General features: G+C 42.2%; 1 protein-coding gene across 1 annotated transcript; it reads left to right on the top strand.

The window, feature by feature from the left end:
- Positions 1–1,300: 1,300 nt before the first annotated feature.
- LOC124776663 (general transcription factor IIF subunit 2) lies at positions 1,301–78,591 on the top strand. The gene is made up of 8 exons (XM_047251764.1): positions 1,301–1,489; positions 15,282–15,367; positions 43,038–43,111; positions 54,059–54,210; positions 71,004–71,090; positions 71,182–71,306; positions 74,834–74,977; positions 78,223–78,591. The coding sequence occupies exons 2-8, from the start codon at positions 15,293–15,295 to the stop codon at positions 78,358–78,360; spliced, it is 795 nt and encodes a 264-aa protein (XP_047107720.1). The 5' UTR covers positions 1,301–1,489; positions 15,282–15,292; the 3' UTR covers positions 78,361–78,591.
- The last annotated feature ends 25,202 nt before the right edge of the window (positions 78,592–103,793 follow it).

The following is a 103,793-nucleotide window of genomic DNA, read 5'->3' as shown; positions in this document are numbered from 1 at the left end:
AACCCCAATCTACTACTCGCCCGCCATCTGTCGGTGTAGAAAAGAAATATTAGTGGCAAGCGACTACGCTCCCCGAAAACGTCAAAATTTAATTCAGTTATTTTGAAAAATAGAAATGGAGGAAGTTCTGTTGTGGTCTGTGTTCACAACTTGTGTTGCAAAAAACATTCAGACCAACCGCAGGAAACAGAGAAAGCGGTCAAAATGGTGCAGACAGTGGCTGCTAAAGCGAAAGCAGATTTGTCACGTAAATTTACTGCGAGAGTTGCAGGGCGAACCTGTTTTGTTTTACATAACCTCGTGTTCCATTTCCTCGCACATTGGCACTCCAATTTCATCTTCAATTGTACTCCTGCTTGGTCTTGGCGTTTCTTGATCACTAAGAAAGCCAAGTAGATCAAAATACCATAACGGTGGCTGGTATACTTGATCTACTCCTACACCAGATCTTCTAGATTTCTGAACTTTGGATAACTCTTTTCGGTAAACAGTTCGCTGACAGACTAATTTACTTGACTTGCCTTCATGAACTCATCTTTCAGGAAAGCGTAAATAGCTTCACATGTGTTGGGTATTATTTCACTCAATGCTTGTTTCGATATTGCAGATGAAAATTCCAAATCATTGTAGCTCCTTCCTGTTGCTAGGAATCTTAATGTTACTGCCAGGCGTTCATGAGGAGAAATTTCCCTTCTCATACAAGTATTTTTCTCATAATATGAGGGGTTACATGCTTTAAGAGATAATTATAAGTTTCGACATCCATCCGCAAATAATTTCGCCAGTTCGCAACGAAATTATTTTTTTATTACCGTTTCTCTGTTTGCCGAGGCGCCAACTGCCCGCAATTTTTCAATTAGAGCATTGTATGCTGCTGTCTTTTGTCTCGGTCACTCTATTCTTTACTTTTAATCTTCCACAAACATGGGTGGTTTCTGTATATTTCAATGAATTCACTTACAAACTCTCGAGAACACTGACGAGTATCAGCCATTTTAATGCCCTGTGCACACAAATACAAACAATAGACTGAGCAAACAGCTGTTTCGCGCCAGATTTGCGACGATCTCCTGTCCACACGCTCCAACTTGTCTGCGCAGATGTGGTTTGAACCGACAGATTTGAGAGGTTTCGCTCAAACCTCCAACTCCAACTTCCAGGTTTGCACACACCTCAGGTTAGTGCAAATCTTCTGTTCACACGCAACGATCTGTCTGCGCAGATGTGATGTGCGCAGACATTTGCGCAGATAGATCGTTGCGTGTGGACGGGCCTTTACGCTGTCGTTGGATATCTATGATAGTAGCGTTCCGACTTCGGTATCTTTGGAATTCCCACACTACACAAGTTTGTTGTTTAAGTTGCAAGTTTGTGGAATGTGGATAATGATGAGGATACAGGTTGTGTATTGTGTATGTTGACACAGAGACGCGGAAAAGTTACAAAGTAAAATTATACTCAACCGGTTTCTTTCTTCCAGCAGATCGAGGTAACACTTCAGTCAGTATGAAACATTCTGTCATTAAATTAACAGCATTCATTGTGTTAATAGCTGTCGTAAACAAACTTGACATGACAGAATTGCTAGTTTAATTAATGATAAAGCAAAGCTCAAGTTTGCTGGAAATATGAAATTAAAGTTGCGTACCCCAGTTTGTAAAATTGTATTCATTAGGACGAACACAGAATAAGACGTCAGAGATGTAGAATGATATAAAAATTAAGTTGTTGATCGTGAGACCTAATGGGGAAGAGATTAAGCTACTTCTCAGTGACGCTTCTAGTGCTGTTTAACTATTACATATTAACATTTTCGTAAATAGTGGTCTGTGTTGTTGAATGGGGGAGACTGTTAGATCTTGGATCATTAATAAATTAATCGATTGGAGACTGATGGCCTGATTCCCATTCATAGAAAGTAGCAAGATCATGAGCCACAATTTCAGACAGAATTCAGACTTCTTAAATTATTTAGTAATACCTGTGAGTGATTTATTCTGAACTAGGCCATCAGCACTTATTTGCCATCAGATTGAGTACAAAATACACAATTATCCAAATGAAGCTGTTTGAAATTTTAAGAAAGTTTAGAAACTGAACAAATTTTTTATTTCAATGTCAAGGTGACACCACCAGCAACTACTGACATGTTTCACTAACAAAATATTGCAAAATTTTTGAGATGATGTTTTCTAGAGTAGTGTCATACCTTAACAACATCAACAAAAACATCATCAGCAAATCACAGTCTAGGTTTCAGAAGAGTTAATCTACTGAGAATGCCATTTGTACGCCCACTTGCCAGTTTTACAAGCATTAGATAGTAAAATAGTGCTTGGTGATATTTTCTGCAACCTACCTAAGGTGTTTGACTATGTGAGTCACACTATTCTCGTAGATAAATTGAAGTTTATGGGACTGATAATATAGCTGACCAATGGATAATGTCATGTCTAACAAAAGAATGCAGAAAGGTGTATGTAATAATTCAACCAATATAGTCCAGGGACATAATTCTCTCTGAGGACAAATCATGTATTGGGTTCTCCAAGGCTCAATCTTAGGTGCACAATTGTTCCTCATACAAATAAATGATCATTTGTCTAGTGTCAAACAAGCAGAATTTACTTTTTGCAGGTGACACTAGTATTGTAACCAATCCAAGCATACATACACAAAAAGAAGAAATGGCAAACAAAGTTTTTAAAAGTATCATTGATTGGTTTTCTGCAAATGGTCTGACCCTCAATTTTAAAAAGACATAATATATTCAGTTCTGTACATCTAGGGGTACTACACCTGTGATGATTGGGGAAATAATAAATAGGGTGGAGACTTCAAAATTCGTAGCTGTTCATATTGGTGAGAGTTTAAATTGGAAAAAACACAGTTTGGAACACCTGAAACAAGTTAGTTAAGCCACATTTGCAGTCACAAGGGAAACTCCCCATCATACCCCCCTCATATTTATTTGTAACAAGCAAAATAGAAACAGTGAATGGTCCAAGAACAAGAAGTGCAATAAAGGGGAGCCAGAAGCTGCAACAGTGTCGTGGGTAAGTGGTCATGGTGTTGGAGTGCTAAGTGGATGAGCCGTGTTCACAACTCACTCGTTCCATATACATATATGCATTTTTCACAACATTATGAACTGTCCGTCCAGTCATTGAAATGTTTGTTCTCTTTCTGTAGTCTCGACCGTTGTCATACTATATTTTGGTTACAGAATATGAGTCGTGGTAAGAATGCGTTACTGTCACAAGTAAATGTGATGAACAGTGAGAACAGGCAAGATACCAGGTAGACATCTCACAGAAATGAAAACACAAATAAATGAGTGTGAACTATGTTACAACAAAGGGATTCAGGAATCAAGACATCCGAAACATATATTGACATAGCACAGAGAAACTGTGTGATTGTGAAACTGTTGTGTTCATTTGTTGCAGGGTATGTGACAGACTAATATTTTTTCATCATTTCCTTGGGAGTGATCATGTTGAAATACATACAAACACCTGCATTGGGCAAGGAGGCATATCTCCCTCACTTATCAGTCGTACAAATTAGATGGCTTCATACTAGATTCCAATTGTATGATACATGTACTGTCACTAATGCCCTGTATGATGCATCAGATTTTTTTCCAGTGGACGATTCGGTTGACTTGTCACCTTGTCATCAAATGTTTGCAGTTACCATTCGAAAGCCACTTCTTTTTGGCTGCTGATAGAGTTGTTGTGCAGAATTAACTGTCATTATAGGTCCCAACCTTACACCTCGCTGTTGCAAACGGAATTTACACTATGACGCAGGCACTAATTTGAATAAAGCGAACAGCGAACAAAGAAAAAAATAATTGGTACAAGGAGGTTTGAACATGGCTTGCATGCATGGCAGTCCAATACCCTAACCACTGAACCACAATGCCATCTCTCTTCGCGGCTGCTCTAATGCTTGATATATGATCAGCTTTTGGTGGTCTGTCCACTGGGCTTTCTTATCACTGAATATGGGAGGTGGGGGGGGGGGGGGGGTGCGCGTTAGAATCATTGCAAATCTTCGGAAAAGACAAATCATTAAGTTAACGTATTTCACAAATTTTCATTCAAAAATGTCATACGAAACAATATTCTGGGGTAACTCATCTTTACCCCTCAGGGGGCTCAGCGTTTAGTTGCAGGGTACGGGCTTGGCGACCCTGGGGTCCCTGAGCTGGGGACTGGGGAAGCGCCACCAGTCCTCAATACCATAAGCTCTGAGCGTGCTTCAACAACCACCGTAAGGCACAACAGTGGAACGTTGTACGGTACAGAGCCCGGGGATCTCAGCTTAACTGCCTGGGCCGTGATGGTGGTATAAACCTCTGTTAAAAACCCCTCAATCTCAAGGTGTGCTGCACGCCGAGGAGACACATGGCTGTTGAAGTGGAACAGTTGCTAGCGGGCGACCTCTGGGGAACCTGCAACCCCCCCCCCCCCCCCCCCCCCCCCCACTTGTATTAGGCTTACCCAGGCAAGTGGGGCTCTATCTGGTTGGACATTCCTTCCCCTAGCTGCTCGTGGGACCACCATGAAACAAAATACGAATAATGTGCAAGCACAAGTCTCTAAGAAAGGAAAGTTCAGTGCTTTACAGTATGACCCCCCAATCATTCCCTTCCCTGTCGACACCAGGGGAGGAATGGCAGTCTAAATTATGTGGTGCAACGTATTCTCCTCGATTTCTGGTTTGCAGTCAAACAGATGGGGACTCATTTCTGACCACAAAGCCTCAGTTTTTTGTGGAAAATTTAGAGGACAAGTTTGGAGAAGTTGAGGGCATGTCTACAATGAGGTCTGGAACAGTCCTCATACAGACAGCATCCCCAGCACAGTCACGGGCATTGCTTGCTTGTGACAAGCTCGGTGATGTTGCAGACTCCATTACGCCTCATAACAGCCTCAATATGGTTCAGGGACTTATTTTTCATCGTGACCTGTTGTTGCAGTCTGACGACGAGCTCCGTGCAAATCTGGAACGCGCCGCGGTGTCCACTTTGTATGACGCATCTTCAAGGGACCTAAAGATAGTAGGGTCGCCACCGGCGCCTTCATCTTGGCTTTCAAGGAAGACGCCCTGCCCGAGAAGGTCAAGGTGATGATATATCGATGTGATGTTAAGCCTTACGCCCCTCCTCCCATGCACTGCTTTAAGTGCTGGAGGTTTGGGCGTATGTCATCGTGATGTGATGCCAACCCTACCTGTCGGGATTGTGGACGTGCCTCCCACCCCTACGTTCCATGTTCGCTGCCCCCTGTTTGTGTCAACTGCGGACAGAAACATTCACTTTGCTCGTCAGACTGCGCGGTTTATCAAAAAGAACGGAAGATTATGGAGTATAAGACCTTGGACAGGCTCACTTACGCTAAATGCAAGTACGACCGACTTTACCCTGTGCGCATTTCATCGATGTTTGCTGCAGCAGCCTCGATGTCGCCATCCCTGGCGATGATCCCCCAAGCTCAGCCGCTTTTTGTGGGCCCTCCAGCCCGGCCGTCTATTCCTGCCCCCCAGGTAGTTGGGGGAACACCCTCTTCCGTTGCTCCCCTGTTATCAACATTGGGAGTAACAACCCCTCCTTCTTTGGGGACTTCAGCCCCCACCTCTGATCCGGAGACGTGCCAGCCTCCTCCAGCTCCCCTCGTGCGGAAGGGATCTCTTGGTGCCCTCCCTTCCACGGTTACTCCCCCTCCAGATGTCAGCCAGTGGCTGAAGAAGCCACCACCTGAAGGCCGTAGGGCTTCCAGGTCTTCCTCGGTCCATGAGCCTGGGTTGGAAAAGCCCACCCAGCCTGATAAACCGAAGGGCAAACGGGACCCTACCAAAAAGAAGAAAAAGCCAAAGGAGAAGGACATAGAGACAGAAAAGGAGTTCACCACTGCACCTGAAGGTGATGTGGAGCATCTGGCGTCCCCTCAGGAGCTAGATGCTGCTCGACCTGCAGCTCCTATGGAAGTTGATCAGGCTACTTCGCAATCGGTGGCGGCGAACGTTTCTATGGCGTAACCTATCCCCCCCCCCCCCCCCCAGATTCTTTCATGTCTTTACAATCGGATACTATTATCCTTCAATGGAATTGCCGTGGTTTTTTCCACCACTTTGCTGAGTTGAAACAGCTTTTGTGCCACTTCCCTGCCACTTGTCTGGCCCTACAGGAAACCTGGTTTCCCGTTCGGCAGACCCCTCCCTCTGTGGCTGCCAGGGTTACTATAAGAACCGTGTAGAATATGACAGGGTGTCTGGCAGTGTCTGTGTTTATGTTCTTGCCACTGTTCCTAATGCCCCAGTGCCACTTCACATGGCTCTTGAGGCTGTGGCTGTTAAAAGTCCAGGCAGGAATGGAGCTTACCATCTGTTCCCTCTACCTTCCCCCGTATGAGGTTGTCCCTCTTGCCGACCTTGCTGCCTTTTGGGAGACTTTAATGCCCACCACCCTTTATGGGGTGGGGCCCAGATCTCAAGCCAAGGTAGGGATGTTGAGGCTCTCTTGGCACAGCAGGACGTTTGCCTCCTTAACACTGGTGCTCCCACATATTTTAGCTTAACTCATGGCACATACTTGGCCATTGACCTCTCTCTTTGTAGCCCAGGTCTTCTTCCATACCTCAGTTGGAGGGTCCACGACGACCTCTGTGGTAGCGATCACTTTCCTATCCTGGTTTCTCTTCTTCAATCCCAACCCCCTGACCAGCTGCCACGATGGTCTCTTCGTGGAGCTGATTGGGCGGCTACTATGGCCATTGCTCCGCTTCCTGGTGACATTGATTTGTCAGTGGACGAGGTCACTATGGCCATTGTTTATGCTGCCGAGGCAACTGTCCCCTGCTCTTCAAGTACCCTAAGGCGTAAGTCAGTCCCTTGGTGGACACCAGAGATTGCAGAAGCTATCCAGGACTGCTGGCGAGCCCTGCAACGACACCGGCGTCATCCTTCCCTAGAGAATCTGGTTGCCTTTAAACGGCTGCGAGCCCGGGCTCGGCGGTTAATCCGGCGGAGCAAACAGGACTGCTGGGAACAATACGTTGCCACCATAGGTTCTCGCACCTCCCCATCTCAGGTGTGGTCGCGGGTTCGGCGCATTTTTGGCTTTCACCCTCGTGCGTCTGTCCCTTGCCTTTCTCTTTGGGGTACACTTTGTACTGACCCAATCGCCATCGCCAAACACCTGGCGGAGTACTTTGCTCGTATTTCTGCGACAGCAGGCTACAGCGCAGAATTCCGCACCATTAAAGAGCAGGCTGAGCGTATGCAGTTGTCGTTTCACACGCACCGTTGGGAATGATAAAACGCCCCATTTAGTGAATGGGAGTTCCAATGTGCCCTTACAGCTTGCCCCAATACCTCTCCAGGTCCAGACCAAATTCACAACCAGTTTCTTCGCCATCTCTCGGCGCACTGTGAGGGTGAATTACTCGCCCTGTTTAACTGCATCTTGACGGAGGGCGTTTTCCTAACTCGTTGGCTGGATAGCTGGTGGTTGATAGCTATCGCCCTATCAGCCTTACTAACAATATGCAAACTCCTGGAACGGATGGTGAGTCGGTGGCTCATGTGGATCCTCAAAGCTTGGGGCCTCCTAGCCCAGCAACAGGGGGGCTTCCATCAGGGCTGCTCAGCAATCGACAATTTAGTCTCGCTAGAGTCAGCTATTCGTACAGCTTTTACTTGGCGAGAACATCTAGTTGCTGTTTTCTTTGATCTTCGGAAGGCGTACAATACCACCTGGCGCCATCATATCCTTGCTATGTTGCACGAATGGGGCTTATGGGGTCCACTTCTGATTTTTCTATGGAATTTTCTCTCCAATTGCTCCTTTCGGGTTGAGTTGGCACATATTGTGGCTCTGCTCATATTCAGGGGAATGGTGTGCCACAGGGCTCGGTTCTCAGTGTTCCCCTCTTTTTGGTGGCAATTAATGGTCTTGCGGCTGCGGTGGGCTCATCGGTCTGTTCCTCTCTATATGCCGATGACTTTTGTCTTTATTACAGTTCCCCAAGCATCAGTGCCGCTGAACGGCTGCTGCAGGGAGCTATCCGTAAGGCACATTTTTGGGCATCCAACCATGGTTTTCAGTTCTCAGCCTCTAAGACCCGAGTGATGCACTTCTGTCGTCGTCGAACGGTCCACCTCCACCCAGAGCTCACCTTGCCAATGAACTCCTTCGTATTGACGAGACGCATCGCTTCCTTGGCATGCTGTTTGATGCTCAGCTCACTTGGACACCTCATCTTCGCGAGCTTAAACAATGGTGCTGGCGGCACCTCAACATCCTTCGCTGCCTCAGCCACGCCGTTTCGCGGGCTGCATGTACAACCCTCCTACAGCTCTATAAGGCCTTAGTCCAGTCCCGTCTCGACTACGGGAGCATGGTGTATGACTCAGCAGCACCTTCAACGTTGCAGATCCTCGACCCGACTCTCCATTGTGGTGTCAGACTGGCGACAGGTGCCTTCCGCACTAGTCCGTTGACTAGCCTTCTTGTAGAAGCTGGAATCCCTCCCCTACGATTCCGCCTACAACAGTTGCTTGCATCATACATCGCCCGCGTCCATGCCTCGCCCGACCACCCAAACCGCAGACTCCTTTTTCCATCTTCTGCACTCCCCTCCCCACGACGGCGGCCTGGTTCGGGTCTCCCGATCGCCATCCGCATTCATTCCCTTCTCTCGTCACTAGAGTCCTTTCCCCTTCCTCCATCCTCCCGGCCCTCTTCTTTTACCCCTCCTTGGTCCCTCCCTCGCTTGTGGCTTTGCTTGGGTTTGTCCTGCGACTCCAAGTCCTCTGTTCCACCTGCCAGTCTTCGTCAACAATTCCTGGCTCTTCTTGCCTCATTCCACGATGCAGCTGTAGTCTACACTGATGGTTCTGTGGTCGATGGACGCACCGGGTTTGCTTTCATCCACGGCGACTATGTTGAGCAGCATTCCCTGCCTTGTGGGAGCAGTGTTTTCACTGCGGAGCTGGTTGCTCTTTATCGTGCACTCGCTCACCTTTCCTCCTGCCCTGGGGAGTCATTTGTCATATGCAGTGACTCCCTGAGTGGATTGCAAGCACTCGACCAGTGTTTTTCTTGGGACCCTTTTGTGCGCGGTATTCAGGATGCTGTTTTTGCTCTCGCCGAGTGTGGTCGTTCAGTGACATTTGTGTGGACACTGGGCCACATCGGCTTTCCAGGAAATGAACATGTCGATTGGTTGGCCAAGCAGGCCACCTCTTCGCCACCCTTGGAGCTTGGTCTCGTGGAAAGAGACCTCCGGTCAGCCCTACATCGCAAGGTCCACGATGTCTGGAGCTCTGAATGGTCTGTCTTGAACACACCAAATAAACTCTGCATGGTCAAGCCGTCCACGGCCGTATGGTACTCATCCTTGAAGGGCACGCATAGGGACTCGGTTGTTCTCTGCCGTCTCCGAATTGGACATACGCGGTTGACCCACAGCTATCTTCTTCGTTGTGTTGCTGTGATGCAGGGCTGACAGTGGTCCATCTTCTGATGGACTGCCCCCTTTTAGCCCACTTCCGGCAGTCCTTTAATTTACCAGCTGCACTTCCTTTAATTCTCGGTGACGATGCCTCTATAGCTGACTCAGTTTAAGTTTTATCCGTGGAGCTGTGTGTGCACTGTGTGGGCACTCTCGCATGATTTCTCAGGCTACACCCACTCCAGCGACTTTTAATTGTGACGTGGATACCAAAATAGTGTCATTTATAGTAACAAGTTGTGTTGGTACCTCTATCAACGCTTTCCAGCTGGAGGTTCTTCGTTTGCCGTTGAGTGGTTGACCTTTTACCTGATCCATCAACCGCTGTAGTCTGTTTTACTCTAGTCAACTATTTGCTCTGCTCCTTTTAAGTGTCCTTTATTTTGTGGTACTGCGGTGTTCATTTTAGCACTGTTCCCCTTGGTGTTCCCTCCCTCTGGGTGCAGAGGTTACGCTTTTACTGTATAGGCCTTTTACAAGTATGTCTGTTTGGAACTGGGGACTGATGACCTCAATGTTTAGCCCCCATCAAACCCAAAAACCAACCAACCAACTCATCTTTAAGAAAGAAAGTCTTCATTGCTCAAAAACGTGCTGTAAGAATAATATGTGGTGCTCGGCCATGATCATCTTGTACACATCTGTTTAAGGAGTTGAGCATTCTGGCTACTGCTTTCCAGTACATTTATTCTCTCATGACGTGTATGGTAAATAAACAACTACAGTTGAAAACGAACAATGATATACATAATTACGATACCAAAAGGAAAAATTTTAGTTATGGAAATATCAAGTGGAAATTATCTGTAATACTGAGGAATTGTTACATAAATAAAAGTAAATTATATTTTTAACAGAAGTAAGTGAGGCCAGTAAAACATAAACATGCATAGAACTTGTAGTAGGATTTCTTGCTAAACTAATGTTTTTTTATTTTGTTTGATACGAAATTTGGCCAGCCGCAACAATGTTGTGCTGAGTGCTACAGCAAATGGTATGTGGAATCGGCTTATGATAATTCATGAACAGCCATCTACAATGGTTAGTTTCACATTCCACATATAATTTTGCTCAATAAATCTTAATGATGTGGAACGAGTCAGTTTACAATCACACTATCAATTAATTTGTACATATGGTTACATGCTGAAACTGCTATGGTTTTTTTTAATAAAAATGATATACTGATCTGAATTAGTAGTTCTTACCGGCCACCTTTTGGACATTAGAATAATGGTAATACTTCTGTGGAATAGAAGGAGTTGTCAAAGAGAAACTTTATCAGTTTGTTTTCAAATTTTCCTTTGGTGGCTGTCAGACACTTTATATCCTGGGCATGTGACCAAAAGTTTTTGTTGCAATATTGTTCACTCCTTTATGTGCTAAAGACAACCTTAATGTGTCTCTAGAGCAGTGTAGAATATGACAGGGTGTCTGGCGGTGTCTGTGTTTATGTTCTTGCCACAGACTTTCTTCAGGTTGGGAATAAGTGATGTGTGCTCATTTCAGGAATCTGTTTCAATCTCAGGACATTAACAGTGATGACTTTCTGTGTTCTAAATGCTTTGACAGAATATCAACAATGACAGGAAATGAACAAGATGAAATCTTTCATGGTGCATCAAGAATTACATTCTCTCAATCAGTCAGCTATAGAAGTAGGTGTAAGTCCAGTTAAGAAACTGTGGTCAGTGAAGTCAAGAAAGCACAGAAAGAGCTTCAGCCCACTTCTGACAATACAAAACCCCTTTCTTCAATAGGTAAGGGTAGTTCTCCTCACCCTTGTTGATCTTATCCATCACCAGCTTTAACTCTGAATCCTCATTCTGATAATTCTCAGTTCTGTGAAATTAAATCAGGATACTCAGCCAGTATCACATTGACCTTCTAAGCCAACTGACCATCTCCCTCCAGATCTTGTTCATCCTGGTCCTGATAATCAAACATTTGATTTAAGGTGTCTGTGCCCATGTTGTCAATGCCCTCGAAGTGTGTTATCCTGAACTGAAAAGCTGATACTCATTTTTTATCTTCAAGCAATCCGTCCAGTTCTTCTAGGGCGCCCCAACACCCAACTAAGGGCCTGATTGTCAGTCACAAGTTCAAATGTCTGGTGCGCCAAATACAGCTTAAATTTTTCCAGAGCAAATACGACTGCTAATGCTTCAAGCTCATAAACAGAATACTGCTGCTCAAAGTGATTAAGTGAATTTGAAACAAAGGCAACTGGACAATGCCCTTCTCCATCTTCTTGTAGGACAGCGGCCCCTATACTTGTCTGTGGTGCAGCAGTCTTATCAATAAAAATCTTGTCAAAATCCAGCATTGCTAACACCAGTGCCATCACCACAGCTTCTTTGATATTGAGGAAAGCAGCATCTTGACACTCACCCCACTGAAATTTCACTGCTTTCTTCCTCAAAACATTCAAGGGGGCTGCCCTTTGGGAAAATCCAGGAATGAACTTGCTAAAAAAAACTGGGCGTACCTATAAATTTTGCCACGTGCTTCACATTACAGGGCGTAGGAAATCATCTGACTCTTTCACTATCTATAGTGAGCCCCTCTGCAGATACCATGTGTCCAAGGAACTGTATCAAGGGGCAACCAAACCTCACCTTGTCAGGATTGATCGAACACTATCTCAAAGTCTCAGAAATGATCTTCCATAGATACACTATAAAGTACCGCATAATCTAAGTGATGATACAAGATCTCAAATTTAATCCCCTCAAAGACTCTATCCAGGAAGTTGTGACAATACTGCAGCACCTGTTGAAAGGCCAAACAAAACACGGTTAAATTAATGTAAGTTCCAATCTGTACTAAATGCAGTTAATGCTTTAGACGTCTCTTCAAGGTATATTTGGTAGTATGCCTGATCTAAATCTAGAGTGCTGAAAATCTTAGCTCCCTTAAACTATGCGAAACAGGAGTGGAGATGGGATAATGGTACCAAATGCAAAATTATCTTCTTATTAAGTTCATGGTAGTCAACAACAGGCTGAATTCCTCCTTGCGGCTTCGTAACCATGAATATAAGGGAAGACTAAGGCACAGAGGATGGTTGGATAACCTCCTGTAGGAACATCTTCTCTACTGTGAGCTTTAGCTGTTTCATGCGAGGAGGAGACAATCTATAAGGCAATCTCCGTGCAGGTACGTCATCACTTACCTCAGTTTTGTGTTTCATCAAATGAGTAAGTGCCAATCTCCCATGAAACTGTTCTATCATTTTACACAACTATACCCCTGGCAGCAACTACCGTTTCCTTCCCTGTACCTTCCCTTGGTGTTTCGCACCCTGATGTTGACAAAACTTTTTTTTTTTTTTCAAACTAAACTGAAAATACTAATCGGACAACTTGGGCATGAGGCTGACCTTGACAATGAAATCAGATCCTAGTACCAGGCTTGTTGTAAAATTATCCACAGTCCTAACCAGTACTTTCCACCTGAAGTTATCAGTCCACAATTTTACCGTGACCGATCCTATAACTTCAACCTGTGATTTGTTAGCCACAGTATACCATCCTCCAGCAGATTTTATTGTTGGAAATTTAAAATGTGATTGGTTCTTTTCCATCCACCAGCTATCAGTGGCTGTAATGGCACTTCCAGAATCCAGTAATCCACAGATGGGTTCCTTGTAAACATACCAACACACAAATGGGAAGGTCCCTACCCTTGGTTCCAATATTGCAGCTATATGGTATTTGCTGTTAACTCTCCTCTGCCGCCACTTCCTTAATTGTCAGATCTCTATTCTGATCACAAAACATCTATATGCGATCCCTCTTTCTGCATCTAAAATATTTAATCTGACTTCTATAACGATTATTTTGCCTTCTTCCAACCTCCTGGTTGCACCAGACCTGGAGATTAACCCGCCTTCTTTTGGCCTTATACATTATTCCCTAAACCTGACATGATAGTTCCCTCAACTGTTGACAGTTGTGTGGTGCTTGACACAGTACCACTCGCAACCTACCATCCAGTCTTAGTCCATGGCGTACCACTTGTTTTTCAGCGTAGCTCAACCCCAGTGCCTGAACACTTCATTTTACTCTCCATATATAGTCACCTATCATTTCTTAGGGTGTCTGCTCTCTACTGTAATGTACATACACCAACCCTTGGAGGGCAAGTTCGGATATCATCTCCACTACAGTTTGACTATGGAGTTAGCTAAATCCCTCCCCACGATCTACAGCCCTTTGCACATAAGATATGAAACCACACTCCACCTGTGATGTGATTAAAACAATTAATTCAGTATCTGCAATTCCAGACAATCCAGCTTTCTCGTGCAAATCAACTGGCATATACAAAAACTTAACTACATTATCAATGTAACTATCACACATCATACCAATAGCACTCATAAAATTCTGCAAAGGATGGGGCAGTTTACCAAGTACTATTGCCCCCTTATTCCCACCAATCACTAACCCTGAATTCCATTGGCCCTGCACTTCTTCATCTTCCACACCACCACCATTACCCAACTCCACCTACTGCAAAAATTCACTTAGGTCATCTTGCAATTGCTCCAACTGCCTCAGCATTTTCTCTGCTCTCCTAATTTTCCAAGAATTTTCCACCTGTTTTGGTAATGTTCTATCTTTGTCCTTAATCTCCGCTGCTGGCCAGTGATGGTTTACTGATACGGAAAAAATCTCTAACTGCTTGCAAATTGGTGACTGCTTCTTTAATAGACAGTAGCGTGTCACTTACCATTTCACTACCACAGAATGAAACAGAAACAGGCACTTCCCCCAAATTCTTGAGTGTGCCAAGCAGCTCCTGCACCATACCTTCACCCTCGCTTCCTCGAATTTTAGTTCCTCGTGCCTTGACAGGTGTGGGTCTTGTACAGCTCATCTGCTCAGTCTGAAACAATTGCAAAATAATTGTACAGCTCATCTGCTCAGTCTGAAACAATTGCAAAATAATTAACAAATCAACAGCAGACCAGCCTCGGCTCCTACACACCTAAACCACACTCTGTACTAACAGTTTTTGTCCTGATATTGTAGGACTGGAGGGCTGGATTATTAAATGTCGAGGTTAGAATGCAATCAATCTTTTTAATTTCTTTAAATGGGTTTCAACAATTAAAAATCAAGCTCTGCTGAATGTTCAACGCCCATTGTCAGCTGTATGATAACAGGAAGCGAATGCCCTCTCGGTCCTGATGGAGCTCTGGATCGTGGCCGACCTCTCTAGAAGTTACCCTGCAAGCTCAGGTGGTGAGACTTGAACCCAGGCCAAACGTACAACATGCTGTGGCAGGTTCCGTGTGACTAAGACCACAATCACTTTCTTAATCCTGGAAGTAACTAAGCGCTTTAGCAGAGGGCTTAACAGCTTAAGCTTCCAATGAACAATTAAATGTTTTCATTGGCCCTTCTTAACTCTAAGGGGTATGGCTGATGCCTGAAACTCAACTTCTTAGGGCCATGATAAATATAAATATCACAGAACAAGAAAGGGCAGTAGGCAACTTTAGTACTGGGGTAAGGTAGCTGATGACCATGTGTTAATTGTGCATTCTATTTTACATGGATTTGTATATATAGAATCATTGTTTGTAATTAGTCAGTGATTTCTTTTAATTTGTGTGTGTGTGTGTGTGTGTGTGTGTGTGTGTGTGTGTGTGTTTGTGTGTGTGTGTGTTTTTCATTACACAAGAAATCAATTGCAGAGATTTGTGTCCATATGTACATACTAATTTAATGTCCCTTGTGTTTGCAGTACGAGTCAGCATGAGCACAGTCTCATCCCACTCTGATAAGGATCTGGACCTGTCAAATGCAAATAGAGCTGTATGGCTAGTCAAGGTGTGTATGTCTGCAGAAATGTTTGTTAGAGCTGGGTTTTAATTCTAGCATCAATGATTGAAATGGGGAAATACTGAAATTAAATAATATGTACATTCAGGAAATTTTGTCAGGGATATTGTAGAAATATCTCGTCTAAAGAGCTTAGTTCTTTTGTCTTTCACATTTAATACCTTTCTAGTTTGTAGTATAATTTTACAGTTACACTTAAATAATGCCTGGAGCTGTTTTCTCCAAACTTGGTACTCCTATGACTTAGTACACAGGAAAAAGTAACTGGATGTAAGAACAACACTATATGCCTAAGAGTAATGCTGGGGAGTTGGCACTTCTGGAATTTCTGGAGCTAATTTGACAAAACGTAGTGCACTTGTCACCTTCTAACAGGAAAAGGGGATGAAATGCTGCAGAAGTACAAGTGTGGGTAGAAATTCCGGAATGTGGCGACAGTGCATAGGGCTGGGATGCAAGTGGCAAGGCAGGTAGTGGAGATGGCTCACAAAAGTGGGGAAAAAACCGCAGCTATTTGTGTCCTGTCTGCAGTATTTTGCATCACTAAAGTAAGAGTCGAAAGTTCCAGTCACATTTAAGTTCGAGCTAAGTCTCCCCCCCCCCCCCCCCCCTCCCCCCACGCACACTGTTTCTTTAAAATAATTTGTAGAAACAAGTGCCAAAATTTGACAAATTACCCACATCAAAAATATCAGTTGTTTTTCTTCTTAATGTTAGGAATGAGTGAATTACAGTGACACTAAGCTGAAATTTGTAGTACAAAAACTGCAGAGATAGTATAAGATGAACTAAATCACAAATGCACAAGAAATGAATTGCTGGCATTGTGTGTATTTTACAGTGTTATAAACAATGCATGTCGGTGTCCACTGGAACATTGCAGTCCAATTGAATGAATGAATGTTAGAGGTAAAAGATCAGAATGTGAACATAAGGTAGAATACTCTTTGAGGACTTAATTTCAATGGTCTGTGGGAGCAGGGTGTTGTAAATAAAGTTTCTACTGTATCATGTTCATTGGATTTATTCAAATATATCATAGTTGTTGATTTCAGTCGTGGATGCACTACAACCAATGAAGCGAGTGTAGCTAATCTCTCTCTGTACATTTGACGTGTCAAATACTCGATGGCCTCACTACTGATGGATAGTTTCCTTCATCAAGGCCCAATAATGGTGCAGCAGTGTGCTGGGACAGTGTAGTCAGCTGAGACAATGTAACTGCGTATTTAGTAGCTTTGAAGGAGGACATCATATGAAAGGTTTGCAATTATTTCGATGTGATTCTTGAGTTTCTCCCGACGTATTTGATAATCAAAATATCCACGGGTATGCTGCCGGTCTATAGTGCCTAGTGCCCGTTGGACACTATAGACCGGCAGCATACCCGTGGATATTTTGATTAATTATTTCGATGTTGTTTATGTGCCTGTTCACTATCCAAAGCCCAAAAGTTGAGCCCCCTGCGGGCCTGGGGGTTAGAATAGGCCCAAGGTATTCCTGCCTGTTGTAAGAGGCGACTAAAAGGAGTCTCACACCTTTTGGCCGTTGTGATGACCCCCTGTAGGATTTGACTTTTTTTTTTCAAAATTTTCCCAAAGAGTGAGCCAACTGGGGAAGGGGGCCTTACATGGTGCATCGTGTCCATTGTGCATTGAGATCTATAGCCCACTTTCTCGTCGTGGCATTGCAGTCCCGCTCATCCTCCATCACTTGAGCGAGGACACCTTCCTGGGTGCAATTTCCTCCACCCTCTATGCAGTGTTGTTTTCTGCACTGTCGCGACCATGGAACTCTTTGCACCTCATATCCAGCACAGTAGCCAGACTGTTGAGGTGGGGCCACCATGTACCCTGTTGGTTGTAGCCCCCTGACTATACAGGGATTGCTCTGCTGATACCTGCGCCGTTAACTTCCCATGTATGCCAAGGAGTAGATGCCTGTCACCCTGGGGCATCGAGACTCCCGGCAATGGCCATCCTGCCAGGTGGCCTTTGCTGCAGCTGGGTGGTGCCCATGGGGAAGGCCCCTAGTCGGAGTGTGAGGCATCAGGGCGGATGACGCATGACGCATGATGAAGCGTACCATGTCATCACATGCTGGTGATCAAATGCCAGCAGTCTCTAAGCATTCCAAGTCTCAGTACAATGCAAGGAAGTATGATCCTAAATTGTTCCCCTCCCTGGCCACTCCATGGGAGGAACACCAGGCGAAGGATGGCAGCAAACCTTATTTACCCCGGTACCTTGTATGTATGAGAGTTGATGGGGAATCCTTTGTCTCTATGAAGCCTTAGTTTTTGTAGGGCATTTAGAGGACAAGTTTGGGGAGATGGAGGGCTTGTCCAAAATGCTGTCAAGGTCAGTATTGATAAAAACAGCACCCTCTGCCCAGTCATGCTCACTACTCACTTGTGACAAGTTGGGGGATGTTTCCATTACAGTCATGTCTCATAAGAGCTTAAATATTGTCCAAGGTATTATATTCCACAGGGACCTTCTTTTGCAGTCTGACGACGAGTTGTGCGCCAGCTTAGAGCGATGAGGAGTTCATTTCATCCGGCGCGTCCATCGGGGTCCAAGGTATAATCAGGTTGCCACCGGTGCTTTCATCTTGGCCTTCGAGGGTGACACATTACCCAAGAAGGTCAAGGTGATGGTCTATATGTCAAGCCATATATCCCTCCCCCAATGCGATGATTTAAGTTTTGGAAGTTCAGGCATATGTCTTCCCGCTGTACTTCTAGCATCACATGTCGAGATTGTGGGCGTCCATCCCATCCCAATACTTCATGTGCCCTGCCTTCCATCTGTGTCGACTGCGGAGAGCATTGTCCCCCTTGCTCACCAGACTGCAGGATTTTACTGCGAGAATCATGGAATACAAGACCCTGGACCGACTGACCTCCACTGAGGCCGAGAGGAAATTTGAGCACCTACATCCTATGGCTATGACCTATTCTTGTGTCGCTGCTACAAGAACAGATGCAGCCCCATCAGTTCCACAAGTTCCAGTCGGCTCTCAGATCCGGAAGACTACACCTGCCCCCTTGATGGTGGGGACACTTCCCTCCCAGTTGCTCCCACACCACCTACCTCGGGAGCACTGTCCCCCCCTCCCCAATCATTGGGGACCGTCTCACTAGGAAGGGGTCACTTGGGTCACTCCCTTCCCCGGTTTCTGCTAGTAGGAATGATGACACCTGCCAGTGGCTGAAATGTGACAAAGCAGCAGGAATTGCGGCAGTTTTTTCCACCACCTGGCTGAGCTACGGCAGCTGTTAAGCTTTACACCTGCTTTCTGCATTGGCCTCCAGGAAACATGGTTCCCGGCAATGTGGACCCCTGCCCTTCATGGCTACAGGGGATATCACAAGAGCCATAATGAATATAATAGAAGTGTCAGGTGGAGTTTGCGTTTATGTCCTGAACTCGGTATGTTGTGAACCTGTGCCCCTTCAAACACCTCTTGAAGCAGTGGCTGTCAGGATAAGAATGACGCAGGAAACAACTGTCTGCAATGTATATCTTCCTCCAAATGGTGCAGTACCCCTGAACGCATTGGCTGCACTGATTGATCAACTCCCTAAACCTTTCCTGCTTTAACGCTCAGAACCCCTTGTGGGGTGGCACCGTGCTTACTGGCTGAGGCAGAGATGTTGAAAATTTATTGTCACAACTCGATCTCTGCCTCTTAAGTACAGGTACCACCACCGTGCTTACTGGCTGAGGCAGAGATGTTGAAAATTTATTGTTACAACTCGATCCCTGCCTCTTAAATACAGGTACCACCACACATTTCAGAGTAGCACATGGCACATATTTAGCCATTGATCTCTTGGTTTTCAGTCTTGGCCTTCTCCCATCTATCCGCTGGAGCGCACCTGACAATCTGTGTGGTAGTGACCATTTCCCCATTTTCCTGTCACTGCTCCGGCATCAGGCCCATGGATGCCTGCTCAGATGGGCTTTAAACAACGCAGACAGAGACGCTTTCACCTCTGCTGTCACCATTGAATATCCCCCACATGGTAACATCGATGTGATGGTTGAGCAGGTAACTACAACGATCATTTCTGTGGCGGAAAACATGATCCCTTGTTCTTTAGGGTGCCCCCAGTGAAAGACAGTCCCTTGGTGGTTGCTGGAAGTTGCTGAGGCAATTACGGAGCGTTGGTGAGTTCTACAGCAGCATAAGCAGCACCCTTCCCTGGAGCACCTCATAGCCTTTAAATGGGTCCATGCCCACGTTCGCCAGCTCATCAAAAGACGGTAACAGGAGTGTTGGGAGAGATATGTCTCTACCATTGGGTGCCATACGTCACCTTCCCAAGTCTGGGCAAAGATCAAACGAGTTTTTGGGTATCAGACCCCAACAGGTGTTCCCAGTGTTAACATAAATGGCGTGTTATCTACTGACGCAAATGCAATTGCTGAGCACTATGCTCACGCCTCTGCATCGGAGAATTGCCCCCCCCCCCCCCCCCCCCGTCCCCTCCCCAGCCTTTTGCACTCTCAAATAGTGGGAGGGAAAGGAAAGTCCTCTCGTTGACTACACGCCTCAGTGAACCCTATAACGCCCCATTTGCAGAGTGGGAGCTCCTCAGTGCCCCTGGTATGTTGCCCTGACACAGCTCCTGGACCAGATCAGTTCCACAGTCAGGTGATTAAACATATCTCGTCTGACTGCAAACGACATCTCCTCGTGATCGTCAACCAGGTCTGGTGCAATGGCGCCTTTCCATTGCACTGGCGGGTAGAGCACCATCATACCAGTGCTCAAAACCGGCAAAAACCCACTTGATGTGGATAGCTATTGGCCCATCAGCCTCACCAACTTTCTTTGTAAGCTGTTTGAACATATGATGTGTCGGTGGTTGGGCTGGGTCGTGGAGTCACTTGGCCTACTGACTCCGTGCCAGGGCGGTTTTTGCCTGGGTTGTTCTACAACTGATACCGTATTTACCCGAATCTAAGCCGCACCTGAAAAATGAGACTCGAAATCAAGGAAAAAAAAATTCCCGAATCTAAGCCGCACCTGAAATTTGAGACTCTAAATTCAAAGGGGAGAAACGTTTTAGACCGCACCTCCAAACCGAAACAAAGTTGGTCCATTGTAATATGAGACAATTTAGGTTGAATGAATGACGATACAGCTACAGTAGTTTGGTGCGTGTGGTAAACTTAGCAGTTAAGCTTTACCACATAGTCATTGCTATGCGTCAGGCGCTCCGTCCGTATTTATACTAGAGAGCCTTTTTCATGTGCTTCGTCTGGTTTGAATTGATTGGTTATTGTTCTTTGATCTGATAAGTGCCGTTCTTTTTGTTATAGGTGTTTCCGTCACTCTAAGCTCAAAATGCGTTATTGTACTGTGCCATGCATTGTTTGTCGCATTCTGATAATGCGTGTTTAAGGCCTGACGCCATTTGCGGCGTGGCTTGCTTTGGTGCACGCTACTGCCGCTTACAATTAAAAAAAAAGAGAGATGAATCATCTCATTAGCGAAACAATGGCAAGAGACTGCTATTTGTTGTTACTTACACTGCCGCTTTCTTTGATAATGATCAACAAGAACCAAATAATAGACTGCATATGATAGATGTTCTGAACGAAAGTTTAGCGAAAATTTTTCTCAGTTTGAAAATTTGTGCAGACGCCTCTTTAGTACATTGCATTCTGCACAGAAATTAGAGTCATCTTAGGTTTAAAAATCTAGTCAGTTGCCGTGCTTCATTTCTGACTGTATCACTATTCAGCATAGGAATAATACGAATATAAACATGACGTGATATGTATATTCTTCCGTGTTTGCTGTTGTCTCACTCTAGTTTTGTAGTTTATTAGGAAGACAGGATTTAAATGAGATAGCAGGAAACACACAGGAATACATGGCAAAATGTTTACATTCGTATTATTCTTATGGTGAAGAGAATACTGCATGTGATTCACAATTCATAAAAGTTCCTATCAGCAACCATCTCTTGTCACAGGTAGGAAAAAATTCGGAACGTAGAGTTGGATATATTGACAAACATCCCAAACACTCTTGCCAGCCAGATTTTCGTAGTACGTAGGCTGCTACATTCGAAGATAAACAATATGGAATTTGTATTTACTTCGTTGAATAATGTATGAAAATGCAGTGGTCGAAACTCTGGGCAGAGAAAAAAAGCTCGTCATCCACCTTTTTTTTTTAAATTTGTTTACTGACACACAGGTTTTGGACCCAGTATTTATCTATGTGCCTGCAAAGCATGCCTGTGTAGCGCTACATATATTCGATGGCAGAAGTTAGTTGTGGCGGCACCTACCAACATTTTTCAGAACTACCGCTTATATTGCACTCGATTCTAAGCCGCAGGCAGTTTTTTGGATTGCAAAAACTGGAAAAAAGTGCGGCTTAGATTCGAGTAAATACGGTAATCTTGTGTCCCTCGAGTCTGCCATCAGAACAGCCTTTTCCAGATGTCAACACCTTGTTGCTGTCTTTTTTGATTTACGAAATCCGCATGACACCACCTGGCGACATCATATCCTTGCCACATTACATGAGTGGGTTCTCTGAGGCCCACTCCCAATTTTTATCCAGAATTTCCTGTCGCTTCGTACTTTTCGTGTTCAAGTTGGTGCCTCCCATAGGTCCCCCCATATCCAGGAGAATGGGGTCCCGCAGGGCTTTGTATTGAGTGTATCTCTATTTTTAGTGGCCATTAACAGTGTAGCAGCAGCTGTAGGGCCATCCGTCTCACGCTCTCTGTATGCAGACGACTTCTGCATTTCGTACTGCTCCACCAGTACTGGTGTTGCTGAGTGACGTCTACAGGGAGCCATCCGCAAGGCGCAGTCGTGGGCTCTAGCCCACAGCTTCCCATTTTCGGCCACAAAATCGTGTGTCATACACCTCAGTCGGCATCGTACCATTCATCCAGAACCAGAACTTTACCGTGTGATGATCCCCTCACTGCAGTGGAGACATATTGATTTTTAGTACTGGTTTTTGACACCTGATTGACCTGGCTTCGTCACCTTCGTCAGCTTAAGTGGAAGTGCTGGCAGCCCCTCAGCGCCCTCCACTGCCTGAGCAACACCAAGTGGGGTGCAGATCACTCTACACTACTGCAGCTCTACAGAGCTCTTGTTCAATCCTACCTTGACTACGGGAGTCTTGTTTGTGGTTAGGCGGTGCCCTCAGTTTTGTGTTTACTCGGCGCAGTGCGTCACTGCAGCGTTCGACAAGCGACGGCAGCTTTTAGGATGAGTCCGGTGACCATCATCCTGGCAGAGGCTGGAATCTCTCCATTGCAGGTCAGGCATGCACTACTGCTCGCCAGTTATGTGGTTTACACCAATGGCTGATGATCATGTTGGCTTCGCTTATTTCCATGGAGGACATATTGAACGGTATTGCTTGCCCAGTGGCTGCAATGTTTTCACTGCAGAGCTGGTGGCTGTATCTCGTGCTCTTGAGCACACCTGTTCGTGCCCTGGGGAGTCGTTTCTTCTGTGTACTGACTCCTTGAGCAGCCTACAAGCTATTGACCAGTGCTACCCTCATCATCCTTTGGTAGCGACCATCCAGGAGTCCATCTGTGCCTGGAACAGTCCATTCATTCAGTGGTGTTTATATGGACCCCAGGAGACATTGGAATCCCAGGCAACGAACTTGCTGACATGCTGGCTAATAACTGACCTGTGTTCGTTTTTACGCCACCAGGTTTTTCAGCTTTGGGAGACAGAATGGCATAGTCGCAGTACACACAACACACTGCGTGCCATTAAGGAGACTACGAATATGTGGCAGTCCATCCGGGTCTCTCGCAGGGACTCTGGTTCTCTGCTGGCTCCGCATTAACCACACTTGGGTGACACATGGCTACCTCCTATGCCGTGAAGTTCTGCCTCAGTGTTGATGCAGTGCCTGGTTGACAGTGGACCATATTCTGTTGCACTGTCCCACTTTGACTGCCCTATAACGAAATCTTCAGTTACCGGACTCGTTGCCGTTAATTTCATCTGACAACACCTCATCAGCTGATTTAGTTTTAAGTTTTATTTATGAGGGTTGGTTTTATCATTTTATCTAAGTTTTAGCACATGTCTTTTGTCCCTATGTATCCTCCACCCTAGTGCTTTTAGGGTGGAGGTTTTAACGTGTTGCAGAGTGGCTGGCTTCTCCTTTTTATTCTCATGGTCAGCCAGCTGTGGTAATCTGTTTTGTCGTTTTAATCTCTTCTACCTGTTTCTTGCATTTGTGTGGTTTTCTTCTCCCCTTTTGTCCATTTAAATGTTTGTTGCCCTTCCGTCATGCTTGTGGTTTTTCCTTTCTCCCCGTTTTGTGTTGTCAGTTTAGCTTGTTTTATTCTCACCCTTGTGACAGTGTTTTATTCGGAACACAGGATTGATGGCCTAGCAGTTTGGGCCTTTTTCCCCTCCTTTAAACCAACCAACCAAAAATTGAGTGTTTTCGTACACTCCTTCCATTATAAATGTAAATTTCATAAGTGTAGAATGTTAATATTTGTACTTCCTGAGGTGTTATTTGAAATTTTGTAAATGATTCTCATTTGATAAATTTAAGTCAACCAACTAGTCAGCTGGTGGGGAGAGCTGCACATTCAGACTGAAGACAACAACACTAACACAGTGTGTCTGAAGAGATGAGTGGTCATGGAATGTATGCACGTTGGTCCTACAGAAAGTCACACTTGTATTTCTTGCCAGTTTGCCCACATCATTTAAGTAACATTACCGTGCAATTTGTATTCATCCTTCATGTTTATGGTTGAATAAGTGTGGCTGAGACTAAATATTCAGACATTATCATTATCTAATGCTCTCACATGTTTAGTATCATGCAACAGGGTGGCTTAGCATGAGTATTGATGTTGAGTAGCTGCACTGTTTTGCTAAGGAAGGTTATTTGTAGCACTCACGTTTGTCTGTCTGTGAAATCATAGAGAGCTAACCATACAATGTTGTTGTTGTGGTCTTCAGTCCTGAGACTAGTTTGATGCAGCTCTCCATGCTACTCTATCCTGTGCAAGCTTCTTCATCTCCCAGTACTTACTGCAGCCTACATCCTTCTGAATCTGCTTAGTGTATTCATCTCTTGGTCTCCCTCTATGATTTTTACCCTCCACGCTGCCCTCCAATGCTAAATTTGTGATCCCTCGATGCCTCAAAACATGTCCTACCAACCGATCCCTTCTTGTAGTCAAGTTGTGCCACAAACTTCTCTTCTCCCCAATACCTCCTCATTAGTTACGTGATCTACCCACCTTATCTTCAGCATTCTTCTGTAGCACCACATTTCGAAAGCTTCTATTCTCTTCTTGTCCAAACTAGTTATCATCCATGTTTCACTTCCATACATGGCTACACTCCATACAAATACTTTCAGAAACGACTTCCTGACACTTAAATCTATACTCGATATTAACAAATTTCTCTTCTTGAGAAACGCTTTACTTGCCATTGCCAGTCTACATTTTATATCCTCTCTACTTCGACCATCATCGGTTATTTTACTCCCTAAATAGCAGAACTCCTGTACTACTTTAAGTGTCTCATTTCCTAATCTGATTCCCTCAGCATCACCCGACTTAATTTGACTACATTCCATTATCCTCGTTTTGCTTTTGTTGATGTTCATCTTACATCCTCCTTTCAAGACACTGTCCATTCCGTTCAACTGCTCTTCCAAGTCCTTTGCTGTCTCTGACAGAATTACAATGTCATCAGCGAACCTCAAAGTTTTTACTACTTCTCCATGAATTTTAATACAATAATTGACAATAATTGCCCGGGTGGTAGCAAGTGATGTGTAATGTGCTAAGTGATGAATTCCTTGTCACAGACAGGCACAACAAAAAGACTGCTATAAATGTGAACTTTCAGCCGCACACGACCACTGCCACTGACTACTGAGACCAGACTCCTTTTGGCCAAGAGCTCTTATTTATTGTGCCTGTCTGCAAGCAAACGTCTCCTCTATATCGTGTGTCACAATCATCTCTTTCCATAAATTGTTGTTATTCCATCTTGGATTTTCCAATGTGTATACTTCCCAATAAACTCTGGATGTTATAACAAAATGAAACATTTTGAGTATTAAGTGACGCTCAAGATGATGTATTGTCTTCTGTTGAATGTCCATCAGAGTCTATGTGGCATTGACCATTTTTCAGTTATTCACCGCAGTTAGTTCATGTGCCTCAAAAAAAGATTGTGTAAATGCCTAAGATAGACAGAAAAAGGAATGGTATTTATCCATGTGCCTATTTACATAAGAATAGTAAGGCAGATGATGATCTTTATTACTAGACGGCTATATAATACAAGAGAAGGAAAGTTGCTACTCACCATATAGCGGAGATGCTGAGCTGCAATAGGCATATATATATAATCTCAGACAGTAATGAGAAGTTCTGCATATTTGGTGGAGATAGGTGTGGGAGAAATGACAGTAATCAACACACATCATGACAACACCACAACGTGATACAAAAAGGAGCAATATAATTACTTCTTTGGAGTCACTTCGGCAGTGTGAAATAATTCCTTTTAGTAAATTGTCAGGTTAAGTGTATACTATTTATCTCGAAAAATGGGAAGTCCATGATGGAATAACAGTAATTTGGAAAGCATAGATTGCTACTCACCACATAGAGAAAGACTGTCCAAATATTTAAGCTTTTGGATGGAGTCCTTCTTCTGAAATAGAAAAATCACCTTCCCTGCTTGTACTCCAGCACTACATATGCACTCTATCCCACCAGTGCACCTACTAGCCTTTTCCTCAATCTACTTTTCTTTGGTATGAGGAGCATCAGCATTGTTTTCATGTTGGATGTTGGGATGTTGTAATACTACCTTCATTAGAAAGGATACTAGTCATTTCTGGAGTTGAAGTGATTATCACTATTTGTATGCAGTGCTGGAAAACGAACAGCCAATATTGAAACTTCAAGCTGATTTGGCAATATCACAAAACAATTACCACAATTGCAAGCTGCAGTTTGGACTAGTAATCTTAGGGCTACATCAGAATTAGCCAGTCTTCCAAATTGGTGAAAAGTTGTAGTAGTAATAGTAGTAGTAGTAGTAGTATGGTATTCTGCCTTATGACAGGTCTTGTCATGGGTTAAGCCTCTTCCACTTTTGTCTGTCCATGGCTAGTCTTTTCATTTCTGAATATTTGTCTCCTTTTATATTGTCCAGCATTTGATATCTTCTGTCCTCTTCCCCTTTTACCCTCCACCATTCCTTCTATTCCTTCCTTCAGTAAACAGTCCCTCCTCAAACAATGTCCAATCCAGTTCCGTTTTCTCTTTCTGATAATTTTCAGCATGTTTATTTCTTCTCCAACTCTTCTTAATACTTCTTCATTCCTTACTCGGTCTTCCCATTTCACTTTTTCCATTCTTCTCCATATCCACATCTCTAAGAGCCTCCAATCTTCTTTCATCTTCTTCCTCAATGTCCAGGTCTCTGCACCATATAGTGCAGCGCTCCAGATGTAACATTTGGTAAGTCTTTTTCTCAGATATTTGTTTAGTGGCCCACAAAGTAATTTCTGTTTCCTCTTGAATCCTTCTTTTGTCATAGCAATTCTTTTCCTAATTTCTGTTGAGCAATACATATCATCCATTATTACACTTCCCCAAGTAACTCAAGTTATTCACTTGCTCTATTTCCTCTCTATCTATTTTCTTACAGCATTTTATCCCCTTTCCTCCAGTTACCATGCTTTTCAATTTCTTCTTGTTAATCGTCATTCCATATTCTTCTAATTTTGTGTTTAGATCATCTAACATTTGTTCCATCTATCTTGCTCTCTCTGCTATCACAACCATGTCATCTGCAAATCTTTCACACTCCACTCTGTGACCCCTGTATAAGCTCTATTCCTTCCATCAAAGCTTTCACTAATAATTTCCTCCAGACATATATTGAACAGTGTTGGTGATAAACAACAACCCTGTCAGACACCTCTTCCCAGTTCTATTTCTTCACTCATCACACCTCCCATTGTTACTCTTGCTCTCTGGTTCAAGTATAAATTTCTGATTAACCATCTATCCCTCCTGTCAACTTCATGTTTCCGTATGATTTCCATCAGTGTGTCCCATCTGACACAGTCAAAAGCCTTTTCAAGATCTATGAACACAACATATACCTTCCTTTTCTTCTCCATGTACCTCTCCCCTATCACTCTCATTAGTCCAGTGGTATCTCTAGTTCCCATTCCTCGCCTGAAACCAAATTGTTCATATCCTGTTATGCAATTCAACTTTCCATATAGCCTTCTGTTGAGCGTCCTCAACAAGACTTTGGCTGCATGCGATATCAGGCTCACTGTTCTATGTTCCTCACACAAAGGTGTAGGATGTGCTACAAATCTGGTAGCTTTAGTCTAGCTATCTGAAATGTGTTTAGAAGCAGCTTAATAGTACACTGTATAGTGTCAGAAAGAATTTGGCAAAGAGGACTAAGAATGTCTTGTTGCTGGATGGTACTCATAGAAGGGAAAGTCATAACAGATGCAGAACTCTTTGGGAAATGCTTGCCAAGTAATTAGTATTTCTAACCAAGTGCAAGATGCAGCTATATAACCTATAGTTTCGGTTTTGTGGGGAAGGATCTTGGAAAATATCATATAATAGTTGTAGAGGCAGCAGGTAAAATTTTGACAGCAACAACTATGTTGAATTGCGGATGACTTCAGGCACAATGCTAAGAGTACTCTGCACAATAGTGTAAAATTGATGTCTTTTCTTGAACATTGTGATAAGCCCTAGATTGCATCTGAATACCTCTGATGATAAATTACTTTCATGACTAATTATCAGATGTATCAAATCAAAGCAGTATCCATCCTATATCTGTGATTTCCATTGTGTTACTAGTGCAGTTTTAAGGTCAATTCATGTGAAAGGCAGAGGTATAAAGTAAATATAATTTTCCTCTAAGTAAGATATGGAATCTGATTTTGTCCGACAATAAACAACAGCGGTCTTCTTTTCGATCATTGGATTCTTCCAACTAGTGCTGTTGTGATTTATCGTTTCTGCGTCTTCTCCCACCGGTGCGCTGCATGTCTACTTGCCGCCTGGAGGCGGTGCCCATCATCTCACGCACACGCGGTGCTCTCTTCACGGTGTATAAAGGTTTCCGTTGTTGTGGCTGGAATTCAGTTCCGGCGAGGCAGTGCACTAGCACCTAACTCAACTGAAGATGGTGGCCAGCTGGTCCGCCGAAATATTGTGTCAGGACGACGACATGATCTGGCTGCAAACACGTGAAGAAGATCATAAATATAGTTACTGTTAAAACAGTTGCTAGCAAAACAAAGGACTGCATCTCAGACAAAACTAAGGAAATTAGAAACAATTGATTGACTTGACATCAAAACGTTAGAAGCTTTTGAACTTTTCTTATCCACACAGAAAAATGAAAGGCTGGGTAGAATCGCTGCCACGTTAGTTGTGCATACCAGGACATCAATGAAATTGAAGAGATAGAGTGACAAATCCAAAGTAATGGCACACTACTGTAGAACCAGTAAGATTATGGAGAATGGCTGTCTATAGAGACAGTGGAGAAACATTGATGAATGTTGCACAGAACTTTTGAATTTTTTGCCAAAATAGAGCTATTTGTATTGACACTTCACGTATCACTAGCAGAATTGTGGTCTAGGGATAACATCTTTTGACACATAATCAAAATACCCTGTGTTCCAGGATCAAAACTAGCCATTCCTTAAATTTTGAGTAAAAATCATCAGCAATGGTGGGCTAAGGCTTCCAGTATAAAAAGTCACCCTCATTCTGCCAAAGACCTTGTCAAAGAGGGCAGAGGAGAGTTCAGATCACTCTCTTGCTCTTGGGGTGGGAAACTGCCCCTGAAAGTAGAAGAATCAGCAATGATCAATAGCATAAGGATGGGAAAAAAACTGCTGTATTAAAGACAAATAAGGTGTATCCACGGGACATGTACTGTAATTGTAATTGAAATTAAAAAAGTGTCATGATAATCTATCCATTGGTAAGAGATTCTGGATTGAATCTTTGGGAGGGGACTGCCAAGGGGGAGGAGGCCAAGAAAAAAATCTGGAATAACCAACCAAAGAGTGACATTGCGTGAGTTGTGATGTGGAATATCATTAATTCAAACATGGTAGGGGAGCTAGAAAATATGAAAAGGAAAATACTGAGGCTCAATCTAGATATTTGGGGGGGTGGGTTCATTGAAGTGAACTGGAAAGAAGACAAGGATGTCTGATCAGGTGAATATAGGGGTAATATCAATAGCAATAGAAAATGGCATGACAGGAGTAAGAATTTAATGAGAGAGAGAGAGATACTGTGAACAGTTCAGAGATGGGGTTGTTCTAGTCAGAATTGACAGCAAACCAATGCTGACAACAATAGTTCAGGTATACATGCTGATGTCACAAGCAGAAGATGAAGAGAGAGAGAAAGAGAGAGAGAGGAAGTATATGAAGATGTTAGATGAATAATTCAGTACATAAAGGGAGAAGAAATTTTATTGCGATGGGGATTGGAATGTGGAAATAGATAAAGGAGCAGAAGAAAGGATTTTGGGCGAAAATGGTCTTGATAGTAGCAATGAGAGAAGAGGAAGACTAATGGAATTGCAGTAAATTTCAGCTAGTAGTAGTGAATAATCTGCTCAAGAATCATGAGAGATGGTGGTATAATTAGAAACAGCTCAGAGACAAGGGAAGATTCCAACTGGATTACTTGGTCAAACAGAGATTCATAAATCAGATATTGGATTTTAAGGTGTACCCAAGAGCAGATTTAGACTCAAATCACAATTTTGTAATGGAGAAGAATAGCCTGAAGTTTAGGAGAATTATACTGAAGAATCAGTGTGGGTAGAAGTGGGATACTGAAGTACTGAGGAATTACGAGACATGTTTGAAGTTCACTAAAGATGTGGGTACTGCGATAAGGAATATCACAATTGGGAGTTTAGTTGAAGAGCAGCAATCATAGATTTGGAAAAACAAACATAGGTACTGCGGAGGAAACCACAAAGAAATCCTTTGGTAATAGAAGATCACAGCAGTATAAATCAGTTAGGAATGAAATAAATATGGAGTGCTAGAAAGCCATGGTGAAGTGGCTGCAGGGAAAATGTGAAGAAATTGTCAGGACTGACTGAGTCAGCCCAACCTTCGGTGAAATTAAAAGCAAGGGCAGAAACATCAAGAGCACAATAGGAATTGAACAGTTTAAACACAGAGAACAGTGCTAATGGATGGAAAGAGTACATTGAAGGCCTCTCTGAGGGGGAGAATTATCTGTCGACATGATAGAAGAAGAAACTGATGTTGATATGAAAGTGATACGGGATCCAGTATTAGTCAGAGTTTAAAAGAACTTTGGAAGGCTTGAGATCAAAGAAGGCAGAGAGGTAGATAACATTCCATCATAATTTCTAAAGTCATTGGGAAAATTGGCATCCAAATGACGTCTAATTGTCTGTCTTATTACCTTGATTCAGGGATTGAAAGTATCTGTTAGCTACATGACAAGTAGTAGTGTTTATAATTGTAAATCTCCATGTAGTAATGTTTTGTAAAAAGACTTCTGTTGTTACTGCTGTAAGTAGCAATTTTTTAAAAACATACGAGGCTGGTTTGATAATCTGCAAAAAAGTAAGAAAAAATGTTTCTTTCATAAACAGCTTACCTTACTTCTCAACATAGTCTCCTTTGATGATGTACACTTTATCCAGTGATCCTTCAGCTTTTTCATCCCATCGGAAAAATAGGTGCTGTCAAACTCTGCAAAATACTCATTGATAGCAACTACGTGGCACTTCCTCATATGATGAAGTTTTTTTAGCAGCAAGCCAAAGTTTCAACTTCAGGAACTGGAGGAAACCGCTTGGGGTTAAGTAGGTGAATAAAGTGGATGAGGAACCAGTTCAAAGCTTAATTCATGCATTTTCACCACTGTTATCTCTGATGTGTTGGATGTTGCATTATCCCAGTGAAAGAATACTTTCTTGCATCCCAGCCTTGATCTTTTTTCAGTGAACACAAGTTTCAAATTATCCAAAAATGAAACATAATGGGGTTGAGTTATGGTTCTGGCTTTTCCCAAGTAATTTATGAGGATTATTCCTTGGCAGTCCCAAAAAGATAGTGGCCATCACCTTACCAGCTGGCACAATGGCCTTTGCTCCTCTGGTGCATTTTCACCAACCTTTGTTCATTGTTTTGACTAATGCTTTCACTCTGGTTTTTAATGATGGCTCCAGGTTTCATCAGTAGTAACAAATCAGCACAAAAAATCTTGCAAATTGCAACTGAACATCACCAGATATTGTGTTGAAATGTTGTGCTGGATGCTCTTCTGGTCGACTGTGAGTAGTCGTGGCACCTACTTCACACAGCTTCTTCATAGCCAATTCTCCATGCAAGATACTATGCACTCTCAGTTGAGATACTACAGGTTCAGCAGTATCACAAATTTTCATTTGATGGTCTTCATTACCATATCATGAATTTTGTCAGTGGTTTCCTTTGTGGTGACCTCAGTGGATGTCCGGAGCACACTTTGTCATCACTACTTGTCTGATCACTTTTAAATTCGTTAATCCAAAAGTAAATGACCTTTAATGATGGTGCAGAGTGTGCATGAATGTCAGCTGATTCAGTTTTGATTTATACAGTAGTCCAACCCTTCAAATGAAAACATTTAATTATAGTACGAAACAGTTTTCTCCATTTTCAATTGCAGCCGCCACATTGACCAATTCAGGAGAGCTTCTGTGAAGTTTGGAAGGTCGGAGGCGAGTTGCTGTTGGAGGTAAGGCTGTGAGGGCAGGTCATGAGTCGTGCTTGGGTAGCTCAGATGCTAGAGCTCTTGTTCGCAAAAGGCAACGGTCCCGAGTTCGGGTCTCGGTGCGACACACAGTTTTAATCTGCCAGGAAGTTACAATGCACTGTATGGTGTGCATTGTTGAAATTAATTATACAATCTTTGGAATAAACAAGCTTACCATCCATGAAGGAGCAATAAAAGTGTTCTAGTCTTTCACAGAAATTTGCCACCCTTTAATGACACTAACAAGGTAAGCATTTTTATTCATTCTTCATTACTGGATGGACATTCTGTTATTAAAACGGTGAATGAGCTTTCAGACCGTGATGCACAAATTTTAACACTAACAGGCTTATGTACCAAAAAAAAGTCACATTTAATTACAAACTATTTAGAAAAGTTAATCCAACAGCACTAGAGAGTTTTTTAAAACTCGACAATGAACAAGAGTGGCAGGATGTTTATAGTGCAGTGCCAGTAACATAGATTATAAATATAATGCTTTCCTTAATACATTTCTCATGCTCTTTGAGCGTTGCTTTCCATTAGAACGTTCTAAACGGGGTACTGGCAGTAATAGGCAGCTCGGGTGGCTGACTAGTGGGATGAGGATATCATGTAGAACAAAGTGGGAGTTATATCAGCATTATGTATCCTCTGTCGCAATTTGACAATGATTTTGGCAAACTCTGGAAACCAGTAAATTTGCACTTCATCCTGTCCTATACGTGTTCAATAGGTGAGAGATCTAGTGATCTTGCTGGCCAGGGCAGCTGTTGTACATCATGAAAAGCATGTTGCATCAGTGTGTGCCATATGAGGATGTGCATTGTCCTGCTGAAAAATTTCATCGCCTTCTTGTCGAAGACATGGCAGTAGTACAGGGATAATTTGAGCAATGCAGTTGGCACTAGGTACCAAACCCTGCAAAAACACTAAATGTGACTGGCCCGAAGTGTAGGAGTTTTGGCTTATTACAGCCTTTCCTCCTATTCCTTACGATGCGATGATGATGTGGCCTGGCTTTATGGTGTGTCCTCTCATGGTCCGGTGTTGGTCCTGGCTACTAGCATGCAGGCATGCTAGTGGTGGACTCTGCTGTTTTTGGTCTTCTGTGTCTCGCGCGAGACGTTGTGCAGTGCTATCTGTAGGTCTGCGGACAGCTTCCTCTCACCGTCGCGAACCTCATTCCTCAGCCGCACGACTGCGTCCTCTAGGATGTAGTCCCAGTTGCACAGCGTGAAGATGGGGTTCATGTTGATTATGTTGAACTCAAACAGAATTGCCCGGTGCCCGCCACATAGCTCGTATGGCCTATGTGGGAGCGACAGCTTCCGTTCCCATTCCACCTGGGCAAAGAGGTATGGGTTCTTTTGGGCATTGTAGCGCCCATCCCGTAACATGGTGGCTATCTTCTTTAGCACGTCCGCCATGTTCATGCTGTCCGGAAAAGGGATTACATCTGTGCGTAGTTTCCCAGCCTCTTCTTGTTTCCCCTGCTGTTTTACCTCCCCGTCGGGAGTTGGGGAAGGGGAGGACGGTGCCACGTCCATGGGCATCTCCCCGGTTTCCTGAATTGCTACAGGTTCCGGAGCGACGTCTCATTGAGTGGCCACGTCCTTCTGTTGCAGTAAGTCCGTCTGTGCGGCGGCGTCCACCCCCACCGGGCGCACCATAGGGGAAGCGGGCACGGGAGCGGGCACATTCTTCTTGTTGAGAACTCGCAGCTCCTCACGCAGCTGCTGGAGCTGACAATCGACTGCGACGAGTTCTTCCTTAAGCGCGGCCTGTTCGGCCGCAAAGGCAGCTTGGAAGCCGGTCGTGGCGTCGTCAGTGGCGGCTTCAGGTCGGCGCGTCTCACACCCCTCGCCAGAGTGGGGGAAGGGTGGGGCAGCCGTTGTGGCATCTGATACCACCACTGGGCGTGGTGCGGCGGGCTGACGGCGAAACTTCTTGAGGTTGTCACAGCTACGCGAGTTGCGGGCATGCGGACCACCGCAGTTTGCGCAGCTGCTGGCCACCCCACGTGGCGTGGTGCAACTGCAGGTGTCATGTGCCGCCGCGCACTTCAAGCACGCAACGGCGTTCTTGCAATGACTCGCAGTGTGCCCCAGTTGCTGGCACCTGTAGCACTGCACGTCCTTGCGTTGCCAGTGAGTGCACTTCGGCTGTCAGCAGCGGCCGCTGTTGCTCCCCATCGCATTGATGAGAAGCTCAAGTGCGGCTGCGAGCTGCTTTCCCTTGTGTCCAGCCATGGCATTGGGCTAGTGACGTTGGCGTGCGCGAGTGACAGTAACGAAGTGAGGTGTGTGTGCATGCGTGCTTCCTACACCTTGAAGCCTGGGGTGCAACCAGTGTGTTGTGGCCAAATACGCCCCAGAAAAGGCCACTCACCAGGTCTGTGTCATACATGTGTATGTCACTCACTCACATACACACAGAATCAGTACTCATCACTCTCCACTCAACTCTCACAATACCAGAGTAGCATGCTTGATGACGTGGTGGCAGTAGTATCCTGGCCAGTGACATATGTCATATTGACTTACTGCAAGGACATAGCCCCACTGTTCCTTGGCCACAAAGCAGGTGCAGCATGTCTCCAGATTTCTTCCCTGGATGACTTTTGTTTGGCCACTGCTGCTTATACAACATGTCGGTCATGATGCACGTCTGTATTGTGCAGACGTCCAGGGTCTTCCTATGAATGTGGGAATGTCCCACAGACCACTGCTGAAGGCAGCGACGCACCGTCGATACATAATGTCCAATATGCGCAGCAGTCTGTCAATACGTTCATCCTGCTTCCCACAGGCCCACAGTGTGACCCAGTTCATATGACTGAAATTGTCAACAAGAGTATGTGCTCATCGGTTGGGCGCGATTGTATCCTAGAATGAAGTTGCGAACAATGTTCATGTCAAACTTCAGCACAGCTATTGCCTGCAGAGTTGATTCAGAGAGTGCGCAGACAGGCCTCTTGAGTGCCATCTGGTTGCTAATGACCATGACAAATAAATCACTAGCACTACAACTCCAGAGTGTGCACTAGTTATGCTCTGGTGCTACTGCACACACCCCTTGAGGACGTTGCAATTCCACCCCGCCCCCCTCCACCCCGCCACCGGTGTATTATACAGATGGTGGACAGAAATGTGGACAAACAAAAAAACACGACTCATTACTATATTTCAAAAGATGCAGAAAACCCATGGACATTCAAAAAAGCTTCCAATGTTGGAATCCTGTATGGTTTTCAGTGAAATCTTATGCCATTATTCCTGCAAAATAATGGCAAGTTTAGGTAATAATGATGGATGAGGATAGGAATCGCGCATTCTTTTCTCCAAAGCAGACTACAAAGTCTCAGTAATATTGTGGTCTGGTGAGTGGTGGTCATCCTTGTGTTGACGAACCAATCGTGAACAATGCGAGCTGTGTGAACAGGAGCCCTGTTGTATTGGAACACAGCATCACCAATGATGAACAAACATTGTGCCATGGGATGGACATAATCAGCCAAAATGGTCACATAGTCATTGACAGTAATGTGACCTTGCAGAGTAACCATGGGGCAGTTGGAATAACGTGCTATTATGGCCTTAATCATATCGGGACCCTTGCCATGTTTCACTCTTGAAAATGAACTTGACCGGAAGTTGGGAACAGTTTGAAACAAGACTTATCAGACCTAATGACTTCCTTCCATTGCTCTGTCCCTCCCTGGGTCCGGGGGTAAGAATTGGCCTGAGGTATTCCTGCCTGTCGTAAGAGGCAATTAAAAGGAGTTTCACACGTTTTGGCCTTTATATGATGGACCCCTGTAGGGGTTAACCTCCATTCTACAAAATTTTCCCGAAGAGTGAGCCAACTGGGGAAGGGGGCCTTACATGGTGCATCGTGTCCATTGTACATTGAGATCTTTAGCTCACTTTCTCATCGTCGCATTGCAGTCTCGCCCATTCTCCACCTCTTGGGCGAGGACACCGTCCTGGGTGCATTTTCCACCATACACTATGTAATGTCACTTATTGCGTCGACGATGACCATGGGCTTCTTTGCACCTGATATCCAGCACGGTAGTCAGTCCATTGTGGTGGGGTGGCCATGTACCCTGTTGATTGTAGCCCCCTGCCACACAGGGATTGCTCTGCTGATCCCTGCACTGTTAACTCCCATGTATGCCATGGAGTAGATGCCCATCCCCTGGGGCATTGGGACTCCCAGCAATGGCCATCCTGCCAGGTGGCCTTTGCTGTGGCTGGGTGGTGCCCATGGGGAGAGCCCTGGTCAGAGTGGGTGGCATCAGGGTGGATGACATGTGATGAAGCATAGTCCTTGATCTCTTGCTGGTGTGAAACATCAGCAGTCTCTAAGTGTTGACGAGCTCAATTCAACGCACAGAAGCATGACCCCAAATTGTTCCCCTCCCTGGCCATACCAAGGGAGGAATGTCAGGCTGAGGATGGCAGCGGATCTTATTCGCCGCATTACCTTGTATGTTTGAAAGCTGATGGGGAATCTTTCGTGATGGTGAAGCCTCTGTTTTTTGTTGAGCATTTAGAGGACAAATTTGAGGAGGTGGAGAGGTGGAGGGCTTGTCCAAAATGAGATCTGGGTCAGTCTTGATCAAAACAGCATCTTCTGCCAAGTCATGGGAGTTAGTCGCTTGTGACAAGCTGGAGGATGTTTCTGTAACCATAATGCCCCATAAGAGCTTAAATATCATCCAGGGTATCATATTTCACAGGGAACTTCTTTTGCAGTCGGACGATGTGCTGTGCGCCAGTTTAGAGTGGCGAGGTGTACATTTTGTTCAGCTTGTCAACCAGGGTCCGAGGGATAATCAGGTTGCGGCCGGTGTCTTCATCTTGGCCTTCGAGGGTGATACATTGCCTGAGAAGGTCAAGGTGATGATTTACCGCTGTGATGTAAAGCCCTATATCCCTCCCCCAGTGCGGTGCTTTAAATGCTGGAAGTTCGGCCATATGTCTTCCCCCTGTACTACCAGCATCACATGTTGAGATTGTGGACACCCATCACATCCCAATGCTCCATGTGCCCCGCCTCCCATCTGTGTCAACTGCGGAGAGCACCATTCACCTTGCTTGCCAGACTGCAGGATTCTCCAGAAAGAAAGGAAAATCATGGAGTACAAGACCCTGGACCAACTGACCTACACTGAGCCTAAGAGAAAATTTGAATTCCTGTATCCTGTGTGTATGACATCGTCTTACACCGCCGCTACAACAGTTCTGGCACCATCAGCTCCGCCAACCCCAGTCACCTCTCAGAGCTTGAAGACTACACCTGCCCCCTTGATGGTGGGGGGCATTTCCCTCCCTGTTGCTCCTGCACCACGTACTTCTGGAGGCCCCCCCCCCCCCTCAACTATTTGGGGACATCCGTCCCAACTTCTGAGCCAGAGAAGCGGAAGTCTTCTCCCGCGTCTCTCCCTAGGAACGGGACCCTTGGATCACTCCCTTCCCAGGTTTCTGCTAATGGGAAAGATGACACCCGCAAGTGGCTGAAGAGCCCAAAAGCAGCTGGTCAAAGGGCTTCACACTCATCCTCAGTCCCGGAGACTGACCCAGTGAAGTCCTCCCAGCCAGGGAAACCCAAGGAGCAGCAAGAGAAATCCAAAAAGAAAACCCCCAAGACCAAGGAAATTGCAGTGGCACCCACACCACTGCTACCTGCAAGCTCTGCGTCTGAGGATGGAGTGGACATTTTGGCAACCGCTAAAGACCTAGTTCTTGCCAGACCATCAGATACAATGGATATAGCCTGCTCAAGCAAGAAGTCTGTGGCAGCACATGACTCTGAGGTGTAAACTACATCATAGAATGTTCCATGCCTTCCCAATCTCATGATCACGTCATCCTCCAGTGCAATTGCGGCGGTTTTTCCACTGCCTGGCTGAGCGACAGCAACTGTTAAGCTTTACACCTGCTATCTGCATTGCCCTCCAGGAAACCTGGTTCCTGGCAATGCAGATTCCTGCCCTCTGGGGCTATAAGGGATACTACAGGAACCATAGCGACTATAATCGAGTGTCAGATGGAGTTTCCATTTATGTCCTAGATTCAGTCTGTAGTGTACCTGTGCCTCTTCAAACCCCTCTTGAAGCTGTGGCTGTCAGAATGACGACGACTCAGGAAATAACTGTCTGCAACGTATATCTTCCTCCAGATGGTGCAGTACCCCTGAATGTATTAGCTGCACTGATTGATCAACTGCCTAAACCTTTCCTACTTTTGGGAGATTTTAATACCCATTACCCCTTGTGGGGCGGCACAGTGCTTAATGGCCGAGGCAGAGATGTTGAAACTTTATTGTGTCAGTTCGACCTCTGCCTCTTAAATACTGGGGGCACTTCACATTTCAGTGTGGCTCATAGTAGTTATTCAGCCATTGATTTATCAATTTGCAGCCCAGGACTTATCCCATCTATCCACTGGAGAGCACATGATGGCCTGTATGGTAGTGACCACTTCCCATCTTCCTGTCACTGCCCCCATATCAGGGCCACGGACTGGGAAACTTTCACCTCTGCTGTCACTGTTAAATCTCCCCCATACGGTAACATAGGTGTGATCGTTGAGCAGGTGACTACAATAATTGTTTCTGTGACAGAAAACGTGATCCCTCGCTCTTGCAGGTGCCCGAGGCGTAAGGCGGTCCCTCGGTGGTCACTGGAAGTCGCTGTAGCAATTAAGGAGTGTTGGTGAGCTCTGCAGCGGCATAAGTGGCACCCTCCCCTGGAGCATCTCATAGCAGGAGTTTTGGGAGAGATACGTCTCGAGCATTGGGTGCCATACATCACCTTCCCAAGTCTGGGCAAAGATCAGACGTCTTTTTCGGTACCAGACACCAACAGGTGTTCCCAATATTACCATAAATGGTAATCACCGCAAACGTGATTGTCGAGCACTTTGCTTGAGCCTCTCTGTCAGAGAATTACCCCCAAGCCTTTCTCACTCTCAAATGGCGGCTGGAAGGGAATGTCCTCTCATTCACCACATGCAACAGTGAATCCTATAACGCCCCATTTACAGAGTGGGAGCCCCTCAGTGCCCTTGCACATTGCCCTGACACAGCTCCTGGGCCAGATCGGATCCACAGCCAGATGATTAAACATCTCTCATCTGACTAAAAGCGATGTTTTCTCATCATCTTCAATTGGTTCTGGTGCGATGGCATCTTTCCATCGCAATGGCAGGAGTGCACCATTATTACAGTGCTCAAACCCAGTAAAAACCCACTTGATGTGGACAGCTAGTGGCCCACCAGCCTCACCAACATCTGTGTAAGAATGTATGTTATGTCAGCTGTTGGGTTGGGTCCTGGAGTCACGTGGCCTACTGGTTCCATGCCAGGGTCGCTCTACCACTGATAATCTTGTGTCCCTTGAGTCTGCCACCCGAACAGCCTTTTCCAGATGCCAACACCTGGTTGCTGTCTTTTTTGACTTACGTAAAGCATATGACATGACCTGGCGACACCATATCCTTGCCACATTGTACGAGTAGGGTCTCCATGGCCCGCTCCCAATTTTTATCCAAAATTTCCTGTCGCTTCGTACTTTCCATGTCCAGGTTGGTGCCTCCCATAGTTCCATCCATATTGAGGAGAATGGAGTCCCGCAGTGCTCTGTATTGAGCGTCTCTCTATTTTTAGTGGCCATTAATGGTCTAGCAGCAGATGTTGGGCCCTCTGCCTCACCTTCTCTGTAGGCAGACGACTTCTGCATTTCACACTGCTCCACCAGCACTGGTGTTGCTGAGCATCGCCTACAGGGAGCCATCCACAAGGTGCAGTCATGGGCTCTAGCTCACGGCTTCCAGTTTTCAGCTGCAAAGTTGTGTGTCATGCACTTCACTGGGCATCGTACTGTTCATCGGACCCAGAACTTTACCTTCATGACGATCCACTCTGTGTAGTGGAGATACATCAATTCTTAGGACTGGTTGTCGACGCTTGGTTGACTTAGCTTCCTCATCTTTGTCAGCTTAAGCAGAAGTGCTGGTAGCACCTCAATGCCCTCTGCTGCCTGAGCAACACCAGTTGGGGTGCAGATCGCTCTACACTGCTGCAGCTCTACAGAGCCCTTGTCCATTCCCGAACTGAATATGGAAGTGTGATTAATGGTTTGGCAGTGCCCTCAGCATTGCGTTTACTTGAACCTGTGCACCACTGCGGGGTTCGACTAGCAGCAGGAGCTTTTACGATGAATCCGGTGACCAGTGTACTAGTGGAGGCTGGGGTCCCTCCATTGCAGATCAGACGTGCATCCATCTATGCCCTGGAACGGTCCACTCATTCACTGGTGTTCGTCTGGACCCCTGGTCACGTCGGAATCCCAGGAAATGAACTTGTTGACAGGCTGGCCAATCAGGCTACACGGAAACCACTTCTGGAGATGGGCATCCCTGCAACTGACCTGCATATGTTATTATGCCACAAGGTTTTTCGGCTTTGGGGGACGGAATGGTAAAATGTCCGTACACACAACAAACTGCAAGCCATTAAGGGGACCATGAATGTGTGGAAGTCTTTGATGAGGGGATTCCATTGTTCTCTGCCGGCTCTGCATTGGCCATGCCTGGGTGACCCACAGCTGCCTCCTGCGCCATGAAGACCACCTCAGTGTCAGTGCAGCGCCTGGTTGACAGTGGCTCGTATTCTTCTGCTCTGTCCTTCTTTGGCTGCCCTGCACCTTCATCTTCAGTTGCTGGACTTGTTATCATTGATTTTAGCAGACAACGCCTCATCGGCTGTTTGGTTGTACGTTTCATCCATGAGGGTTGGTTTTATGATTCGATCTGAGTTTTAGCGCTTGTCCTTTGTCCCTGTGTGTCCTCCAAACTAGTGCTTTTAGGGTGGAGATTTTAATGTGTTACAGGGTGGCTGGCTTTCCCTTTTTATTTTTGTGTTCGGCCAGCCACTATAATCTGCTTTCTTGTTTTACTCTCTTCTAACTGTTTCTTGCATCTCTCTGTTGTTTTCTTGTCCATTTTTGTTCCTTTTAGTGTTCGCTGCCTTTCCTTCGTTCTTGTGGTCTTTCCTTTCTTTCCGTTTTGTGTTATATGTCTCGTCTGTTTTATTCTCACACTTGTGGCATTATTTTATTAGGAACAAGGTACCAATGACCTTGTAGTTTGTTCCCTTTTCCCCCTCTTTTAAACCAACCAACCAACCATTGCTCCGTAGTCCATATTTTATGGCTTCAGATACCTAATTGTCCTGTTACAAGCATTTGCATTATTGATGAATGGTTTTGGAATCCCAGCTCTTCCAGCTCACCATGTGATTCCCAGCTTACAGAGTTCCCATCTTGTTTTGATGCTGATAGGGTCCACGAGTGTGACATTCAGTACTGCAGATACTTTTGCAGCTGTCATTGTCCAATTTTTCATCACAGTCCTCTTCAGTGATCATCTGACATGATGACTCAATGCATACTTTCATGCATGTTGTGACTTGGTGGATGATGTTTTTTCCAACTTCCCTGATTGTAGTGTAAATCTGCAGTATGGTGCCTTTTGAAACACAAAACGCGTCGACTGCCTTAATTAGAAAAGCACCCACCATATAAGCACTAACAATTTGCCCACATTTGAATTCACTTAGCTCTGACAATGTACTCTCAACTATACAGACCACTGCTCTGATCATGATTGACATGTCTGCCACATATTGAGTACATTGCACAGGTGCCTTTTGTGATCAAATACGGCAGCGCAATCTGCATGTTTGGCTTGCAGATGCATTTATGTTGAGACATGCTTTTATTGTAGTGTTTCCATATTTTTGTCCAACCCCCAAAATTCATGACAACTTACATCATCATGTTTCGATATACGTAAACAACTAGAAACACATATACAAGATTGTGAAAGTCACTACTCACCATATAGCAGAGATGCTGAGTCGCAGATAGGCACAACAAAAAGACTGTCACAGATAAAGCTTTCGGTTGAAAGTTTTGTTTGTGACAGTCTTTTTGTTATGCCTATCTGTGACTCAGCACCTCCGCTATATGGTAATGACTTTCATAGTATTGTTACATTCCATCCTGGATTTTCCATTGATTGATAGAAACACATACACCCATACCATATATATTACAATAAAAAACAAATAAAACTACAAAAAGAACTTCCCATTGAAAGCCCCTGCCACACAAATCTAGGCTGCCCATCCCCCCACCCACCCCTCCCAACTGCCCCCCCCCCCCCTCCGGACTCCCGTCTCTCTCTCTCTCTCTCTCTCTCTCTCTCTCTCTCTCTCTCTCGCACACACACACACACACACACACACACACACACACACACACACCAGTTATTTCTCTGCCTGAGTGGATCTATGGAACATGATGTACGAATGAATTAGTATGCCATTACTTCACCACCTTCAAAAAACCTACAGTCCAATATAATGAGAGGAGGTTCACATTAGTAGCTCCACTCAGTTTTGTGCTTCGACTTACCCTGCTGAGTAGGTCTGTTGCTATATATATATATATATATATTTTTTTTTAAGTACAAAAATGTACACTATGGGATTCTGGAAATTTTTACTGTTTTAAGTAAATAATAACTGTTACATTTTGTTGAACTCAAAGTACTAAGAGGTTTGTTTTGTGTGTCAGACATTTATTCCATAACCCAGAGCTGAGTTAAGATAACTGTGCAGTTTGTACATAAATTGCATTTCAGATTATGTATTATTCAGTTCATTTGCAGTATTGCATATTCATGTAGATATTAATAACGCATTTAATTTCAGGTTCCAAAATATGTAGCTAACAAATGGGACAAAGCACCTGGTAACATAGAAGTAGGAAAACTAAAAATTACCAAGTGAGTAGAAAAATTATAATTTTTAAATAATCTTTTTGTGGTTTGTAGCCTAATACAACATTTCTGGTATTTGTATTTGCCTGATTGGGGAGATGGAAGAAACATAACTTTATTTTCAAAGCAACAGATTTATCTTCTCGTCATATCTTCAGTTATACAAGGCATGCAAAGGTTTATCAGAATATAAGGGCTATTTGTAAAGTAAACTCCATTTTCATGTGGGATGGGGAGTAGTGTGGAGTATGGAACAATCACCTCACTGACTCAAGCACCTGAGCAGTTTACTTAGAACTGTGATAACTAGAAAATCACAATATTGTTTTTTATTTTACTGAGATCATTCAAAATGAGTGTTGCAAAGTTTTCTTTGCGGCCATCAGTTGGTTTTACAAGTGCAGCACCTTGACAAAATAGTGACAGAACAAGAAAAAAATTTTGTACGTTGGAATATGTGAGATGTTTATCTGTTACCACAGTGCGGTGTGCATTCAGAAGGAATTATGATAAAGAACTGCTATGTAAACAGGGCATTCTGCAGTGGTATCGACAATTTAGAGACCCAGGTTGTCTGTAAACAGAAAAGTGCCAGTTGACCAAATCTTCCAGATGCAGTGGTGCAGAGGGTGAGTGATGGTTTTGTTCGTGGTCCTTGCATGAACTTGGAATACCACAGCAAACTTTTGGGAAGATTTTGCAATGGCGGATGCATTTCAAACCATACCATGTACAGCTTGAGCAACAGTTAAAACAGGAAGATTATGGGTGGCTGGCACTTTCAATTTTGCATCACAATACAGGAAACACTGGAAGAGGATATTTTGCTTTCAAGCTGATATTCAGCTCTGAAGCAAACTTCCATGTTGTCCGTGGTCAGAGGTAATCCTAAAATTTAATGTTCTTGACATAATCCCGAAATTTAATATTCTCGACGCACTCTTGGCACTTTGGATTTTAGACTACTGAATTCCCTAATTATTTTCAAAATGCAATTCTCATGTGTCTAGCTCCAACTACTATTCCATGTTCAAAGTCTGTTAATTCCTGTTGTGTAGCCATTATCACGTCGGAAATCTTTTCGCTCGAATCACCTGAGTACAAATGACAGCTGCGCCAATGCACTGCCCTTTTATACCTTGGGTACATAATACTACTCCCATCTGTATACATGCATAACATTTCTCATGACTATTTTCACCTTAACTTGACAGAATTCAGTCTAGGAGCCGTAGTACTCTTTTATTAATTAATTGATATCATTGAAGTTAATCTCTCTCTCTCTCTCTCTTCTCTCTCTCTATCTATATATATATAAAAACAAAGATGATGTGACTTACCAAATGAAAGTGCTGGCAGGTCGACAGACACACAAACAAACACAAACATACATACAAAATTCAAGCTTTCGCAACAAACTGTTGCCTCATCAGGAAAGAGGGAAGGAGAGGGAAAGACGAAAGGATGTGGGTTTTAAGGGAGAGGGTAAAGAGTCATTCCAATCCCGGGAGCGGAAAGACTTACCTTAGGGGGAAAAAATGACAGGTATACACTCGCACACACACTCATATCCATCCGCACATACACAGACACAAGCAGACATTTGTAAAGGCAAAGAGTTTGGGCAGAGATGTCAGTCGAGGCGGAAGTGCAGAGGCAAAGATGTTGTTGAATGACAGGTGAGGTATGAGTGGCGGCAACTTGAAATTAGCGGAGATTGAGGCCTGGTGGGTAACGGGAAGAGAGGATATATTGAAGAGCAAGTTCCCATCTCCGGAGTTCGGATAGGTTGGTAATGAGGATCACCCTATGGCTAAACATGCCTTGGTGCACGGCCAGCACATCTTGGCACAGTGTTACATCGTCTGGGTTATCTGGATACTTCCCACAACACCAACATAAATATGTCTGCTTGTGTCTGTATATGTGTGGATGGATATGTGTGTGTGTGCGCGAGTGTATACCCGTCCTTTTTTCCCCCCTAAGGTAAGTCTTTCCGCTCCCGGGATTGGAATGACTCCTTACCCTCTCCCTTAAAACCCACATCCTTTCGTCTTTCCCTCTCCTTCCCTCTTTCCTGATGAGGCAACAGTTTGTTGCGAAAGCTTGAATTTTGTGTGTATGTTTGTGTTTGTTTGTGTATCTGTCGACCTGCCAGCACTATCATTTGGTAAGTCACATCATCTTTGTTTTTAGATATATTTTTCCTACGTGGAATGTTTCCCTCTATTGTAACCAACTATATAATCACTTTCTCTGCCACTACTAGGATTTACCCAAGCACTTACTTCAGGATGGTTGACCATGGCTTATATAAGTAATGATCCAGAGAAGGAAAGTTGCTACTCACCATATAGCGGAGATGCTGAGTCGCTATAGACAACAGATTCACACAATTATAGCTTTCTGCCATTAAGGCCTTTGTCAGCAGTAGACACACATACACACTCACGCAAACGCAACTTGCACAACTTGAGAGAGACGTGTGCAAGTTGTGTTTGCGTGTGTGTGTGTGTGTGTGTGTGTGTGTGTGTGTGTGTGTGTGTGTGTGTGTGTGTGTCTACTGCTGACAAAGGCTTTAATGGCCGAAAGCTATAATTGTGTGAATCTTTTTTTTTTGTTGTGCCTTTCGCGACCCATCCTGGTTTCCGTTGTTTGATAAGTAATAGCTTTCTGGGTCAGATGTCATACCGCACCTATTGATAATATTCCCTGTCAACACACAAATTTGCGATTAGCTTAATTTGATAGTCTTTCCTCGTTGCAGTGATTTTTCTCATCTACAACTAAGGATCTATTTGCATTGCTCTTGGAGAGTCCGGCCGAGTGCAGTCATTTATGTAACACGATATTTTGTCGGTGTTCCTTGACGTGACCTTCAGGTGATACCCGTAGAAGGAGAATCTTCACTATGTTGTGCCTCCTTTATACTCTTATTGCTCCACATCACTTCCCTCATTACCTGGCCGCATACTGCATGAGGTGGATTGATGGGGGAATGTGATTGTCATATGCTGCTAGTGAACTCCTGTCCCTCAGTGCTTTTGCTTTCCCTGTTGCATGTGGAATTTTGACTTCAGTTGGCTGTGCACTGGGTTCTACACTTTACTGAGAGTGAAGCCATCGTCTTTATTGATCAGGCTGTCAGCCACTTGTATTTCTATACATCCTTTAGAACACAGTCCTAAAACAAAAAGGTCTGTCTTAGCATTTATATTCATATTTCATTGATTCTCTTGACTATTATCGTCTGTATATATCAAGATCTTATCAAATAATTCATTAGCAGTTGATGTAAGCTCTAATAAAAAGTAAAAACCAAAATTAACACATTAAGGTTGAAAATACCATAAATTGATAACTCATTCCTTCAAAGAGGAAGCAGTATACCCTGCCGCCCCCCCCCCCCCTTTTCGATAGCTAGTGGCTAGTTCCCTGTCCCCACCTGTAAGATTGGTAGTACTAATTTACTGAGCTGCTGTAAATCTAGTTAAAAGTTCAATAGTGACTGGTCATTTTCTTTAATTTCTTCACATTCTTTTCTTCATTCCATTTTATTTTTCTATGCATTTTATTTTCTGACCTGTCTATTCCCCCCCCCCCCCTTCCCGCCCCACCACCGCCACATATAATGTAATTAGCTTTCCGCTGTTATTAACTCTTGCATAATGTTTTGTCAGTAATCTCTGTCTTGCTTATTGCCCTGTGTTCCTCCTCTAAGCTCTCAGATTTTCAAATATTGTCCGATGTAGTCCCCACGAGTCAGTCTTTCCTGGTCTTCCCATCTAGCTAGTCTCCCTCGATGTGGTGTTCTGGACAACTTTCCCGAATGCTACCCATTTCCTAAACCACAGCAGTTCTGCGTCATACTGGTGAATAAGCTAATTAGTACCTTTTGTTTAAAACCAAGGATGGGAACCACACCAAGCTCAAAAGTTCTTATTAGTAAAAATAAGTATCACAATATCAGTTGCAAGGTCGACATTTTTTCTTAAAACTGCAGCACACCTGCCTGTAAAACAGCATGTTCAGCAAGCGCGCGTTGTATACTGCTTGAGCAAAACCAAAATGGAGCTCACTTCGCTGTTGATTGTCGGGAAGCACTGTGCAAGCAAGGTTTTACATTGTTTTGCAGCAAGAATTGCCTGAATATTTCCTGGATTCACCTTCCTTGATTATGTAAATAAGTTTCAAAATGGAGAATACTGTTATAATGCGTGTCAGAGATTGGTAATATATTATTTCCAATAAAAAAATTATCTTGAAAATATGGAAATTTGTTGTAAATACAGTAGAGTCCCTTTAATCTGAACTTACCGGGACCGGACCCTGTTCGGATTACCTATTTGTTCGGATTAGCCAGAATTATGGTGACTAGTTTCTAGAATGAAGTATACCAAGCAGATAAGTAGGTACACCATGGTAACAAATGGGAACAAGTGCGGGAACAATGGCTCACTCTCTCTCTCTGCCCTTGTTTTGCATAGTTGAGACCTTTGCAGTGTCAGAGGCCAGTGCACTACCAGTTGGCTCACAAAGAGCTTGGTTATGTTAGTTATTGATCGCTGGCACGCGTAACAGTTGTATTGAATTTGTTCAGGCGTAGTGGTGTACATATTTTCGTCGTGAATAAACGGAAACATACAACGTTAACTCTCAAAAAAAAAAAAAAAAAAAAATAATTGAATGCTTTGAAGTGGATAGACAATGGTGAGAATGTATCTAAACTGGCAATAGAACTGGGTGTTGGGAAAGCAACCATGTGTGATTGCAAGAAGAACCGAGTGGAGCTTGAACAGTCCTGTGCAACGTCTTTGTGAAAAACACTCGAAATTCCCAGTATGATAGAGTGGATGAAGCTCTTTTCCTTTGGTGTATGCAGGAAAGAGAAAGGGGAGCTCCTTTGAGTGGAGCACTGGTGCAGGAGAAGGCTGTTTACCTGAACAAGTTAATGAATGGTGACGAGTCTTTCAGTGCGAGTACGAGTTGTTGGACAGATTCAAGAAACGTCATGCAATCCTTCAGCTAATAATCACTGGAGAGAAGCTTCCTTCTGAGCGTGATGTAGCGAAGGAATATTTGGGTGAGTTTGAAAAAATAAGAGAGGGAAAGCATTCTCCCCAACAAATTTATGACACTGACAAGACTAGCCTTAATTTTAGGGCATTACCAACAAAAAGACTGGCATCAAAAGCAGAAGACCATGCTCCTGGTTTTAAAACGTGCAGAGATCGTGTGCCTTTATTAGCATGCAGCAACGTTGCTGGTAATCTTAAGCTGCCTTTAATGCTGATCGGCAAATCTGCTAGGCCCAGAGCTTTTAAAAACTGCAACATGAAGTCCTTGCCTGTATATTATCGCAACCAGAAAAAAGCATTGATGGATGGGAAGCTGTTCAAAGAATGGTTTCATAGCCAGTTTGTTCCCTCTGTTCGACGGTTTTCTAAGGAAAATCATTTGTCTCCTCATGCAAACCTATTGATTGATAATGCACCATCTTATCCCAACACTGAGGAATTATGTAATGGAGAAATTGTGGCAAAGTTTTTGCCGCCGAATGTTACACCACTTCTGCAGCCAGTGGACCATGGTGTACTGTAAACATTAAAACTGATGTACAGAAAACGGTTTTTAAGAATGCTGATCCAATATGATAGCATTCCTTTAGTGGACAAAATAAAAAGACCAATCTGAGGGATGTTGTTTATCGGGCCGCTGAGGCATGGCAGAATATTCCAGAAAATACTCTGAGAAAATTGTGGAGAAAACTGTGGACATCTCTTGAATTTCAGGACAACCTAGTTGAAAATGAAGAAGAAAATCTACTACAAATGATACAGCAATCCCTGGATGTGAAGAAGATAATGAAGGAGACGTAAATGAGTGAATTGCATCAGATGGGGCATGTGTGGAGAACCTTACTGACACTGATTTAGTTGCTGCTCTGACTCAAGACCAGGAAGAAGAGGACTGCTGTGGCAGAAGTGACAATGAGCCTGAAAACGACAAAGGAGAGCTGGTGCCACACAGTGACTCAGCAGAAGCTCTTGACGTTGCGCTACATTATTTGGAGCAACAGCCAGCCCACTACGACACCTGCTGATTTGATGTTTATAAGATGATGGTACAGTTATGTGTCATATAACAGACTGTCTTCATTACACCCGAAAACAATGACTGAGTTTTTGTCATCTAAACAGTAGGGATAAAATGTCCGCTGTATGTTAGTAAGGTTGACGACTTTTCTTTCATTGTTATGCATTGTTTAAACCTAATGTTTTCTTGCCAATTTTTCTAATACATGTTTACTGTACTGTGTAGATTAAAATAGTGTGTGTGTACAGCAGTTTACCGCACAGTTTTCCATACTTAGACTAACATTTTTCATGTTCAGATTAACGGAACGTTTGGATTACCAGGGTTCTTTTTAGTGGGACTCTGCTGTATTTCTTTTCTTGTCATTCATAATAAAAAACATTGTTACATCTTCCTCAACAGATTAATACTTGAAACTTCCTGGCAGATTAAAACTGTGTGCCGGACCGAGACTCAAACTCGGGAACTTTGCCTTTCGCGGGCAAGTGCTCTACCGACTGAGCTACCCAAGCACGACTCACGCCCCGTCCTCACAGCTTTACTTCTACCAGTACCTCGTCTCCTACCTTCCAAACTTTGCAGAAGCTCTCCTGCGAACCTTGCAGAACTAGCATTCCTGAAAGAAAGGATATTGCGGAGAAATGGCTTAGCCACAGCCTGGGGGATGTTTCTAGAATGAGATTTTCACTCTACAGCAGAGTGTGCGCTGATATGAAACTTCCTGGCAGATTAAAACTGTGGGCCGGACTGAGACTCGAACTCGGGAACTTTGCCTTCTGCGGGCAAGTGCTCTACCGACTGAGCTACCCAGGCATGACTTGCGCCCCGTCCTCACAGCTTTACTTCTGCCAGTACCTCGTCTCCTACCTTCCAAACTTTACAGAAGCTCTCCTGCGAACCTTGCAGAACTAGCATTCCTGAAAGAAAGGATATTGCCGAGAAATGGCTTAGCCACAGCCTGGGGGATGTTTCTAGAATGAGATTTTCACTCTACAGCAGAGTGTGCGCTGATATGAAACTTCCTGGCAGATTAAAACTGTGTGCCGGACTGAGACTCGAACTCGGGAACTTTGCCTTCTGCGGGCAAGTGCTCTACCGACTGAGCTACCCAGGCATGACTTGCGCCCCGTCCTCACAGCTTTACTTCTACCAGTACCTCGTCTCCTACCTTCCAAACTTTACAGAAGCTCTCCTGCGAACCTTGCAGAACTAGCACTCCTGAAAGAAAGGATATTGCGGAGACATGGCTTAGCCACATCCTGGGGGATGTTTCTAGAATGAAATTTTCACTTTCTTTCAGGAGTGCTAGTTCTGCAAGGTTCGCAGGAGAGCTTCTGTAAAGTTTGGAAGGTAGGAGACAAGGTACTGGCAGAAGTAAAGCTGTGAGGACGGGGCGTGAGTCGTGCTTGGGTAGCTCAGTCGGTAGACCTAAACAAGAATGTAGTAATCCTAATTACCAGGAAGATAGGTGACAGGTTTGGATATTATAGAACTCTCAGTCATACTGACTGCATAATACTGGCACATACTGTTCACAGAAGAACAGAAAAAAATTATAGAGACCAACCAGTTTGGATTCCAAAGAAATGTAAGAACACACCCTAGGACTTATAGTAGGAGATAAGTTAAGGAAAGGCAAATCTATGTTTATAGCATTTGTAAATTTAGAGAACCCTTTTGACAAAGTTGACAGGAATATACACTGAAATTCTGAATGTAACTGGTTAAAGATCAGATTACATTTATAAGAGATGGGCATGAATGAGAAGCAGTAGTTTAGAAAAAAGTGGTGTGAATTTGTAGCCTGCTCCTGATTTTATTCGATCTATACATTGAGCAAACGGCGAAGGAATCCAAAGAGGAAATTAATTCATAGAATTAAAGTTCAGGAAGAAGAAATAAAAGCTTTGACGGAATTATAGTCTCATCGGCAAACCACAGAGATAATGAAGAAATTGGAAGAGCTGTTGAATAGAATGGGTAGTATCATGAAGAGAGCTTATAATGGCAAAAAAAGAGGGAGGAGGTGATTAAATACACAATGACATGTTGAAGATCAGTTCCTCTGAATTTTTTATGTGAAAACATTTAAGGTTTTTTTTTTTTTTAAATAAAACAAACTTTATTAACATTTTACATCTTTTTTCTTTGTGTCTACATATTTATTTCTCAACTTAGTAATAAACACTTTTCTCCCAAAGAGAGAACAGTTTGTTGATACTGTCATTATAGATGGTTGACTTCATTGATGGAACCGCAATCTCATCTCTGCTTGAACTGCTTCTTAGCTATCTAAGAGAAGTCCTCAGAGATATTCTTTAAGTTCTGGAAACAGTTGAATATCGGATGAAGTCAAGTTGGGACTGTATGGAGGTTTATTGATGACAGAGCGCCCCAGGTGTTGGGTTGCTGCAGGCGTCGCGGTGCTCGTGTATGGTCTGGCATTGTCATGCTGCAGTAGAGGGTGCTCCATGTGTGGACAAACTCTTTGAATTCATCCTTTGTTTTCTGAGAGCCACGAACACTCTTTCTCATGCATTGAAATTGTTACTTTTACAGACTGCTATATTACACTCCACAAATTTGGAGCCCACTAGCAGCAGAGGGTTGCAACTTGCGTCAACGAAATGGGAAAATTGACTAAGTAATTTGCATGACATACCTTAACCAATATTGAGAAGAGAATAAAAAATTCGGAGATGTTACTTTTCAGCACTCCATTGTAGTTAAATTAAATCAGTCATCACTGAGGAATTAGATTAATACATGAAACACTAAAAGTAGAGGATTTGTTGTGTTGCGGTCAGCAAGAAAAGAATTTCTGTAAAAGAGAAATGTGTTAACATTGAGCATAAATTTGCATTACAGACTCTTTTCTGGAGATATTTGTCTTTACTGTAGGCTCTAATGTAAGAGAGCTATGAATGATAACAGTACAGACAAAATATGTGTAGGAGCTATATGTAGGTGCTATAGAATACTGATAAAGGTTAGGATGAGCAGGTTGGGTAACTGACTGAATTGGAAGAAAAGAACTTTATGGCAAACTGACTAATGTATGTCGCAGTAATCATGCAGAGATGAAGAGGCTTGCACAGGATAGGTCAGCATAGAAAGCTGTATCAAATCACTCTTCAGTTTGAAGACGGCAACACCAACAAAATAAAAAAGTGTTGTTAAGTACGGCCTTAGACAGTGGATTTGTATTGAAATTAACAGTCAAATTGTCCTCAGTTTGACAGTCATGGAAGTAACGTGAGAGTAGTGAGCACTCAAAGTTTTGTATCGCCACTCTCGCCAATCCAAGTGACTCAGTGCTGTGTTGAAGGCTCTAGTGGTTTTAGTTTGAGAGAAATAGGACTGAATAATGTCTTGTAGGTTTTCTGTGGTTTCTCAGAATTATTTAAGGTGATACCCAGATGGGTCCTTTGAAATTGACCCTGCTGATTTTATTCACCATTATTGTCCAATCTAAGCTTATGCTCAATCTCTTATGACCTTGTCTCTGGCATTGAATGTATCTGGCATTGTGAATAAGGACATCCATCAGCTGTAGAATGGAATGACAATAATGATAATTTATGCTGGATCAGGACTCAAACCCAGATTTCCTGCTTATCATGGGTGGGCAGTCGCCATACCGTTTAGCTATCTGTGTATGACTCATGGCCAGACCTAAATCTCCATTTGTCGTCAACCATTCGTCTATGACCTGTACTCATGCATCCATTATAGGTCAGACATTGTACTTGAAAGCCGCTTGCCTGGTATTGGCAGAGAAATACGATATTGCAGTGCCTGTGCTACTCTGATTATGGTGCAGAGTTCCTTTGGACATGCAAGCATGTCCAAAGGACAGAACTTTGCATCGTAACCAGAAAAACAAAGGCTCTGCACTATCATGTTGTCACTAACAGGTAGTAACACTAACCTCTTTTCAAAGATATTTTCTACATTATTTGGAGGAAGCTCTTCTCAAGATAGGTTATAGTCGTTAATACTCATGTCCAGATGTAAAATGATATGATTCAATTTCTTGTTCTGACATGTTTATTCACATTCAGTATCTATACTTGTTCACTGATCACCACTGAAACTAATACTGTAAGCTGGTGCAGATGTATGCAAGTCCAGTGAGTGACTTGTGTTCATCTTTCCAAACTTATCACAAAGTGTGCTGTTTTATTTATGTACTATACAGGAATGTAGTTCCAACAGGTTGTTGCCCTATATTGACTTCTTGAAATGCCAAGTGCTGCACCATTATGATGTGCACAAGTTTCACCTGTTTTTCATTGTGCTAACCCTTCTAATATTGTGTATCATAAATAACACTATTATTGCTAAACTTGTTGGTTGGTCTTGAAAACAATAGTTCCTCAAAGTTCATCCAGTCATATTTGGGCAGTTATAAGGATGTTCGACACTTTGAGACACTTGGGCTCCTCTGTAAAACTCATTGAAGATTTGTTGTATTATTCTGTTCAACTGTTTTTCTGGCTATACCTCATTGTGTAATCAAACAGTGGAAAATCTAGGATAGAATGTAACAGTGTGGTTTCAGTTGCCCGAAACTGCAGTTGTGTGTGCAATGTGTGTGTGTGTGTGTGTGTGTAAGCTTTAATTGTGATAGTCTTTTTGTTGTGCCAATGTGCGACTCAGCATCTCTGCTATCTTTGTGTAATCAGTTGGCTTTGGAGACATACCTGAATTTTCAGAATTTTACTAAAGTGAGAAATGTCAATTTATTATGTTAGTCACTCACAATTTTGTTTAGTATAGATACACATAATGATGAGTAGCCTAATGTAAAATATTTTTAGTGTTTGTAATGGCAATTCTTTTTGTCTCTCCTAGAGCATTGGGGCAAAAGACACATGTTTCTCTCACACTCTCAGAGTCTGTCCTGTGTTTGAAGCAACCCGGAGAAGAGAATATTCCACGAGAGCATCGGCTTGATGTTTCAACCGTAACAAGACAGACTTTAGGTGTCTTCTCACATGTAACACGTAAGGTTATTATTTAATTATAAAGCAAATTTTTCAATGTGCTACTGTTGAATTGCATAATTTGTGTGTAGGTGCTTCATGTAGCTGCAGAAGTAGTATAAGAAATACCAGAATTACCATAAATAGAATACAAGTGTGCATGAACTGTGCTTGAACTGAGGTAGACATAAAGTTGCAGTCAGCCATAGTTGTACAAGGATGTATGACCAATGGAGCCACGGATGATGAAGAGATTGAAAAAATGTATGATGAGATAAAAGAATTTATTTATTAAGGGAGACAAAAATTTTGATTGTGGTTGGCTAATGGAATTTTATAATAGGAAAAGAATGAGAAAGGAAACTAATAAGAGAACATGAACTGGGGAAAAGGAATAAAAGAGAAAGATGCCTAGTAGAATTTTGCAGTTTCTTCGTTGGTTTAAGAATCATGAAAGAAGTTATATACAAACCCTGGAAGGTTTCATGCAGATAATATGGAAAGACAGATTTTCATACAGGAGTTTAAACTGCAAAGCATTTCCACTCTGACCACACATTTATTGGTTATGAAATTCAGACTAGTGCTGAAGAAATTATAGAAAGATAGAAAATTAAGAAGTCTTTCTTTCGGGTACTCTGGAAATTACCTTTACATCTGTCAGTTTTGTTCCGTTAAGAGTTATGTGTGAATTTCTGTCTACAAGTAAGTCTCAAATCCAGTCACAAATCTGGTCCAAAGCTCATTAAACTTGTATTTTGCTCAATGAATGACAATGTGCAACTGTATCACATGCCTTTGTGAATTTGAGGGACACAGCTTCAACCTGAGTGCAGAGGTCTACGGCACTATGATGAAGTGTGCTGAGTTTCGCAATATCTCCATTTGGGGAACCGATGTTGATTTGCATGGAGGAGATCTTCACCCTCCAAAAATGTCATAATTCATGAACATAAACCATGTCTCATAATTTTACAACAGATTCATATCTACAAAGTACGCCTATGCGTCTGTCCTACAACCCTTCTTGAAAATGGGAATGACTGTACTTCTTTCTAAACTGTTGCTAGAAGGGGAACAAGTTGGTTGGCTGTTTTTCGTAAAATCTCTGTAGAATCTTATAGGTGTCTCGTCTGGCCCAGAAGTGTTCCCACTACTAAGCAATTGTAGTTGCTTTTCTATTCTGCAATCATTGATCTCAGTATACGCTACTTTGTTATTTGTATGATGATTGAAAGGAGGGATCACATTATGGTCTTCCTCAGTGAAACAGCTTCAGAAGACCAAATTCGGTGTCAGTATAGTCACTTAGTGAGCGAATAGATTAATGACCAGCTTCCTCATATTATATATGACCAAAACTCAAAACTTCTCAGAGTTATTAGAAAGATCAGATGGCAGCATGGTACTTCCAATTCATTGAATGTTTATCTTGTTACTTTCCTTACCCTCCATTTTTGCTTTGTTCAAATTTTGTTTGCCTTAACTCTTCGAGGGGCAGGTAAACACCATAAAAATTTGCCCTATATGGGTATGAGCAATAATTTACATCTTTGAAATCTCATATACTTATAACACTTTAGTTGTATTACTGTGTTATGCTTTCTGTGGTAGATTTGTAAAAATTCATGTTACCAACAAAATATTAGCTAATTGTGGTCATCGCTGCTAACCATCATGCCATTACGGTATACAAGCTCAATAGTTGGTGGTTCAACTTTGGCATAACTTTCTTAATTTTCGTGGTATATCTTGAAACAAGTTTTTTGCCATCTCTCAGACACAAAGGTATGAGGGGGTCAAATACAGGGTGTTACAAAAAGGTACGGCCAAACTTTCAGGAAACATTCGACACACAAAGAAAGAAAATATGTTATCTGGACATGTGTCCGGAAACGCTTACTTTCCATGTTAGAGCTCATTTTATTTCTTCTCTTCAAATCACATTAATCATGGCATGGAAACACACAGCAACAGAACGTACCAGCGTGACTTCAAACACTTTGTTACAGGAAATGTTCAAAATGTCCTCCGTTAGCAAGGATACATGCATCCACCCTCCGTCGCATGGAATCCCTGATGCGCTGATGCAGCCCTGGAGAATGGCGTATTGTATCACAGCCATCCACAATACGAGCATGAAGAGTCTCTACATTTGGTACCAGGGTTGCGTAGACAAGAACTTTCAAGTGCCCTCATAAATGAAAGTCAAGAGGGTTGAGGTCAGGAGAGTGTGGAGGCCATGGAATTGGTCCGCCTCTACTAATCCATCGGTCATCGAATCTGTTGTTGAGAAGCGTACAAACACTTCGACTGAAATGTGCAGGAGCTCCATTGTGCATGAACCACATGTTGTGTCGTACTTGTAAAGGCACATGTTCTTAGCAGCACAGGTAGAGTATCCTGTATGAAATCATGATAACATGCTCCATTGAGCGTAGGTGGACGAAACTAAAATGAGCTCTAACATGGAAATTAAGCGTTTCTGGACACATGTCCACATAACATCTTTTCTTTATTTGTGTGTGAGGAACGTTTCCTGAAAGTTTGGCCCTACCTTTTTGTAACACCCTGTATAAACGGGATTTTTGTTGGTAGTACTGGCTCCACATTTCTGCTATGCTTAGGCGGGACCGTTAGAAGTGAGGAGAATGTGCTGTTAGATATTTCCTACCATTTTGTCAGTAATGCTCATGATGTCTGAGCAGCAGGTGCACCTCTCCATTATCAAATTTCTTGCTCATAAAGGAGTTACAGCAGTGGAAGTTTGCCAGAGATTGACTGCACAGTTCGTTGCGTATTGCCGCAAAAGATGAGACCAATCGATTTAACAGATCATCCTCCTCCACGACAATGCGCAACCCCATACTGCAGCTCTATCTGTCTCCAAGCTACAGGAAATGCACTGGACTACACTTGATCATCCTCCTTACAGCCCGGACTTATCACCCTGCATTTTCCATTTATTCGGACTGCTTAAAGTAGCTCTAGGAGGGTGACTATTTGAAGATGATGATAGTATGGAAAATTTCATGCACAACTGGCTGGTGACATGACCCAGTTCTTTTTATGATGAGGGCATCAAAAAGCTGCCCATAAGCTGGGACAAATGCATTTCCAAAGCAGGAAACTATGTGGAAAAATAAGTTATAATTGCCTTGAGTTTTTCAATAAATGAATTTAAATAAAAAATAAAACTCTATTTTCTGCCCTTGTACTTTGCATACTAAATACAACCACACAATTCAGACGAGTGTTTTTCTTGAATTGCAAACTGTACATTTAGATGATGAGTGAAAGATGAGTGATGTTGACTGCTTATGTGGTGAATACTTTCATCTGCGAGTGCTTGTGTTCTTTGATCTGAGATGATATAAAATATTTTTATGTATACAGCATGAAGCAGTATCCACTGAAACTATTTTTGGAACCAACAAACTTTTGTGCACATCTTGATGGAAGTCTTTATCGAAGAATTGCTCCATTTCAGTCTCCTAGTGCATAATGAATGCATTTGTTACACAGTGGTTTACAATGTGAAAGAACAGTCTCATTCACCATTTCTTCCTTTTTCTGTCTATAGCATTGTCTGACTTCAGTCAATCAAGATTATTCACGTAGTTTGTACTGGAACTGAAATTTTTCAGCACAAGAGGGCAAGTGATATTGCTTGTTGCTGTTCCGTCTTTCAGTCTGTGACTTACTGTGGATGCATCTGATGGTGCATGACATGTAGAAATCGCTTTGACTGCCCTGTTATTCTTCCATTTGTAGTTAATTACTCCATCAGTACTTATTCTGTAATCCAATTTCCCTCTCTCCTCCATGAGTTTTGGCATGTTTTTCCTTCTGGGATATATTGTTCTACAAGCATACAGACCACTGGACTTAAGGTTCTTGAACAAATCACATAAGGTTAAATAAATGCCCTTAAAAATAATATGTTTCTTTCACTGGTTAACTGTAGAACCATTGTCGATTGTTGTGTAGGGAGGAAGCGAACGACTTCGGGGTAGGAGGCAGGATGCTGCATGTACAGATGAGGCAGGAGCTGTGACTGTGGAGGATGGCATACTCCCGACAGTACTCCACCATCTGGCTTGTGAGACAACAGAAAAAATCCTCCAGAAAACTGTTGCTAGGGCACACGTCCAGTCCTGAGGGCATGTTCTGGGGTGATGATGGCAGCGATGACAATGACGACCACAACGGGTCCACATCCATCAGGTTGGCGAGCAGGGATGGCAGGGCTTCTACTGGGGTGCCCTAATGGTACCAGTGGGTGGCTGAGAAGGCTGCGCAGTCCTGTGAGCCTGTGAATCTGGAGGAAGAAAAGCAGCAGAACCACGGGGCAAATAACACGCATGAATTTGGTACTGGTGGCAGCACTGCAAACCATCGGGACCTCTAATCAAGTACATAAAAGACCCAATGCATTCCTGGATCATGCCTCTTTCCCAATGCCCATGGTTGCCATAAACTCTGAAAAGAAATAGATCGCACAGTGCAAAGCGTTACGTGCAGACCATTGATGGTGCCGGTGGGTGTAGCAAGTGGAGCAGCATCCGATGGTGGTGGCCATGCAGAAGTTCCGCTAGTGATGGTCCGTCTCATGGTTGGAAGAGATAGGAGGTGAGAATGAATTGCTGTGCCTTTTCCTGTGTGTGGGGGGTGTGAAGCTTGACCATCTGTTGCTTAAAAGTGCATACAAAGCGTTCTGCTTCTCTGTTGGACTGGGGGTGTAATGAAGCACTTGTTAGACAATGAATGCCATTTCGTTCACAAAACTGTTAAAGATCACGTGAAGTGAACTGTGATCTTTTGTCCGACACAAGTACTGTTGGCAACCTTTTGATGCAAAATATGGAGGACAATTCTTGAAGGTGCTACATGATGTGGTAGAAGCCATAGGCACCGCAAATGGGATCTTGCTAAAAGAGTCTACCACTGTGAGCCAACGAGTGTTCCAGAATGGGCTGCAAAGTCAGTGTGCACTTGTTGCCATGGTGATTGAGCCGTAGGCCAAGCTGCTGTCTGTGGTGGAGCTGATTGGTTTTCCGCACATGTGCAACACTGTGATGTCATCCATTTAGTATGGGCATCCAAGCCCTGCCAAATACAGTGCCGTCGCACTAACTGTTTAGTGTGGACAATTCCCTTTCCCCAGTGTTGTCCTTGGTGGAGCAATAACAACAGATCCTTTGGCACCACTTTGGGAATAAACAAATGTGGTTGTCCACTGTTATTTTGAACTAGAATCTCACCCTGTTGAGCTGGAAGGTTATGCCAACATACAAAATATCAGCATACAACTGAGTTCTGGATATGAATGCGGCCAAGAAGTGCGAATTTAATGCAACAAAAACTTGATATCTGGGTCTGCTTCCATGGCTTGTGCAATTTTTCTGTAATGCAAGAGAAAAGATTCCAGCAATTCGGAGTTCTGCGCATCAATTTGGCAACAGATGCGGCAGATGCACCAAACTCAGAGTCTGGGCTGATCAGAAGGCGAGATGGGGCATCTGCACTGCCATGCTTTGCTATAGGTCTGTACACAATTTCATACTGATACTGCGAAAGCAGCAAAACCCAACATTGCAATTTTTGAGCAGTGTGTGTAGGAACAGGCTTCGACAAATGAAACAAGGACTGCTAAGGCTTGTGATCTGTCACTAAAAAGAACTTATGACCATACAAATAGTGATGAAATTTGGTCACACCATATACAGTAGTGAGAGCTTCTTTTTCAATTTGTGAATAATTGCTCTGAGTTTAAGTTAACAACTTTGAGGCAAAAGCAAAGAAGCGTTGACTTGCAAAACTACCGGCTTGGCAGGGTCAAAATGCTCTAAACATCTGTCACTAAGCAAAGCATTTTTGAGTTTCTGAAATGTCATGACTCTCTTTACTCCACACACAAGGCACATTTTTCGATGCAAGTGATGCAATGGATCCGCGATCTGAGCAGCATTCAGTACAAAGCCAATGGAGTATGTCATCTCTCCTAGTACTGACTGCGGTTCAGACACATTGCAAGTAACAAGCAGGTCACAGATTGTAACCAAATGAGATTAGAGGGGGTGCACACCCTAACTATTTATCACATGCCCTAGTGACTGTTTATCACATGACCTAAGTACTGTAGATCAGTGTGAAAAGTCACACTTTCTGAGACAACACTTGAGTCCTGTTTCTGACAACACTCAAAAAAGAGTATGCAAATTGGCAATGTGTTTCTCTGCTGTATGACACGATACAACAATATCATCAAGGTAGTTTGAACAAAATGGCTCTTTTGTAGCCAGTGACATTGAAAAATAGTGGGTGGGGAAGCACTGCCGAAAGGCAAATGCAAATACTTGAACAGTCCTAAGTGTGTATTTACAACAAACATTTTCTGTGATTCTTCATCCAATGGAATTTGCAGGTAGGCATCATACAAATCTGTCTTAGAAAGTCCTACACCAAGCCTGTCTATGAGTTCCTCAGGGCGAGGTAACGGGTAAGTGTCAACTAGTGTCTGTGGGTTGACTGTAGCTTGAAGTTAACACAAATGTGAATGCGACCAGAAGGCTTAGGCAACAAAATGAGAGGACTTGCCCATTGACTAGCTTGAGTGGGAGCAATTACACCATCATCTTGCAATTCTTGAAATTCACTGTCTACTTTGTCTCTAAAAGCAATTGGAATGGGGTGGGCCTGGAAAAACTTAGGCTGTGTATTGTCTTTCAATGTAACATGCACTACAAAGTTGTAAGTTTTTCCCATTTCTTCTGAAAATAGTCCAGGAAATTCTTTAAGCAAGCTAGCTACAATGCTAAGTCCAAACAAATCAAAGGCATTTAAGCTGAATGTGTTCTCATTGTCTCTTGATTTCAACACAGTAAAATTCACTGTCCTGGTGTGAGATTTCTAAGTAGCAGGCAAACTACATTGTCCAAGCACTGGAATTTCATGTCCGTTGTAAGCAGTGAGGTGCTTGCTAGATTTAGAAAGGCATGGTGAGCCTAACTGTTTGTATGTGGCACGATTAAGCAAAGATACTAAGGCACCTGTGTCTAACTGAAAGTCCACATGATGGCCAGAAGTTCATGATGAGACAAACAGTTCGTTAGAATGTTGTTGCACAGCACTAGGACATGGAGGAGGTACAGCCTTACTCTTACTTTTGTCAGAACCTGTTGTAGGTTTTGAAAACACAGCATTCACTGCATGTGCATGAGCCAGTTTTTTCTGTTGCTGGCAAAAGTGGCAGTTTTGTGCCATTGCAAACAAACTGCTTGGACATGGCCTTTTTTCCACACGTGTAACCTGTTGTGTTACATGGTGGACAATCCTGTCTTTTAAGGTGAGCAAAACATCTAGAGCAAGACTTCACAAAATTCACAGGTCTGTTTACCTGTCTACTTGCCCGTCCATGCGGCTGTATATGTGCTTGTTGTTGTAGCTGCTTGGGGCGGTTGTGAGCAAGTGGTGACTTGACCTGACAAATCAGGGCATGGTCAAACTTATTGGCCACAGTTACACCCGAATCATATTGCTCTGAGATTTGCAATACTTGGGGAAGTGATGGATCAGAGAACTTTAAGATCTGTTCCTGTATTCTACTGTATGGGACATTGAATGTTATTGCATTGTGAATTGTTAAATCAATGTAAAAGTTGCCACAACTACACTTAAATTTACACTTCTTGATCACACCCGTTAATTCTATGTACCACAGGTAGGATGTCCGTTCCAGCTCCTTCTGCAAATGAAAGAACTCATATCTACCTCCAGTTACTTGGACTTGCTGGTCATAGTGTTTAGGTAATGCAGCGATTACCTGGTCATAACAGAGTTTGTCAGGAGACGCGATTGGGAATAGTTTCTGTATTAACCTGAACACTGGGGACTCCACAATAGAAAGGAAGTATTGTAAGTTTACAGTACCTTGAACATGATGAACTTGACAATGTGCTAGGAACAGAGTCAGGTGTTCGAGCCATTCCTCTTCTGTGTCATTAAATTGCCGGGACATAGGTATGCTGGTCAGTGGCAGTTGTTGGCTTGGTTGGTTGGTTGGTTGTGCACCCGACATAGGTTGTGCAGCCAGTAGTTGTTGTGCTGTCGTCAGTATGGGGACGGGAGGTGGAGAGAGCGAAGAATTCATGGTTTACACAAATACGTTATAACAAAAAGCAAGCAAAGGCTCTGAAAATAGAAATTTGATTAGTTCTGCAGCTCCTTTCCTGGAACACATACAAGAACACAACAACAAATTATCAGTTACAAACACTTGCACATGATCATCCCTGCGAGCTAAAACACGAGAGAAAGAAGCAAAATCTTCGGCCAAGTTGATTATCTTCAACCACCACTGAATTATCCTCGTCGCTACTGTAGAGTCTTGTATCATAGGAAGCAAGGGATAGGATGTTGTTATGGGTGGTTGGTAATTGCATACATGGATAAATACAATTCTTTATTTACATGAAGCTGCTATTTAACTTAAATAGAGTCTGTGTTCGGGTATAGCCTCATCAGTAATAGTCCTCTTGCAGACAATATCAGTAGTCTTGCTATAGTCACAATCTGGACGCTATGTACTGGTGTAGCCTGTGCTGAAATATGCCGCTCCGCAAATGAATGACAGACACCAACCTGGAGTACTGAGTCGAGTTTGTGAGGCCCACTGGTCAGTGGCGGTTGCATAAATACATGCTTTCAAGAGAGCGTTGGCAGCATGTTGCTTGTCATCTTCAGGCCTTAGCTGATGCTGAGGGTGTTAACACAATCCGTATACATGTTGAATCAGTGGCCAACATCTATAACTGGTTTTGCAGACTACCTGAAACTGCAATGCTGTCTCTCCGACCATCAACAGGATGTTAATGGTTGGAGAGACAACATGGTGTTAACCTCCTCAGCAACAGCCAATGCCTGAAGATGTGCACGGAAGCACCAAAACTGGTAACCATACAATAAATGGCATCGTAAGGATCGCTGTAGGTGTTTCATTTTCTTACATAAGTGAACGGCCAAAGTCCCCCAGACCACCTATCATGCGAATGGACAAAAAAAAAAGTTTCTGTCAAGAGCCACAGAATTATCATTGAGGTGCAAGGTACTCACAAGGGAAACTTTGCACCATCCCCTCAGATTTAGTGGTAAAGAGGGCCCAGTGGACAGCCCATGAAAAATTGAACACAGATCAAGCTTGAAAACAGGAAGGAGGAGGTGCATTGTACTACGGAAAAAAGAAGAGCAAACTAGAAACAGTCAATGGTCCAAGGACAAGAAGTGCAGTATAGCACAGCTCGAAATAGCACCGTCTTAATGGTTAAGTGGTCATGGTGTTGGACTGCCACACAGGCAAGCCATGTTCAACTCTTACTTGTGCTCATTTTTTTCCTCACTGTATTCAAATTTGTGTCTGTGTTGTGGTGTAACATCCACTTACAACAGCAGTGTGTAAGGAAGGACACCTATAATACTCTATTAGCACCCAGAAGAGATTGGATTTCATATACGAACTGCAAATGTTTGATGACAAGGTGACAAGTCATTTGAATCCTCTTCTGGAAAACACATCTGGTGTGTCACACACTGCTTTAATGACAGTATATGTGTCATGTGATAGGAATTTCTTACTGATGCACCTAATTTGTATGCCTGGTGAGTGAGTTAGATATGCCTCCTTGCCCGATTTAGATGTTTGAATGAATGTGAATGTGATCAGTCCCAGGGAAATGACGAAAACATAATACATAAGCTGTAACAAATGAATGCAATAGTTTCAAAGTCACAGAGTTTTTCTGTGCTCTGCCAAAACTTATGTACTTAACTTTTTTAAAGTTGCATTCCATTTTGGAAGTTTTGACTCTTGAGTTCCTTTGTTGTAACATAGTTCACACCTGTTTATTTGTTGCTTTCATTTTTGTGAGACATGTATGTGGTATCTTGCCTGCTCTCACTATTCATTACGTTTACTTGTGATGGTAACGTATTCTTACAACATGACTCATATTATAAGACCAGTGTATAGTATGACAACTGCCAAGACTACGGAAAGAGAAGAAACATTTCACTGACCAGATAGACAGTTCACAATGTTCTGAAAAAAAGAAAATAAAAATAAATGGCATGAGGGAGTTTTGAACCCGGCTCGCCCAGTTGACAATCCAACACCGTGACCACCATGACGTTGGGGCTGCTTGCCATCACTTATTGCAGTTCTTAGCTTAGACCACATACTGTTTCTATTTTACTGGTTTTTCTTTCTTTCTTTCTTTCTTTTTTTTTCACAGTTCAGTACACTTTCTTCCTGTTTTCATGCTTGATCTGTGTTCAGTTTTTGACGAGCTATCCACTGGGCCATCTTACCAATAAATCTGAGAGGGGGGGGGGGGTCCCTTGTCAGTAACCAACTAAATCGTTTTATTGGCTTTAGCTTTGATGTATAACTTTCGTCAAGGTCTGGATCAGTGCTCCAGTAATCTCTGTAGATAGATTTATTCCTATAATTTTTTTTATTTTGTGTTCATTGGTGGCGACAAAACATTTGAATGTCTGTGTTGCATACAAATTGGTTTGAAACACTATGTGGTTTATAAGCATTTCATCGAAAAACTTGCAAAATAAGTCATCTGGCTTTAGGTTTGGTTTGTTCTTTATTTCTGCAACTGCACCACCTTGTCCAGTAAATAATGGCACGTGGTTGACACTTGTTTCTTGAATCCAGTTTATCTTGACTGTTGATGAAACAGGGAGAGGTACCATGTCATTTTCATTTGTCTCATCATTTTATCCTTAGAATCATACTGTTCAACATACAACTGTAAACAAGACTAGAAGTTGCACTATCTGTAGTGAATGCCGGATTATTAACATTACTTAAATCACTGTCAACACTGTTGTCACTAGAAGGAATTTCATCAAATAATATTTGGTAACATTCTTCCTCTGTTGTTCATTTCTGGTGAGACATACTGGATGGAGAAGAAAATATACTGGATGGAGAAGAAGGGCGGTGGTTAGTGCCACTAATCACACAGACATCCATTGTGAAATGTAGAAAAGTCTATTCATTTAAAAAGTACTATTACTTGTAGATTTGTGGAAGGTCAGCACATAAATATAAACAATTATGTACCGGAGATAGCCGTATAAAGAAGAGCTAAAGAGAGAAATGCACGACATTTCCATGAACAACATCAACAATGTATGTAATATCAGTTTGTGTCATAAACAAGACTAGAAGTTGCACTATCTGTAGTGAATGCCGGATTATTAACATTACTTAAATCACTGTCAACACTGTTGTCACTAGAAGGAATTTCATCAAATAACATTTGGTAACATTCTTCCTCTGTTGTTCATTTCTGGTGAGACATACTGGATGGAGAAGAAAATATACTGGATGGAGAAGAAGGGCGGTGGTTAGTGCCACTAATCACACAGACATCCATTGTGAAATGTAGAAAAGTCTATTCATTTAAAAAGTACTATTACTTGTAAATTTGTGGAAGGTCAGCACATAAATATAAACAATTATGTACCGGAGATAGCCGTATAAAGAAGAGCTAAAGAGAGAAATGCACGACATTTCCATGAACAACATCAACAATGTATTAAATATCAGTTTGTGTCATAAATATGCAGTAAAAATACTGAAGTGTGATTCTTCTCCTGTCTAATGGAACTTAAATCAGCAATTAGATTGTTACCTGAGAAAAATATGTGGTTAGCCACAGCCACCACTCCCCTTTCAAAGTGTTAATATAGCCTGCTTGTTTCAACTGAAGACATTGAAATAAATCAAAAACTGCACATCAGATCAAAAAAAGTTATAATTCCAATTTGTTTGTCTCAGAGGGGGATATCTAATGATACCTCACTCAATCCCCCACTCCACCCCACTCTTGGGTGACATTAGGAGGGGTGGCAACTTTGAAATCTTCAATGGTAACCCCCATTTTTTATTGCAGATTAAAATTCTATGTCAAAATCTACAAATGTTTTGTCTGTAGCATTTTCTTTAATTTGCCGCAGATGGTGCTGTAATCAGAGGAATAGAAATGGCTAAACATTCATAATTTACAATGTGCTACTCAATGGCTGTTGAATATGCAATGGCATGTGGGGCCCCACCTTCATGCTGAGAGGGTAGGAAGGGTCAATATTCCATAACTTCTAACTGGAAACCCCATTTGCAACATACTTGACAAACACTGTGGTTATGGCTCGAGGTGGATGCTACTCTCTTTTCGTATTAGAGTAAGTGTTCAAACGTAGTGCCGCCAACTTTAATACATTAGTGATCCGCTTTTCAAATGACCATACACAGGACAGAAGAATATCTGCAGGAATGTGAGCAAAGGCATTTCTGATGTGATTGACCACATCATTATTGCTTGATGGCACTTGCTGATACACCTTATCTTTTAAATATCCCCACAGAAAGAAATCTGGTGACCAAACGGGCCAATTAATAAGGCCATCTCTGCCAATCCACTGACCAGTGTAAAAATGGCCTAATATCTTCCATGCGTCAACTGCAAAACGCATTGGGCAACCGTCATGCTGAAACCACATACATTGTTGAACATCCAGGGCAACATCCTGCAGTAGTACCGGTAGATCCTGTTCCAAAAATGTTCATCTTTTCAATGATAAATAAAACCTGGACCAATGAGTTTGTTCCCCATGATGCCACACCATACATTAACCAACCAAGGACACTAATGGTTAGCTTGCCATAACTAGCAGGGATTGTCTACACTCCAATAATGCATGCTTTTGTTAGTTAATGCTGCCATGGTTTGTGAATTTTGACTCATTGGAAAATAGTATGTTGCCAAAGAATGTGGGGGTTGTTTACGTTTGTTGACATGCCCATTCACAAAACACTATCCAGTTATGGAAACCAGCACCACAAAGTTCTTAATGCAGTTACACTTGATATATATGATACTTATAACTATGCGGTGTTGTGACAATACTACCTAAAGGCATACTGGAATCGCAATGTAATTGCTGAGTGCTTATCTGTGGTTGTGGTATGCTGCTAGTACATCTCCTGTAACACGTTTGCTTTGTTTCCTTTCGTCAGGCTGTATGCTGCCAACAAACATAAAGGCGTTCACAACCTTGTAAAATGACAAACAAGAGTGAGCTTTCTCTGGAAAACGCTCAGCATACAAGGCAACAGCAGCCTCAACATTTCTCCTATATTCTCTGTGGATTACGATCATTCGAATTTTTTCTCCTGTAGTTGCAGCATTGATTGTCCACTTGCATGTCTTTTCTCCAAATGATATGTAGATGTGCATGCAATAATGCAAGCAGTAAACACTGCTCAAGTATTGTAAATGTTTTGAACCACTATCTGTTGTACGTCTGCACGATATGTGAGCTCTGGTCACTGTGTACTGTCTGGTATGATATGTTATAGTTCACTGCACAGCCATGGTGGCCCATCAGGTAGTCCCCTGTTCAATATGTTGGAGGAACACAAAGTTGCGAATGGTGTTTCCAATAAGAAGTTATGAAATTCTGGCCTGTCCTACCCTTGTAACATAAAGATGGGGTCCCATGTGTCATTGGGTATTCAAGAGCCGCTGCGTATCATGTGGTAAATTACGACTGTGTACCCATTTCTGTTCCTCCAATTACAGCGCCATGTGCAGTGAAATGAAGAAAATGCTTCAGAGAAAAGTATGTAAATGTGCCATACAGTCATAATCTGCAATTAAAAAATGGGTTCATTTGAAGATTTCAAAGTCCCCGCCACCCTACACCTTGGATGTCCCTCTCTGGCATAAACAAATTGGAATTATAACTTTTTTGATCCAATGTGTGATTTTTGAGATATTCCACTGTCTTCAATTAAAATGTACCCCGTGTGTATGTGGTAGGTTGCAGTTAAGCCCACCCTTCAAAGAGTAAAATCTGTGATGAAGCTCACCTTAAATCCATGATGAATCTCTCTTTGCTTCCATAGCAACTTTGTAATATGGCTATTAAACCACAGTGGGTCTTTTCCACCCCTCAAAACCTAGCTGGGAATGTACTTCTCTATGTCATATTGAATGACACTTTTGAATTTCATCAATTCATCCTCAGAACTGAATATTTGATATTGACTACTCAGATACTCTGCAATTTGTGTCCTGTCAGTCTAACTCAGTAAAAATATTTTCCTACTTTCCTTAAGATTTCTTACAGCATCGATAGTTATTGATGCTATCACAGCCTTTTGATCACCTTTGCCCTCCTCTCTGTTTTATTTGAGAAGTTCAGATCTGTTTGTTGCTAGGAGGTCTTAGACATCACTCTCGCAAGTTAATTTTTCAAATATCTGCTCAAAGTAATTTTTGGACAAGACATTCAGAATAACATCACCCAAATCCCTGTCTGTAGCCCCAGATTTTATCTCATGACTCTCGCATGCTATAGCTAGCAAAGTGAAGTCTCTATTCATTACAGAAGCAGGATCAGGAAACATATTCACAATATTCTGTGAGTCCTCTCTTGTGACTAAATTAGGTGGCATGGTTTATGGCTCTAAATATATGTCCTACCTCAAGATGTTAGACTCTGTCTACTATGAGGGTATTAGACCACAGCAGGAGGTGTTGGACCAGCCCAGTTCAGAGTCTGTGTGCAGAAGCTGGTGGACCACCTCTGAACATGGCAGCACCTCCTAATAGCTGTAAGGGCCCTAAAAATGTTAGTATTACCTCAGTAATTTCGTGTGGTGGACCGGCTAAACTTTCAGCAGATTTTCAGAACTTGGCCATATGTGACCAAGGCATTTGGGATACACACTTAAGACTATCTCAGTAAGCTGGATGTGTCAGACCTGAGAATTAGCAGCCAGGGATGGAACGAACTGCTGCCTTCATGTCTTCAGATGCTCAGAGTGATTTTAAGCTTGACAGAGCACAAGAAATCATGTACTCCAGATTACTGCTTTAAAAATTTGTTTTCTTCAGTTTTAAGAACACACCAAGGTTTATAGTTTTATATAAATGGATGGATCTAAGCAGGGGAATGCACTTGGTTGTTCGGCAGTTTTTCACGATAGGGTTTTCGGGGTATGCCTTCCAGAGCAATTAACAAATAATGATGCAGAGGTATATGGAGTCATGCAGGCACTGGAGCAGGTACGAAATCATGATAACAAAAAGTTTCTCATCTACTATGACTCACTCAGTGCCCTACAGCTGGCACAACAAATATATCCAGTAGCAGAAATGATTCAGACCATCGACAGTGCCTTACAGTGGATCAAAAACTGAGACAAAGAGGTGGTCTTTTGCTGCATACCAGGATACATAAGAATGCGAAGAAATGATACATCTGACAAAGTGACAAAGATGTTCCAGTTTGGTGTGCCATCTTGCACGTCATCATCTCATTGACAGAAGAGTCATGCATCAGTATGAAAATAAATGGCTGAAAGTGCTGAACAACAATTTGATCAGTCAAATCGACCTCTCATGCGTGGTAACACACTGTTTCCCCCCTCCAGTGGGAAGGTCTACCGCTACCTTAAGTTTTTAGTGTACCATTTTTGGTACAGTATATTTTAACTAGATGTGTCTTACATGTGACATAAGGGAAACACTCATTTTGGCTGCAGCTGTGTCCACCATCCTTGCCAATGCTGACACCAGTGTAACACATTTCAAAATTTTGAGAAGTGTCAGGTGCTATCTCTTAAATTTTGGTGAGAGGAGGTCAACAGCCTCTCGAGTGAATAGCTTGATTGGGCGGTTTACCATTTTTATTCATCGATTTTAAGTCTCGTTGTGTAATGTATCATAAAGTTAGTTTTTGCAGTTGATAGTTGGATTTTAATGCTTTACAAGAAACTTAGCCTGCGGGGACATAAATTGTCCCTCCCAAAATATTTGCATGCTGACATCCACTAAGTGTGCTGATGACTGTGCTATTGGGCACTCCAAATCCATCATCATGTAACTGCAAACAGACAAAAAGTTTATCTACAATAGTAATGTAGGCTCAAACTGTGAATTAAAATTTGTAGGTTTTTAATTCTTTGCTTCAACCTACACTATTATTGAAGATAAAGGTGAGACTCCATATGTCTCAAGAATATCAACTATATATTATTAAACAAAAAATAATCACATAACTTTATTTTTGTGAGGTGGTGATTAAAGCTTTATGAATTCCTCTCATAGAGTTGTAAACTCAGTTTTTGGTGCAGTGTTAATAACAGATACAATATATTTCACTGGTCAACCATGTAATGTTTGTCACAGTCTTTATCTGTGTGTGTATGCTAGCATGAGTTAGTGTCAGATTATATCTTCTGTTCATGTAGAAGTAGATTTAAGTTGTATTTGTAGGATCCTCCTCCAATTGTTCTGCCACCAAAACTTTGCTGAAGATAGCACATAATATGGTGAAATACATACCATTAAAAGAAAAACCAATGATTTGTTTCTTACTTAAGACAAAAAATTTTCCAATGGTTTTTCGCAGGCCTAAATGTTACGAAGAGCTGAATGTCCAAAAATGCTTATTACATGTGGTGTTTGTGTGGGATATGCTCATGCCATTTCCTTGGTTGTTAGCCCGTCACTGAGCAAAGAAGGGGGGTGGGGCAGTATTATAAAATCTCAGTGTATTCTAACATTTTCATATAGTAGCAAATTTACCATATTTGCTTTCCTTAGTTCCCCTGTATTTTTTTTTTTTTTATTTTACTGTTTATTTCTTATAACTACTCTTCCTATTGCTATTTTTAAGAAAGAATATCTTTTCAATGTAACTGATACATTCTTTCTCTTGTGTTTCAGCTTCAAATTCTGATTCTGTAGTCCCAGAGACTGAAAAATTGAGTTTAGAGGGCCGTGTAGTTCAAAAACTGGAATGCCGACCCTATGGTAACAGTTTTATTAACAACCTTCAAAAGTGTGCTAAACTGTTAGTGGGATGATAATCAAAGGAGACTAAGAATATCTTTTATTCTTTCAGCGGACAATTGCTATATGAAAATGAAGTTGGAATCAATACGTAAAGCGGCTCTTCCCACAAGACAAGTACAGCAGTTGGAGAGAATTGTTCATAACTTCAAACCAGTGTCAGATCATAAACACAATGTTAGTAAACTTTGCCAACTAACTACTTTATTTATTTATTTATTTATTTTCTGGCTTTGATTTTTCACATCATTGATCTAATACAGTGATATGCAATCTCACATGTAAGTTTAAGCTGCAGTGTAGGATTATGAGATGTGCTCTATAAGTAAGTAACTGTGAATTATTGCAAATTGAGAAACGTGTTGAAGACCCGTGTCGTAGTGAAGCATGACATAAGTACACCACACCAATCTCCATATAATTATTTCATTTGTGTTTAAAGATGATAAATTTCAGAACCTTAGAATCCTAAAATAGCTTAGTGGAGGTGAATAAAGGGGCAAATCACATCAGAAGTGAAGCAAAAAAGTAAAAGAGAGAAACAGAGACCAAACAGTACTGAAATCAGAATATATGTTAAAGTGGGACTTGAATATGACTGTGACAAAACTGAGATGATTAATCAACTCTGTTTTTTTTGCATATAAAGTTACTCCTCCCATTCCCTGATTGGTTCTACAGTAATGTGACATTAGCTTGTATCCACCGAGATGAATCTGTTATGTCCCAGTGATTTCCATATGAGGTACTCATATGCACAAGTCTGCTGAAATTTCATCTGCCTTTTCATTTTCATGATTGGATATTAAAGTTCATCCTTTTTATTTATGAGGCTTCTGGGACTTTCATTGAAGGCACTAAATATTCTGTTTAATCTCTCTTTTAGATATTTCTTACTGATCTCATGGTGTGCATTGAAACATAAGGACTAATTTCTACCACTGTTTAGCGGCAGATCTATTTTTGTTTTATTTGAGAGTATGATTATATATCCTCATTTGAAGTTTGTTGCTTTGGTTTTATCACTTCTGTTTACCATTTTATGACAAAAATTCTATCATTCTTCTACAGTGACCTGGATGCAGACGATAGCTCCAGCTGCAATACTAGCTCCAGTGAGCCTCCCCCACTGGAATGTATTTTATGACTTCTTTTTTCATAGTTGTATCTTTGCTTCTTTACTTTTTCTCTTGCCTGGGTCTACATCTCACGTGAAACTGGAAAGTTCAGATGGGTTGACCACCCTTTACTCCACTCATGTAATCATTTAGATGTTGATTATTTAAAGAAGAGACCACTAACCTCACAGTTCGAACCGTTTTAACCTCACTAATCAGTTACTTATTCTGTAGACTGAAATTCTTTGATAATGTACTACTTGGTTCACATTAAGATACTCTGTTAAAGGATGTTGCAGTTATGCCATTTGTCTTCTAAATCATGATAGGCTTATACAGAATAATTAAATAGTGGCAATTATTTATTCACAACCAATACAAAAGAGTTACATGTTTGCACCTGTTACTGTCCTTCAAAGTAGACGCCAGCATTGTGTAGAACCCATTGCCAGTGATGTGGAAGGCATAGTATACCGTTAGCAAAGCCTGTTCTGTTGATGCTGTGAATGGAGCGGTCTACTGTCTGTTGAATCTCTGGAACAGTTCTGAAGCGAATGCCATGAAGTGGTTCATTCCTTCATCTATGGAATCAAATCAAAGTCACAAGGAGTTAAATCCGGGGAGTATGGTGGATGGTACAGTACTTCCCAGTCCCATCGACCGAACACAGCAGCCACAGCTTGCATTGTACGTGCCCACTCATTGTCGTGCAAAATGATTGGTGGGTTGAGCAGAAAGTGTAACCGCTTCTTTTGCAAAGCTGGTCGCAGGTGATGCTTCAAAAATGAACAGTAATACTGTGCATTGATGCTCTGCCATGTAGGAACATAATGCGTTAGGCTAACACCATCACAGTTGTACACAAGAATCACCATAACTTTAGACCGCTCCATTAGCATCATCAACAGAACAGGCTCTGCTAATGGTATACTATGGCTTCCATGTCACTGGCAATGGGTTCTACACAATGCTGGTGACTACTTTGAAGGACAGTAACAGGTGCAAACATGTAACTCTTTTGTATTGGTTGTGAATAAATAGCTGCCACTATTTAAGTTCCAACCCTCATACAAAACTTTACATCTCTGAAGCATCAGTCATTCTAATGAAAGTGTGTGTCTCAGTTTGTTTCATAAACTGTAGGCAGCTCTCCATCAAATTCTGCTTGCTGGCACTGTTGTATTGCACGTCTGCTTTGGCCCTCCTCTTCATGAGGCAAATTTATGTGAAATGGATGGTAGATTAGTAGGCTATTATGCAGAAAGTGCACAAAGTCATTATATTTCATTGGTTTTGTTATTGGCTGGTGATGGCGGTGAGGGAATTGCTCAGTAAACATAATTTGAAGTTTGTATCTTTAGTTTTGTCAACCTTAGTTTACCATTTTGTATCATTCTGTGATATGCTGTGCAAATGACTGTGGACTGAGATCTGGTGCTTCAAAATCCAGCATTTTGTCCATTGACTGCAAATAAACAATGTTTTTGATTCTTCTTTTTTGAAGAGGATCCACTGTGTTATCTTTTCCAGCAAAATGGTTGTAGTATAACATCAGTCCAGCATCAGATACTTGGTAGAACTCATAACTACCATCATTCACAGGGCTGTTAAACCTAGCAGACAGCTAGTCCCATAGACCCATGGTGGAGCAGGAAATGCCATTTGGCTATGAGGAACAAGTGGTGGGTGGTTAGGAGCTGGGGGATCTGAAATAATTAAGAGGTGTGTGTAAAACACTGCTTAGAATAACCAGGTAAAGCAGTCATTGCCACAAATACTGTGTTTGAATGAATGAGTATCAGAAGGGGTAGGTACTGACATAAAAATAGTTATTCAAGTGGTCTGAAGAGAGTTCAGAAAAAAAAGCAAATGAAGAAACATGTTAGCAGAAAAAGAAATGAAAGAAAGACTATCAGCACATTCTCAGTTACAGGATTACAAACAAAAACCGTACATTTATGTATTGAAGACAAGTGGATTTCAGATTTAGTGTGTCATATATAGTAAAACAACCTCCAGGAATTTGGTATACTGTAATGCGGTCAACTGCTAGAACAGATGTTTTGTCCTTTCACGAAAGATATAAGGACGTACCTTGTCATAGATAATATTTTGAAAGTTTCACCTGTGACCTAACGTACAGAGTACACTGCTTCCCACAGACTCTTGAGGACGAATTGTGGACTGTTGTATGGGAAAAACCATTCAATTCATGCATGTGGACCAGGATTTGCAAGTAGCACCATAAAAATCACCTGTTCCAGAAATTGTGTGATTGTTGGTGTTTTTGAGTATATTAAACCTTAATTTGTGATATTTTATTGCATGTGAAGAATTCTAATTTGATGCTCCTGGGAAGAAGTCAAGAAAAAGGCAGCTTATTATAGCAGCATGGTTTAAAAATGTGCTGTACTAATTTATATAATAGCTAGTGTGTGGGACAGCAAATTTCTTGCATTTTACTACAAGAATATAAGTAAATTTATTAAGAACTTTCTGCTTGACTTTGTCACACAGTGGTAGATAAATTTCAGCAATGCATTTTTGTATTCTAATCATTTTTCTTGCGATTTGTTCATTTTATAGATTGAATATGAAGAAAAGAAGAAATCTGAAGGGAAGAAGGCTCGGGATGATAAAGATGCAGTTCTTGAAATGCTTTTTGCAGCTTTTGAAAAACATCAGTATTATAATATAAAGGACCTAGTGAAAATAACGAGGCAGCCTATTGTAAGTATTAATTATAAGTTGTGTGTCATAATAAAAGTAAATTCTAGCTTTCAGAAAGAATCTTTCACATTGCAGTGGAGTGTGTGCTGATTTTAAACTTGCTACCAGATTAAAACTATGTGCCAGACTGGGACTTAGTCATCCGAGCACGACTAGTGACCCATCCTTGCAGCCTCTGTTCCACCAGCACCTCCTACCTGCTCTCCAAACTTCACAGAAGTTTCCCTGCGTATTGCAAAATGTACGGCTTCGGGTTTGAGCCCTAGTCTTGCCAACAGTTGTAATCTGTTAGCAGGTTTCCAATTCTGGCAATATTTTTGTGGTATGGAAAGCTACCGAGGATCTAGTGTACAAATTTTTGAATGCTGAGTAGAGAATGTGTATTTAATTTGAGTAAATTATTAAAGAAGACCTCAGCTGTGGTCTCAGGTGCTCTAATACAAGTGTTTCTTGCCACACATTAATGAGGAACTTGGAAGTGTGGTGCCTGATGTTGCAATGGGAGAGGAAGACCTGAAACAATTCTAGGTATCATCTGCACATACTATCCTCTCTATTACTTGCCACATAGACTGATGTGTCATGATGGCTGCCCTAGCCCAGACCCGATAAGCTGTACGAAGGTCGCACGTTGTCAGTGTGTGGCTCACAGTTGCTACTTCGACACTGCGTGTTGTGGTGGAGGAAACACGTTTGCAGTTCAGTTTGGCTGGTTGGGGTCCCACTTTGATGAACAGAGTATGTAGAATAACTGAGACCATAACTTTTATATCAAGAACAAACACAATTTATGAAACATAGTACTTTATAGAGCAACACGTACGATGCCATGAAGTACATGTTGTGTGTAGCATTGAACACATTGACAGTACAACAGTAATACAGGTTACAGAATAGGCCAAGCACTCTTTTGCAATCACTTAAATAATGCTGCTCCTTTGGCGGCTCACAAGAGTGCACCTTTATAAGGCAGTCCTGTGAACTATATGGACTCTCAGTGTCTGAAATCAAGCACTTGATGAGTGGTCGTACATTGCTCCTCCCTTCTAGGAGGTGGGAAAACCACATACATACATAAAGACATTAGGCACAGAAAAGTAGGTGGTACAGAGAAAGTGCATTGTACAGAAACGAGTGTGGTACGGAAGAAAAGCACTGGTACCGAAAAAGCATTGACACCATGAGAGAAAAAAAAAAAAAAGCACTGATCTCACAAGACACCTAGATTATGAGTCGTGGAAAACACCAATGACAGTGCTGATATCCATTCCATCGCCCAGCGACAATGGCTGCTGCAGCAGGTGGCGGGCAGTCACCTGCGAGTAGAGGCGGAAGTAATGAAGGGGTGTGTTGGCGCACTGTCCCCCATCTTGTGAGTGGCTGTGGGACAATACCAGGGACGGGGTCTCCATAATGACTTCCTTGGTGACGTCACTGGTTGGAGCCGGAGGTGCCAGGGGTGGGGCCGTTGGACCCAGCAACGGAGGTGGCGGTGGCTGCGGCAACAGATGAAGTGGTAGTTAGGAGGCAGAAACCCTAGACAGCGATCTAACAGGCATTGACCCCCACTGTGGTGCCAATCGGACCGTCTGTGACACGGGAATGGGCGTAAGTGGCGGCAGGGGAAGAGGAGGTGGTGGGCCTTCTGGAACAGACCCTGCTTTGTACAGCCTGAGCTGGTTGAAATGACGGGACATCCACCTGTCAAGAGTGCATATTATCTTTTTTTTTCTTAAACACTGAATTTTTTGACAGAATTTTGTAAATAAATGAACATAAAAACAAAACAACTCAGGATATTTTAATTATTCTAGTTCCATATGTGTTGAATCTCACACTAGGCATGCTGTGGAAATTCCATTTCTCTACCATCATTACTTTTTTAGAAAACAGGTCTTTTATTGCAAGAAATGTTGTTCAGAGATATTGCAGTTTAAAACTTTTTTGTTACAAATTCTTATACAGACTTACATTTCTGCCTCTTTAATGCAGTAGAATTGCCCTGGCCCATAGTCTGTGTCGTCTTCAGTGTCAAAACAGCCCAGTGCTTGCCTCCTCCTTTTCTTTCTTGCTTCGTTTGTCATTTGCTGAGCATCCAACTCTGCTTCACGTACACGAAGCTCATCCAGTTTCCGTAGTCATTTAGCTGTGTTCTCTCCAAATCATACTCCTAACTTCTCCAGAACCTTAAGTCTTTCATAGTTCCACTATTAAAAGTTACTACAGCATCAGACACTGCTAACATTAGAGTCATAAGGCCAACAAATACAATTTTAGTCACATGGTACTACACAACATTATTGCAGGACTCATTCACATTCTGGGTCTTCCCATGTAAATAGGTTTGAGTGCCTCCATTACTGCCAAAGGAAGAGAATGTTTGTGTGTAAATTCATGCACAGTGCCAGAAAATTCAGCTTGCCTATATTTACACCAAGTGTTTGGTTGAGGTGGACACAAAGCATGACATGGCTTTTCATTGGTGTTTTCAAGTACTTTAGAAGAAAATGCAGGTCTCGCATATATGTTACCCGCAAATTTGTGTTTCTTGAAGTTACTTTTATGCTTAGTCATTTTATTTATATATAAAAAGCAATAGAAGTTAGCTTACTACAAAAATAGCTGATAATCACACTACTTTCAACAAAAACTAGTATCAGAAACAAATGACTGATGTTTATTCGTGATGCCAACTTCTGAGATGTAGCAGTAGGCACAAAACAAAGCAATTCACAGCCTTCTAGACTGTGTAGTTCCCAAGATATGACTGCTTAACTGTGGCAGTATATGTGTAGCCTCGAAATTTGACAGTCACACGTCAACATACAAGAAATTATTTGAAGGTCTCACAATTGCCTGATATTAATGAATTATATACCAAAATTTTCAAGAAAGTACAAAGTACATTATGGAGTAAAAAGCAGAAAATGTCAAATTTCAACGAATTCACATACAATGTCCCCTTAATATACATTAACTATGATGTGTATTATGATAGTATTGAGTGATTTGAATATTATTTTTGGAAATAAACATATGGTTTTGCAGCTCATAAGCAGGCCACTATTATATTAGAAACCTAATTGATGTTTCAAACGTATTGTGATGGTGTGAATCTATCATATTTTGTTAGTGCTTGAAAGTTATTTGTTTTCCACATTCTTTGCTCTTACCACATTGTTTCAGAATATGTTAAAAAAGTAAAAGGAGAACGTATGTCTCGCTAATGTAAACAATTTTTTTAGGTGTACCTCAAGGATATATTGAAAGAAGTGTGTAATTACAATATGAAAAATCCACACAAGAATATGTGGGAGCTGAAGCCAGAATACAGACACTACAAGGATCCACCACCTGCAACATCAGCTTCAAAAACTGACTGAAATGTTGAGAATATAAAAATATATTCTGGTGTGTGACCAATTTTTGATGTACTTGAATATTTTCTGCAGTCTTTGCTGTGCTACAGCATACCAGATTACAAACTTGCAATTCTATTATTTCAGATGACTGTATGTTGTTATACTTAGACATGTGTCCTTTTGGTGAAATAAATATTTTTATATGTTCAGATACATTATCAGTATGTTGTAATAAAAACATTGCAGCAGGAATGATGAAGTTTGACCACCACCACCACCCACCACTACCAACAACAACAACAACAACAACAACAAAAGCATCTGATCTTTAAAACATACAGAGAATTGAAAAATGTACTCGCACAATAACAGTTTCACAGATAATAGCAGAAGTAGTGAGTAGTAACTTGGTGGTGATTAGCTGGTAATATCAAACATGAAATATACTGTTTGACATTAGTGTTTGGTGTGAGAAATGTGTCTGTGCCTGATATTTGATCCCTTAATGCAGTAGACATCCTCAAAGCATATAAAGACATCATTAGTTAATTTCGAAATGTAAACTTCTTTCATCAGCCAAAACTGCTGAACTGCTGGTAACCAAACAACAGTTGAGTTGTCACATTAGGGCCAGTTTTGATGCTGTATCAATGATTTCCATGATTTCTCTGAAGGTAGTTTTGCAAAAGCTGTGGCAAATATAAACTGATGGTAAGGCTGCAGGGGCTCACTTGGTGCAGTTGTAGTGAATTTCCGTATGGAGAACTTCAAAAATAGTAGTTCTTTGTACAACCGATAATAAAACCTTCCTGTCAGTTTCAGTAAGCAGATGTCACTTTTATTATGACTTCCCAGAGAAAATGGCCTCTCAGAATTTTTTAAGGTTCTGAATGATATTACTGCTAATGCAAAGTTCATAACGGAAGAGGAGAATGAAGAGCAACTTCTAGTTTTTGACGTAAGGCTCTCAGAAAAAGTAATTGAACTTAAGGGACAAAGTACGCAGAAACCGCGCTCACGTGGATAGATAGTGTCGCAAAAATCCCAGTTGTAAGGAGAGAGAGAAGTGTACTATGTTCCAAGAATCTGTGAGCTACAGTATTTGAAGGGAGAACTCGATCATTTAAGAAATATGTTCAGAAGAAAGAGATAAGTAGGGCATTACATCCCAGTGCTGTGGTTGCTAGAAAAAAGGATTAGCTAAGGGGAAAGTTTTCACATTTCTTAAGAAGTTCTTATCACAGATCACGTCAGTCAAGTGCTAAGAAGACGCAGCATCTAAACTGACACAAAAGATGTGTGACTATTTGAATAATGCAAATGTCTTACACCCATTGCTGGCTCTGGCAGGAATATACAAATATTTTGCACACACGGTCAACTCTACGTAGGAACAATCCAACAGGCATCAACACCTCCATTAAAGAAACAAGCAGTTGTGTCCTGGGCAACACAGGTACAATGCCAGTAGCAGATCATCCGTCAGAGCCAGGTAACCATCAAATTCTAGTCTCTGATATTACAGTTTTGTGGAGGTACAATCGTGACTATCATAGCTTGTACAGAGAGGCCATAGAAATTCAAAAACACCTTTAACAAAAGAAGGAAGACTGAAACAAGACAAGTTTTTAGGCTTAGTGCAATATACACTCAGGTGACACAAGTCATGCAATACTTCCTAATATCTCCATTTGCCTAATGTAGTGCAGCAACTTGATGTCACATGAACTCAACAAGTCGTTGAAAGTCACCTACATAAATTTTGAGGCATGCTGCCTCTATAGCCATTCATAACTGCAAAGGTGTTGCCGGTGCAGGATTTTTTGTGCGAACTGACCTCTCAATTCTGTACCGTTAATGTTCATGGGATTTGTGTTGGGCAATCTGGGTGACCAAATCATTTGCTCAAATATTTCAGAATATTCTTCAAACCAATCGTGAACAGTTGTGGCCCAGTGACATGGCGCAGTGTCAACCGTAAAGATTCCATCATTGTGTGGGAATGTAAAGTCCATGAATGGCTGCAAATGGTCTCCAAGTAGCCAAACATAAGCAGGACTCAGTCCATTTTACTTAAACACACCATTAACATCATTATGGGGCCATCACCAGTTTGCACAGTGCTTTGTTGACAACTCGAGTCCACGACTTCGTGGGCTCTGGACCACACTTGAACCCTCGCCGTCAGCTCTTATCGACCGAAATTGGGATTCATCTTACCAAGCCATGATTTTCCAGTTGTCTAGGGTCAAACCGATATACGTGTGCTGCAGGCAATGTCATGCTGTTAGCAAAGGCACTCATCTGTCGTCTTCTGCTGTAGCCCATTAACACCAAATTTTGACACACTGTCTACATAACATATGTCGTATATCCCATATTGATTCCTGCAGTTGTTCATGAAGTGTTGGTTGTCTGTTAGCACTGACAAGTCTGCACATGTCACTGCTGTGTCATTAAGTGAAGGCCATCGGCCACTGTGTTGTCCGTGGTGAGAGGTAATGCCTGAAATTTAATATTCTTGGCATGCTCTTGACACTATGGATCTCAGAATATTGAATTCCGTAAAGATTGCCGAAATGAAATGTCTCATGCAGCTAGCTCCAACTGCTCTTCCATATTCAAAGTCTGTTAATTCCCATCATGCAGCCATTACCTTTCACAAGAATCATCTGAGTACAAATGACAGCTTTGCCAATGCACTGCCATTTTATACCTTGTGTACGTGATACTTCTGCCATCTGTATATGTGTATATCAATATCCCGTGACTTCTGTCATCTCAGAGTAAAGCAAAGAGCACCAACTCTTCTGCTGTACAGATGCCCTAACATATGAAGTGAGATGCTGGGGATCATTGACAGCAATCGGATGACATTTTAGATCAACTATTGCATGGTTACTAATAAACAATTTGGCAATTTCATCTGTTTAAACAAGTTTATAATTGAAAATGAATAAACTACATTTTTACAGAATGAGATTTTCACTCTGCAGCTGGGTGCGCCCTGATATGAAACTTCCTGGTAGATTAAAACTGTGACCCTTGCCCACGAAATGCAAAGGTCCTGAGTTCAAGTCTCAGTCCAGCACACAGTTTTAATCTGCCAGGAAGTTTTTACATTTTTACAGTCTCTGAGAATGTCTAACATATTAGAGGACAAAATGCTAGCCTTAGACCGCAACCTAATGCCCATATACTCAATGTCACCCAGGGCATAAATATTGACTGTGAAAGCCAGCATTGTATGATTGTGCATGAAATGTTAAATTTGCATGTATTCTCTGTAATATATAAACTTTAAATAATTTTCCCATGACTGCAGATCCTAAATGCTTAAACATTATGTTACATAGAAAATCATGCAGGTGAGGTTTGTTCTCTCATAAAATTCTGAGAAAATGTCTGTTGTGCAGAACTCTGCACATTCTTGGAAAAAGAACACCACCATAAAGCATCTCCTAATGAGATGATACAAAAACTCATTCTGGGATTAATAAAATCAATATTTGCACAGTTGACTCAGTGTTAAATAATACTCTCATGAGTTGGTATTAATTTAAATTATGGTTTCAGTGTGACAGTTTCTGCGTTAATGTAACCATTGAGACAAGTCCTTATGAATGGGTTCAGGAACAGGGAAGGCAGGGAGGGTGACGGCTGGGAAGAAGATGCAGCAGGGGATTGGCTGGCTACAGGTGTGGCACTGCTAGCCCATCTGGCTGCTTTGAAGAAAAGTTGCAATGAAATGAGGTGATGATAATTGGAGATAGCTAGAACAGAGGGAGGGGAGACTGCAGAGAGGCACAAGGGACAGCTGGTAGGGAGGGGATCAATGAGGAGTTGTGAAACCAATCTCATCTGTGCAATTCAGAGAAGCTGACAGTTGTGAGAAAATTGGGGAAGGAGGGGGGGGGGGGGGGGGGTTGATGCAGTCCAGTCCTGGGTCATTTTGGGTAATGATTGGTGCACCTCTGCAGATAGTTTGTGGCGGGCTCTTGGATACCTGGGGATATGACTATGGAGATATGTTTGTGGATTGGATTTGCAGAGTAATACCAGCCTGTGAAAGCCTCAGTAATATCTTCAGTATGCTGGTTAAGGAATTGCTCCGTACTGCAGGAGCACATCTCGAGTCCGTCGGCCGTCGTAATTTAATATATTATTATTGTTGTTATTATTTTTTGATTGTTGCCGACTTACGTGGTGGGCCTTAATAAAAATGATATTTCATTCAATTTTGATTTACGGTTAAATGCTTTTGTGAAGTTCTCCTTTTTAACAATATTAATCTCAAATTATTTGTTACGTTAATGAATGTTGGACTCGCTGAATCTTAAAACATGTGCATACAAGTTGAACAATGGAATAAACTTTTCATATCAATTTCCTTGGCTAGTCAGTTCACTTTAAAGCAAGAAATCTTTAGTTATTAATTACAATTTCGGCCCACACACGCGCGAGAGTATTTCTTACCTCCGTTAACCATTGTATTGTAGTCGGAGTCCTGGCTCTGGCTGTTGGCTATGCTACTGAAAATAAGAATCTTAAAGCTACGTATTTCTGCAACGTCGTGCGGCTGTGGAGAAAAATTAATATTATGTTAATAGCAGGCGAATGTTTTGCTTCCGCAAATGTTTCATAAGTTAATATCGCCATGTAATGGCGTCGTTGGCTGCATCGGCCGCTGCGATTGTTGAACTGTAAATTACTTGAAAGCAGGTTAATTCAAGGAAGACGGACATGAAATCGGGATCACCTCTTACAAATTGAACGTGCACAATAATATTAAATGAATATATTATATGCTTAACGCATACAAATATGCTTACATTTGCCAGCACTCGCAAGATGTCCATCTATACACAATCAAGACAAGAAAAGAAGTGAAGACGACTAAAAAATTAACACAAGAGCGTATCTTGTCATCTCTTTAGATACATTTCCTTGCACTCGAAACCTACCCAGAGAAATTAATATTTTACGGCTACATGATAAAAATATATTATTCAATTTTTAAATGTCTCTTCTTTATAAATACTGTTTTTTAAGTCTTTTCGTAATATAGCACTGGGGACGCTATATTGCCCTCCGAAATGTTTATGTCATAAAAAATGTTCGTGTTTTTTGACATAAATATTTCCTCTTTCATGTCCACAGTTTCCACACGCAGATTTTTCTTTCACAGTCTACATATGTCACATTGTATGTTTAAACCGTTGTAATTACTGAGGTATGTTGCACACAAAGTGTAATACAGATGAACTTATTTACATAACAATATAATATACAATAGGTTACGTATACAGTCATGTACAAAAGGATATACACTCCTGGAAATTGAAATAAGAACACCGTGAATTCATTGTCCCAGGAAGGGGAAACTTTATTGACACATTCCTGGGGTCAGATACATCACATGATCACACTGACAGAACCACAGGCACATAGACACAGGCAACAGAGCATGCACAATGTCGGCACTAGTACAGTGTATATCCACCTTTCGCAGCAATGCAGGCTGCTATTCTCCCATGGAGACGATTGTAGAGATGCTGGATGTAGTCCTGTGGAACGGCTTGCCATGCCATTTCCACCTGACGCCTCAGTTGGACCAGCGTTCGTGCTGGACGTGCAGACCGCATGAGACGACGCTTCATCCAGTCCCAAACATGCTCAATGGGGGACAGATCCGGAGATCTTGCTGGCCAGGGTAGTTGACTTACACCTTCTAGAGCACGTTGGGTGGCACGGGATACATGCGGACGTGCATTGTCCTGTTGGAACAGCAAGTTCCCTTGCCGGTCTAGGAATGGTAGAACGATGGGTTCGATGACAGTTTGGATGTACCCTGCACTATTCAGTGTCCCCTCGACGATCACCAGTGGTGTACGGCCAGTGTAGGAGATCGCTCCCCACACCATGATGCCGGGTGTTGGCCCTGTGTGCCTCGGTCGTATGCAGTCCTGATTGTGGCGCTCACCTGCACGGCGCCAAACACACATACGACCATCATTGGCACCAAGGCAGAAGCGACTCTTATCGCTGAAGACGACACGTCTCCATTCGTCCCTCCATTCATGCCTGTCGCGACACCACTGGAGGCGGGCTGCACGATGTTGGGGCGTGAGCGGAAGACGGCCTAACGGTGTGCGGGACCGTAGCCCAGCTTCATGGAGACGGTTGCGAATGGTCCTCGCCGATACCCCCAGGAGCAACAGCGTCCCTAATTTGCTGGGAAGTGGCGGTGCGGTCCCCTACGGCACTGCGTAGGATCCTACAGTCTTGGCGTGCATCCGTGCGTCGCTGCGGTCCGGTCCCAGGTCGACGGGCACGTGTACCTTCCGCCAACCACTGGCGACAACATCGATGTACTGTGGAGACCTCACGCCCCACGTGTTGAGCAATTCGGCGGTACGTCCACTATACGCCCACTATACGCCCTCGCTCAAAGTCCGTCAACTGCACATACGGTTCACGTCCACGCTGTCGCGGCATGCTACCAGTGTTAAAGACTGCGATGGAGCTCCGAATGCCACGGCAAACTGGCTGACACTGACGGCAGCGGTGCACAAATGCTGCGCAGCTAGCGCCATTCGACGGCGAACACCGCGGTTCCTGGTGTGTTCACTGTGCCGTGCGTGTGATCATTGCTTGTACAGCCCTCTCGCAGTGTCCGGAGCAAGTATGGTGGGTCTGACACACCGGTGTCAATGTGTTCTTTTTTCCATTTCCAGGAGTGTAGAATACAATTAGTTTCATTTTGGCTGCTTCTTTTTAGGGTTGCAACTTTTGCAGTGTTCAAAGGTATACAATCACGAGTTAGTCCGGAATATTTGAAGTCCCAGGGGTGTCAACTGTTCGCTCCCCATTTGGCGTGGCCGTAGGGAAACCCTGGGGAAAACCTCGGCGGAGCGACAGACTAACTGCTTTGGTCACTTTCACTTAATTGTTTCTGGGATGTCATTGGAGTACAGGATGTGCATACATTACAAATATTTTTTTGTTGCACTATGCAAAGAAATGAGGTCATTATAACAATTGATTGCGGTGGCGTTGATGATCTACGCCGCGACGTTTAGCTCGCGACGGCGTCAGTTGGTGTGTTCGGTGCTCGGCATTCGCGGCGGCTGCGGAGAGGTCAACGCCCGCTCGACGCCAGCGTGTCTCTCACCGTTGCAGAACGTCAGAATCAACTGATCGGCTGCACGGTTGGCGATGCGTTTCTGTCTCAGCCGGGCATGGTGGAGTGGGATGATATCCGCCCCCCACGCTTGTTGGCAGGAGTCAGCTCTGCTACGCATCTCCGACGTAGTACGTGAAACATACACACAACCAACGTAATATTTGTTTCCTGCTGCAGATGGTTACGCTAGTGGAAAAGAAGCATTTATTAGTGCGGCAGTTGTTGTTAAGTTTTCACCAGTTTCTGAGTGTCAAGCTAGCACTGTCTTGCAGAATACATGACATGGATCTCCTCCCGTGAATGAAGTTTTGGTGCGCCACTGTTTCCATTACACGTCAGTTTTTGTCTTGATAAAATTATTTATGTTTTCACCGCACTCGCAGGCACTGGTGAGTGTCCCAGTACAAGCTTAGCGCAAACATTCGCCGTTTCTGCGGTCGCTGTTTTGCTACAGTCCACGCATCACATTCCAATCTCGCATTATTGTGCTCACTGAAACTACAGTCTGTCTCAAAAATATTGACTGTGGGTTCCCTTCACGTTAATAGCTCACATTTATAAGCAAATTCACAGTTTTTCGTGCGTAATATTGGCATTTGGCGTCCTTACCGCTGTTGAACGTTCAATACTAGCACTTCACTGTTCGTATCACAGTTTCACCTTCACAGTTTTTCACACAGCTTAAAGTAACTGTTTCGATTAGTTCACTAGCACTAATGTATTTCATTCAGTCTGAACTGGATTTTGGCTCGTGCTGGATTTTACCAGTCTCTCGCACTAATTATCTCTTTTCATTTTCCACTTAGCGTCGTACTTGCCTTCAGATTTTTTGACTATACAATTGTACTTCCGTCTCATCTGAGGTAAGTCCCCATGTCATGTCTGCCCACTCATTGCGTACTTGCCCTCCAGAGCCAGGCTCGACTTTACAAAACTTTGCCTCTCGCATTATTGTACACATTTTATAATCTAGGCCTAGCGTGCAAGTTTCTAGATTAATGTTAGATTTGTGACTTTTGTTTACATGATAAATTCATGCAAATCTCTGCCTTAGCAGAAGGCAATATATTTTAACAGTGCTTAGCGGTAGTCGCATTTACTGATTTGCTTTGTACCTTGTCCACAACACATGAGGTACCTTGGGTGATGTACACCCTGCACTCATGTTGTTTAGTAAATTATGATTGAGCATATTTCAAGATCGGTATAGACATAAATACATGGAACAACATATACACTATAATATTGAATTTCATAAGTTTCATTACTACTACAGTTCAAAAAGATTCATGACACACTAATGAAAAATTCCTTCATCGTTACATGCTGTTGAATTTTTTTAAAAATATTTTAAAGCATTTTTAAACATGAAATTTGTAAAATATTCTTAAACCTACGTTCATTTTCTTTTCTTCAAAATGCAATTGCTTAAAAATACTATTATTCCTTAACATCTACAAAATTGAATTGCACTAATCTTGTGTGCCTCATTGTCTTCAAATGTTACACTAAAATCTGAACATTTACTCACCAAAAAAAAATACACTATAAACTTAACCTACTACTCATATATGTAAACGTTGCTCTACTGAGCGAACTTCTTTAAGTCTTTGTATGTATTTTTCTTGTTTCCTTCATAATTGCCTCCTTCTTTGACCACGGGATGGTGTAGTTCGCGTGACAGAAAGTATCGTGAGGTACCACTTCGATATTATAGGTGTAGCCCTCGATAATACCGGGTTTTTCCGAAAACACATTCTCATAACCTGTAAGTAGCTGAGTCAATTCGTTTTGTTGTGCTTCAGTCAAATGTTCTGACTCCCTGACTTTCATGGCTATCACTTTCCTTTTTTCCTCTTTGTCTTCAGTAATAAATTCTTTATAATATGCTTGTCTTGTACTTAAGTTAGAATATAAATTCATTACCTGTATTCCTTCGAATCTAGACTGAAAGCTCCGGCATTATTTACCGTGCACTTCCCGTGTCCTCACCAATGGCAAAATTACCCGTCTACCGCCGGCCGCGGTGGTCTTGCGGTTCTAGGCGCTCAGTCCGGAACCGCGCGACTGCTATGGTCACAGGTTCGAATCCTGCCTCGGGCATGGATGTGTGTGATGTCCTTAGGTTAGTTAGGTGTAAGTAGTTCTAAGTTCTAGGGGACTGATGACCAAAGATGTTAAGTCCCATAGTGCTCAGAGCCATTTGAACCATTTTTTGAACCTGTCTACCCTCATTCATAACGCTTACTTCCCCGCACAAGAGGTCGATTTTTGCGTCCCTCTGGCGTAGAAATTCCATCCCCAGGATGCAATCAACACCTAATCCCTTAACTACTAGGAATGAGCTTTTCATTGCTTCATTTCCTACCGTAAACTCGACTTGCACGTGGTGCTTTATGATATGAGATTGTGCACCTATTGCACCTGTTACATGACAATTCTTCTCTGGCAATACTGGTATTCTATTATTTTGACTCAAGTACTTGTAAAAATTAGCACTCATGACATTGGTTGACGCACCGGTATCGACTATTATCTGTATTGGTGCTCCGTACATATCTGCTTGCAATATAGCCTGCACAACACTTTTGTCGGTTCGGTTACATTTCTGCGGTATGTCTACAAGTTCCTTTTCTATTTTTATTCCCTCATTGTATCTCAACATACAAAGTTTATGGCTGTCATTCGTGAATGTGCCCTCACTACACCATCCTGCAGCCAACAACAGAGAGCATATTGTGGCTGTCTTTAGTTTAACGGATGACCATTAGTGGGTTGACAGTTGTCTATCACTTCCACTAACCTCACATTGTGGTTCTGGTTGTTGTTGTTGTTGCTAGTGTTGGGTTGGCCGTCCCGCCTCCCCGATGGCGTATTTTGATACTGTGTTTGGCCCTGGTTTTGCGGCGGTCGGTTGTAACTTCCTGACATGTTCTGTGATGGACCTGGGTTGGCGTTCCATTGTGGCGCTGTTTTTTGTTGCCACTGTGGTGTCGGTTCATTACTACCACGCCACTGGTTTCGGTTGTTCCGCCATTGCGTATTGCCGTTACCATTATATCCATTAGTCGTGCGTCCATCATGATGTCCCTTTCGATTTTGACGATTATAACCGTTGCCGTTATAACCATTGCCATTGTTTGTGCCTCGATTCTATTGCCGGTGCTCGTGCCTATTCCCGTTACCATTTGGCACTACCGTTACTGTGGCTGCCACTGTAACAGGCTTTTTGTTGATTACAGCATGCATAGTTCCACTTGTTTTCGGTTTTCATATCTTCGATCAATAAGTCAACAGAGTCCACTATTTCCATGAATATCGTATTCTGGCACATTGATGAAATATCTTTTAATTTCACTGGACAACTTCATTTTTATTAATCTGATTATGTCACGATCGGACATTGGCTCGTCCCAGTACCTGGTTTTATTTATATACTTTTCAAAATATTTGCGTAACGTTCCCATCTTAGGATTGTACATTTCTGGACTGTACAACTCCTTTCGTAGTCTTTCTTGGACGCTATCGGACCAAAATTTTTGCAAGAAAGCACCTTCAAACTGTTGCATCGTTAGACATTTTTCGGACACGTCGGTCACCCACAGTGCCGCGTCACCTTGAATAAAGGAGACCACGAACTGTATTCTTTGTCTCTCCATCCATGTCCTGGGAAACACATTCCTGAAGCTCTTAATAAATACAACAGGGTGGACATTTCGTTTTTCGCTATTGAAGGGTTGGAATGTCCTGTGTTTTATTACATTGTCCTCTTTTTTGCACATCTGATTGCTACATTCTGGGACATTCACTACTTTGTGATGTGCGCTGCACGGTATCGCATGTTGTTCGTGTTCATAATTCGCATTAAGTTGCGGTTCCGCACTCGCACCCTGCCTACCGTCAGCGTTATTATAGTAATCAGTACGCGGAGTCGGATTCATTATCTGTCCGCCACTGTTTACATTGCTTTCCAACGCAGACAGTCTCCGCGCGACCTCCTGTTGCCAATTTGGCAACTCCGCTGTCACACGGGATTTGATCTGTGTTAATTCGGCACGTAGTGCGGCAGCGCTAGCGTCAATCTTTACACTCGTGGCCGCAGTCGCTTGTTGTACAGCTGTTTTTACGTCGCTTTCAATCTTTGCAGATATCTCGCGATCCTTTATTTCTAGTCATTCATTTAATTCTTTTTCTACTTTTTGAGCTTGCACTTCCAAATATGCGTGAATACTTTTCCGTGCATCTATGTCCACATTATCCACGCGGTTGGTTAAAGCCTGGACATTGTCTTCAAGCCTAGCCTGCGATATCTATAATTTTTGCATCTCGCCGGCTAAGCTTTGCACAAGATCGGAGATTTCTTTGAAAGCGTCCCGCATCTCGGCAAGTTCACTTTGGATACTATCTAGCTTCGCTTCACTGCGCTGCTCTTGCTCAATGAGCTTTTGCGTTAATTTTTTCTCCTGCTCATGTAGCATCTGAGCCAGTTTTTCGTCTCTTTGTTTTTCCCTCTGTTCTGACATTCTTTCCTTTTCCCTATCTCTTTCTTCTAACCTGCGCAGAAATTCTGCAAATGGGTCTGCAATCGGTGAGCACACTTGTGCCCCGCTTAATCTAGCACTCGATTGGCCCCCCTGCCCAGGCAGTGGAGTTGTTGTTATTCTATTCCCATTCTGCTGTGCAGCGTTATTCACCGACCACAGATCCTTGCCCCCCGCTCCAGAAATTATGTTATCTGAGGCGGTGGCTTGGGATTCGTTTGCGTATTGCAAATGACCCTCACTTTCCATATTAACAAAATTTTGTTCGTCTGGTACGGATGCTTTAGCTTGTCCTATCTTACCCATAATAAATTCACTTTAAGCCACTGACGAATCTTTAACACTGATACACACATGAATAATTATCCCCTCCAAAAATAAACATATAAATACACAAAACGAATTATTATCCCCTCCAAAAAATAAACACATAAATACACAAAACACCAAAGGTATCTCATGTGCACATGGGTTCGATACTCCGCACAGAGCTACACAGGATGCTTGCACAATAGGCCTTACCTTTATTTTTCTTTCTCGTAATCCCTTTTCTTTTCTACACTTTTTCTTCTCCAGCTCTCCTCAGGGTGTGGTTTTGTTGTTGTACATGTAAAGGAATTCATATAGGCATTAATATTTTACAACAATTATACACATACATAATTACATTCATTACAATAGAGTCAGATTTAGTAAATTTCGTATTTTCTTTGATCGGGCCCCAAAGTTGCTGCGCCAATCTCGCGTCCGTCAGCCATCGTAATTTAATATATTATTATTATTATTATTATTATTATTATTATTATTTTGATTGTTGCCGACTTATGTGGTGGGCCTTAATAAAAATGATATTTCATTCAATTTTGATTTACGGTTAAATGCTTTTGTGAAGTTCTCCTTTTTAACAATATTAATCTCAAATTATTTGTTACATTAATGAATGTTGGACTCGCTGAATCTTAAAACGTGCATACAAGTTGAACAATGGAATAAACTTTTCATATCAATTTCCTCGGCTAGTCAGTTCACTTTAAAGCAAGAAATCTTTAGTTATTAATTACAATTGCGGCCCACACACGTGCGAGAGTATTTCTTACCTCCGTTAACCATTGTATTGTAGTTGGAGTCCTGGCTCTGGCTGTTGGCTATGCTACTGAAAATAAGAATCTTAAAGCTACGTATTTCTGCAACGTCATGCGGCTGTGGAGAAAAATTAATATTATGTCAATAGCGGGCGAGTGTTTCGCATCCGCAAAATTTTCATTAGTTAATATCGCCACGTAATGGCGTCATCGGCTGCATCGGCCGCTGCGATTGTTGAACTGTAAATTACTTGAATGAAGGTTAATTCAAGGAAGGCAGACATGAAATCGGGATTACCTCTTACAAATTAAACGTGCACAATAATATTAAATGAATATATTATATGCTTAACTCACACAAATATGCTTACATTTGCCAGCACTCGCAAGATGTCCGTCTATACACAATCAAGACAAGAGAAGAAGTGAAGATGACTAAAAAATTAACAAAAGAGCGTATCTTGTCATCTCTTTAGATCATTTTGCTACATTTCCTTGCACTCGAAACCTACCCAGGGAAATTATTATTTTACGGCTACATGATAAAAGTATATTATTCAATTTTTAAATGTCTCTTCTTTATAAATACTGTTTTTAAGTCTTTTCGTAATATAGCACTGGGGACGCTATACACTGTACATTGGCAGCTAGGTTTCATGGGAGAGACCTTTAGTGGGGAAGGGATGATTGGTATTGACATTAATGGTTAGTGTGCTTTTTATGGACAGAGGTTTGTATGGAGCTGTGGGAGAGATGGAAGTCAATGTCCAAGAAAGTGGCATGCTAAACTGAAATGCACTGGGTGAAATGGATAAGTGGAAAGTTGTAAAGTTTGTGGATAAATGGGTAGAATATCTTGAGGTACAGATAATGAAGATATCATCAGTGAATCACAGACAGTATCAAAGTCCAGTACAGGACTGACACAAATTTAATGCAGCATTCCATTTTTCTGGATTGTGTGGATAACACATGGAAAAGGAAATGTTACACTAAAGTCATCCTGTCTGTTTTCTAGAACTGTTCCGAGAAGAGACAAAAACTTTTCTGCTGTGGCATAGCCATATACACCCACATATTTTAATCAGTTTATTGAATATTGGGAGGAAATAGAACCTGAAGGAGGCAAGAGGTTTAAGATCTAAGGTTGCTGGTTAGGTTTCTTCCAGTTATTCAACAAACTGATGAGCTTATGTGGGTGCCGCCACCGACTTGATTGTATATCTTCCTCTCAGAAGAAACCTAATTGTGGAAAAAGATAAAGTCGGTCATGTGTGCGAGGAATTAATTTGTGGGCTTCAAACTGGCTGGACAGTGGGAGAGGTAGGGCTCAATTGCAGCAGCTCATCCGTTGGCATCCGATGTTAATGTGTAGGTGGCAGCAATGATGCAGGTGGTATTAGAGGAGAAGTGAGGAAGGAAGTTGGTTGTGTCCTTAATATTCTAAAGCTGAGATTCTTCTCATGGGAGCACAGAAACCAGTTTTTGATCTTTTAATCTGATTTGATGGAACTGTTTGAGCTAGAGCTGCCTGGTCACAGGAGTCATTACTTACAGTTGACAAAGAAATTTAAGAATGAAAAAAATAATTTAAATGTTCAACTTAACTGATTATTTTATTAGCTTTTAATGACAATTTTGCTTAGTCTATGGTTCCACGTAAAAAAATGTATACATTCCAAAGAACATAACACGCCTACCGTTGTTCAGGTTTGTACGGAGGTGGAGTATATAGGCCATCAGTTTTTGTGGTCGCCTTTTCTTATCTCTATTAACTGTGTGACTGGACCATGTTGCTCTATCTTGAGACAGCAGATACTGCTCTCGAAGATGCCAAGTCCTTGACAACTGGAAACCTCAAACACTAGCCGCTAAAAAATAAGTTAACGCGCTGCTTCTTTATGACACACGTATTTTACCTCATTCAGTGTTAGATTTTACTGTAGCAAATTTTGACATGCTCTTAATACATATATGCCTCTGTAATTTAGCTCTGTCTGTCTTTTATGAGCCTCCCTGGACAAGTGGCGTCATGCATGGCGAGGTTCTGTGGTCCGCAGCAAATCTCTGAGGTGAAATGCCTTTCTCGTGGTATAACTTTCCCGATGACCAGGTTCTCCATGCACAGGAAATCCAGATGCCCATCATCCGTGCCATGCAGGTACACTGCGTCCACTTCCATTCTCATGACATGCATAAAAGAAACAAATTTTCCTGCACAATATTCGGCCCAAAACAAACACTTACTTAGTGAAGTAACAAAAATGCTTATTCGAGGTCATGACTGTCCTTTGCCAGTTACAGAGATGGAGGGAATGACACATCACTTTTCCCAAAGGGATGTTACCTTTCATATCTCACCACTTAGACAAAGATTGTCATGACAATTCAGTTATGTAAACAACTAAAAATATGTTTAACAAATCAAACAATGGAAACTCCATGTAGGAATTCAACAATGTAACGTCGAAAGCTTTATGTAAGTGTCTTTTAATTGTGCCTGTCTGCAGCTTGACTTTTCTACTTTATGTTAATTAGCAATTTGTCTTTTCCTTCAATGTTGTAAAAATATGTTTAACTGTTTTACAAGTGACTTTGCACTTAACTCATTACAAGTAGACAATAAGCCCTTCTTTGCATTACTTATATCTACTTACACAAACAGATTACAATATATCATTTTACAGTGTTTTAGAGCTCATTTCAAAATGAGGACATAGCTTACACTAAATCCCATACCCTTATGTCGGTATTTCAGTCTTTGGAATTTGCAAGTACTAGTAATTATTTAGTATTGCCATACCTTTCTGTTTATGCGTATTGCTTTTTCACAAACTCCTTTTATTAATAGTACATGGCACAGCAACATTTTGCTCACTGCACCATTCTTATTAATTTTACCATAATTTGCAAGGACGAATCACCTAAAAAAACTGTTCCTCTATTTGTAACTTCCACTAAGTCATCTTGACTCTTTGGGCATCTGGTCTATCTTTATATTTCCAACTGTTTCACTCAAGAAACTGTTAAGTACATCTACCAGTAATTTTCTTGTTGCTATGTTCATTTTGTTCCGCAAGTTATGTAAGAGACTCTTGTACTTGGTATAGCCAGTTGGACCAGCCTTCTCAGGTGGACTCTGTTATTCGACGTCCTGTCATAAATTTGACGGGTAAGTATCTGGTCGAAGCTATATTGTCTGTCTTAAGTAAAGGGCTAAATTTTGCCCCTACTCCAAAGACTTTGCCGATATCATCTTTCATCAGTGCCATCTGACCACTATCAGAGGATTCTGCTGAAGAAATCAGATGAGAAACCTGCTGAGCAATTATGAAGCATTGTCCACAAAGAAGTAATGTTTCCATGGAAGAAAGATGTGCAATATGAAAACTGCGTGAGGATACTGACACAGTTGTCCAGCATGCTGATAAAGGTAGTGCTACTGTCCTTTTGCCTCAGGAAGACTGCAAGGAATAGATATGTGGTCTACTTAGTTCTGGTACATTCTGGAAGATTAACAAAGATTCTACTAACAAGGTGACAAGAAGGACTGCTGCCTTGCTGAACACTTCATCACTACCGAAGGAAGTCGTAAGAAGTTTAAAAGTGCGGGGTGCAGTACCACCGAGATTTTATGGTCTTCCTAAAGTTCCCAAGATGGGTGAGGATGAGCGTCTAGAGGACTTGTCTATGAGACTTATAACGAGCACTATTGGTTCACCAATGTATTTTTCTGCCAAAACTTCCTTATTAAAACAATTGGTAGGAAAATGTAGTCACCACATTCGTAATTCTGTGGATTTTATTCAGAGACTTAGCAATGTCAGGCTAAATAGTACAGATGTGCTTGTTAGTTTTGACATGGTATCATTATACACCAAGGTACCTTTAAAGGGCTCTTTTTTATCTTTTATCAGCCAACATTTTGATAAGAACATTACAGCCTTATTTGAGCATGTGCTTTTATCAGCTTATTTTCAGTTTAATGGTGAGTTTTATGAGCAGATTGATGGTGTTGCTGTGGGTTCAAAAATGGCTCTGAGCACTATGGGTACTCAACTTCTGAGGTCATCAGTCCCCTAGAACTTAGAACTACTTAAACCTAACTAACCTAAGGACATCACACACATCCATGCCCGAAGCAGGATTCGAACCTGCGACCGTAGCGGTCTCACGGTTCCAGACTGTAGCGCCTAGAACCGCACGGCCACTCCGGCCGGCTGTGTTGCTATGGGGAGCCCCCTCTCCCCTCTGGTACCAAATTTTTTCATGGAAGACTTCGAGGACAAGGCACTGGACTCAGCAAGTTTTAAACCAACGGTCTTCTGGAGGTACATGGACGACACATTTGTGGTATGGCCGCATGGGATGGATGAATTACATTGATTTTTTGAGCATTTGAATTCCATCCATGCTAGCATAAAATTTAATATGGAAATAGAAAAAGACGGCTGCCTCCCCTTTTTAGATGTTGTCGTTTGCCGTAAAGTTGATGGCACATTAGGACATGCCATATATCAGAAACCAACACATATAAATCTATATCTTCATGCCAGTAGCTGCCATCACCCTTCACAGACCATAGGTGTGCTTAAGACCTTAGTGCATAGGGCCCACTGTATATCCAGTAAAGACAATTTGCAAGAAGAGCTCAGATACATCAAGAACATTTTTAAATCAAATGGATTTTCTCCACAACAAATTCGTAGAGCATTCAATGCAAAACCAAGAATGCTGGTATGTGACGGGACAGAAGATAGTAATTCCTTCAGATCTAGTGCGTTTTTGCCCTATGCGGGTACTCTTTCCTCGAAGATAGGCCATATTCTTGAGAAACACTGTGTTTAGGTGATCTTCCACCGTCCCCTGTCGAGGGACATGAAAGGGAAGCAGTGGTTGGGAAGGGAGTGAGACAGGGTTGTAGTCTCTCCCCGATGTTATTTAATCTGTATATTGAGCAAGCAGTAAAGGAAACAAAAGAAAAATTCAGAGTAGGTATTAAAATCCATGGAGAAGAAATAAGAACTTTGAGGTTCGCCAATGACATTGTAATTCTGTCAGAGACAGCAAAGGACTTGGAAGAGCAGTTGAACGGGATGGATAGTGTCTTGAAAGGAGGATATCAGATGAACATCAACAAAAGCAAAACGAGGATAATGGAATGTAGTTGAATCAAGTCGGGTGATGCTGAGGGAATTAGATTAGGAAATGAAACACTTAAAGTAGTAAAGGAGTTTTGCTATTTGGGGAGCAAAATAACTGATGATGGTCGGAGTAGAGAGGATATAAAATGTAGACTGGCAATGGCAAGGAAAGCGTTTCTGAAGAAGAGAAATTTGTTAACATCAAGTATAGATTTAAGTATTAGGAAGTCGTTTCTGAAAGTATTTGTATGGAGTGTAGCCATGTATGGAAGCGAAACATGGATGATAACTAAGTTTGGACAAGAAAAGAATAGAAGCTTTTGAAATGTGGTGCTACAGAAGAATGCTGAAGATTAGATGGGTAGATCACATAACTAATGAGGAGGTATTTAATAGGATTGGGGAGAAGAGAAACTTGTGGCACAACTTGACCAGAAGAAGGGATTGGTTGGTAGGACATGTTCTGAGGCATCAAGGGATCACCAATTTAGTATTGGAGGTGTAATGGATCTGGGAGATGTGTTATTTTATACCGGAATTGTCGATACCAAATTGTAAATGTTTTCTTATATTTTTGTCAGAATTTTTTATTGTCATTTGCCTTATTCTATGTTAATTTACTTATATTTTTAAGAGTGACAGCATATTGATTGCTATTAGTAGATGTGACGAAGAATATCAAAGAGACTGGTTCCAAGTGGAAGGTTGTGTGTTGTGTAAAATGTCTTTGACGCTGGAGTCGTCTTTGACTGTAGTCGGTCGGCAGTGAACTCTTGGTGTGTGTTGATGGTAGAACAATGTGCAGGTTGCCGTCATAATAATTTGCTAGTGAACAGGAAAAAATGAATTATGTTACTACCTTTTTTATATAAACTTTAAGAAGAAACCACATTCGAAGAAATGGTATTTGAAGTACCAAAAATGAGGCAAATGCATTGAACCAGGTCATTTCTGCAACTGACGAAACTGCATTGTGGAATCATACTTCCACTAGACGACTGAAGCCAAGACAAATTTCATCTTGTAAACATTTCACGGAAAAGGTACTGTCATGAAATATGCCAAATTTAAGTAAATAAAAATAGTGAGCATATTTCAGAGAGCAGCGTGGAGGGTAAAAATCGTAGAGGGACACCAAGAGATGAATACACTAAGCAGATTCAGAAGGATATAGGATGCAGTAGTTACTGGGAGATGAAGAAGCTTGCACAGGATAGAGCAGCATGGAGAGCTGCATCAAACCAGTCTCAGGACTGAAGACCACAACAACAACAACAAATAAAAAGCTATAAAAATAATGGCTGGTGAAGTGTTATTTTTACAGTTCATCAACCAACCACAGTCAGGCACTCCATAATTGCGAGGCAGAGTTATGTTTAGTAGCTGTTGTTATCAACACCAACCAGACCATGAGTGGAGCACCCCTATAACAGATACTGAAAGGTTCTGGCAGTCGCTACAGTTCTTCTCCCATAAACTGATAGAGGCAGAGACAATATGGAATGCCTATGACAGGAAACGTTTCATGATCTATGAAGCCATTAAGCATTTTAGAACAGATATAGATGCATGCCATTTCACAGTTTTTCTGTCTTTGGCACTCAACAACCTGGCGACTTTTTTCACCATATCAATTATGCCTAGAATTCATCATCCAGTTTATTACTGACATTTGTCACTCGTGGCGTGCTGATAATGTTGTGCCTGATTACTTCTGAATAAGTGCAGTATCCATGGCCAGCAACTTCACACAACTGGGTATGGCACAAGAACTGACCCTGGGCTACAGGAGTTTACCAAGAAATCAAACGCAGGACCCCCTGTCAAGGTTTAAATATGTATTCACTGCAGTTCGTAGATTTGCCTGATGGGTAGAAGCATCTTGGCAGAAACTGTCACACAAATATTTCTAACCTCATTGATAGCACGATTTGGTGTTCTATCGACATGGCAATGGAACAGGGCTGTCAAATTGAGTCAATCTTGTTCCGTGAATGGGCAAATTTATGTGTTTTTATGCATCGTTATACCACCAGCTACCACCCCTCTAGCAATCTAGCAATGGCATGGTACAAGGTTGCCATCAGACCTTCAGGTCTACCATAATGAGTTGCAACTCTTCTTGGCTGAACATTCTTCCTGCCTTGCTTTATATGCAATATTCTAATTGGACCTTGGTTAATCAGTAGCAGAATTTGTATATGGCGAGTCCATCAGGCTTCCATTAGAATCTTTCAGTCAGCAATGAGGCTATCTTCCTTCAGGTCCTCCCTCCCTGGTACAGCATATCAGAAACAGCATTTCCAAATTCTGTTCATTCTCAGTGTCCATCGATATGGAACCGCCAGAAGACCTGGCTACATGAACTCGTGTGCATCTCCATCAAGCCCTCTTTACAACCATCTTATATTGGCCCGTTCATAGTTTTAGACTGTAGTACCCACATAATGACAGTCTTAACTAACAATAAACCCACAAAGGTTTCTACTGAGCACATAAAGTCAGCATACCTGTTGTAGTTACGTTGCGGCATGCTGCAACTGACGGACCTGCACTGTTGCCAGATGGAACCAATCTCCTCCTATGTACTTCAGCAGATGCAGCATCTGATAATGTGATGCCACCACAGGAAGAACAGTCCCAGCACACTCAATCTGTTTCTACAACACTGCACCCAGTATGCACCACAGCTGGAAGAATCATCTGGCACAAATATCCATTCATCCTAGTATGAATGGGATAGGCCGAGGGGGAGGGGGGGGGGGGGGGGGAGCGCAGCTGTTTGGAGTAGCTTCCATTTCCCACTATGTCTTTATGTACCTACTTGCTTAACTACAGATCGTCATAACAAACATCCCATCATCACTTCCTCTTGCTTTTCTTTTAGCAACATTTAGTGACTACAGTAACAATACATGCACGTTCTACATCACTGACCATTAATAAGAGGTCTGTCTATAAAGTATCTGACCTTCAGCCAGAAAAAATATTTCGAATACCTGCCGGGGTTGGGATCCTAATCCCCTTCAAAGTAGGCCCCTTGTGCTTTCACACACCAATCCTTCCACTGCCAGAAACGCCTCTGGAAGTCTTCTTTTGGAATGGTGTTCAGCTCCGTCATCGTGTTCCACATTATCTCTTCTCTGCTCTCAAAACGGGATCCTTTCAGCGGCATCTTCAATTTCGAAAACAACCAGAAGTCGCAAGGAGCCATGTCCGGAGAGTAGGGAGGTTGGTGAATGGCTGTAATTCCATGTTTGGCTAAGAATTTTTGGATCAAAAAGGATGAATGTGCGGGGGCATTGTCGTGATGCAGTTGTCAGTTTTTCGCTGTCCACATGTCTGGTCTTTTGCGCCGAACTGCGTTACGGAGTCGCCAGAGAAGGTCTTGATAGTACTCCTTTGTCACTGTTTGTCCTTCCGGTGCGTATTCATGATGCACAATTTGACAGACATCAAAGAAGACAGTCAGCATCACCTTAATTTTGCTTCGTACCTGTCGCACTTTGTTCGGTCTTGGAGACTCGGGATGCTTCCATTGCATCGACTGTCTTTTTGTTTCTGTGTTGTACCCATACACCCATGACTCATCTCCAGTTATCACGATGTTCAGAAACCCAGGATCAGTGTTCGTGGTGTCCGGAAGGTCCTGTGCAACGTCAGAACGGAGGTCTTTTTGTTCTGGCGACAACAACTTGGGCACAAATTTCGCAGCCACTCTGTGCATGTTCAAATCATCATGCAAAATTACGTGTGCAGAATCTTGACTCCCTCCAACCTCTTGGGCAATCTCCCGCATAGTCAAACGACAATCTGCTATCACCAAATTTTGCACCCTCTCAACAACAGCTGTACTCTGAGGAGTCTGGGGCCTGCCTGAATGCTGGTCACTCTCCGCTGATGTGCGGACATTTTTGATTCAGTTGGACCACTCCTTAATTTGTGTTACACCCATCGCATTTACTCCAAACACGTGCTGAATCTTACGAATTGCTTCACTTTGAGAATCACCAAACTTTTGACAAAATTTGATGCAGTATCTTTCCTCAACAGGTTTAGTCATCTTGAGAAAATCAGTAATCTGACAAACACACTGTGTAGCACCTCACTCAGTGACCGACAGGCAGTGACTAACCCGCTGGAAGGCGGGGACAAAGTTTACGCATGCGCGTAAAGGTCTCTTCCTTTACTGTGTACAGTGGCGCCATGCTATCGTCTCTATTTTGAGCGGGAAAATCAAAGGTCAGGTACTTTTTATACAGACCTCGTATGTTCACTATGAAGGCAGAGTACTAACTGATGCATCCTAGACATAACTACTGCACAATGATATTGTGCTGTTCTTGACCTTGTTTGAGGGAACTTTACATGTACCTTAGCAATAGATTGTCATTTACATTGTTTCCCTATTTCACATTAAATAAACTGGCAATTATTTTGTAAAATATCTTCATTAAAAGTTAAAGATAGGCAATAATATATTTGCGCTGTAGCTGCATGCTGCCAATCAGAGGCTGTCTCAACTTTCTGTATAAGTCATGGAAACTTACAATGTCAGTTGGCAGGGTGACGTGTGACTTGTTTTCAGTCACAAATTTGGAGAACGTGCCACTGTGAGCAGAAGTGCTTGTACTAGTCCGCATTGAGGCCTGCAAGAAAGACAGGCTGTGGCACATTATTGTGTTGTCAGCTTCTCAGGCCATAGTGTTATTGCTTATGTAACTCTGTGTTTGAGTGTGTATTTTGAGTGAATGAAGTTATTAGCCTACTATACACAAGCCAAAGTCATGAGAAGTGGCAACATTATGAAGATGATCTACTAAACTGAAGTGGTTCTGTGTTAAGAGACATACAGGTTGTGAATGGTTGAGCTGTGTGATCTGCTACATTTATTAAACATTTGCTCTAGACATCCAAAGATCACAAGTTCATCTAGAAAAGTGAATTTTCTGTGTAATCTGTTGTTATAGAAACAAAATTTAAATGTAATGTGAGATAGTGATGCCACATAATAAACTGTAGAACATGCCATGTTAGTTCAGAGTAGTGCGTTATCTAGAGAAGATGTGTATTACTCTTAAACAGTGGAAAGTCCATGTTGGAGTATCAATGCAATCATTTCATAATATTGTATTACTCTTAATTTAGTTATATATTGCAGATGTCAGACAAATGTTGTGTGCCAGGATGTTCAAGCAATTACCATTCCAGTGGCAATAAAAGCATGGTTTTCTGGTTCCCAACACATGCCATGAATGATACAAGGCAAGTCCAAGTAAAGACTTGTTATCTTTCAAGAGATGTGCAGTCTGTGCTAAACATTTTCGAGACAATAAACTTTGATTTGTTGAAATATGTGCTAGGAAACAGGTAGGAATACCTATGAGACAGTATAATATTAACAATTTTTGCCGATCTACCTCATTATTTACCAAAACAATCTAAATCTGACAATAGGATGGATCCAGCGGATGCTGCAAGGCCACATGCCTGTTGCAGTGCAATAGAAAGGCAATACTGCTGTGCCCTTACAGCCAAATAATTGTCCACTCTTTCTGATGTCACACATGGTCGGCCCTGTCCTGGTCTCCGGGATACAGTTTTGGTCTCTATAAGCTGTCGCCTCATCTCAGAAACAACTGAACAGTTCATATTAAGCCATTGGGCCACATCAGTTTGCAACTCTCCTGCTTCCATTCTTCCTGTGGCCCTCCACAGCAGAGAGTCTGTAGGTGTCTTCTGTGTGCCATACCCTTCAAACAATACACTACTTGATAGGTGCCCTGATGTCTTCGTTGGCATGGTTGTCTGTTGATCGGAATGCCATCTCCCGTGTTTTACATGATCGTAATGACATCTGCTGACACTTTGTATGATTATACCATGAATTAGAAACGGGATGGGGAAATAACAGTTTGTTGCTTTAATTTTGGACACTAGTGTATAATTCCATTTCATATCCCTACAAAGTGTTACACACAGGTATTTGTATGAGTTGGTCAATTCCAACAGTGACTCATTTTATATTACGTGCCTAGTTCCATTGGACCAAACTGAGGAGCAAATCTCTAAGGTCATGGAATGTGTCAGTACATGAAATTATAACTTAAAAGTAATAACAGATAAAATAAAATAAAATGTTTATTAACCCAAAAAAAGACAAGCCACAAGTTTAAATAAATGCCATCACCAATATAACATAGGAATCAGCTTAATTTTTAAAGGAACTCCTCAACAGAATAGAAGAAGTCACCCATGAGGAAATACATTTTTTATTTGAAAGTGCGTGGATTACTGCTATGATTTTTGAATTATTGTGGTAGCTTTTTAAAAATGGATGCAGCAGCATACTGCACACCTTTCTGCACAAGAGTCAAGGAAATATGATCCAAACGCAGATTGGATTTCTGCCTAGTATTAACTGAGTGAAAGCTGCTAATTCTTGGGAATAAGCTGATAATGTTAACAAGAAACAACAGTAAAGGATATATGTTTTGAGAGGCCAATGTCAGAATACCCAGACTAGCGAACAGGGGTCGACAAGAGGTTCATGAACTTACACCACCTATTGCCCAAACTGCCCATTTTTGAGCCAAAAATATCCTTTGAGAATGGGAAGAGTTACCCCAAAACATAATATCATACGACATAAGCAAATAAAAATAAGGAAAGTAGACTAATTTTCTGTTATATCCTAGCCGGTAATGCCACCCGAGCCTGCTGCCAAAAGGTTGGCAGCATCAAAGTCCGGACGCCGTCCGCATAAGCAGCGCCAGCGAGACAGGAAATCGCCGCAAGTCTGCGCGCGCCACCGCTGGCTTCTGGCTTCTTAAGCGCTGGAGTCGCGAGCGCTAGGACAGTTCTGTATTCGCCGCTCAGTTGTATACTCGCCACCGAATTGTGTACTTGCTAGTCAGTTGTGTGTTCATCGCAGCAGAGTTGTTGTTTGTCGTCAGCCGACGCTGACCTAGCCGCTCAGACTCGAACTAGACAGATCTCTGTAGACACGGAGTTCACTATTGTGTTTCTGTATCTTCACCAATAAAGATAAGTACCGACTTTTATTTAATCAGAGTGTTTGGGTTTTCATCTTTCTGTTCACTGTTCCAGCGGACTGGTCGGCCCGCTATTAAAAGTGTGGCGGTGACGTCGTAAGCCATTTCTACAGCGAATTGTTTGTCGCTACGAACGCCGCCACATAACTGGCGACGAGGACTTCCGAACTCGTGTGCAGGGCTGGTTCAACTTGTTTCTGGTTATACTAATTATAGCGATAAAACTTTTGGGGGCTGGTTTAATTTGTGTTCACTATGTCTGCCGAATTACAACAGTTGATCTTGTTACAGAGTCAGCAAATACAAAGTTTGGTGGAAGCAATCGCCAAACAAGCGGCTAATCCTCCAACACAAAAGGAACAAGCACAGGCAGCACCACCTTTCCGTGCTTTTGATGCATCAAGAGAAGAATGGTGAGAATATTTCGCGCAGTTGCAGGCGCACAT

This window comes from Schistocerca piceifrons, chromosome 2 (assembly GCF_021461385.2).
Source record: "Schistocerca piceifrons isolate TAMUIC-IGC-003096 chromosome 2, iqSchPice1.1, whole genome shotgun sequence".
Classification (NCBI taxonomy): domain Eukaryota; kingdom Metazoa; phylum Arthropoda; class Insecta; order Orthoptera; family Acrididae; genus Schistocerca; species Schistocerca piceifrons.
This window is presented reverse-complemented; position numbering and strand designations above follow the sequence as displayed.

Coding starts and splice junctions, on each gene's coding strand:
- LOC124776663 (XM_047251764.1), top strand. CDS start 15,293: ATGAGCACAGTCTCATCCCACTCTGATAAGGATCTGGACCTGTCAAAT. Junction 43,112..54,058: donor GGAAAACTAAAAATTACCAA/GTGAGTAGAAAA, acceptor TGTCTCTCCTAG/AGCATTGGGGCAAAAGACAC. Junction 54,211..71,003: donor TGTCTTCTCACATGTAACAC/GTAAGGTTATTA, acceptor CTTGTGTTTCAG/CTTCAAATTCTGATTCTGTA.